Raw genomic sequence first — 127,381 nt, 5'->3', positions numbered from 1 at the left:
TGCTCCTGCCCCCCAGGGCCCAGCCCCCCCCCCGTTCCAGCCCGGGCCGTTGGGACCGTTGTGGCGAGCGCCGAGCGGCCGTTGCAGACCCAGAGGCGCTGTCAGGGCCGGGTGGGTGCGGGGCGCAGGGCGGGGACAGACGGGCCCGGGGTGGATATGGGGATTTTCACTGTGGCCTCCAAATCCCTGGGGTGAACGAGGGAGCTGTGGGAAGCCCCCCACGTCCCTGGGGTGCATGGGGGTGCCTGGGGAGCCCCCAAATTCCAGGGGGGTGGGGGAAGCTCTGGGGAGCCCCCACATTCCTGGGGTGCTTGGTGGCTGTGGGGGTTTCACTATAGCCTCCAAATTCATGGGTGAATGGGGGAGTTGTGGGAAGCCCCCCAAGTCTTTACGGTGCATAGGGGTGTCTGGGGAGCCCCCAAATTCCAGGGGCGTGGGGGAAGCTCTGGGGAGCCCCTACATTTCTGGGGTGCCTGGTGGCTGTGGGGGTTTCACTATAGCCTCCAAATTAGTGGGTGAATAGGGGAGCTGTTGAGGGTGAAGGGAGAGATATGGGGAGCCCCTGAAATTCCTGGGGTGAGTGGGGCAGCTGTGGGGTTTTCACTGTAGCCCCCTAGGAGATAACTAAAGTGGGGGTTGTGAGGGAGCCTTACTATAGCCCCTTAAATTCTTGGGGTGCAGTGGCATTTTCCTTAAGCCACTCCCCAGATTCCTGGTTATGAATAGGGGTGGGGGGGAGGCTGTGAAGATTCTGCTATGCCCCTCCCAAATCTCTGGGTGTGATTAAGGGTGAGATTGGGGATGTTTCATCCCCACCCATTACATGGGAGGAATTCGTGTGAGGGCCTCCTGTTGCCACCCCACAAATTACAGGGAGGTAAAGAAGGATGGGGTGGACTTTCTCTTACAGACTCCTCCACCCCAAATTCCAGGATGAAGACCAAGGGGTGGAATTGGGGTTCTCCCTTTAGCACCCCCTCCCCAAGTTCATGGGGAGTTCTGGTCATCTAGCTTATCTAGTTAGCTCAGCTCCTGGAAAGTGAAGCTATGGGCTACCCCCACAAATACTTATCCAAGGGTCCAGGAGGGTTTGTACATCCTGCACCAAAGCTGATCTGTGGATTTTGTTTTACTTAGCTCTTGGAAACAGACCTCATAGAGTATGAAGGTTAAAAATTGTAGCATCCCTACAGGGAAGGAATAACTGTAGATTGTATCCTAAACTCATCTCTGTGTCTGATTTCAGGTTCCACTCTCAAAATGCCATTACTTGAAAAACAGGGTAAGTTCCAATCCTTGAATCTATTTATGTGAGGTGTCTCACATGGCAGGGCACAAGGCCGAAATGATAGTTGTTAAAATCACTCTTCAAGAATGACAAAATAATCAGATCAACCTTTCCAATCAATAATTTATTTCCAACATAATATTAGCCAACAAGCAACTACGGATGAGAATTTAGGGTCCAATTCTGCAAGGTGCTGAGCATCCTCAACTCCCACGGAAGGCTGTCCCAGAAGAGATATTCAACATCTCAGGCCCTTAAGAAGCCTTAGACCTGATTCTCCATTCACTCGCGTTCTTGTAAATCAGGAACGATTGCATTTAAATCATTGGGGTTACATCAGTGTGAGTGAAATCCGAACTCAGGCCCTTGGCTACATAAGTCCCTAGGTCAGTCGAAAGACAAGTTTAAAACAAGCAGTTCATTGTACCTCTGGGACTTAACATTGTCTTACTGCAAACTGCGGCCCTGCTCCTGTAAATTGAGCCACATGGGCAGATCTCTGTTCCCACATGGCGCCTCATTGACGTGAATGTGAGGGTGCAGGCGTCCACCTGCATGGAACAACTTGCAGGTTTGAGCCCTATATAGTTTTTGCTTTAAAGCCCTGGGTCTGTGTGACACTTATTCTGCTACTATTGTTATTCCTGACTATGACATTTTTGGAAAAGGGCTATTATGTTCATTAAAGTGTAATAATATAACGTATGCATGTTTCATACAGAAAATGGTGAGCAGGTGCTGGTGAAAAATGAAACCTATTTGCAAATCTTGTAAGTACCTTTTCTGAGAAGCTGAGCTCTTTCATATGCTTTGCCTTTGTACTTCTAGTTCACTTTTTATTGTTTGATTTACACTTAATATACATCAAAATACATTTTATAACATGAATATAGTCTAAAATTCCTGTATTTTGTAGGAAAAATAAGGATCAGAGAAAGAGACTTGTCCATGAAATCTGTTCCTTTTTAGACAGCAGTCAGTCTGTAAGTAATACATAACAAAACAAAACAGCAAAAAAAGATTTCTGAAGACATTTACATATACGATATTAATGTTCAGCCTGTGAAAACTGAGGTTCGTGTATGCAGCTGAGACTCTGTGAGGTTTGGTCCACACATTGTTTTCAGATTGGTATAACTATATCTATTAGTGGTGGTGGTTTTTTACTAATATAGTTACATTGTACAATCACTAGTGTGAATGCTCTTATACTAGTATAAAGGTGCCTTATATTGCTATAGTTTATTCCCCTTCCCATATGGAAGGGGAAGAAGCTATACTGGTGAAACTGTTAAAATAATAATAGTAATTAATAATAAATAAAAATAATAAAGCAGTACAACTTTTGTGTGTAGGCAAGGCCGCCTTTTGCTAAAAATGACTCCTCTGTTCATCAGATAACACAACATAAACAAACTTAACCAGCAAGAAAGTAATTCTCCTACATGTGAAGGGACACAGTGCTCAAACCAAAAAAATCTTCTTCCCCATTCTCCTTCTGTAAACGTGGCATATTCCGCTTAAATGCACAGGGAGCGGATAGGAGAGGGGAATTCAGTAGTATCTCCAGAGTGAGACAGACTGTAAGAGTCTTAAAATCCCAGTTTATAGTTTGAACAACCAACTAAATCAGACCAGGGCACGTCAGTTGGGAGTCAGGGGGTGCTGAAGTTCCCTGTGAATCAGGTCAAGGGATAGGAGGGGGAGTGAGGGGAGGTATTGAGAGCCAGCTCTTGGCTGGCAAGTTGGGTTCCAGGGATTGCAAACTTCTCCCAAGCCTGTTCCAGCTCCTCTGGGTCCCATTCCCTACTCCCTAGCTTGACCCTGCGTCCTGCGGCGACAGCTCCAGGCCCTCTGGCTCCAGCTCTCCCTCCGCTGCCCTAAATGCATGAAAGTGTACACAGGGGTGGAGCTCCCACAATATCTCCATTGCAGGGGTGCTAGTCCCTGCTACGTCCCTTTGTTCCACCACTCCTGACCTCGGTATCTCCTGTTCTCTGCCTGTGGCACACAACTGTTTAGTCTAACTCAAGTTATTGGGCTCAATAGAGGGGTAGCGGGGTGAAATTGAATGACCCATGGTACACAGGAGGTCGGACAAGATGATCCAATGGTCCCTTTTGGTCATAATCTCTATGAAATCTGGCTGTGTTGGTAATATGGCATGACTGTGTGTGTGACACTGAGGAAGGAGTAAACCTCACAACAGTCATATTTCTTCGCTGGCTTCATTTTTGTGATCCATTTGGGTAGTAACATTCTGCTAATTACATTATACTTTTAAAACAATGGCTCTGTTCCTGGAATATACTCTCTGTGTAGAATCCTGCTCTTGTATGGAGCACCAATGAAGTCACGTCGCAGGATCAGAGCCTGTGTGATTACAATATTTATTAACCCAATGTGATTATATTTATTTAGCATCAGTAAACGAGTTAACTTTCTTAAAGTTGTTTACAGCATATACTTAACCTATAGAATTAAGCACAATATTACAGGTGTTTTAAAATTTGGCAAGTATATTGTAATAAGCCCCGAAAAAGCTGACATTAATTTCAAGAGCTACAAAGGTGACACAGATGTTAAAATTTTCCCAGCACAATTATTGATATATTTATTTTTCTTATTTAGGTCCAAGAAATTGATGCTTTGAGGACAGAAAATAGGAAGCTAAAAAATGCGGTATATATTTTACATAATGTGTTTCAATTTTTAAGTGGTTAAATGAATAACAGCTCTCTGCAGTTGCTCAGGGAATAATTACAGAAATCACTTTAGCTAATTCTGTTTTTTCAATATAGAGAGATTTCAATGTTAATGTTTCTATATTTGTGCCTAATACCATTTTCATTCTGTTTCATTTTCATTAGAACTCAAGGTTGCGTTATAAAACTAAAGGTATGTAATCTAAAAAGAACCTAGAAGTTTCCCAGCTGGATTAGAAACAGAACTGAAGATGAAATATCTGGATTTGAAAAGGTTTAGATGCAAAATTATGGTAGAAAAATGATGAAAATTAAGAAACTGGATATGTATTTTAAAATTAACCACTGATAAAATGAATTGGATTTTCAGGTATATATTCTGGCCAAAATGTTTAAATGTAGATGCCTTAAATTTAGCACCTAATATGTGTCCTGAGCTTCAGAGGTGCTGAGCATCCACATGTCACCTTTAAGTCAATAGAACTTTGCACAGAAATCCATGGATAAGGCATGTCTGTCTTAGATCCCAATCCTGCAACATGTAGCATGTAGACAGAGGACTGCACCTGCATGTCCACATAGAAAACAACATGTTGCACGCCACATTTTACAGGATCAGGCTTTAAATTGTTTGTGAGCAGACTTAGTGAAAGACAAAAACGTCCACACACAAAAAAATTATCTGTGGAAAAATTTGCATAGATCTTTTAATGTTGGAAAGTAATGGGGACTTGTACGGAGTTTGATAAACAGAACTTCACTGTTTTTTTTTGGTGGAAAAGTTAATTACTCCTTTTTTCTCTCTTCTCTTCCTAGATTGGGCATTAAAGAAAGAAGAATATGAAAAGTAAGGTTGATGCACTAGCATTTTCTTACACAGAGTTTTAAATTGTCCACAACTGTGCTAAAATGTATTTGTTTTCAATAGCACATCCAATTTTTGTGAAAGATGGATTCATTCCTGTCAGAGGTCATTTAGAAAAATCAGCTCACTTTTGTGCCTGTTTTGCATCTGAATTCCTCTTGAACCACAGTTTTTGCTTGTTTTCCTTTTTCCTACATGGGATGAAATTAAAACAAATATAAATTTAGGCTGAATAGCAGGAAAACTTCTCAACAATGTGTTCTGGTATACTATGGAACAACTAAGGCCACTGTTTAAGTCACTGAAAACTTGACATGAGAAACCACTGGAGAACATAAACCCATCTGACTTAAGTGGGACTTAAGCACATGCTTAAAATTAAGCATGTACTTAAGTGCTCTGATAAACTAGGGCCATGGGGATATCTCTGTATTGATTGAGGTGAGACAATAGATTAAATTTCCCCAGTACTGATGAGCCAGCTGAAGTTCTATAGCCCATTTAAGCCTGTAGTATGAAACTTAAATGGACTTGTAATTCTGCTGCCCAGGGGTGAATGAATTTCAGCTAGATAAATAAATTTTTCTAACTTCTAGCTGCTATAATTCCAGGATAAACTGATGTCTTCATCAATTTTGTAAGTTAAAATAGTTCTGGTGAGTGACACGTCTATTTGTATTTTGCTTTGTTTTCAAAGTGAGATTGAGAGGCTTTCTGGTGAGATATCTAATTACTTAAATGTCACCAATTTCTGGGTGAGTATATCTGTATTACTAACAGTTCTGGGGGAGGTGGTTGATGGGATTACCCCTCTTGAGTATGTTGTTGTGCTATCAACTAGTGTGATATAAAAATAGTCAGACTCAAGAAAAAAAGCCCAGGGACATTAATTATACCAGTGATTGGAGTTCATTCCATTTGTTTAGAGGGATTAGAAGACTATCAGAGAGAGAAAAATTATGAATCCCAAAATGAAGCAAAGAAAGACCAATTATAAATCTTTGTCTTATCTCCTCTGCCTGTATTAGGGAAACAGATGCAAGTGATGCATTTAGGAATGGAGTACTTATGCTTATGTTCCGAAGTGGATTTTTTCACAAAAATGCCTAACTTTTTTCTGATTGACTGAAATGAACTCTCTCTCCTTTAGTATGAAGAGTCAGAGCTTTTGAATGGCTCAGGTATGTTATTTTTAGAGATCGCGAAGAACATTTAAGATAGTTATAAAAGTACTTTCCTCTGTCTGGCTCTCATGTTTTTTTGTTTGTTACAAGGCTACAAGTGTGTACCTCAGCTGTCTTATACTCTGCCATAATTTTCACTGGTTTGTTCCGAAAACATTGATCTAATATGAGAGCATGAACAGCAGCATGCTAATTTAAAATACATCACAAAGCAAATAATGTAAATGCGGTGTTAAGGCTGAGAAATCAAGCCTTAATCAGGAAATTCTAATGTTAGAGAGACCATAATACATTTGTACATTTAACAGATAAGAGAGCACCGAGGGGATCGACCAAGCATGTGAGGTGAGCAATGGAGCAGGTGGCATTTACTAGCTACCATTTGAAAGGAAGTGATAATGTGAGATAATACCGTGATGTCATCACTCTGCATATTGTGGAGTTTGAGCTGAATAACTCTCAGGTGAACATTCTGAAAATAGATCATGTCTGATTTGCAGAGGTGCTGAGCACTCACAACTCCTGTGGACTTCAATTGAAGTGCTGGGTGGTGAGCATCACTGTAGGTCAGGTTTATACTGTCTCAGGACGAACACCCCAGATTGGTAGTCACAGTTGAACCTTTTGTCTTTGGCTTTAAAATGTTCAGATGTGGGCTGTAAAATACGTTTTGTGTCTTAAAGGGAACTCTTTCTAAGAAAGTTGCAATTCCACTTCAACATTATTTAACTATGTGTTTTAATTTTAAAGTACCTACATTTAGCAATAAATTTGTAGGAGCCGAGGGCAAATAGCAAGTTAAACATAAACAGTCTGGGGTTTTTAATATTATAAATACCCAAAAACTGCAGTTTAAAGGGCTAATCCTGAACGATGGCTTTTTGAAATGATTATACTTGCATTTGAACTTCTACAGCACTCAGACAGAGGGCGCCCTTGGATCGGAGAAAAGGTAACAACTGTTCTCTATTAATTCATTAGATTGCAATTCGTTAGATATAAACTCATGTAAATGTTGTGTTTTTGTGGTACTTACACTACTGGGATGGTTTCCATGTTGAATTAAGTGGCCACAGTCTTCCATCGACTAGAGGGATGCTGTAAAGAGCCAGCACTGCCTAAAATGTGGATGATGCTGGCTGGGCATCCCCTTAGCAGCTTTTGGGAGGATTGGTGAGGAGCTCCTAGTGGGATTTCAAACTAGTAAGTACCGCAGCAGTGTCACTACCATGCCTCTCCCTTGGGGTAAATCCCTTCTGAAAGAGAGGGTGTGTCATTTTCATCTTCCCTTACACCTGGTTTAGTGAAGATTCATAGGAGGGAATAATAAGAAAAGGTGAATGACAAGTTGGTAAATATAATGAGAAGATCTGCTAGACAGAATCTTTCGGAAATGTTTGGACAGGATTAGCCAGTCTCAGAGTCCTTTGTATATAGATAGCTGTGATACATGGGTCCCTAAATCTGTGTGTGCATTGAAATAGCAATAACTTGTGAAGGATTCTGCAGCCTACTATAATCTTTAGATCCCTTAGGGCGTGAACTTTCAGTGTGATGCGTTGAGAGTCCAACCTTCCGGCTGCCTTTACTGTTTGAAAGTTGCATAGCTAAATCTCTGTGTATTTTGCTAAAAATGTTTGTGCAACCAGTTCTCAGTCTGTGAGTGGTCTATAGAGTAGAACCTGGCACTGGGATTCAGGAGTTCTTATTTCTCTCCCAGATTCTGCCACCCACTCAGTGTGAGACACTGGTCAAGCCACTTAACTTTCTCATGCCTCATTTTTCCTGTCTACAAAATAGGAATAATACTAAGATACCTTTCTAAAGTGCTTTGAGATCCTCTGATGAAAATTGCTATATACATGTCTTTATTGTTTATTTGTCACTAAGACATATAGTGAATTATCCAGATTTATCAGCATCCAACTTCTTTGCTTCTGCATAGATGTGCAATAGAACATTTATATCCAGAATTAGATCTACATTGCAAATATCTTAATTGCATTGACCTGAGAGACCTTTATTAAATAAATGGGGATGGGTTAGTGGTCTGAACATCTGATTTCCAATTACCAAACTCCCTGTCAACACAGATTCAGGTTTTGGCAGGGTTCATACCTGCAAATACTTAAGACTTGGGAGACTCAAGTTCAATTCCCTGCTCTGCCACAGACTCCTTGGGTGACCTTGGGCAAGTCACTTAATGTCTCTGTGCTTCAGTTCCCCGTCTGTAAAATGGGGTTAATAGCACTTCCCTGCCTCTCAGGAGAATTGCAAGAATATTGCATTAAAGACTGTGATGCTCAGTTTGGGGTCATGTAAGTACCTATAACAGACAGACATAGCTCTTCATTTTGTAAGCAGGGATGGGTGCTTTTCTAAGTGTGTGATAAATAATGATCACAGTTGCTCAGGACCTCCATTGTTCTAACTATTGGTATCATTTCTGTTCTTCTTTGTGGATCTTATTTAAGAGTATGTTTGGAAGCATCCCTAGCGTTTGTTACTTGCTTTATCTAATTGCTACAGCTATGCTTGGTCTTAGTGGAGTTATTTGTAGCTACATTTGTCCTTAAAATGAATGTGAATCAGTGAAGGGAGTGGGAGTAAGCATTGAGCACACACTCCGGGTGTCAAGTGACAAAGGCATTGGCTGGCAACCTTCTCTAAGCATTTGGCGTTGACGGTTGCCACCTGCTACTTTCCTAATTAATTCTTCAAGAGTGTAAATGTGGGAGCAGCTATAGATGTGACCCAAGTCCAAATGCCATTCTAGTTAGGTATTTTCTGTGCTGAGAATACAGGTAATAAATAGGGCTCCACAGATGGAGAGGGCTTATCAATTTGCTCAGATGTCTTGTATAAGCAGTTACTGGGATGTCTTGCCTAATGAATATTTCAGCTTGTGAATAAAGGCTCTTCATGAGAGGCAGTGAGCAGAGATTTATCTTGAAACCAAAAGCGAACATTAAACCTAGTGTGAGGAGGATGGGCCTTGAGACATGTGGAACAAAGGAAAACTCGCCACCGCTGGAACTGATCAGGCAGCCAGCACATATGCAAGATTGGTTACCATGTAATAGGAGGAGTCTCTCAAGGAACAGAGTGGAAGAAATCCAAATGTATTTTAAGTAGAGTAGAGACATCCTGAAATCCCTTGTAGCTTCTCTCTTCAGTGTTGTTAAAAAGCAGATTTCTGGGAGCATTCTAGTGTTGTTTCAAAAAGCTATGATGTTTCCTTTTGGCCATCAGGCATATAAACTATTTGAGTAAATCCCTGTCAAACAGAAACTTGTACTTTAAAATCAGTGGGAGTTAGGTGGCTAAATACCTTTTGAGGATCTGGGCCAAAGTCCAGTTTTTATATGTGGCAAGGGAGTATTATACTGATTGGTCTACTTATTTCTTTCCTTTGTCGGTTTCTAGTATTCAAGGATGCCTTTTTTTTCCTGTGCTACCTATTGCATCTCATCTCTTCAGTGGTTCCCGGTCATAACACTAACCATAAGAAAGATGGCATTACAACTTTGTTTTTCTAAGCCACATGTTTTTTTATAATTCATATTTTTAAAAGCTTTCTCACTCTCTTCTTTTCTGTGCTTCCCTTCCTCATCTCCTCCAACTTCTCTGTTGCGTCTGCCTCTAATTTGAGAGTGGTGCATTCAAACAGCTGCGGAGATATTTTCCTTCCAACCCCGGGAAGTGGCTTTAGCTTCAAACTGTCACCAAAGCAGTTTGTATCAAATCTGAGTGATCAGATAGTTCTGTACAGGGAAGCAGCATGTTCAGCACTGTAACTTCTGCATTACAGGCTTTTATAACAGCCTAATAACCAAGTGTCTCTGTTTCTCAGAACTAAACATGGAAGTCAGTGCCTGGCAAATCAGACTGTTGTAGCCCTTGGTTTGGAGTACCAGAAAGGTTTCTGTTTTTACAGCAAAGGAGCTAATACTTCTTTTAAAGAATATCAGCTCTGATTCATCAATGTTGAAGAACAGAGAACAGCTCTTGGTCCTGTTAATCTTAGTAAGAATAGCATTTGGGATTAGAAGCTATTCCTAGCATGAGAGAGCTAAGAAAAGGGGTTAAGCATAGTCAATCCAGACTATAATGTCACTATTTATAGTATAATTTTGAATGGATTAATCCTGCCTTTCAGCTCAAATTAAGCAATTCTCCTTATCTTCATCTTGTAAATTATGTATTTGTTGCCTTTTTGATTACAAGTGTGACTGTGTTTTATTTCACTTTGCTAATTTATGAGATCCTGTAAGAACTATTGTACACCAAGAAGCTACACACACTTAGAGATCTTTATACTGTACTGTTCTGTATGTTTTTAAAAGATCTAAGCTTTTTCCATAAGAAGATATTTTCTAAGGACCAAATTTTGCCACTTGTCTTCCCTTACTTTAGGAGCCAGTGGGACTGCACATAGCATGCAGTACTACTCATCCTAGCAACAGGTTGTAAAATCAGGTCTTAAATTAGGGCTTAATTGCATTTTGTTGTTTTCTGGGCCTGTTTTGGTTTAAAATGCTTCAATAATGTCTGCAAAGCACTTATTTAATTATTTGTTCTGTTTCTGTGGAAATTCTTTTGTAATGATGTCAGTGATGTTACTTTTGACTAAATAAACATAGTATGTTGTCTCCTCTTGAGAAATTCATCTTTGTAATCATCCTTGAAAGAATAAGAAATGTCTTTTTGTTCATTCACTGGCTTGTATTGTGTTGGATTTGCCAAAGTGAATTTTAAAAGCTTAATGTAGTTTTAATTTTCTGATCTTAAAATTTATATCATACTAACGGAGGATGCAAAAGATGTAATTAATCGGCTTTTGTTTGTTTTTGCAACACAGGACTGTTGCAACTCAGACTGGTGAAGATAGCTCAAGGTACATTGCACTTCAGGTGTTAGAAAAACACTTTGTTTCTGAGTTCGTTGTACGTAGATTTTTACTTAATTTCACATTTAAGACATGCGAAATACACCCAAAAACTCAAGTTCAAGTGTTTGCTGTTAAAGTATCTTAATCTGGTGGGGCTGGACGACATGGATGGATCACTCAGTAATTGCCCTGTTCTGTCCATTCCCTCTAAAGCATCTGACACTGGCCACTGTCGGAAGGCAAGATCCTGGGCTCAGGGGACCCTTGGCTTGGCCCAGTATGGCTGTTCTTATGTAACCACTTCATTGGTATCAAAGGATTTGGCTGCCTCTTTGTATATTTGGATGCCCGACTTGAGACACCTAGGGCCAGTTTTTCAGAGGCACTAAGCATCCATAACTTCAGTTGAACTCAACAGGAGCAGCAGGTGTTCAGCACCTCTGAAAATCAAGCCTAAGGGTGAAACCTGGGCTCTGCTGAAATCTCTGGCAAAGCTCCCATTCACTTCCGTGAAGCCAGGATTTCACCCTATATGTTTAAAGTCAGGCACTCAAAAATGGAGACACCCCAAATGAGTTGTAAATTGTGGCCTGAGCCTTGAGCCTAGCTTATAAATCAACGGTGGCAGGATTGTGTCTTTTTACGTGTCCTGAAAGCTCTTTGGTCAGGGAATGCCTTTTTGTTTTCCGTGTTGTACAGCACTTAGTAAATGGGACGCTGGGGCTCCTCCATGCTATTGCAGTACAAATACAAATATTTTAAAGCATCTAGCACCCTCTTGGTGCAATATGCATAGTCATATTGATTATAGATTAGAGTCTTATCGAAAAATGTAAGATACGGTAGCAAAAACTATAGTGCTTTGAAAGGAGTGGCGTAATAGTTGTTCAATAAAAGAGTTTAGTAGTTGAATAAAAAGGTGGCATAGATCTCATGCTGGAGATATTGATATCTCATTTAATTTGTTTGTTTTTCTTCAAAATGCAGCTGCATAGTTGAAGAGTCATTGGCACAGGTAATCAAGATCTCTTGGCTTTTCCTCATTTGAATCCAGCAGACTGTAGGCAGGTGCTATGCAAACTTCCTCCTACAGAGTTTTGTCAATGCCCCTCACTCCTGACCCTGTGCTGTTCAGATAGCATCAGTCAGGCCAAATATCAGTAGTGACTGTGGACATACGGGAACAAGAGCGAGATCACAAAATGTATTCCTTTGTCACCTTAACTGGGATTTGAACTGAGCTCTCCAGAACTTCAAGGCTGCTTTGGTAGGGTCAGTGCTGCAACCCATACTTGCTCTCACAAGTAGGCTCATTAAAGCCAACTGTAGTCACTAAAGATTTGTTAGAAAAGGATTGCAAGATCAGGCCCAGGGTTTTCCTTAAATACTTTCCCACTGTGGCATTTTTCTAACTGCAGAAGACTGGTATCTTAATGCCATTATTGCTTTGAGGAAGAATCAACAAAAACATTATCTAGCTTTTGTGATAAACCGAAGTCATGCTTAGACTTCCGCAGCATAGAAACGAATCATGTTTTATTAACTGGAATTGGTTTATTCTGGTCTACTGATTTTCCAAATTAGCTAAGAAAGAATATGATAAAAACTTTCCGCCGCTACCAGAAATGAAGTGGTCCAAGTTAAAAATAGCTCCAATGGTTCTTTTATTAAACATGCAGAGTGAAAAATTTCATGTACCCTTATGGGAAGCTAATCTGTTATTTTTAGAAAAGACATTTCCAGCAACTGTTTTGTATTTCGAGGAAATGGTAACCATCTTGCCTTTTCTTCACAGGATGAGTCTGAATGGTAAATGAGCAATTTCACTTTAATAAGTCTGGCTGCTGGACAACATATTTGACATTATTTCACTTTAACTCTTACTGAACAAATTATTCAAATATATATTAAAAATAAAAATCTATTCTAATCCCACTGATGCTTTATTTTAGTTTGGTTACTTTTAAAACATTCTGATGTCAAGAGGATTTCTTAGAGCCAGATTGTATACCCTTATTTTGAATGGCTCCTTACTCCAATCCCAGTGAAGTCAATGAGATTACTGGTTCAGTAAAATGCTATTCAGTGTGAGTAAACTGATCAGAATCTGGCCCTTGTCATTTAAAAATAAATAGATTTCCCTTTTCTCATTTCAAAAGGAAGGATGACAGAGGCAGATTCTGCATGGATAAAGGGGTTTACTGTCATTTTCTTCAAAATAATTTTATTAAATTCTCACTTAAAATAATCACTTTCCACTAGTTGTACCTTAGCATATAATCCTGGTCCAATTTGTATAGCTAGTCCATCTCATTAGGTTACAGATTTCTATGCCAGCCATTCAGAGTAACAAGTTTCCAGATACTGACACAACAAAGCCTACGGGATTGGCTTGGGGATGGTTTGTCCTGATAAGAGTGAGACTCCGCAAAGTCATTCTTTACATGACATTTATTCTCTTTGAGTAACTTACTTGACCTGTATCAAGTAGCTTCCTGCAGCTATAAAATTTATGCCATAGATTTCTGTCATACCTTCACTTGTGACATTCATATATAACTGCTCCAGTTGGCTTGTTTAATCAGAAACCTATAAATGAATTCTCAAAGATAAAAGGTAGTACTGCAAACCATATCAGGGAGGACAAGAAACCATCCTGCACAAAACAAAAACAGAGTTACGGGATAACTTTCCATATTATGTTTACATGTTGCCACTTGAGATGTCATAAACACTGGGATTCACTGTTAGAAAAAAAATTTGGATGTGCCCACTTGAACCAGCTGGTCTCAGTTGTTCTGACATCAGTGTCTGTTTTACGCTAATATCACATCTGCATGATGAACTGGTTAGCAAATGTACAGCATTTGAGTTATAAAGCTTCCATGCCTGCGGGTGGGAAGTGCCAGAACTGCAGTGAGACACATGATCAGATATCAAGCCATAGATGATAATCCTTCTATACATTCTGTCATTGTTTCATGTGCAAAGCTGCTGTTGAAAGCAATGACAGCACTGCATGTGAAAGGATCGCAGGATCAGATCTATGTATAATCACGCCACACCCAGCGTGTTAACCCTCTTGTCAGACTGCTATATGTTAGGAGTGAAATAAGGACAGTTTCATCTCTGTGAGGGATAGAATAATTTTTAAAAGAAGCAGAGTCTTATGATGAGAAATGCATGTTGGAAATGTTTCCTTGGATCTCATTACTGCCTGTCTGTGTGTGTCATGGGAGACTAACCACATTCAAAATATGCAGGTCTCTGCATGTCATCAGAAAATATATTGCATCTCTTGTACTTCTTAGTTTGACATCCTGGGCCAAATTCATCTTTGGTGTAACAGGATATAGCTCTAGAATTCCACTCACACCAGGTCTGGATCTGGTCCCATAAATTAAAAGTGTCAATGCACAAATAAAACTATTTTCCTATCATATCACTAAAGGGGTAATAAGCTACAGAGGATCATTAGATCACCAGCAAAAGTAACAACTTGTTTAAAGAGCTGCTAATGGAATGGAGCTATAGCTCATGAAAAACTGATAAAGTAGGTTCTTATCAACAGTGATGCATCTACGTCCCCTTCTTTGTGATATTTCTCTTTCCTCTGGTTTTCTAGAATATTTACTGGGAAACATTCTAGTATATTTAATGGGTTCATTTTCCTTAGCTATCTGTCTAAGGTACTCCGATGGGCTAGCACACTGGACTGGGACTCAGGAGACATAGGTTCTAGTTCTGGCTCTGCTGCTGGATCCTGCAGTTTCTCCATCTGTAAAATGGGTATAATTATACTGACTTCCTTTGTAAATTGCTTCGAGATCCACCGATGAAAAGTGCTAGACATTATTATTACGTGGCCCCCAGGGGTGTAGTGTCTGTCACCTCTCAATCATTAATTTATTTATCCTCACAGCACTTGGGAGAGAACGATTACTATTACTCTCATTTTCCAGATGGGGAACTGAGACATAGTGGCTAAGTGATTTGTCCAAGGTCACAGAGGAAGTCTGTGGCAAAGCAAGGATTTGAACCCTGTTCTCAGTGCCATTACCATCGGACCATACTTATTTCTCTTCCTCATCACAAGGCTGATCCAACTCCCATTAGTGTCGGTAACAAGACTCCTGTTCACTACAATGGGACTTAGATCAAACCCATCTTTGGAGAGCCACTGGTCCATAAAGCCATAACTTGATTTGTCTTGATATGATATATGAGATGTCATCTGCCATTTAAACCTCTCATTTTCTCATCTAGTAAATCCATCCATCGTACCATGAGTATACATATAGTTTTTTCTACCCAGTTATATTTCATTAGTAAATATGAATAGCTGTATTCAACTGCCTTGGGGATAGTCTGCATTTATTGAACAGACCTATAGTAAAGTGCGTTTTATGGTTTCCTGCTGGTCATTTGGAAAATGTGCATACTTCATTATCTGGAATGGGCTACATCCCTTCATTATTTTTTTCATAATCTAATTCTTGCTTTCTCTCTTACAGAGAGAGAAAACAAACAAACGAAAGGTCTTTTTCTATGCAGAACCTTATCAAATGCCCTTTGGAAGCCACATAGATATGTCAGTTGTATCAAGTTAATTACCTACTCCATGAGCTGTTCGGAAAAAGTCAAGTAAGTTTTAAAGCAAGAAAAGCTTTCACTAACCCAAGTGCCTTCCAGTTATCTAAGGCCCTTATCATCAAGTCACTTCTCATTGTCTCCTTCACAAGTCAGTGCAGTATTAACTGCTCGATTTTAATTCAAGCTGAAAAGGCTTCATGCTCCAAACCCTGGTGCTTTGTTGTGATCTTTTTTCTCTCCACTGAAATATTTTCTATCCAAAGCGCAGACAATAGCAGTCCTAGCTTAACAAATGTCTTCCCTCACTTACATTAGTATGTTGACACACAGGCCATCTGTTCCTGTGTCTTTATCTCCTTTTATTCCAATCCCTTATCCTCTTCATTGTGCTCTTCTTACACTAATGTCCCCTAACATATCCATGTGATCGCCCACTAGCCATAGCATTGACCCAGGACCTGCATCTTAATCTCCCTTAATATTACTGATGTAAATTTCCATAAAGGTTCCTGTTTGCCTTGGTGTCAGCCTGTTTTGAAGGTTGTAAAGACAGAAACACCAAGCCCTGGAACAGATCACTGAGTCACCAGTACAGTACTTCTGCCAATGGGCAATCCCTGATGCTCCAAAGGAAGCGGAAAATCTCTATGCTGGGCCTGTTCCATGGAACCTGAGCTTTGAGTCTTTATTGCCTATGGAGCCATGGAATATTGTTATTGAGAAGAGCCTGTTTACATCGTGTCTTAGTAACTGGGAGAATCGAGCTGAAAAGCTTGACTGCAATAAAAAATAGCAAGGGTGGCAGGGGGAAGGCTGGGTTGAGATTTGGATTCAGGGACAGATCCACAAAGGTATGTAGACCCCTAACTGCAGTTGATTTTAATGGAAGTTAAGAGCCTAATATCTTTGAGGATCTGGGCCTCAGTTCTCAATAATATTAATAGGAATGGGGCATTCTAAATCTAGGTCACTTGAAATGCTGAACCCTACAGTATAAGCAAAAAGTATTTTACTGATACTGACCAATCTTTATTTGCCTTTCTTCTTCTGTATCTACACTACTGACTCAGCTGTTATTGGTTATCTCTTATAACTCACTCCTCATTCGAGTCCATTCTCAAACCCCATTTCTTCAAGGAGCCTTATGAACTGCATTTATCTCTCTTATAAATGAAACAGACGTAATTACCCGCAAGCAGCATTCATTAGTCTCTGAAGTGATCATCTTGGCGGGGCCTCCTGCACTTCCTTCTCCACCCCATATTATTCTCAATGGAGATTGCAAACTATTTGGAGCAGGGATTCCATTGTCATCTGCTTTATTTAGTACCATACATAGAGATCTACAGTGCTGCAGAACTACTAAAAAATAATAGAATTACCCCCTGGCCCAGTTACAATGTTTAGTGTAGATGGGAATTTAACCATATTGTGTAGCTGACCTAAAGTCCCAGAAAGTGGCTAAGGTCCCAGGTACTCTGCTGATTGGAACTGTGCTGTTACTTAATCTCCTGACTCAGCTGCAAAGCCGCAAAGACCCCCTCTTAGGGACACAGATATAGCCCTCTCGGAAGTTTAACTGAAACCTACAACTTGCTTCACATTGGATGGGAACAACGTTTAGTAAATACCAACCTGGGTTGTAGTTGAACTGGCAACATGTAGATGAAAAGGCTCCACATCCAATTACCCACCCCGTGAATTCATCCAGGCCAACTTTTAAAGCTGCTGTTATAAAATTTAAGTCCACTATGTAACATACCATATGTGAACACGGGGGATTCTCAGTTTTATTTCCTTAATCCCCTGAGACCTGCAGTGACCAAAGGGGAAAGTCCATATGCAGACAGACAGACAAGAGACTAGATTCTCAACTGGAGTAAACCAATGAATGTCCATAGAGCTATGCTGGTTTACATCAGCTGAGGATCTGACCAAGAAGTTATTAACTTCATGCCTGCACATCTTCTCTTTTTGTCTAGCTGTAGCTTATAGCAGATGAAGAAAATAGATCCAATATACCCAAATAAATGCAGACTTGGTGTTTTAGTTCAAAGAACATACTGTTCTTGTGAGTTCTTCATTTTTTTGCTTCCAAGGCATTAAAACCCAGACAGAGAGCACCAGCTGTAGCCCAGTTAAATGTAACAGTTCACAGGTGAGCAAGATTTATCCAAATAGATCCGCTCTAGTCTAACATTCGCTTCTCCTTTAGGAGGGGTTGCAAAGAAAAGGGCATATGCCAGGGTGCACCTGGCAAAACCACCCCCGAGCTTCCCCCAAGGTGGAGCAGCCACCTTGGGGAACTCTGTATCTGGCATTTGCCAGGGCAGCCACACTCACGCATTTTCCATCTCTCTCTCTTGATCGGTGAGGACAATCCAGTTAAAACTAACCAGATGAAGGGTCCAGTCTCACCCCAAAAGACTGAAAACAAGTGAAGATGGATCATTGCTTTCAGGACCAGCTGCTTGGCGCCTTCATTTAGTTCGACTCTCCAAAGGGGTTGAAACCTTTTCCAACAGCGGTCACTCTGTTCTTCAGGCAGCATTTCTGTACTTTGTTTCCTGATTGGGAAAAATGGGAGCAAATTCCCTGTGGTTGGCCACAAAACCATCTCATTGTCCCTCAAATTCTCCTTTGCTCTGATGCCTGAAAAAAAATTGATACCAATTGGGCAGCTGGTGGGCTGAGACCGCTGCCTATCATGCTAACCAATATCATCTCATTCTTTCGCTGTAATCCCCCATCTGTCAGTATCCACCTGTTGTTTCTCATCTTTTACTTAGATTGTAAACTCTTTGGGGGTAAGGATAGTCTTTTTGTTCTGTGTTTTGTACAGCACCTAGCACTGTGGGTCCTGGTCTGTGCCTGGGATTCCTGTGTTACCATAATACAAATAATAATAATGTTTTTCAGCACACCAGCATGTTTAGCCTCTATGCTCCAGCATATCCAGTTCTTTACCTCTTGAGTGAGACTTGATGTCATATGCAGAGCTCCTCTTACAGAGATTACTTTACAGTTTGTTTTCATGAGTGATGCTCAGACTTTGCAAACCCAAGGGACACAACCAGCCTCTGGTTATGTGGAATTTGGAGAATCAGCGTTGTACTCTTCCAATTTTTAGAGCTTAGAACAGGGCAGTGGGAATCAGGATGCCTGGGTTCTCTTCCCAGCCATGCCACTGACTCACTGTGTAAACTTGGGTAAGTCACTTAACCTCTGTGCTGCAGGTTCCTCCCCCTGCATCTGTAAAATTGATACAATAAAACGTACTTAGGCAGCACTGAGAGGGTTAATCCATTAACATTTGTAGAGAGCGTGAGCTCTTCGGATGAAAGGCCCCTTAGAAGTGCAAAGTATAATGATCTGTTTGGCCTTTGAAGATCAACTCACGCGGTGGCTACTGAGACATTTCCAGCCAGGAAGCTCCAAAAAAGCTTTCATCTGAATACAAAAATCCGTAAAGAATCTCGGCAAGAAAGGAGCAGCTGGTTCAGAGGTGGTGTTAGTGAGCGAAACTGTTGAAGACGACGGAGTTGCACCGACTTACATTGGGTCAGAATTTGGCCCGGCACAACTGACGGCATCATGTTGTGCGGTAAGAAGTGACTGATGCAAGCTCTTAGAGAACTCCAGTGCCTGTCATCAGAGATGGCATTGTGCTTCCTGATATCAATAATCTTTCAAGGCAGCTCCCTGCCTAGGTGGAGTGTAGGGAGACAGGCATGGAGCCTCGTTTGTGCTGTCCATTTCCCACAACCTTGGTTTCGAGTCCACAGAGGGGTGGGCTGACCTGGAGGGCCTCGTCTTAGCTACTTTGTTTTGACACTGGGGGCCGGGATTGGTGTGTGGGTGGGATGAAGGTGGTTTTAAGACACATTTGCACTCCATGTATTCTGGGAGGCCCCTGGGGTAAGATAGCCCTGAAGCAGCTCTAACTTATGCTTTGTGCCCCATGGCCCCCAGGAAGCAGAGAATAGTCATAGCACGGTGCTCTTTGGCCATGTCCTTGACCCAGCCTTTTGCTGGGGACTGGGAGCAAGGCCTTTACATTAACTCCACACCTGCACAGGGACATCCTCAAAAAACTCTTTTCACTTCAAGGCCCCTTTATTCTGCTGGAGCAGGAAGTGATTGAGCATCAGGCCTGGAGAGTTTAGTGCTTCATGAGTGTCACCCGTTGTGCTGCACCAAAACTCCCTTTTTTTTGGTTACGATTTCCCATCTCTGGTGGCAGCAACAGCAGGCACTCCCACAACTCTCCCAGGGTTGTGAGCATGACCATGGCTAGTCCTGTTCACCAGCCCGCCCACTGTTGGTGCCTCCACTCTGCTGGCTAATGAGAGGGTCCTGCTGCTGCACTAAGAAGGGGTCTCGCTACTTGAGGTTGTAATGTGACACTTATGCGAGCAGCAGCAGGGAGCAGCGAGCCAGGCTCATCAAGAGAAATGTGAGGCCTGGTATGTCATATTTGCTAGCACCCCAACAACCCTTCCCATTTCACTTTATTTACAGAGATGTGTGGGCGGGGAAGGCCCGGTACAGTTGTCCCCCCTTTACGCCTCTCTCAACAGCCTTGCAGAGCACTATGATGAGTGGGAGGGTGTGGTTTATAGTGGGATGATGTATACAGTGATCAGTGACTGGCTTCCACTGATGCGTTGATTTACTTCGCTGAATTCTCATTGCAGGAGATGCTGGCAGCACACGTTACAGGCAGGTCTGGTAAATACAGCATTGTTATGCATCGTTACTAATAGTTCTGTAGCACTGCCACCTAGATACCCCAAGAAAGTCCCTCCCCTCCCATGCTGGGTGCTGCACAGACAGTCCCTGCCCCAACAAAACTTCCACTGTCAGTGGACAAAGGGTGGGAGAGGGGAAGTGACTTTCCCAAAGTCATGCAGCAGGTTAGTAGCAGAACCAGGACTAGACCCCAGAACTGCAACACGCCAGGTTACTGTGCTGCCCTGCCCTCACTGGGTCCCACTGCACCCTCTCACTGCTTCTTTGGTGAAACCGTGGAAATCAGTCACCAGGTTTGTCAGCTGTTTCCAGCCCCAGAATTGAAAGGGAAACCACCTGAAAATACCTTCTTGGAGGCTCTGTGCATTGACTGCCCCGAGTGAGAATATTGCCTCCAGCACACTGGACTGTAGTGCCTGCGCTTTTGTTCCTCTGCCATCTCAGCTTGCTCAGGCAGCACCTTGCGTCTCCTATTAGGTTTGGATTCCAAAAACTTGTTTCCGGGCTCTTCAAATTTACGAACAGGCCCCTTTTCTGCTGAGCCACCAAAGGTGCCAAGATGTATTTTAGGAACCATTCTGCTTCCAGGTTTGGTCTCAGTACTGCCAGAGCAGCCGCTGACGGGAATGATTAGGGTTGCTAGATGTCTACCCGTATCCCAGGACAAGGCTACTTCACAGAAGGGCTTGAATTGCAGTGACAGGACCACAAAGTTGCAGAGCTGCAGATGAAATTGAGGGCGACACCAGAATTGTAAATTCACTTGACTGGAGCAGCAGCACTGAGATGCACATAGGTAGGTGAAATATGTGTACAGCTGCCGGGGGGGGTACAGCTTGTGGCTTTGCTTCCTGAGCTTAGTCTTCGACCTCTCTGTAGCCTGATTATTAGAGCTAGACATGAGGTGAGCTGCAAAGTTGGCTCTGGGGTGCACATGTCATTATTACTCTGTGTTATGGGAGGCAGTGTGGACTAGTGGATAGAGACTCTAGTTCTGGCTCTGTTGCTGGATGACTTTGAGCAAGTCACTTTCCCCTCTCTGTGCCTCAATTTCCCCATCTGTAAAATGGGGACAATAATACTGACCTCCTGTGCAAAGTGCTTTTAAATCGATAGACGAAAAGGACCACGTGTTATTTGCATTGGGGTAGCGTTTAGGAGCCCCAGCCAGGGACCAGGACCCCAGTGTACTAGGTGAGCAAAGATGGACTGTGTCCCAAACAGCTTACAGTGACAAGGAGAAGACAAGAGACAACAGGTGGCTAGAAACAGACAGGGGAGCACAAGGAAGCGATGAGACAGTATTGGCCAGCATGGTGGGCTGTAGTTCCAGCAGTCTTACTCTTATCAAGATTTTTGTAGGCATCACGGAAAAGGAGAGTTTTAAGGAGGACAAAGAGGTGACTTTGAGGGTGTCTACAGAGAGCTCCTTTTGAGCTTGAGGGGCAGCCTGGGAGAAACCACAAAGGGGCTCATTTGCAAGGTCACCCCAAATTCAGGTGGATTGGCGTTAGCAGTTTGGGCCAGCCCCTCTGAAAGAGCTACATTTCTTGGGGACGGTGTTGCCCTCAGCTGTTCAAATCCTGAAGCTCTTTACATCATTTGCAACTAGCCAGACTCACATTTGAGTCACCGGAGGGCCTGATTCTCTGCTGTCTTGCGTTTTGCACAATCATTTACACCAAGGGAAAATAGATCTAAATGCTACTAGGTCTGAATGGGCAGCGTCTTTCATTCACTTTACACCAGTGCAAATGACTGTGCAAGGTGCAGGCCAGAGAAACCGAGTATGAATTTGCCCTTGTTTTTCAACAGCTATGATTAAAGCTTGATTAGTGACACAGAGACTGGGCAGGAGGCGGGGGCAGGCAGTGCTACAAAACCAGAGTCCTACAAACCATGAGCTAATGGGGATAGTGACAAGGTGAAAATTGTGCTGGCCGAGTGAAAGTTCAGCATAAAGCTGGTTCATGCAGGGTTCCCATGCTTGGGCTGACAGCCCTGCTGCATATATATTGGAGAGATCTGCATTAGCAGCAGCTTGGCTTCAGTTGCCACATATGGCAGGAATATTGACCTGCAGCCCCATCATGCTAGATAGTGCCAGAGTGGGACACATGCTGTTAGGAAGCAAATGGAGGAATCTTAGCTGCAGAGTGTGCATCTCTGTGTGTGTCTCCTCCTGAAATCAATTCAAGGTCTCTCATATTCACTGTGTCACTTGGCCTGGTGCTGTCTCACCTCTTGTGATTCCACCTGACTCAACACGCTGAGCTAGGGTGGGCTTGTTCCCCATGTGTAAAATGGCCTTGCCATCAGTGAGAATCAGGGTTTTTTGATGATGATGATGATGTATATGCTGTCACAACAGCTGCTGCGTTTCAGCCCAGAAGTGGCTGCATTTCAGCGGCAGAGTGGAGATGTCCCTCTGCGTGGCCCCTTTAAGTTTGTCAATCTCTTTGGAATGAAAGGGGCTGTGGAAATGTAAGCCGATGTTAGCTGAACTGGGAGGAAGCCCTGTTTCTCTGCTCCCGCTATGGTGTTGGCGGAGGTGAGTTCATTGACAAAATAATTTCTCCTAGGCTATGTAATCAAAGGGCCTTAAATAAGAACTGGCAGAAAAGGGACAAGCAGACTTTTTATTTTTCCTTATACTCTGAGCCTCTTGTGTTGATCTGTGTGCTCCAGGCTGGTGGAAAGAAGCAAAACCTGCAAGTGCTGAGAAAGGAAAATTGCACACAACGCACTAGTGATGGGGAGCTGGGACCATCTGAAATCCTGTTTCTGTTGATTTCTGTAAAATCACAGTCACTTGGAAAGATCTGCCCTTTGCTTAAGCACCGCAGTGAAAATCAAACCCGGCCTCAGAGGGGCCGGCCTTGAGGGCACAGCCTTTCCTTTCTTTGCTGGACTTTTCTATGCCTCCGACATGATAAACAATCCTTTTGTGTCTGACATAAACAACACCAGGTTCCTGGACAAGAACAAAAGCCGCGATTCATTCCCTGGGTCAGCTGAGCTGTCCACATGACGAGCCCCATCCTGCCTTGACTGACGTGGGTGGTTGCCACTGAAACAGGCCTGAGAGCAACAGCTCCTCTGATTAGAAGAGCAGCTTTGGATTGGAGGAGAGGGCCCTTCTCTGCATACAGTGGAGCTTCTTATAAACTCATGAAGGATAACATGTTGGTGGGCTTGAAACCGAAGGGGACTGAGAGGATAGTGTGGATGGAAAATAGAAATATGTGGCACAAAGCTAACAAGCAAAGCTTCTCCCCCGGTCCTGCAAAGGTGTCATCATGGACAAAGCCTATGGGCCTTGTGGTCCTTTGCAGCAAGACCCTGGATTGGGGGAAGGGGTGGCTGATGTGCTGTGCTAGTTCTATGAGAAGAAGCAGAGCTGAAGCCCTAAGCAACGGGCCCAAACCAGGTTCTGGGCCTAGTGTCACTTCTTCCTGGGTGGAGGGCTCAGCTCCAGAAGCCTCATGGGCACTGAATGGGCATATGGTGCGTAATGCAATGGGGCTCCAGTCCATGAGTGGGCACCTAAGGGTACCTCGACACTGCATGGCAAAGTTGGGTGCGGGAGAACCTGCTCGTGAGGACTTGGTGTTTTCAAGCACGAGTGTCTACACTGCATCTTAAATCTGGGTTTACAATTGCTGGACCAGGTCTCCCAGCCATAGGGTGACCAGATGTCCCAATTTAATAGGGACAGTCTTGATTTTTGGGTCTTTTTCTTATATAGGCTCCTATTATCCCCCACCCCCATCCCGATTTTTCACACTTGCTGTCTGGTCATCCTACCCAGCCATGCTAACACGTTCACACAGACCCTCCGATTGGGCGCTGTGGCTTGAGCTGTGTTCCTGCTGCAAAATGGCAGGCTTTGGATCGGAGTCTCAGTGAGACTTAGGCTTGGACTCCCCTCTCCAGGTGGGTCCTAAGACCTGGGTCCTGAGTGCTTGCTGACCGGAGTCAGACAGATTTGTGTGGGAATAGGGGGCAGGCTGGGCTCAAACCTGAGTCTGGGCCTGGGTTTACCTTGCAGTGTAGACATACCCTCATATAATAGAAAATGGAACTGTGCTGGATAGACCTTTCTGTCTGAAAAATGTCTTTTCCTCTTTATTAATGTTATGAAAGGTCCATTCTGTCCTCAGGCGGCTAGCAAGGGAGCTGATCAGTGCTTTGTGGGCTGGCTCTTTGGCCCATAGAAACTGAAACCCATCAAAGCATCCCTGAGGGGTTAGATGCTTCCAGCCCCTCGTCACTACTGACTTCAGCTGGATTGGACTAGGTGACCTCCATATCCTGGCTTTCCAGCCCCCTGAACAATACAAGCCCATTCATCAGGGTTTGGCGGCTTAGTTTTGGCTTTCTAGAGCAATGTGACTGAGCTGGAATGTTGACATTGGCATAACAGTGAGGCCTAGTGGCTATGGGGCTCGTCCAGGAGTCAAGACAGCTAGGTTTGATTCTCCACTCTGCTGCTCACCTGCTGCGGGACTGTAGGGAGGTCACTTTGTGCCGTAGTTTCCCCATCTCTAAAAGAGTGATGATGATACTGACTTTCTTTGGTAACATGCTTTGAAACCTATGGATAAAAATGATGATATAAGAGCTTGGCATTATTATAGACAGAAGCCAAGGTGCTATTCCCCACTATGGTGCTAATAAAGAGAGGAAGAAAGGGAGGTGTGTGTGGTACTGTGGGATTCAGGCTCAAAGTACAAAGCTTGGCTTATCTTGCACAGAAGATAGCAACCTCTTACTATAGCTGCCCCTCTAGCTCAAGGGGGAGGGATCTGTGCTTTGGGGCTGAAGGGCTGCAGTTGAAATCCTCCTGATGTTCCCTATAGGGAGTTGTAAAAATAAACTACATCTATGCTGCTCAGTCCCAGACGTTGGGATCACACACCTGGACATCTGCTGAAATGCAGCCACTTCTGGGGTGGAACTCTTCATCATGACACAACATTGCCCCTTAATGCAAATAATATGTTGATTACTATTGGCTGATGGAGGGGCTAGAAATAAGAACTAACTCCAAACCCACTCACCAAAGCCAATAAAACTGACACCTGGAGAATCAGTCCTGGCAAAAATCACTTGTATTACAGTAATGCCTGGACTCTAGAGGCCCCAGCTGTGATCACTCTGCTGTGCACTGCACATCTCCATAGTAAATGCTAGGCCCTGCCTCAGGTCTCTTTCCCCTCCCACCCTCTGTGGATGGTAACAGACACATGGAGAGGGAAAGGGACTTGCCTCTAGTCACAACAGGTTGGAACCAGGAACACAAACCAAATCTCCCTCCTGAGTCCCAACCCAGCACCACATCCACCAGATGCCTGCAGGGGGCAGTGTGAAGCCTTGCTGTGCTATCCCTTGGGCCTGATCAAACCAATCAGAAACCCAGCCAGCGCTAGAGTCATGCTCTGTCAGAGCCCCAAGTACCAGGGGTGACCCAGGCTCCGTTGCTGTGCTGGGATTGTTACGAGCACCCTAGCACATGGGTTTGGTTATAAACAATGCTGGTGATAGAAATGTTTTGGAGATTTTAAGAAGTGATTCTACCCAACGAAAATTAAGGCATCCAGCAATGTGGGGCACCTCAATTTTTAGGGACCCAAAATGAGACCACCACCCCCTGCCCAGAAAAGGGCCTGGTTAACAGGAAGTGAGTGCTCCAGGGAAGCGGAGGCTAGAAAAAAGAGCATCAGATAAATGTAGGTTCTGGAAGGCCAGTCACATGGCTACAACCACTCTTCCTTGCCATGTTTGCTGTTAGCAGTGACCCCAGTGCAGAGAGACACGTCTTTAGCTGGACTCTGGCTTGACAACTGATTCCGCTGGTTGACAATTTCCAATCAAAAATGGTTTTCAACCCACAAAAAAAATTTCACGCTAGGCCTGACTCTAAGTCCCTTGCTCCTTGGGGAGGTATTTCTGGCAATGCAAAGTGCATGCAGAAAGCTACCCAAGGGGAACGGTAACATTTTGCATGGATATAAAGGACCTTCCAAAGTGCAGGGCAATGGAGAATCAGCTTCCCTGCATCCTGCTCTAACCACTAGACCCGGGTGTCTGTTAACGCCTGCCCACTGGCATGCAGAATAACCGCAGCTAGCACATGATGTATTGATTACACCCTGCTGACATGCTGTGATGGGTTCCGGGCAACTGGCGCCCTCAGTGCTTTGGTTTGATTTTAAACTTTGATGTGTAGCTGCAGGCCAGTCGCTGAGCGCTGCCTTATCCTTCGCTCACCAGAGTTTGGGGAAAACATGGGCCTATTACACATGCATTGCAGTGAGGTCTCCTTCCTACGTGAAGGTCTGGGACAGGGTATAACAAGGAATAACTCCCCATTGCTGCAGGACAGATCCTGACCTCAATCCAGGGGCCACTAGAGTGACTCTGGGCCTGTGGCAGAATCCCATGCAGCATGGCTATGGGGACCTCTGCTTGGCTTTGTGACGATGCATCCTCCCTGCCTTTAAAAATAAAATGAATGGCAGCTGATGCAGTGCATTTTCAGCATGCCTCGCCTGTGAGTGCTGGCAGCCTACGGCCGGGGGAATGCAAAGCACTTGGTGCCCCTTAGCCCATACGGTACAAGCTGTCCCTTTCCTTTCAGGGTCTGAGCGCCAGGGCAGCCCACAGAGCATTGTTCCCTCTGCTCCCTCATCTTCTACGCCCCAGACTTCCTGGGGCACCCAGGCCAAAGCTATTGCAGAGAAGGAGGAAGAAGGAGCTTTTATGATTTCATGGCAAAGGCTTAGGTATTCCCCCTCCCCTCTTTTCCCCCCTGTGGTTAAAAGGATTCCAGGCTGGAGAGAGGACAGAGTGGAGGGGGCAAGGGATACTGGGTATGAGTCAATGACCTTTTGGAAGGTCCTGCTTAAGGGTCTGATCCTGTCAGGTGCTGAGTTCCTTCAAATCTTATTGACTTCAGTGAGACTGCTTGCCAGAGGAAGGATCTCAGGATGAGGCCATTAGTCCATATAATACAATATCATACTTAGGAGCAACCACATTCCCCAGGCCTCGGACATTTCCACTAGCTTTGCAATGAGTTGGCCCTGAGGCCCTGCTCCTGCCCCCAATGAAATCCATAGCAAAAATCCCAGTGATTTCAAGAGGAGCAGGATTCGACCCAATATCACTTTCCCTGCTCGAACCAGACCCTTCCCTGAATTTTCACTGCTGCTGGTGCAAGAGCCTTCTCCTCCGCAGCTCGTGCCATATGGAATATTCTCCCTGCACTGCTGTACATCAGCATCTCAGTGACCATTATGCAGCCCTTACTCAGGGCTCATCCACATGGTGAGTTAGTGCACAGATAGCCAGGACGTGAAGCTACAGCGTGCCACTTTGCTGTGCACTAACTCATCATGTAGACACTGCTACTGTGCAGTGAAAGTCCTGGAATGATGGTAAATGACCACACAGTGCATTAGTGCATGGCCCTGTACATTCACACACTGGCTTGCTGCACATCAACTCACCACGTAGCTGCTATGGGGAGAGTTGCACTGAGGATCTTCTTCATAATGGGTGGGGGCTTCAGGATAGCGCTGTGTTGTTTGTGCACCAGACAGAGGCACCATTAAGTAACAATCTCCAAAAGTAGCAATTGCTTACTCTTGCCTAGAGGCTGCAACCAACATCAGGGCCCTGTTGTGGTAGGTGCTGCAAAGTCACATAACAAGAGACATCCCTGCTGTAAAGAGCTTGAACTCTAAATGGGCAAATGAAGCCTTATTCCCGTTTTACTGATGGGGAACTGAGAAATGAAGTGACTCCCCCGAAGTCACACAGAGAGATGCCCTTGGCAGAGCCAGAAACAGAACCCAAATTTTCGGAGTTCCAGCCCAGCGTTGTAACCCCACATGACCATCCAGCTTCTCAATTACATTCTCAGATTCTTCCTTCGGGCTGAAATTTTCCATGCTTGATCTCAACCTAGAGGCTATACACTGGAGCAAAATCCACAGAGCAATTAATAAGTTAGTGAAACAGTGGAATTTTGGGGGAGGGGAGGAGAGGGGGTTAATTTTTAAACAAATGTATTTGCTCAGTTAAAATTGATACAGACTAACACGCTACCACTCTGAAATATTCAGGTAACCCTCTGCCTAGAACCTAGAGTCATGGGGCAAGTGATCAGGTCTTTGCTGAACATGTGCTAGGATGTAAAATTCACTACCATTTTGCATCTGTCTGTGTCTTCCTCACAACTCCTAGACATCATTATTCCCTTATCACGCTCAAAGAAAAACCCCTCACTTTGATTTGTTCATTTCTACTGTTTCAGCTAATGTTTTTTTTCTAGAAATGCAGTCTCTGCACCAACCCCAACCATACAAAAATCATGAATCAGCCTCCCCCCCACTATGAAATTGGCTTAAAAATAAGCATTACTTTTTAAATGACCTTTTAAATTAATACTTTTAGTTCTTTCCCTTTGCTTTGTGGTTTCTGAACTTTTAGGCTACTGTTGGGATCATATTTTCCAGCATTTCTCTAGTATCATAAAGGCTAGAAACTTACTGGGTTGTTTAATGAAAGCTGAGATACTCACCTAGTCGCATGCTTCCAGAAGCTCAGGCTTTGAGAACACTAAGTATGAGACTTGTAAGAAAATCTCAAATTAGCAACCTTGGAAACAAATACTTTTTGGCCTTGACAGCTTGAGCAAGGGAGCTGATCTAAGGAGCAAATTGTAAAGGACAGGGGAAGTATTTCTGTGGGCAGGGTGGGAGAACAGGGGAAGGATACTCCTGACAATTGCTGCGCTTGGATGTTCTGGGGGTGTGCATTATGCAGCGAAGCTTTTTGCACACCCAGACTTTACTCAAGATCCTCTTTCCTGGGCATGGTCGGCCACAGAACCGTACCCACCCACTCCGGCAATAGACCCCTAGCTTCCAGCCGAGTTACTGTGCTGCACAGGACAGCGTGGCCATGGGGGCTGCAGGGGGCTGTGTAGGTAGGGGATGCTGGGGGCGGGAGGCAGCGGCTGGAGGGTTGCAATGAAGTCAGGTGCGTGCTGGCACGTGCAAGGGGGAAAGGCCGCACGAGGCGGTGCACGGGGCCGGAGCAGTTTCTGTCGCGCCCCAGGGGAGGGGCCTCTGGCGCCGCGCGCGCTACCCCTCCCCATCAAGCCCACACCCGCCTCCAAGGGGCGCGCAAGCGCAGTGTGGCGGGTGGTGGCGCAGCGCTGTGATTGGCTCCGGCCGGAGGTGGGCGGTGCCCGAGTGTCCCGTGTCCCCGGGAAAGACGTCCGGGCGGAAACCCGGCGGGCGGAGGGTTCGGAGTGGCGCACCAGCCCCCCCCGACGGGAGAGAGCGAGCGGCGAGCAGGAGGCGGCGGCGCAGCGAGAGGGTCCCGGAGCCGAGAGCGGCCTCGGCCAGACACCCGCCCCGGGCGGGGACCCCGAGCGCGGGGATGGAGCTGGCCACGGGTAACTTACCGCGTCCGCTGCCGGGCCCCCGCTCCGGGTCTCCCCGCCACGCCCCCCTGCGGGTCCCCTGCCGAGCCCCTCCATGGCTTTTCCCGGTCCCCCCCGCCGAGCCCCTCTCCGGTCCTCCGCTCCGGGTCCCCTGCCGAGCCCCTCCATGGCTTTTCCCGGTCCCCCCCCCGCCGAGCCCCTCTCTGATCCCCCGCTCCGGGTCCCCTGCCGAGCCCCTCCATGGCTTTTCCTGGTCCCCCCCGACGAGCCCCTCTCCGGTCCCCCGCTCCGGGTCCCCTGCCGAGCCCCTCTCCGGTCCCCCGCTCCGGGTCCCCCCCGCCGCGCCCCCCTCCGGGTCCCCTGCCGAGCCCCTCCATGGCTTTTCCCGGTCCCCCCCGCCGAGCCCCTCTCCGATCCTCCGCTCCGGGTCGCCCCCGCCGAGCCCCTCTCCGGTCTCCCCCTCGGGTCCGCTGCCGCGCCCCTCTCCGGCCCCCCGCTCCGGGTCCCCCCCGCCGCGCCCCCCTCCGAGTCCCCTGCCAAGCCCCTCCGTGGCTCTTCCCGGTCCCCCCCCCGCCGAGCCCCTCTCCGATCCTCCGCTCCGGGTCGCCCCCGCCGAGCCCCTCTCCGGTCTCCCCCTCGGGTCCGCTGCCGCGCCCCCCCTTCGGCCCCCTCCCTCCAGGTCCCCCGCCGCGCCCTCCTCAATGGTTCTTCCCGGTCCCCCGCTCCGGGTCCCCTGCCCAGCTCCCCTCAATGGCTCTCCAGTCCCCTTGCCGAGCCCTGTGTGTAAGCTCTCCCTGTCAGCCCCTCCCGGGTCTCTGACTCAGCCCCTCCTCCGATCTCCCCCTTGGCTCCATCCCCGCGACCCCCTGCCTCGTCTCCCCGCTCCCGCCCCCCATCGGCCTTTGCACGAACCCCCGTCCTCAGCCGCTTCCAGGAGTCCCTACTCCCCTGTCTTCTCCCTCATCCTTCCCGAGAGCGCTCCCCCTGCTCCCCTCTTCTCCCTTCTCTGCCCCTGTGGCCTTATTCCCCAATATCCCACCTTAGGGTGACCAAACAGCAAGCGTGGAAAATCGGGACAAGGGGCTGGGGGTAATAGGCGCCTATAGAAGAAAATACCCCAAATAGTGCGACTGTCCCTATAAAATAGGGACATCTGGTCACCTTGTCCCACCTCTGCCCCATCACTCTCAGCTGTTCCCCACGGTGCCCACAAGCTGTCCAGCTGGTTACGCAGCCCTAAGAAAGGTCACTGCTCGCCCTCACTCACTCTGCTCCAACTCTCCTTTTCCGCCTCTCACTACTGCTTCCTCCATCTTTCCCCTTTACTCCATTGCTTCAGCGCCAGGCAGGGGCCAACTCTCCCTCTCCTCTGCCCCCTTTCTGGCTGATGATTTTTCCCTTCTCGAGTTTTATTTTTCTGTGTTATCTCCTTGACTCTTAATATTTTTCAATACACTTAAGAGTGACTTTGTTAGACAAACAGCTGCAGGTAGTGTTTTCTTGGTGGACTCTCTCTCTCCTGTGATAAGCAGTTAGGGACCCATGTGTCTGATGCCTCAATGCAAGGTTTAATTTGTTTAATTGGTCTCACTAAACTTTCTCTCTTAGGCTAGTCAGCTCTGATAAATGAGGTTGAAGTTGGGTAACATCTTCCTTAGGCTACACTGGTCACAACGTCATTAGTTTTGAAACAGCTTTATCTTAAGTGCTGTTATTGTGTCCTCAGAGGGTTGTTTTGGTTTTTTAATACAGTGTCCTTTCAGTCTTGGTATGAAAGGGTGATGAGCTGCCCTCTTGTTTTTTGAATGCTATACAAGTGCTAAGTTAGTATTTGGTGAAGGGGTGTGTGTGTGTGTGTAATACAAACCTGTTAACTTGAAGTTGCAGTGCGAACAGAAACTTTAGGAGATGCTGATGACTAAGTAAAGGCTGTTAGATTTCCTGTGTCATAGGTTAATGGTGTGGATAGGGGTGAACATAATGGGGATTCCTAGCCCTATCTGTTTACTACTCTTGTGTATTTTTAGACTGGCTACCCTCAGTGGCTCACAGCAGTTAAAGATGGAAAAGCTATATTATACCATCAAGTCCAACCCTGTCTACTGCACCTGATATGCATCCACAGGGTTATAGGTGAATGATCATACATTCCTCTATATCTGCATCATTGGTTCTTCTCTTGAATTCAAAAGGAAAAATGGGTGTTTACTCCCAGTGTTTACTCACAATGTAAAGTCTTTTACTTTCAGTCCTATTTATCTCTTGATCTTTTGACTAATTCCAATGCAGTAAAGAGTTTGTCACATGCCCTCAACTGGGGACTTTGCACTGCCCTGGCAGGGAGATGGACTTCATCAAAGTTTCTAATGCTTATGATACATCAGTAAGTATTGGCACCCTCAGTATACTAGGCCTTTCATGAACAAAGATGCAGGTGAGGTTCCTGCCCTGAGAACATTAATGACGACACCAGGGATGTGTTACTTATGTTAACGCCTGAGGTAGAAAAGGAAATACACCTCTACCCTGATATAACGCTGCCCTGATATAACACAAATTTGGATATAATGCGGTAAAGCTGCACTCTGGAGGGGTGGGGCTGTGCACTCTGGCGGATCAAAGCAAGTTCGATATAACGCGGTTTCACGTATAACAGTAAGATTTTTTGGCTCCTGAGGACAGTGTTATATCGAGGTGTATGCACTTGAACATCTTTATTTTTCATAAAGTGGGAGCAAACCTCTAGCAACCTTAATTAAGGGGTTTCCTCCCAAATACTACCCAAGCGAACTTTAAAAAATAAAATAAAATAAAATCGAAGCTTCATGTTTGCACTCTGCAAAATATTTCCTAATTGGGGCATGCTCTGAAATAGCCCAAGATTCTACTATAATAGCTTGTCCTGCCAGAAGCACTAGGGCATATGTTAATTCTAATGGCAGTCAATAGCTGCATAAATGTTTGTGTCAGAAGTCAGTGTTTTCTGACTTGGTCTTGACTAGGACCCTGGTCTTGCAAAGAGCTCCACTTAGCCAGACTCATAGTGAAGTCAGCGGAGCTCTGTGCAGGCAGAGGGGTCTGTCTACCAGGATCAGGGCCAAAGTAGTTTAATAAAGAACACTAGGGCCCTGACCTTGAGTGGTGCTGAGCAATCTCAGTTCCCATGGTGGTCAGTGGAAGTTCTTCAGCACCTTGCAGGTTTAGATTCTTGAACAGAATAATCAACTTTTATTTTCTGCAGGTGGCTGCCAAGTCAAACAAGATGTCATTTTATTTTATGGTCCTATAGAAATGAAATAATATATACTTTTTTGCACAATTATATTAATATTAAAGAAAAGATTGAGAGGGGATAAAGCCACTATTAGAAGTCCAAGAGCGTTGTTCATTTCTCATTTGGTATTTGTCATGAATAATAAATACTACTTTTGAATTACAGTGGCACCCACAGGGCACAATGGTTCTTCATTGTGCTAAGCACCCATTGCTCTTCTAGATCCTGCCCCAAGGAGCTTGTATCTAAGATAAAATCCAGGTGGGTGAGTGAGGATGAGGGCAACTGTGACAGGAAGTAGTGCAGTTTGAGGGTTGCTTTTTAACGATAAACAAGCGGGACAGTGATGTCACTGGTTCCTTCTGGCCACCTGCCTCATCGTTAGGTTATTAAAATATTTTCACTTGCAAGAGAGTAATAACTAATCATTTTAATTTGGTTAGGCTACTCTGATGTGAACCAAATAGGATTAATGTTAACAAACTAGAAATCTACATGGCTTGCAAATGCCATCTTTGTGTGTAAATACTACTTTCTGATATAAATCAGAATGGACTATGCTGTCATCCTGCCGGGTCACACTAAGGTTTTAGTTTTATTAGAAGCCTGTTGTCTGTCATGTGCCTGCTATTTTTGATGGTGCCAAATACAAGATAGAGATGCAGCCTGCTGATAAATGTTGGAAAGCAAGGCTTTATTTTGCTGTGCAGCATGTATTTTGTGTGCATGAGTATACAGGCCAGAAGAAATTCATTGCCTTGAAGTGAGCGTAGTGAGGCAATGACAGGTTTAAAAACAAGACTTGAGTTTACAAATCCTAATCTGATGAGGAAAGGGAGTCTCTTGGCTTGATAATTAAAGGTTACCTCACTGTGGAACAGTAGATGCTGTGTGCTTTCACTGTGGGTGAAAAGGCTCATGACTCACCGACTTCAACTGTTGAGCAGCTTGGACAAACCCATGCTTAAGGGAAACAGTCCTTGCATTGATGTTCGATAGTGGGAGTCGCTATGTAAGGAATGTAATAACGGGACAGGTATTCTGTATGGTTTCAGGAGGCAGTGTTGCCTAGTGATTACACTATGGACACAGGACTCTGATGTCTGCCACTGAGTTGCTGTGACAATTTATGATCAGTTTACCTGTCTGTAAAATGGGAATAATACTTAAGCATTCCTGAGTGTTCAGGTGTAAGAGTGAAACCTTTCCTTTTGCTTGGTGATGAGCTCCTGTGTCCTAATAACCAAATGCTACCACAGGTTAGCAAAAATGGCAGCCTTTGCTCGGGAGATATCTGATGGTGAAAAAGGAGTGTGTTGCTAATGAAAAATAAGATGTACTGGCAAAGTAGTTGTGTGGCAGCTGGAACAGCTGTTACGTTTGCATCTCCCTTTGCGGAATACCAGATTTGAAGAATTTTTTTTAAAATGTCTATCCATTTTTATGTACTAAAAAAGTCAATTTATACTGGGAGTGGGTGAATTCATCTGGTATTGTATTTAAATTGATATATTTTAAAGGTAAATCCAAGGATGAAATCTGTTATGCATGCACATCTTTAAGGGCTTGTTCCCTTCCGTCCTGTCTTCTGGTTGATCCTGCCATGAAGTCATAGACTCTATTTACAGTTTCCCCATCATTGCCATAGCACCAGACTGTGCTGCTGCAAAAAACAGTGTTATAACTTCATTGCAGGACGGAGCAACAAGAAACACTATACTGTGTGGTGGGGAGAGTTATACAAGCACAAGGAGTCAATTATAGAAATGAGGGTTGAGGACCTTTTAGCCCCCTTCTAGCTCATCCCCTAATCAACACGGGATTGAGCCCTGTAATATGTTTTCTGATGCATTGTCCAGTCCTCTTGCTTTGGGAGACTGCTCCATAGTTTAATGAACTTCCAGATACTCAGAATTAACTTTCGTTTGTTTAGCTTCATCCTGTTTATCTGTAATTATATCCATCCTCCTAAACTGCTTTCCCACCAGTGGATGAAATTGTAACTTTGTTGAAATAAATTGAATCAGGATTTCACCATTTGTGTTTTATGCATGTGAAATTCCTCCAAACTTAATATAAGTGTTTGCAGGTATGAGTGGGTTATATTTAGGTCTGTAAACTTTCCTTGGGACTTGGTCTCTCCAGCACCTTAATTTTTGTTACTCTTCTCCAGAGTTTGCTATCTTTCTGATGAGACCACTTGAAGCTCTGGGCATCCCAGAGCAATATCTAATCTTTGCTCCCCGACATGATGCTTTTGCAGTCTAAAATGGCATTGCTGTCTTTTTTGGTCAGTATTGCAAAAAGAGATGCTGAATATCAGGCAAGTAAATATCTTTGCCTAAATGGTTTTTTCCTCAAGTATCACAGCTGTAAAAGTTTTTTAAACAGGTTTACCATAAGTTACTCTTTAATATGTCTGGTAAGCTGTATGAAAACCGAAGAAATATCTATACTGTCCAGAAATTTACTAAATCAAAGATAGTGTATGTAAGAATCAGTGCCTAGTAGTATAGTTAAATTCCTTATGGCCTTATTTTCAGAGGTGCTGAGTGCACTCAGCTCCTATGGGAGGTCAGTGAGAACTGAGGGCTTGTCTACATCAGAAAGTTGCAGCGCTGGTGAGGGAGTTACAGCGCTGCAACTTTGAAGGTGTACACATCTGCAGGGCACCACCAGCGCTGCAACTCCCTGTTTGCAGCGCTGGCCGTACTCCCGTTTTGTCTCGGGTGTAGAGGATCCAGCGCTGGTGATCCAGCGCTGGTAATCAAGTATAGACACTTACCAGCGCTTTTCTTGACCTCCGTGGAAGGAGGAAGCCTCTGGTAATCAAGCTGGTCTCCTTTCCCGGTTTGCTCTCTCGTTCCCGGAACCCCGAGCAAGCAGGTCTCCTTCCCTGCGGTTTGCAGGGTGGTTCGGGGAACGCGAGAGCAAACCGCGGCGAAGCTGGTCTCCTTTCCCGGTTTGCTCTCTCGTTCCCGGAACCCCGAGTAAGCAGGTCTCCTTCCCTGCGGTTTGCTGGGTGGCTCCGGGAACGCGAGAGCAAACCGCGGCGAAGCTGGTCTCCTTTCCCGGTTTGCTCTCTCGTTCCCGGAACCCCGAGCAAGCAGGTCTCCTTCCCTGCGGTTTGCAGGGGGGTTTGGGGAACGCGAGAGCAAACCGCGGCGAAGCTGGTCTCCTCTCCCGGTTTGCTCTCTCGTTCCCGGAACCCCCCTTGAAGCCGCCCAACAGCACTGCAGTGTGGCCACATCTAACACCACTTGCAGCGCTGGGTGCTGTAAGTGTGGCCACTCTGCAGCGCTGGCCCTATACAGCTGTACTAATACAGCTGTAACAACCAGCGCTGCAAAATTTTAGATGTAGACATGGCCTGAGACAGCTCAGTAGTTTTGAGAATTGGGCCACTAAGTATTTCCAGCCTAAACCCTGACTTTTATGCAGGTGCAGTTTTCTCAAACTTTCTATCCGTGCAGATAGCCAATAAGAAAACTACTTGTGTTTGTTTATATTAGATAAGTGCCTACTACTTGGCTGAAGTGGGGGAAAGATTCTAACTTGATTCAGTAGGTATTATAATTACTGTAATGATCTGTAATGTAACTGCGTGGCTAAGAAACAGTGTTACAGTTGCATAGGGATCATTCACACATTGTTTGGCGCCTTTGAAGCTAACTGGCTCTGGCACTGTAAGAACATGTGAGAGTCTGTATTTACTCATGCTTGGAAATGTAATGAGAGCATACATTGCTTCAACTGTTCTTGGAAGTGTAATGTTGTTAGGTTTTTTTTCATGCTTTTACAGTGTTTTCTTTTTGTCAAATTCTAGCATAAAAAAGGCTTAATTGTGTAAAACTTCCATTTCACACACTCATTTCTGCATTGTCTTCCCATTGCCAGCACAGCCCTTCACTCTCCTGAGGAGGTGAAATGTAGCCCTGTGAATGTTACAGTATAGGGGTCTTTGGGACAAAACCTTACAGTCCAGAATTCTGTCTGCTTTGCATGGATATTAAAGATCCGATGGCAGTCTTCATAAGAGTCCTGGTTTACTCTGGGTACCTCAGGCCAACCATTCCTCCTCCCTTAAGTTGTGCAGCCTCCTGTAGACTGTTGTTATGACTGATTGCCATCATTTCCCCTGCAGGTGACTGCATTAGACATGTACTGTACGTATATACACCTCTACCCCGATATAACACTGTCCTCATTTTGACAATGAGAGGAGAATAGGTATCCTTCCTCAAGGCTGCCCAATAACCAGGAATTATGTGTATATTGTCTTTTTATACAATGCTAAACACATAGTCAGCACTTAGCAAATATAATAAAGGTGTTGGATCACATCAAGCTCATTGTGTTTGTAGTCTCTGCATTGTTACTAGTCTTGCTTTGGTGTGTGTTGGCTATTTTAGAGTGCATTAGACACCTGTCCTCGGGAGCCACAGGATGAATGGTGCTAAATAATAATGTTGAAACTTAGATGGACACAAGTATTGTTTGAAAATTAGTCACTGAACACGTAGTTCACTGCTCTTAGTATGAAACACCGTACTTTAATAATAATACATATTAACATAATGTATACTTAAGTTTCAGTCTTTGGTCAGTTACTCTGTCTTGGCGGTGCTCTGAAACTGAAAGCTAGAGGTTTTTAATTTAACCTGAGAGAGACACACTTTAGAACTAATACATGAAATTAAGGGTGAAGTCAGTCATGCATTTACTAGATAATGGTGATGTGGGTAGGACCTCAGTGTTGTTCAGACAGCCTCCTTTCTGTCTAGAGACCTTTTCGCATTTCATACTTCTTTGACTCTAGACTCTTTCAAACCCAATTGGGTTTGAAACATTTTATGCTATCAGCCTTAATGTTGAAATTGGTTAGGTCATATTTTAATTCTAGCACAAAAATACAATTAATTAGGAAGATGCAACTTACAAAAAGTGTAATTGCTGTTTTTTTACAAAAGTTAAAACTTCCTTAATTTAGAAAGGCAGGACATCTGTGTTTCAAAATGTTTTGAAACTACTTACTTTTAGCATTATTACTATTTTTGCTTAGCAGCTGCTTTTTGTAATGTGCTTGTAGCTTTTGGACCCAGGATATTCAGTTAAAAATGTCTTGCCTCCTGTGTCTGAAAACCGCACTTGGGGGAAGAATACAATTTGCTATCCTGCAGTGGGTCACCTCATGACAAACAGTCGTCATTCAAGTTGAAACTTAATACATTTTGGCTTTTTGGATGTCTCAAACTGGGACAGATCTTCACTTGGGCGATCTGAATTGATGAGTTTTTGACAATGAGAGGAGAATAGGTATCCTTCCTCAAGGCTGCCCAATAACCAGGAATTATGTTTATATTGTCTTTTTATACAATGCTAAACACATAGTCAGCACTTAGCAAATATAATAAAGGTGTTGGATCACATCAGGCTCATTGTGTTTGTAGTCTCTGCATTGTTACTAGTCTTGCTTTGGTGTGTGTTGGCTATTTTAGAGTGCATTAGACACCTAACCAACATTGCATATGTCTGATCAGCAATGTGCTTGGGAAGGAAGAGAGGTGTCTAAAACCCAAATGTGACACAAGTTAGAAACCACCCTGAAAGGCTTCATGTTTTGGCTCTCGTGTCTGGAACAAGGCCAATTATGTAGTTTGCTTTGCGAATATCTATTTTGATAAGGAGCAGAATTTGGTCAGTACAGGTATTGGACTGCTTAACACTCGGCAGTCTTTCCTGCCTAGCCTCAGGATTTTGTCATGAATATTCCATTCAGGAAGGTTTTCAGTACAAGTGTAGAGAGGCCATATTTATAGGAGAAACAAAAAGAATATACCACTTCACTCTGCCCTAAAGGTGGAGTCCTGATTTAATGCAGGTTTTTAGCGGGTTTCTGGGTTTGAGGTTTTGACAGTAAAGTTAAGATTTAGGTGTGCCAGGTCATTGCAGCACACGTGGGGCTTCACAATACAAGACCCCGCTTTGGGGTGATTACTTCCGTGTAACTGTACATTGTGATAAGGGAGGAAGAAAACATTGTACAGTGCTTGCATCCAGATGCATCCTTGCTCGTTAACTGATGAAATTGGTTCCTGATGGCATGTTGTGTTGTCTCGTGTTCAGGGACTTCCTTATAGGGTTGTGGTATGGGTGACACAAGTCCTATTTCAGAATTGTAAAATGTTTGAATATTTAAAAAAAAAACGATGAGCACTTTCAACTTGGTCAGCCTCCAAAGCTGTCTCAAATTGTAGGTCTTGTTCTCGTAGGCGTGTTTGTTATAGCTTACATATATTTATTTATTTATTTATTTATTTTAAAAGTTGCATCTTCTGTCACATGTCATCTGAGGATCTCCAAGCACTTTGCAAACATTTAAGCGTCACAATACTCCTGTTTAAAACGCTCTCATCCAAGTTTTACAGTGGGGGGGGGGGGATATTGAGCCACAGAGGACAAACAAACAAAGCTGGGGAAGAGGTGTATGTGTTAAGTTTCATGTTCCTAATGTATTTCTTTGGAGATATTTTTCTGGATTTAGCTGAGATGTACAACACAGGGTTGCATTTAAGATCAATATTAATACTTAACTTGTGCAGTGGCCCTTATGAAATCATAAACTCCTACTTTCTAGTAAAATGTAACGTTCTAACAAAGCAGCTGTTCATCCCACTTCCTTTTCTTTATGTTTTAAGTGTATATTTGATCATGTGAAAACTCTTCAAGTTCTCAATCCTAGAACTAGTGTATTGGGTGCCGGCACGAACAGTTCGTTTGATACGGTGGCTTTTACTTGTGTTCTGGTAAGATGCTTGGTAAAATTTTGATACTTAGTTCATTATGCTCTGGAAGACACAAGTGACTTTAAAAATGTATATAATGTGCTTAACTTACAGTAAGTGAATAAACATGCTTCATCAATTGCAGTTTTATTCTTTTCCCTTTCTCTTTCCTTTGTCTTTGGGGCAGGGACCATGACTCTAGTCTCTGTAAACTGCCGTGCAGAATTATGGTTCCATATGTTTGTTTTTTTGATTGTAGCATGCTAATTAGTATCAGAATTTTTTAATCTTGCTTTGCTACATAAACAATTGCAAGGTACTACTTGTATCCACTATTATGGTAACAGTGGATACTATACCATAAAAAGAACTGGAGTACTTGTGGCACCTTAGAGACTAACAAATATATTTGAGCAGAAGCTTTTGTGTGCTACAGCCCGCTTCATCAGATGCATAGGATGGAACATATAGTAAGAAGATGTATACACAGAACATTAAAAGGTGGAAGTAGCCATACCAACTCTAAGAGGCTAATTAATTAAGATGAGCTATTATCAGCAGGAGGAAAAAAAAAACTTTTTTGTGGTGATGGCCCATTTCAGACATTTGACAAGAGGGTGAGGATACTTCACATGGGGAAATAGATTCAATCTGGGTGCCACAAGTACTCCTGTTCTTTTTGCTGATGCAGACTAACACAGCTGCTACTCTGAAACCAGTGAATAGGATGTGTGCGTAACACTGTAATTCTGTTGCGTAGCTTGATGGTTTGGAAAATAACTCCTTTTTTCAGAAAGTTTGGCTAGTGCGTGTCTCATAAATGATCAGAAAAGCAGATGTAACTCAGAAGGACACCGACAGATCAGCCTCGGTTTGTATTTGGGGCTGTATTTGTATGAATGCTATTCAGTCCTTTCTGAAAACCTGGCTCTAAACATTAGCAAATGGAATTTGAGCTTCATATACAACACACTGATTAAAGAGTTTGGTTTGAAGGTAGGATTGTCCTAAGGACAGCAAGTTACTCATACAAACTGTTAACAGCTTTTTCCTCTCATGGACCCCAAAGGATGGATGCTCAGGATTTCTTTTTTTAGTTTGTTTTGCGTTTTTAAACTTGTCTATAGCCCGATCTTCATTAAAAACTTTTGCTAGTATAATTTTGATTAGAGGTGTACTGTACTGGCAAAAGTCATACTGTAGATGCAGTATGCTGTCAGAACCCCGTTTTTTATATTGGCATAACTCGTGTCGACGTTCTACATTAGAAGGATTTGCCAGTACAGCTTTACTAATTTGTCTAGTGCAGACATTACCTGATTACAATATACTATGCTACAGTTTTGTAGTAGTTCAGTCCTGTATGTAAGACTCCACTTGTTTTTGTGTTTTAAGCATCCAAGCGCACTACAACATTTATAACTGTTCTTGCAACATGGTTAACTTTTGCTGGGGGCTGCAAAAGTGGATTGTTAACTTCTGTAATTGTCTTGTGTGCTTAAGCTTTGCGTGAACAGTGAAGATTTTTGTACACTTAAATATTTGACCTTATCAATATAGCCTTGTTCAACCCAGTTTGGCAGTCCTGTGGGCTTGTCTCTTGCACTATCTACTGTGTGAGTCCAGGGAGGAACCCTATGGCCAATACATAGTGAATGCAGTCTGCTTTCTGAATCTGATTCATAAAAATTATTTTTCACCACCTGTTCAGAGATTAGCAGCTACTGGGCCTGTCTGAGTTTTCCTGATAGGTTCGTCCAGCTCCTCAAAATGGCTCCATCAGGATAAGGTTACAGCTAAAGGTGAGGCCTCCTTTTCTGTGTATTTACATGTCTGTTGTTCCAGTGCTTAGAAGAATAAGGCAATTAAACTTCGTAGTGACGAATATGGATGTTCCTAATGTGACTTAGTACTTTTGGCATTCTTTTTCTGTATTTCTGTGGGTGTGGTGGCCAAGCAAGGAGTATTATTCATGTAAGGTTTATTATACATCAGAACTATGTGCAATCTTAATATTGTTTTCCCAATACTTCTGTGTAATAACATTTTGAGCCACAGTTGAAGTTATGGCTGCTAACCCTATGTTTAAGTAGTGATCATTTGTTAAATATTGTGCACGCACAATTTGGGGTGAAGGGAAGGAAGGGGTAAAAGGCAAGAGAAACTTAAAGGTTACTCAGCTTTGAAGTTGCTAGCATTAGAGTTGTATCATAACGTAAATATCATGGTATAGGTTTTGTGCCTAGCTGTTCCCCATATTAAAAAAAAATCCTATATTGTGAGGTTAGAGAATGCACTTGTCATTAAAAAAATTGGAATCATAGGCTCCAGAGATGGATTAGGACCCACTTAGTCTGCTTCCTGCCTCACTATCCCCTGGTGTACATTTACTAATGTTAAGTACATCTGCATTAAATTCCTCCGTTCTACCTCACAGCCTAGACCATCTTATGACATAGTCTTTCTGACATTTGACACACCCAAGTCCTATTAAAAGCAGGCTTCTGTAACTGGGCTAGGAACTGCACATACCCATCCCAATTTCAATGTACGTATTTTTATTTTAAACAGCACAGGAAACGTTTGAATGTACATGAAGTTAGGATAGACATCTTCTTTTGTTGCTGTTCTTCAAGTAAAAACACCTTTAAAAATAAAAGGCGAAGTCAGATAAACAACTTTAAATTCTTTGGCAAATGAAATATATTTTTTGGACTGAAATTGCAAAGATTCCCAATGAGGTGCTGGCTGTTGTATACATAAGTCACCTGTGTGATCAGAGATGAGTGAACGGGAAATTGACAGCAAGTATTATAAACAAACAGGTGTGCACATACTATGAGTTTCATAGTTATTTTAAGACAAAAATGCTTTCTTGGGCATTTTAAAGAGCCTGATCCTGCAACACTTACCTGCATAAACAGTCTCTTTGACTTCCACGGGCTACTGGATTTGACCCAAAAATTGGATTGTCAGTGTACAGGCTCAGAATCCTTTAGCATTCTTTTAAGAATGTTCTTTCTTGAAACTTAAACCTTGAGAAACCTTAAACAAAACAATGTGTGCACTGAGTCTTTTCATGAATAATTACATAAAATTGGGCAAAAATAAATACCAAACCTTTATTCCCACCACCCCCTGTTCAGTCTACTAGTGTTGTGCCAGAATCAAGATTGCCCAGTTTTCTGAAGGTCGACTTATTATAGAAGCCAAATTATTAAAATTCTAAACAATTGTAATACAAGAGGCTCTAATCAGTCGTGTTGAAAGTGCAGTTGCCAGTTTGAGAATCTGTAATGTTTTGCTTTCATATTTGTGTACAACCGATATAGCATCTGGCACCCTGATCTGATTCAGTGCCAAATGCAAACCTGGAAACGGTCTTTAAAAACAAAGTTTGATGTATAGCTTTTTTTTAATTTGACAAGTGGTATTGACGAGGCAAATGACTCCGATATTGCAAGCTGTGGACATAAGGACTCTGTCATTGTTGGCAGAAAAGTTCTATAGTGTAACTCAATATAGTATTTTGCATAAACCTATATTGGGGCTTGATCTCTCAAGAGGCCCATAAGAGACCACAGAACTATTCTGAATTTAGCATTGTGTTCATACCAGATATACTTCATTTCTGACCCATAAAAATGGCTTGGGTGTGTGTGTGTGTGTGTGTGTGTGTGTGTGTATGTAGAGCTTTATAAATTACACATAGGGGTGACTTTACCCACTACTCAAATGCAGCTATTCTGTGGTGGTGTTTTAACAGCACACAACTTTGCAAGGTGGTTCTCTCCAGTGGCATAGGAGTGTTCTGACCTAAACACTGCACCTGTGCCTAGGCAGCATTTCTCACACCCAAGCAGTGCAAGGTCAATGGAAGAATTCTTCTGTCGACTTAGCTACACAAAGGCGATCCATAAGTCGACAGAAGAATTCTTCCATTGACCCTGCAGCATCTACATCAGGGGTTAGGTCAGTATAGCTCTGTCTCAGAGGTGTGGATTTTTCACACCCCTGAGAGATGTAGCTACACTGATGTAAGTTCCCAATGTACAACAGCCCTTACTCAGTTCGCTGATCTCTGCTTTGTGAAAGATCTGTCTTGAGCACAACACATGGTGGTCAGCTGCAAGCCGGTATCAGAGGGAAGTGCTGAACTTCTAATGACTGACTAAAATATAATGCTCGCATCAAAAAAAAAAAAATCAACCATTTAAAATGTCACAAACTGATCTGCTAAAGGAAATCTTGGTTTGACCATATGCCTCCAGAGATTAATCAGAGACCAGGCCTAATTCATTCACTTAGCATCGCTGCCATCCTGTCCCTCCCTTTTATTTACTGCACTGCTATTTATTTAAAAAATGATGTATGACTCTGGAGTAACTGGTTTCCTCAACTGATATTGGTGCCTGAATATCACTCTTGCAGTGTGACAGTATGTGCAGAGTAGGACAAATGCAATTAAAAATCCAATAACCAAAAATCCAATCATCTTCTATTCAAATACAAAGGAACGATCCATGAATCAGACTGAAACCCTCAACATGTAGTTCTGTGATGTATAATGATATGCCATGGCTGAAATACCTATGCGCACCACCGGCTAAGTGCAGGATGTACTAATAGCCTTTATTCTACTCTTTTCCTCATTCTTGTTGACCCTGTGGTTATTGTATCTTTTTAGAAGGATTTTATTTTTTTCCTTTCAATCCCAATAATTTTTTTAACTTTATTTTGAGGCAGAATTCTTTAAACCTAATACATGAATCATCATAGAATATCAGGGCTGGAAGGGACCTCATGAGGTCATCTAGTCCAACCTCCTGAAAAAAATTTAGTATAGTGGGCAAGTCCCTTATACCTATCTCACAGAGCTGGAAAGGACCCTGAAAGGTCATTGAATCCAGCCCCTGCCTTCACTAGCAGGACCAAGTACTGATTTTTGCACTGGGTCCATAAGTGGCCCCCCTCAAGGATTGAACTCACAACCCTGGGTTTAACAGGCCAATGCTCAAACCACTGAGCTATCCCTGGACACAAGTAAATTCTTGAAAGTCTACTGGGTTTTTAAAAGTTTTTAGTTAGAGGAGCAGAGAAAAGTAACTGAAACTGAACTGACACTTTGCACCTGGTCTTTGGAGGTGCCGAACACTTACCAGGACTGGATTGCCCCACTGATTAGCCAGATTTAAATCTACAGTTGTTTAAGTTAGTCAAATATTCAGGTCTCAGCCTGATACAATCAAGTAATAAACTGCTTAAACAGGATGTGATAAAAGTTGAGAAGATCCTCTGTAAAGGTGATTTGCTACTATAATTCAGTGTCAGCTGTAATAAGTTCAAGCTTGCATGTGTGTGCCTTTAAAAATATTCTGTGTTTCTTATTTTGCAGTAGAAGTTGAATATTGAATAAAACCAATTCCTGTGTGTACTAAGATAACAGGACTTCTGTTTTCCCAACTGTTTTCTTTAGCTTAAGCTACTTTTGAAAAATGAATCATGGAATGTTGTCCAGAGGTTTGACCAAGGTACTGAAATTGAGGTTTGTTCTTGGCTGTACTTCACGCTGTCACTGTGTGACCGTTCCCTTGTGTTCTCAGTTTCTCATCTGTAAAATAAGACAGCAAATACTTACCAACGTGTCTTAATGGTGAAGTTAATTAGCCTTTTTATAGCTTAGCTAATGTCTGTAAAATGCTAAGTAGCCATCATGACATCACTATGAGGTGGGTATTTTGGTTCTATTAGGATAACTAACGGATGTCTGCAAAGCACATGGAGATCTGTGCAGGCAAGGCTACATCTATAATCTATTTTTTTAATATATATTTTTTATTTTATGGGGGTTACCCATGCTGCATCATAGTTAAGGTTGTGTCATGCTCCCACATTAAGGACAGATGTTCGTTTGCTATAAACGCCATGTGCATTCTCTGATTGTTTTGAGAATTGGTATACCTCGCTGGGGCCTGGAATAGGGTTAGTGGAGCGAGGTTTGGGGACATTTGGTCCAGAAGTTTCTTAAGATACAGCTACACCTAAAAAGCATCTGGCTTTTAGAATTTTCAATTCTTTTAACATTTCTTAGGGCAGAGCTAGGAAGAACAGTTAATCTTTGACCATCATAAAACTCATATTGCTGGACTGCCCCTGGGCTCAGCTATTCAGTGGAATGAAGGACCCATTCAGAAATGTGTCAAGGTATTGCTGTACAAGAGCCTGAGCACCTAAGTAGTGTCAGCTGTAAGTGCAATTTTGATGAGGGTCAGCAGCCTGTAAGAGTACCCACGATGCCATCTGACTGTCTGAGCCTCCCCTTGGGAGAATTTGGTGGGTGGTACTGTCTGGGATATGAAGCCTGGTACTGTGACATGGGGCTAGGCTGCCATACTGAAAATGAGATGAGAGATGTACCCAAGAGTCCTGGACAGGATGAAACTGTGCCAGGAGGGGTTTGCTGAACTCTGCAGCCCTAGGTAGCACAGTCTGAGTCTGTGCAGGGAGGTAAGAACAGGGCTGTTTGGTGCCTGACACAGGCATGCCATGCTGAGATTGGGCTGGAGAGCTGAGAACAGGCATGCTCAGTTCATGCCACAGGAGCTGAGACTGGGCTTGTCTACCTGCACTGCAGTTCAGACCAGGGGTTCTCGACCTTTCTGAGGCCCCTGCAACATGCTATAAAAGCTCCCCGGCCTTTGTGTGCCACAACTGTTTTGTTTTGTTTGTTTGTTTTTAGCATATAAAAGCCGGGACCAGCATTAGGGGGTAGCAAACAGGGCCATTACCCTGGGCCCCACAAAGCTAAGTTGCTCAGGCTTCAGCCCCGTGTGGTAGGGCTTTGGCTTTCTACCCTGGGTCCCAGCAAGTCTAATGCAAGCTCTGCTTGGCAGAGACCTTGACACCTGCTCGTGGCCACCCAGGGGCCCCAGGCTCCTGGTTGAGAACCACTGGTTTAGACTACAGGGGTGCAGATTGTAGTGTGCCAAAATGTTGTGCTCTCCCTGCAAAATGTGGACTGTGTTAACGCAAACTAGGTATCTTTAGTTTGCAGCAGCCTCCACAAAGGGCTGTTGGAGTGCAACATTTTGGTGTACTCTGTATTCACACCCCTGAAGTCCGCAGCAGGGTAGCGTGTAGATACAGTGGCTAAGTGGATGGTACAGGCACATACCTCTGAATTCAGAAGGGGATGGAGAACTCCCATTGATATGACTGTTACAATTTATATGGCTTAGAGCTGTTGTTTCAGGCTATATACATCTCCATGTTGCGCTTCCATTCTGCTGAGTTCATCCCATTGAGTTGATTGAGCCCCTTCACACCTCTGAATTTATTTAGGGGTGTGGGGGAACATGTTAAATGTATGTTTTGGGGTTTTCAGAGGTTTACAGTAAAGTTTAGTTATCTTTCGCCATCTAGAGGGGCGCAAGGCAGCGCTGAGCCACCTTATGCCTCATGTCTGATTATGAACAAGCAAAGTTATGAGACGGCATAAAAAGCCATCCCTCCTGTGATGTAACCAGACTTCAGTAAACTTAACAGCAGCTTTGAGTAATAGAGACCAAACTGGGGTTGAACTGACTAACTGCCTGTTTGTAGTGAATAGGAAGAGTGATAAAATTAAGTCATAATTTAGTTCTAGCTTTTAAAAAAAATTGTTAGTGAAATCATACAAATTTCATAGACATATCCTGAGATACTTCATCCTCTCAATAGGCTTCCCTGAAGAACTTACTTACTGCACTGGGCTGTCATGTTAATGTGCTTGTAATAGGTGTCCATGTGGTAGACAGTCAAGATAAAGAGGCTGATGGTAAAAATACAGTAGCTTACAAATTTTCATTGTAATGTGCTATTGAAGCTTGAGGTACTGACGGGAGCTGAATACTTTGTTTTGTATACACTTTTCTCATCTGCAGAGATGTAAAGGTGCGCCTATATATTCATCCTAACATGCCTTTCAGAAACAAATCAGCAATGGTGCTAATAAATAGTACTTCAGACTGCTTAAAACAAAATGAGATTTTGTCAGCAGTATTCTTGTAATCTTGTCAAGATAAGCAGTGCTCCTCTAAATTTTATTTATGTATATATTACTAGAAAAAGGTAATTTAAAAAAAATCAAAATTATGTGAACTAGCAGCATTTGACATTCTCTTACAAGTTCCGTCAATATTTAGCAAAGTTCTGTAGCTGATTTGATGACTTAATAGTGCCTTGATTTGTTCGGTGTGTCTGAAAATTAGGTTTAAATTTAAATTAAAGTGGATCCTTCTGTTTCCTGCTATTTGGTGTTTATCTTCTATGGACTTGGAAGTTTTTGCCAGTGTTTGTCTCAAAGAGAGGTTTTCTTAATCAAGAAGCACAAGACATTTTATCAGCCTGACTCTACACGGATCACTCCTCATGTTTTGCATGCATATTTCAGAGTCTGCATCATAGCAGAAGAGGCGTTGAACTTTGTGAATTCCTAACAGTCTTGGACATTGTGGTTTTAAAATGACTAGTCCTGCTCCATTTGAGGAAAATATTGACATCATTCTCAATAGTCTAAAATAAGGCTGGGGTGTTGTTTACATCTCTAAGTCTCCAGTTGTTGAGATGCTAGTGGCATTGCTACTGCCACAACTGTGGGAGGTTTGTTTTTGCTTGTTTTTTTTTTGTTTGTTTGTTTTTTTAACTAAACAGCTTTTCTTTTGTCTTTGAGGATTGCCTTTTTAATCAAACTTCATTGAGTTAAATCTTTTATTCATGGTTTTCCTCTTTTTGATTTTGAAGGCTTGAATTTAATACCCTTCTACCCCGATATAACGGTGTCCTCGGGAACCAGAAAATCTTACCGAGTTATAGGTAAAACCGCGTTACATCGAACTTGCTTTGATCCGCTGGAGTGCGCAGCCCCGTCCCCCCGGAGCACTGCTTTACTGCGTTATATCCGAATTTGTGTTATATCGAGGTAGAGGTGTACATACAAACTGGTATGTTAGACTTGGAAGGACCTATTGTATTTTGAAATTAGGCAACGTTTTAGGAAAATATGTATGAAAGCTGTATTGAGGAAATGCTTAATGACTTAGAGTATTTTACAATGGTAAAATGTTCTGTGCCCTGAAGATCTGGTAATCTAAGTTGATAAAGCAGAAGAGCACAGGACCGCTGTTGAAAAAAGATATTGTGATGAGCTTATTGATTATGGGGGATTGCTAGGGGTGATTTGAAGGAGGGGGAAGATACTGTATTTGGGGACAAGGAGAGACTGCTCCAGAGGCTGCCTGAAACAGAATAGACGAAGACAAAAACAGTAAAACGAGAGGATTAGAGTGAGCATATATGGAACTTTTGTATGAATTTCATAATTGCAAGATGTACTTGCCAGTGCCAGGTTCCAAAACTGAATTTTAGTGAGATTTGTTTTGCCAAATTCTGGTGTTGTATACAGTAGGATTTGAGTCTGTACTATCATAAATTCAAGCAAGACTTAAATGTTGGAGAAGGGGAAATGTCCAGACAAATAAACTATTGCTGTTTTGAAGTGTTTGACCAAGAGGAAGTAAGGTTTAAAGTTGCTTCGATGAATGTATTATTCTAGTGGGAGGGCACTTCCTGCTAAGTGGTTATGGTGGGCTCTATGGTTCTCTGCTATGGCCTTTTGTCAAACCAGTCAATTTACCATGCAATGTCTGGTCTAGTGGGGTAGTTATTGTTGGCATAAACCATGGATAATAGCGAACATGTCAAGAAAATAAAGTTGCTTAAAAGTTGCAAGCTGTGAAGATGTGATGTTCTCAATAGTAACCAACCAGTGAGCATTACTATACTCTCTGTATTCCACTAGAGCAGGGGTAGGCAACCTATGGCACACATGCCGAAGGTGGCACGCAAGCTGATTTCTGGTTCAGGGGCTCTGCATTTTACTGTAATTTTACATGAAGTTTCTTAAACATTTTAAAAGCCTTATTTACTTTACATACAACAATAGTTTAGTTATATATTATAGATTTATAGAAAGAGACCTTCTAAAGACGTTAAAATGTATTACTGGCACACGAAACCTTAAATTAGAGTGAATAAATGAAGACTCGGCACAGCACTTCTAAAAGGTTGCTGACCTCTGCGTTACAGTCATAATTTACTGCATTTTCAGTGCACTGGTGACGAACTATTTTTCCTGTTTTCATTACATAAGTTTATACCTCAGTTGTTTTTAATGTGCCGAACACAGAAATGTGCGAGACCGAGTTCACGGAACATAGATCTCAGTGTTATGCCATTGACAAGCAATAGGTCAACTGGAGTGCACGTGGGAACAGTGACAAAAGTAGGATGGCAGCATGGCCACTAGCCCTTGTACTTTAATACAGTTGTGACTGGATCCTGTGTGGAGAACAAGGACTGGATTACAGTAGAGTTAGGTTTGCTTAAAGTACATTGCTCAAGACTGTAAAAAGAAAAAAATTTCACTCCCTGTTCAATGTACTTTATGCCAACCTGAGCGCCAGTGTAGACATAGCTAGATTGATGGAAGAATTCTCCTGTCAACCTAGCTACAGCCTCTTGCAGGATTTACTGTAGTGACAGAAGAAGCCACTCCATCGCTGCTGTCAGTGTCCATGCTCCAGCAGTGCAGCTGCAGCATTTCTAGAGCAGATGTACCTCAAGACTGGAAGGGGAGCAGAGCAAATTTGCGGGGAATTGCATTAGAAGGAAAGAACCAGGCTAGTAACAGCTGAAAATGAGGATAGAGACTAGAGGACCAAAGCAGAGGAGACTATAATAGTCCATAACGTTTATGACCTGAAGGCCCAATGATCCATTTAATTTAATTGCTAGAATGATCTCTCCAATTGCTTTTCTGAATGCAAAGTGCTTCCTTAAATTAGTTACAAACAAAAGGCTGATTTAGGTGGAGCTGGCTAGGAAGGAGTGGAAATAACAATAGAAATGTTAACTTGTTTAGATTGTAATGTCACGTATGCTAAGATCTCCCAAAACCAATTTACCATGTCTTTTCATTGAGAAATAGGGTTTACAGCTCTTACAAATCTGAAGGTCTGGTTGTGGTATTTGTGACAGTTGCACCCTAAGTGCCAGAAACTGTACGGACTTGCTGGAAGACTATTCCTGCCACAAAAAATATATTATCTAAAATAATGTCGGAAAACCGTATCTGAGGATAAGCAGTCTGGAAAGCTTATATTTACTGTGCCATTCAAACCATAAGATGTATTTTCATACTGACTTCCTGATGCAGCTCTTCTCAGGTGATCTGACTGCTGAAGTCCTTATTCCGTGCACACTTCCAGATGGAAGGTAAACACTTCTGTGAGGTCCAGTTTAGAATTAAATTATTCAACCTCTGTGTATAGAGCTCCCTCTGCAAGGGAAAATCAATAATACACCATTCTTATATATGCATCCAACGAAGTGGGTATTCACCCACGAAAGCTCATGCTCCAATTCGTCTGTTAGTCTATAAGGTGCCACAGGACTCTGTTGCTTTTTACAGATCCAGACTAACATGGCTACCTCTCTGATACATTCTTACACAGTACCTTCCAAATGAGGATCTCAAAGCACTGTAAATATTAATGAATTAAGTATCCCAACTACTCCATGAAGTAGTTGTCACTCCTGTTTTTAGATGGACTGGCCAACTTGAAACATGAAAATATCTGGCACTACTACCAAGTCTGAGCCAAGAAACCCACAGCTATCTAACCTCTGGGTGAAATAGATCTGATTTGTAATGTTTGATGGCTCTGGTCCCAGAAATCTATTTACAAAGCAGGTGCTCCCAGGGGCATTGTTTTGATTATTTTATCTGAGTGTTCATCCTGGATTCTTTGGGCAAAGGGTTTAATATCAGTATCAAAAAGGAGTGCAAAGAATTGTTGGGAGGGAACCGCTTGGTCTTTTCACAGCAAGGAGGGTTGTTGTTATAAGGAATTCTCACTTGGTGCATATACTTGATGCTCATTTTGAAATTCCGTGAAATACTTCTTTACATTATATTAAATTATATATATTAATCAGTTGTGAAGCTTCACTGATTCTAGTGTCTTTGTAAACCAAACCTAGGTCTCCTCTATATTTAAAAGTTAGGTTGATATAGCTACAGGACTCAGTGTTGTGAAAAATTCACACCCTGGAGCTCTGTTAACCTGATTGCAGGTGTAGATGCAGCTAGGTCAGTAAAATAATTCTGCTGCTGCTGCTGCTTGGAGTGGTGAATTACCTACAGTAATGGGGAAAAACCACTTCCGTCGCTGGAGAAAGCATCTACATTATGGCGCTACAGCAGGTGCAGCGTCATTGCTGTCCGTAATACAGACATGGGCTTAAAGCTTCCAAGGCAAAACCTTTATGTTAGCGGGAATCATTTCAAAGTGTTTCAAAATAACAAACATCCTGATTTGGGGAAAAAATGTGTTAAAAATGTGCCTTTTATGGCTGTCTGAAAATGTAATTTGGAAAGCCAGCATGCTTCCCTTAATGTTTAAATTGCTTACTCCTGGAAAGCTCAACAGTGAAATTAAATGAGTAGAGAGAAACATATTCAGGGGAAGCATCAATGGGATATTTTCAGATCTCCCAAAAGAATATAGAACTTGGCAAATATTCACAAGAAGAAAAAATTCTGTAGAAAAAGCCTGCCCAAATCATTGGGATGCTTGTTTCTGCCAAAGTGTATTTTGTCAGTTAGGAAGCTTACCACAGGCCTTTAGGACAGAGAATTTGAGAACTGCATTTTCAGATTATTTTCATTTTACACAGAAACGGAAACCCTTTTTTTCCACACACACACACACAGCACTATAGTTTACATAATTTATAAATATATAACATCCTCAAAAGACTTAAAATGTAAGTAGCCAAATAGAAAAATATATTTTCTCGACTATTAAATATGTTGAGTATTTGTAGAATTCAAAAGGATAACATATAACAATTGATAGGTTTCAGAGTAGCAGCCTTGTTAGTCTGTATCCACAAAAAGAACAGGAGTACTTGTGGCACCTTGAAGACGAACATTTTTTTTCAGCATAAGCTTTCGTGGGCTACAGCTCAATTCTTCAGATGCATCAATTGAATGGTTTTTTATACAGTAAGTTTGCAAATCAGAAATTGTAAATGTGATGGAATTATAACCTGTTGTAATATCGAAGAAACTAAAAAAAAAAAAAAAAAGCAAGTCAGAAACCCAGTATGCTGTAATCCCTGTGTGCGTAAAACAGACTAAATAAAGCAAACTAAAACATTGTAAGAATAAATAAAAAATGCCTTTGTAACTTATGATTGCATATCCCATTGACTTCCAGTGGGACTCTGTTTCTAAGTGAGTTAAGTGCTTTTTAAATTTCACCCTCATTTTTTTACACAGCTTGTTTTCTTACATTTCTTAAATTTTTCTGTAGTTACATGCTTGGGTCATAGCATCCAGGGAAACAAATTATGCCTTGGGTACTAAATACTATTGATTTGATTCTCAGTTATGCTAAGGCCCCATTACACACTTCTGGCATTGTTAAAGTGGTGTCAATCTACACAGAGTTACACTGGTATAACCTAGAGTGTGAATTTAAAACTAGTATAACTAAACTGATGTAAATGCCTATGTGGACACTTTTTTATAAGATAGAGCAGGTATTGGCAACCTTTGGCATGCAGCCTGTCAGGGAAATCTGCTGGTGGGCCGGGATGGTTTGTTTACCTGCAGCGTCCGCAGGTTTGGCTGATCGCAGCTCCCACTGGCCGCCGTTTGCCGTTCCAGGCCAATGGAGGTGGCAACAAGCAACGACCAGCACATCCCTCAACCCACGCCGCTTGCCACAGACCCCATTGTCCTGGAACGACAAACCATGGCCTGTGGGAGCTGTGGTTGGCCGAACCTGCAGACGCTGCTGGTAAACAAACCGGCCCGGCCTGCCCGTGGCTTTCCCTGACGGGCCACGTGCCAAAGGTTGCCGATCCCTGAGGGTATGTCTACATCTAAAATTTTGCAGCGCTGGTTGTTACAGCTGTATTAGTACAGCTGTATAGGGCCAGCGCTGCAGAGTGGCCACACTTACAGCAACCAGCGCTGCAAGTGGTGTTAGATGTGGTCATACTGCAGCGCTGTTGGGCGGCTTCAAGGGGGGTTCGGGGAACGCGAGAGCAAACCGGGGAAGGAGACCAGCTTCGCCGCGGTTTGCTCTCGCGTTCCCCGAACCCCCCTGCAAACCACAGGGAAGGAGACCTGCTTGCACGGAGGTTCGGGGAACGCGAGAGCAAACCAGGGAAGGAGACCAGCTTCGCCGCGGTTTGCTCTCGCGTTCCCCGAACCCCCCTGCAAACCGCAGGGAAGGAGACCTGCTTGCACGGAGGTTCGGGGAACGCGAGAGCAAACCGGGGAAGGAGACCAGCTTGATTACCAGAGGCTTCCTCAGGTATGCTGGGATACCTGCTTATTCCACGGAGGTCAAGAAAAGCGCTGGTAAGTGTCTACACTTGATTACCAGCGCTGGATCACCAGCGCTGGATCCTCTACACCCGAGACAAAACGGGAGTACGGCCAGCGCTGCAAACAGGGAGTTGCAGCACTGGTGATGCCCTGCAGATGTGTACACCTCCTAAGTTGCAGCGCTGTAACCCCCTCACCAGCGCTGCAACTTTGTGATGTAGACAAGCCCTGAGATAAAGTAAGACCATGTCTACACTGCCACTTATGTTGGCAAAACTTAATGTAGCTCAGGGAGTGTGAAAAAACACCTCCCGAGTGGCATAAATTTTGCGGGCATAAGTGGTAATATGCACAATGCTATGTTGGTGGGAGAGCTTCTCCCGTCAACGTAGCTGCTGCTGCTCGTGGAGTGCTTTTATTAGACTACGGGAGAGCCGTCTCCCATTGGCGCAGAGCAGCTGCACGAGCGATTTTACAGCGGTGCCGCTGTGAACCCAGTGTAGACATGCCCTAAGACTGGTTTTCTTCAACTTTGCTCAAGCTGGTTCGGAATACATTTAAGTTAAACCAAACAAACTACTCTTTTACCCAGTTTTTGTACTGATACAAATATTTTGCATAGAGATGTGAATTTTTTTTTACCAAAATAGTTATACCGGCTCATCTAGGAAGCAGTTAGACTGGTTTAGCTTTATTCCTTTTCCTGTACAGGGAAAGCTATACTAATAGAAGGCACTGCATCCATCTGGGGAGTGAAGGGGAGGTTATACTGCTTTAACCGTACAAGTGTAGTTAACAATATCATTTCTGCATACAGACGAGCTTTTATACTGAAATGATTGTCCACACAGGAGTTTGCATTGGTTTACTTAAACCAATTTAATCAAACTAATGCAGATTTGTGTACTGATAAGTGTTGTGATGAATTCTCCATCACTGGAATCTTTTAAATCAAAGTTAGATTTTTTTAAAGAAAGAGATGGTATCATTCGAACAGGAATTATTTCAGGAATGTTTGACCTCCTGTATAACACAGGCTGTAGGACTAGAATAAATGACTCCAGTGGTTTCTTCTGGCCTTAAAATCTGTCTCTATATGTATAATTATTCTAAGGCTTGGTCTAAACTGAAAAATATATCCGCATAGGTATGTTGGTGAGGGGTATGGAAAAAAAATACCGATGCCGCTCTGCAACATAAGCCTCAGCAGACACAGCTATGTTGACGAAAGAGGGCTTCCGTTGACATAGCTAACTTCATTTGGAAAGGCGGTGTTCCTATGCTGCCAGAAACTCTGTTGGTGTAGGCTGCATCTGTGCTATGGGGTTGTGCCAACACATGGCCTGATAGCCTCCATAGTATAGACATACCCTCACTTTAAGGTCCATTTACCCTGCCAGAGTGATGTAAAGAAGCCACGGAGTAAATACTTTTGGCTTTAGGCGCAAGCTGCTAGAGAACTTGACATGTCAACTGGAGAAGGAAAATAGGTTCAGTAAAGAACTTTGAGGGAGGATGTTTATGTTCAGGTGCTGCATTTAGTGGTGTTTTTGAAGACATACTCCTATTACTGGAGGCAGAAACAAGAGGAAGCATTCCCCAGTCCCTTAATATTTACTGAATTCCCTTCACTTCTATGGCAGCACCTTTTGGTCATCTTTCTGAAGTACTGAATATGTTTGTCTGGAGATCAAGGAAGCTGTATTCATCACTTAACCAGTTCTATTCGTTTGTGTCCATAAGAGGTTTTTGTTTTTTTTTTTGCCTATCCTGCATTTGACAGAAAGAAAAAACAAAGCCTCGCTTATTTTTATTATTCCTATTGCAATGCAAGCTTGTCCTTATGGCCATTCAGAAGCTAACAAAAGCTTGGGTTTTTGTTTTGTTTTGTTTTTAAATGGTCTTGGCTGATGTAGCTCAGCATGCTAAAGAGGTCTGATGCTGTGTTTCCTGTGCTTTATTCTCAACTCTGTTACTGCATCTGAAATTTTCACTGCATTGGAAATCTTGACAAGGATGAATTCTGGAGTTGATTAACCTTGAAAGATCTTTAAGTGCTGTGTGTGTGGCACTTCCATTGGTACTGTTGATACAAGAAATAAATGCATCTGAGCATTGCCGCATTGATACAGTCTGGCACAGCTGTTTCATTGTGAAAGGCACTTTGGTCCCATCCACAATACAAAAAGCTACTGTGTTGGGGGACCTAGTTACAGTGCAGCTTGGAGCTGTGGTTTAGGCCCTTGTCTGAATGCAACTTGCACACTGGCTTAATTAAAGGCGTGATTTTTTTTTTAAATCCATTCAGTTAAATTGGTTCAAAAGGCTCTGTGGACCCTCCTAATAGGATTTAAACCTGGTTTATGTGGGTTTAGCTCTTATTAGTAAATGTATAGGTGCAAGCTAAACAGATCTAACCAGTTTTAGATCAGTATGTGTCCACATAAAGGTTTGCCCTAGTGTCACTGAGTCAATTTTCAATCTAATTTTAAACTGTTGCGGTTTGTCTGTATGCCAGTCCCTAAGTGAGGTTGACCTGTATAGTAAGTAGGTGTGCGGTGTAGTAGTAACTAGGTACCCCAAGAGATCTGCTTTCTCTTGCATAAGTAGAATAAATGAAGTATCCATTGTAAAAGGCAAGGAAAGACAAGAAAATGGTGGTGTCCCATAATAGCTTATTAAGCGTAACAACTTTTTTAGGTGTAAAAGATGAGGAGTATTTGTAGCACCTTAGAGACCAGCAAATTTATCTGGGCATATTTTTAATGTATAATTGAAGATATACCCATCTCCTAGAACTGGAGGGGAAGGGACCTTTGAAAGGTCATTGAGTCCAGCCCCCTGCCTTCACTAGCAGGACCAAGTACTGATTTTTGCCCCAGATCTTGAAGTGGCCCCCTCAAGGACTGAACTCACAACTCTGGGTTTAGCAGGACAATGCTCAAACCACTGAGCTATCCCCCCCCCCCCCCCAGTTTTCCACTGCATGCATCCGATGAAATGGGTTTTTTAGCCCATGAAAGCTTATGCCCAAATACATTTGTTGGTCTCTAACTTACCACAAGCACTCCTCCTTCCTTTTGCTGAAACAGACTAACATGGCCACCACTCTGAAACCTTTTTTTAGGTGTGAATGTGTTGGCTGTAGGAAAGCCTTCAACAGTTCCGTTTATTCTGAGTGTGTGGGTAAATGTTGTGACTTGTCAGTAATTCCTCCTCTTATATTTTGTGTGTTAGAGGTGGTAGCACTCTCTCTCAATGAGTGAATGAGCCTGAGGGTATGGCTACACTTAGAGCTGCACAGCGCTGCCGCGGGAGCGCTCCCACAGCAGCTCTTTGAAGTGCGAGTGTGGTCGCGGCGCCAGCGCTGGGGGAGAGCTCTCCCAGTGCTGCACGTACTCCCCCTCCCTGTGGGGATTAGCCTACAGTGCTGGGAGCCATGCTTCCAGCGCTGGGGCACTGTTTACACTGGCGCTTTGCAACGCTGTAACTTGCTGCGCTCAGGGGGGTGTTTTTTCACACCCCTGAGCGAGAAAGTTGCAGTGCTGTAAAGCGCCAGTGTAGCCAAGCCCTGATACTGATCTCTGCATGCAGTGTTGTAACCATGTTGGTCCCAGGATATTTCAGAGAGAATGTGGGTAAGGAAATATCTTTTATTGTACCAAATTCTGTTGGTGTGAGAGAGAGACTTTAGAGTTTACACAGTGCTGGAAACAATCACTTAGGAATTAGTGAGGAACTTGAGGTGGTAAAGGCTAACCTCTGTTGTGACTGTCTGGTTTAACTTCAGTGTAGGCTCACTTTAAACATAAGTGATGGTATCCCATCTCACTCAAGGCAAATTTGGGTTCCGAAAGTGAATTATGATAATATTTGGGGTATAGTCAAATCTGAAGCCAATAATAATTAAACAAGTCTCAGATACTGATTTATCTGAAGCTTTTCTGATCCTGTTTACAGTGTTAGACGTATGAGTCTAACAGAGAAACACTAATGGGGGTGGAGGGGAGAGATTGGGTCATTTATTTTCAAAAGGTGGGCCTTGTAAAGCATTTTGGTTTTTAAAAAACACATGATGGAAAATAACTTGAATTTAAAAAAAGACAATAGTGAGATGTTTGTTTGTGTTTAACCCACTTCACCGTTTTGGTTGTGGTCAGTACTTCAGCATTGTGCTAATGTGCCTTAAAAGTGAAACTGACTGAACTAACTTCTATTAGGCAGGATGAATGCAGTTGCAAAGTAAAACTGAATACATAGTGAAAAGTACATTTAAAATAAAAAAGGACACTTAGACTTCCTGTTTAAAACCTGTTTTTTTAAAAAAAATCTTAACATTATGCTGACCCATTCCCATGTGGTTTTCCAGTGAAAAGTGTGTTAGATAAACTGGATTTTGAAGGGAAGAGATTAAAACAAAATGTTTCCTGTGAAGCATCTTTGATTCTGTGAATGAGCTTCCAGGGAGCACAGAAAGGACTTAGCGTCCACTAGTGCATCCTGCAAGCATTGTAAATGTTGTGTGTTAAAACCAGTCCTAACACTTTTTTTTTGCATTAATGTTTGTTGCTTTTACAGCAAGCAGGAAACCCTACTCATGGGTTACATTTCTCAATTGGCTAATCTTATTTATAATCTGCTTTAGACAATTTGTAGATGAGGAGGTGATAATTCTTCTGTTTTAAGACACTGGCTGGGAATCGGGAGATCCTAGATCTGCCGCAAGCTTCCCTTGTCACCTTGAATCAACCACCAAATCTCTGTGCTTTGGTTGTCTGTTAAATTGGGGGCTGGGAAAGAAGGACGTGGGGTAGTTCTCTGCTTCACAGGAGGTGTCGAGGATGAATATATTTACACTTGTGAAGCAATCAGATGATTTTGCAGTTAAAGAAATAAGATCAATGATTGGAAGTTGAAGCTAGTCAAATTCAAATCAGAGTTTGCATTTCTAATTGTAAGGATAGTTAACTGTTGAAACAATTAACTAAGTGATATGGTAGATTCTCCATCACTTGACATCTTTAAGAGAGACATCCAGGCTTGATTTAGTGATGTGCTGTAGTTCAGCTACCAGTCATTGGACTGGATGTAGGAATTACTGGGTGAAATTCAATGGCCTGTGCTAAACAGGATGTCAGACTAGTTGACTACAGCAGTCCCTTCTGACCTTTAAATCTCTGTATGAGCTATCGCTTTTATGGCCAGCATGTGTGCTTGTGCTTCAGTTCTTGGAGGTATTTGTTGTAAAAATACTGGGCATTGGTGTGGTGAGTAGAAAGCATACTCTTCTCCTAAACAGAGTTTCGAAGGCCTTGGTCTAGTTTTGTCTGGATTATGAGATAGTGACCTCTAGTCTGCATGGTGCAGCTCCAGCTTTCCCTCCCTGTAGCCAAAGTGATGGTGAAACCGCAAGTAGATGTGTTACATAAAAACACACAACCCAAAAACTAATGAGGGTGCGGATGTTTCTTCATTTAAACCCTGGCAATTCGTCTGCTTAAAGTTCATTACTGTGTCTTCGGAACTGAAGTTTTCCATCTGCTTCACTTCTGAGATATTGACGTTCGTTTGCATGAGGGAGTTTTCTAAGCAACTATAAATGCTCTGGGTGAATGGGTGTAGGCTGTTTTTTGCTACATTTTTTCTACATTTCAAAGGTCAGTGCTTTGCTATGTAACTTTTTTAAAGAAATTGCTGAAACCATCAAAAGGAAATATGAGATTATCTTTGGTTCCAGCAATACACAAGCTCTCATCTAAAAGCTGTGTAAACACGGAATATAGCATCTGTCCGAGGTTAGGTGGCATGTAAAGAATATGAGTGTGTGACTGAGAGCTAGAATGTAGCGACGTTTCTATCCCTGATTACCATAACCAGAGCAAGGGTCCCCACATATTGCCAGCAAAAAAATTGCTTTATGCTTGCATATGCTAATATTTTTATAGCCTATAAATGAGGACAGTCCAGGAATTGAAGAAATGGTGATAAATATTGTGGTTTTTCCATGTGTGAAGTTAATTCATGTGTAATTAGCAAACACACAATTACATTAAGATAACAAAAAAGACAGAAAATTCAAAGTTAATGCTTGCTTGTTTGCTTACTTTAGTTAGTTTGAGATCTTCATGCCATTTTGCAGTTTTCTCATCTTTCATAGGCCTAGAAACTTTTGACATGTGGTAGGGTAAATGGGTTAGTCTGTCTTGGTAGAGAAATATCTTATCTTAATCAATCTTAAACGCACTTTTCCCCCCGCTCTGATTTGTGTGCCAAGTTTCAGTTTAGAATGAAAATTTCAGATTGTTTATATTCCCCGAAAATAGAGGTTTGAAACTAGCCCCTTAGCTGCAGTGCTGCTTAATCTCTCCAGGATATTTGCTGTGGATGCATACTCTGATTTTTTTACCTAGAGGAACGTAGCAAATCTGGATTTGTATGTATAAGTAGGAGCGCACACCTTACATATGATTTTTCAAATCTTTGGAACTGCTTACATTTAAATTACATGAATCTTGCGTCTGGACTTAAATTTTTAGGACTGGCTTGTTTGTTTGATTCATAGGAAGAGATATAGCCATTGGAAGGATCTTTTTTTGGTATACTTCTTTCCAGAGGCCTTTCACTGAGGAGGGTAGTGACTATAGGCAGAAAGAGGTCTTGCATGGAAAATTGCAAAGGCTGCTAAGCTGATTCATATTTCCATCAAGCCTGAAGTACATCATTGCTGTCTTTACAAGGTGGACTTGGAGGATTTTGTAACTGAAAAATGTGAATGGAAAGTTTTTGCAAATAAAGCTGTTCACTGGCTATTTCAAAGCTTTATTAATGGTTTGTTTTTTAAAGCAAGTGCATGCTGAAATGGTTTCTGCCTAGTACAAAGTTTGATTGGTAAACTATTCTAGTTCAAAGGTAGGATAATTTTTTAGCCTGAAAATTAGTTTGTTTTCTACAGACTGCATCTAGTAATGAAAATCGGGTTCTTCTAATTTTTTTCTTGTGAATTACAAACATGCTTTGAAGAGGAATGTCTCTAGATGAGAGGTCAAGGATGAACTGCTCTCAGTAAAGATATCGAGATAAGAAAACCTTTCCGCAAATTCTCTAGATAAACTAATTTATTTTGCTAACTGCTTGTCTACTGTTTTGAAATAAAAGTCCTACTGACTAAAGGAATGGCTTTTCTTAAGTGAGTCGGCTTTTATATTCCTTTTGTTAGTAAAGCCACCTATCTGTACACTGACTATTCTTTGCCACTCCGTTTCTGGTTTCGGATAACATCTCATTTAGGTTTAGTTAAAAAGTTCTGGTCTCACAAGCCATTACGGTTCCTGTCACATAATTTAGGTATATTGAAACAACTAGAGTTATGTTCCAGGAAACAGGAATAGCAACATAATTCATATTCGCTATCAATTAGTGAACAGTCAGGCAAGCAGCCACCTCTAATCCTGAAACAAAATTAGTTTTTAAAAGATGAGAATGAACCATCTGCTATTGGATACTTCCCAGTTTGCTCATAGCCTGCATTGCCAGGCTAATTATTTTATACTTTGTAACATGAGCTGTGTACATTTCATTCTTAGATTGAAGACTAAGCTTTGATCTATGTCCCAGCTGTTTCCAACCGCCTACAAGGAGTTCATGATCACATGACCCTGGATATGGATGTCGTCTTGTCGGATTTTGTTCGCTCAACGGGGGCGGAGCCAGGACTGGCCAGAGACCTACTTGAAGGTAAAGAGTGAGTGATGGGGTAGGAATAGTTAATTCTTCAGTAGGTTTTGTATTGGTACAAAGGATAGAAAAAAGGAGTCAAGAGGGGCAGGTAGGCTGTCAGTGGGGGTAGTACTACACATATTAAGATTACCTTTGTAGCACAGTTAGTGAAGTCTTGGCTTGATCTCATGTTCCGTGCTGCTACAGTAATGAACCTCAAATGATTGCTAGAGGTAGAATTCATAAAACAAGAGTATAGTGTTGGAATATGCCTTTTGTTCTTGCATGGTGCACGCCATAAGCAACCATCTAAAGGGCTAAAAAAATCGTTTTGATCAGAGGTGTTTTCTAAAGCTTGAACAAATTGTACTGGGAAAAGAGCCTTTAGTATAGTTTCAGTGTACTCTACCATATGGCTATTTCATACTTTTTTGTGAGTGATCCTGTTGTGAAGGTGTGAATTTCACTTGTCTTTTTTGCCTCTGAGCTACTCACTTGCAAACTTTTCTGCTATTACTCTATTACTTTGCCCTAACCTTGATCTTGGATTAAGACTTTATACAAATGCAGTAAACTTATCTCATCTCTCAGATTAGTAATCGTCCATGCATTTAGTACTTGGACAGCTTTTTAGCCTAAAAATTGCAGCTTCCAAAAATGTATACAACTGTGGGGATGTGTTGTGCTTTTAGACATACAGATCCCAAAGCAAATACAATCTGAATTGTAAAATCTAGTTCGGAACAGCTATTTCTCATTAAATTAATTCTACATTTCTTATCAGTGTATGAATATTAGCTCTTGCCTGTGTTGCAGTTTTGATAACATGTAATTTTTGTTTTTTTTCATAGAAGCATAGTGTAGGTCAGTGGTTCTTAATCAGGGGTACACAAACCCCTGTAGGTACGCAGAGGTCTTCCAGGGGTTCGTATACTCATCTAGAGATTTGCCTAGTTTTACAGCAGACTACATAAAAAGCACCAGCAAAGTTAGTACAAACTAAAATTTCATACAGGCAATGCCTTGTTTATCACAGTATTTATATTCCAGTAGATTTATTTTATAATTATATGGTACAAATGAGAAAGTAAGCAATTTTTTAGTAATGGTGCGCTGGGACACATTTTTTTGATATGTTTGTCTGATTTTTGTAAGCAAGTAGTTTTTAAGTGAGGTGAAACTAGGGGTACAAAAGACAAATCAGACTCCCGAAAGGGATATAGTAACCTAGAAAGACTGAGAGCCGCTGGTGTAGGTTATTCGTCTCTTTGTTATGAAAATAACTGTGTTTATCATTTTAGCTGTTTAAAATGACATCACACTTCAGTCCAGTCTCCCATCTAATATTTATCAACACTTTCAACCTAGTAGCAGAGTATTGAGGGGAAAAATGAGCAAGTCTTCTCCCAACCACTGTCAACTTTAACTATAGATATTGTAAAAATTCCAGTTTTGAGAAGGTACTACTTCAGCGTGTTTTTTTTTTAAAGTTATAATCAAGTTACGATGCTAGGATGCATCTTTTTTTGTTCTTTAATGGGACATGTCAGTTTACTATTAGTGCTAACAATGATGGGACCAGCTGCCAGTATTTTTACTGCTGCCATGTATCCCACTTAGACAACATCTACACCCAACTTGCACTAGTGTCTCTGTGGTTACTACCACTTTGGAGCTACAGCAGTAATGATATACAGGTCTTAAAAGTTGTCAGTGTAGATGCAAATTGCTTCACCTCTTAGCTCCCATTTTTCCCCTTGATAATGCCCCTCGAGGGCTGAGGATTGGCTCATATTCATATATAGAGAGCTTTTGCTCTTCAAATTACTTTAGGTGATGGGCAAAGTTCCCATTTACTTTACTGGAGCCAGGATTTCACTTTGTGTTTACAGATGGTAATATTGTCTGGAAGGAAGTCTGTCGAGTGTGGGTTTTGTGGTGTGTTTGTGTCTTCTGGTTTCTAATTTAAGTTACTGTTTCATTTAAGGATTTCGAATGTTGTCTTTCAGGGGAAATATTTGAGCTTGGGATGGAGAGGTATTTTAGGATTTTTCTCTCCCACTCCAATACTTGTGTGATTATTTATTTTGACAGCTGTAATCTTAATTAATTTTCATAATACACTAGCAGAACAACTGCAGCCTTCTGTTTTTTTATTTGCATTATCATAGTGCCTAGGAGCCTCAGACATAGCCCAGGATCAGTGGTGCTAGGCACTGTATGAACACAGAACAAAAATAGTCCCTGAGTTTACAATCTAAGTATAAGATGAGATAACAGAGGAGTACAGAGAGACCAGCAGGGAAGTACAAGGAAGCAATAAGACCATGTGGGTCAGCATTGTAGACTGTGGTTTCAGCACACAATCCATCTAAATATTGTCCAGTCTTTCTGTCAGCATGGCAGCAAAGGAGAGTTTTGAGATGAGTTTTTGAAGGAAAATGAGTTTGTTCTGTGGATGTTTGAGGCACTCCTCCCAAGTGTGAAGAGTAGCATGGAAGAAAGCATGAGGTTGCCTGTTTGAATATTTAACAAGCGAGTGATGGAGGTTGATGACCAGATAGAAGTTGACTTTTTGATACTGAATGAGAGAGATGTAGGGTTGGGAATAGGCCATGAAGGGCCTTCCAAGTGAAGACAGGTAGATTATGTTTGATATGATGGAGAAGAGGGAGCCAGTGACGGGATGCAAAGAGAAAAATGACATAGTTAAAGCGGTGAGTAGGAAAATTATCCTTGCAGCAGCATTCTGAATGGATATGATGGGAACAAGATTGCATTTGTCAAGACCATGGGAAAGGATGTTGCGTAATCGAGATGCGAGGTGATGAGAGTTGTAGCTGTGTGGATGAATAGGAAAGGTGATACCTTAGTGAGATGTTATGCAGTGTGCAGTCTGTTTAATACAAAACCTTATTTAATTGCATTTGCCAATCAATGTTTGAGAGGTCGGGCAAGGCAACTAGGCTGATTTTGTTGGGGATTCCTATGGTTCTGCTGTGTTCTTTTGAAATAGAAATATTTTATAAAGTTAAATTATCCTAAACCGTGACAATTTAAGAAGGCTGAAAGTATGCCGTATGGCCTCTTTTGTGCATAAAGAGCCATGTGCTTGTGTCCACTATACGGAGCTGAACATATTAATTTCAAGCTGTCTGACTCTGATTACACATTATCCTGTATCTTAATTATTACCTTTCCTACACCCAGACACACAGCTACAGTTTTTTATACCTGCTTTGTAGTTTGATTAGAATCTAACTTTACTAATGCTGTTAAGCGTAAATGACTTTGCTTGGCAAGACCTAGTGTTTAAGTTTTAGGTGTAAGGATTTCAATACAAAAATAAAGAATCTGGAAAATATGGCAAGATTTGGCAAGATCATCCATGCTTAATGTTTTAAGTTCTTTTGTCTTCCAGTTAGTGTGCACTGTTAGATTTTCTTTTTGTGGCCTCCAGAAACAAAATATTCTGCAGAAATAGTTGACAGATCTCAGACGTCCATAGTGAATTTCCTTTTTGTCTCCACTGAAGTTCTAACCTCTGGAACACTCCTTTATTTTCAGTCTGTCTATTCAGATGTCAATGCAGTCTGTGTGTGAAATTGGATTAATTCATGTTGCCATTTGCTTTCAGAAACCATATGGGTGTGAGCTACTTAAACCACACTCACTTTTCAATGAAAAATTTCTATAGCCTCTACTTAAATAGCGCACTATCATTCACAGACATGTATATTAAGTTGTAATAGAATATTTAAACAGTAGTGCCCAGTGGAGCACCCTTTTCTCCAAAATAACTGCATGCAAAATTTAGTTTCTACAATATTTATTTACATGTCTACCAAAATTACTTTATGCAGTGTTGTTGTAGCTGTCTCGGGCCCAGGATATTAGAGGCAAGGTGTGTGAGGTAATATCTTTTACTAAATGGGTCTAATAAAAGATATTACATCACTCATCTTCTCTCTGAATTACTTTACTAATGTGTTATAGTAAGAGTTCATTTATATAAATATCTGATATTAGTGGTGGTTTAAAAATGGCAGTGTTGTGGTGGGGTTAAATCTATGACTTCATTGCTAACCTAGGGACAGCTACAGTCTGAAAGACTAGTGGCATGACTGTCTCTCTTCCAAATAGTCTGGGAGTGTGTAGGACACCCTGTAGATAATATAAAATATCAGAGTTTTTCTTGGCTTCCTTATCTGGCTCCTTCCCATCCTTGTCTAGTTCAATATTTTATGCATAAGATAAAATGTACTTTTTCAATAATAAAACTTGAGTCTGGAGTAGAGTTGTGTAAATGTACTTATGTTAAGCAATTCATTGTATTGTATAATGCGGATGACCTGAAGGAGCTGTAATGTTTTTTGTATAGGATCTATTAAGTTAGCATATCTGCTCTCAGTTTGTATGGTAGTGATGTATTACGTATGTGAAGTTCTTACAATTGTGAGCATATGGAATACAGGGTTGGTGTAAATTTTTGTCTCAGATTTTTTCAGTATATTTGGCCACCTTTTTAGTTCTTGAACTATTAATTTAAAGTAAAACATGAGCAGTTGATCTAGGGGTGGCTAACAGGCACTTGTGTAGCAGAACTAAGTTTTATCAGTTCTCATGCAGGCTTTTATTTAGAAAGGAGAAATGCAGTTTGTAGCAGCAGAATATAAAATTGTTCATGCAGTATACCTCTACCCTGATATAATGCTGTCCTTGGGAGCCAAAAAAATCTTACCACGTTATATCGAACTTGCTTTGATCCGCCAGAGTGTGCAGACCCGCCCCCCTGGAGCACTGCTTTACTGTGTTATATCTGAATTTGTGTTATATCGGGTCACGTTATATCAGGGTAGAGGTGTAGTAGGTAACAGAATTATTGTAGTAACAGAAATGAGCACACTTATCTCCTCCAGGTTAAATTCTAAATGTTACTTTTTAAAACTTAGTAATTATTTCCTAAAACTTGGAGTGGCTCAATATTGAAGAATGCTGTTAACCCAATTTAATTGCTGCTAACTGCAGATGAGGCTTTGAGCAGAAATACCATGACTCTTTCTTTTCATAATAGTTTCTGTGGGTATTAATCTGATTCAGACAGAAAATTTGAACCATTATTTCAGGCAGTCTCAGTGATTTAAGGATAACTGGCTATTTTTTGTAAGAGGATACTCTACAATAAACAATCTAGTGGTTGCTGGTCTTAGTTTTTAAGTTGTTTAGTGTTGATCTGTAAAATCCTTTATAGTCTGTTTATATGTATATCAGACTTCCTCTCCTTGTATTTTAATCTAGCAGCTATCATTGGCTGGAAGACTTGAATTGACAGTACCTACATATTTATTTGTAATGTTGTTGTAGCTGTGTTGGTCCAAGGATATCAGAGAGACAAAGTAGGTGAGGTAATTTTTTAGACCAACTTCTGCTGGCGGAAAGGACAAGCTTTGAACTTTACAGAGCTCTTTTTCAAGTGTAGGGTTGGTAACCAGAGTATCAAAGCTAAATATGAAATGGAACAGATTTTTTTAAAGTGATCTCCTTCATGTGTGAATTCCCTTATGCTTAATCTATCCCAACTTGAATTTAGCTTGGACACTCTGGTTACCTTCCCCAGATATGAAGAGCTCTGATGCTTGAAAGCTTGTCCTTTCCACCAGCAGAAGTTGGTCCAGTAGCAGATATTACCCTCACCTACCTTGTCTGTCTCAGTCCCCACAGACGTATGTCTGTGAACAGGGTCCTTTACTCTGCCTTTCTCCTTAAGGGCTCGTCTACGCTACCGTGCGGGGTCGATCTAAGACATGCAACTTCAGCTACGTGAATAGCGTAGCTGAAGTTGATGTACTTAGATCTACTTACCGCTGTGTCTTCGCTGCGGTAAATCGACAGCAGAGTGCTCTCCCATTGACTCTGCTTCCGCTTCTCGTTCCGGTGGAGTACCGAAGTCGACGGGAGAGTGCTCTGCCGTTGATTTATCCTAGACACGATAAATCAAATCGACCCCCACTGGATCGATCGCTGCCCGTCAATCCAGCGGATAGCGTAGACAAGGCCTAAGTCTGAGAGAGCTACAGTTTCATCTTCAGGGCATGCGTGTAAGGCCTTGTTTAAAGGTGCTGAGTTCCTGCGGCTTCTACTTGAAGCCAAAAACAAGCCCCTAGGATCTCTCATATTTTGGGTTTTTATGCAGGGGCATTACTTTGTGAGCTAATACTAGTTTAGCTGACTTCACAGTTTATTCACTTGTTTTAAATATAAAGGAAGTTTGACCAACAGCCGCATCTTATAACACACATTTGGTGAAAACTTAGTTTGGGCAGCAGTTTCACTGAACGGCTGTATCTGTCTCTGTCTTGCATTTAGAATAATGAAGTCATTCGATGCTGAGTCGACTTAAAAAATAAAATACACTAGTTCTAGCTATTGATTTTGCTTTTAGGAAGCAGAACGTACTGTAAATCTGTGAATACTTAAGAATCCTCACAACTGGCACCCCATGAGATCCTTCTATAGAAACTTAATGTCTTATTTGTGAAAATGGGGGGGGGGACATTTGGTGAATTGTTTGGCTAATATAGAAATTCAGAAGTTGTAATAATAGTTGAGTATTCACAGATGTGTATTGCTTCAGGAGCTCAGAAGTTTGAGCAATGTAACAGTAGAAATTGTTGGGTTTATATGTTTGCCAGTGAGGCAGATTTTGATTTGTGATTGCAATTTAAATTTTGATTTTAATGGGTCAGTAAATTCCTGATGCTAGTTCTTTTTTAAATAAAAAACTTGACTCAAAAAAGTGATCATTTACCAAGCAGATTGCTGTGCAGAGTCAGTCACTAAACATTATCAATTAAATCTCTCAGAAGAAGTTAAACACTTCAGAAACATATTTGCCTTAGGAAATTAGATATTGTGAAACTTATTTTGATTTGGCTTATAATAGATCATGGACAATCAACAGTTGAACTATTTTCCTTTTAGTGAACGTACTGCATGTGTTGGCTTTGTTTTTAAAGCAGTAAATGAATAATGTATTAAGATTCTAAATAGGTTAATAAATCCTCAGTATTGCAGATTCAACATACATACATACATAATAACCCACTTGGTGGCATCTGTTTTTTCTATCTCTAAAATGACAATAGTTTCTCAACGGTCAATTTATTGCGTACTGAAAGGTTTACATGGTAAATTTTATATCGATAAATCTTATCTGTGATCCTTTCAGATTGGTGGATAGTATTAAAATAAAGAGGACTTTAACGATACAGTCAATCCCTCTGAATTTGCTGTTGAGCTACATTTTCTCACTCAGTTAGTAGTATCAGAGGGGTAGCCGTGTTAGTCTGGATCTGTAAAAGCAGCAAAGAATCCTGTGGCACCTTATAGACTAACAGACGTTTTGGAGCATGAGCTTTCGTGGGTGAGTACCCACTTCCTCAGATGCATGTGAGATGCATGCATCTGAGGAAGTGGGTACTCACCCACGAAAGCTCATGCTCCAAAACGTCTGTATAAGGTGCCACAGGATTCTCAGTTAGTAGTACATCTGATTTTCCTATGTTCCTGCTAACTAGTGTGGCTGGCAACTCTTCAAGCTTTCTTACTTTGGTTTTGTCTCCTATTGGATGATGAATGGAAAGCTGTGTGCTGTTAGCTTTATTGGAGAGCAATTGGTGCTTACATTGTAATAAATTTCTTAAATACGGTAGAAGAGGCTTACAAAACATTGAGTCTGACCTCAATCAGCTGACCAACTGGTCTGCATAGGAAGTGCTTGGTGAATGTGAAGGAAGTTTGAAGGTCAGTGTAGTTTTACAGACACAATAGGCATCTTTCAAAGTGTGAAATTGACGTAAATAGAAAAAACTGTTAGAGGTTTCCCCTGTTCCATCTTCTACTCCTAAGCATATACAATGAGTACTATTGAACTTCAGGCTTGCTGGCTGTTTCCGTCACATGGTCTTCATGGTTTGTTTCCAGATTAGAATTTGTGTTTTGATAAGGTTGATAAATTGCATTTAAGGCATTCCTCTGGGACGTATGTTTCAAAAGTGGTTTAACTCTTTCTTTCTTCCCTAATACTGAGAGTTTTCATTATACTTTCCAAACTAGGTAAAAACTGGGATGTGAATGCAGCACTGAGTGACTTTGAACAGCTGAGGCAAGTGCATGCTGGGAACCTGCCGCATTCCTTCAATGAAGGGCACAACTTTAAATCCTTGGAAAAAGAAGCTGCTCGACCAGTGCGGCCACCTCTCCAGCGGCAAGATGACATGATTCAAGGTAAAGCAATATTTCTAGATGGATTTTCGACTGGATCGTATTCGCGCTCAGTCATGTGTCAAAGGAGAATGAAAACCTTTTTAAAATATAGTGGGACAGATTCTATCCCCTGCTTTGGCAATATAGGGGATGGAATCTAGATAGGGGAAAACTTCTCTGGTGCAGACACACATGTAGGGCCGCTGGAAGTGATCCTAAGCTACTCCTTACAAGCCTCAGCATAGGGTGCGCTGCTGGATTCAGGGCTGCATTGCTGTCCATAGACAGTCGAGGATGAGATACTGAAAGTCAGAATTTGAGCAACTAGGGGCCATTCCCACTTGCGTCAGAGGCTGTTTCAGCACCTGTAGCAGCCCAGAACTCACAGATTGCAAAAGGTGGCACAAAGCCATGTTGCCATCCACTTCCATTGGCTTTCGCTTTTTGGAAGTGAAGCGCGGAAACTGGGCCTAGTCAGTCTTCAAGTGGTGGTTTGATAACAAGCTGTATGAGTGCCCAATCCAGAGCAGAGAGATGTTGCTTCTTTTTAATCTTCAAGCTGGAACCCCTTCTGGGTTTTTTAAAATAGTGCTGTTCCTTACCGGCTACTAGTCTAGGTTGCTGTTAACTGATAGTGAAGCTCTGTACAGTCCGGGCAGTTTGTGAGCAGTCTGAGAATCACTTCACTGAAGTTGCTTTGCACTTCTGTAACACTTTCCATCTCAAAGCACTTTCATGAATTAAGCCTTAATTCCTGGTTGATAAGCGCTTTAACTTCAGTGTTGGATGTGGAAATTGAGGCACAGAGAAATGAAATGACTTGTCCAGAGTCACATGCTGATGTAGGGGCAGAGATGGGAGTGGAGCTTAGGACAAAGTCAAGAGAGTGTGGTTTAAAGAGTAGGTTATGGTCCTTATCCACAACCCAGTTTTATTTTCCTTTCTTCCCTTTTGGAATTAGAAGTGCTTGGCAATTCTATATGCTGAAGCACTTCAGATTCTTGCCACAAAACTAAAATGCTAGTTGAAGACTATGTAAAATGCTTTTACTTCGAGGGAAAATGGTCCAGGAAATACAGATAGGCCTTATCTTCACATCTTAATGTTTCTTCTCTTCTTGCTTCAGAGAAACGTCTCTCTCGGGGCATTTCCCATGCTAGCTCCACCATTGTTTCTTTGGCCCGCTCCCACGTCTCCAGCAATGGTAGCAGTGAACATCTGCTGGAGATGCCCATTTGCACTTTCCAGTTACCCGATCTCACCGTGTACACAGAGGAATTTCGCAGCTTCATTGAGCGAGATCTCATCGAGCAGTCTATGCTGGTAGCGTTGGAACAGGCTGGTAAGTGTTACCTTGATATTTTTGTTCTTAACACTAATTTGGTGCAGGGGTAGCACTTCGTGCCGGTGCCAACTGGAATGCTCTGGTTTGCAAGCTTTTGGCTGTAAAGAATGGAACATGTTATAGGGATGATGCACTCTGTGTCTGTGAAGGATAAAGTTTTGTTCCTCTCTCTAGCATGAAAACCATAGAGTTGAGAGAAGGCCATAAAGAGGCCTAAAGCTACTTTGTGTGTAGGCACTGTATGTATGTGATCTGTTCATGATATTTCTAAATATTACTGTGACGGGGCTCCTACTGGTCGTCTTGGGGTCAGCTCTGTAGGTTGGTACGCCCATTCCTGGTGGTGTCTCACCCGCCATCACTTCTGCTCCCGGACCCACATCACTCCAAAGTCTGCAGCATTTAATTCATGGCACAGCTCTCTGGTCATGCCACAATCTGCTCTCTGCCCTTCCTGGGGGGCCAGTACTGCAGTCCAGTTGTCCAGTCACCCTGTCATGGCGGCCGGGGGGTGGGGAGGGAAGAAACCTGGACCCACTCACTACTCCAGGTCCTGGCCCAGGGACCCTCTAGATGGTAGCCACTTTGTGTCCCCTCCAACCTCGCAGTACATTTCCCTGGGCCATTTTCCTGCGGCCCCAGCACCTTACCCTTACCTCAGGGCCTCAGCGTGCCAGTCTTAGCGACCAGCCAGAAGCTCTCTTTAGCTTCCTCGGTCCCTGCTCTGCTCTGTCCAGGGTGCTGGCGCTCCTTCCTCTTGCTAGGAGCCTGATAGTCCCTCCTTGAGCTCCAGGCAGTTACTGACTCTGCTCTGCCCTGCAGCGTTTCTTATATGGGCCTGCCAGGCCCTGATTGGCTGCTCTGCACAGACCCCCCCTCCTATTGGCTGCTTTTTGCACAGCCTCCCTAGGGCTCATTAACCCCTTACAAACCAGCGTGGGGTGAATGCCCCTTCACAATTACCCAGCAGTACTCTCTACTTCTTCTTCACCTAAGATTTCATTTCTCCTGTGTACTATTTCTTCAGTGATTGATGTGAGAAAGGAGGGAGAGGTTTTTACCCAATATATACAATAGCAGGTCACAACTGATGCCTGTCAATACATTTTAAAATGCACGATTTGGAAAAAGATGCATGGAAACTACCTTAGTGCAGCAACCTGAAAATACACATGAAACTGATGCATAAGTAGTGCAAGCAGAGCTGCATGCTAAGCTTCGGTTTCCCTGAGGAGGAAACCTCATAGGGTTATCTATACCACCGTGCGGGATTAATCTAAGATACACAACTTCAGCTACATGAATAGCGTAGCCCAAGTCGATGTACTTAGATTTACTTACCGCGGTGCCTTGACTGCAGTAGGTCGACAGCTGATGCTCTCCTGTCAACTCCGCTTGCACTTCTCGTTCTGGTGGAGTACTGGAGTCGACAGGAGAGCGCTCAGCAGCCAATTTAGACTAGACACGATAAATCGACACCCCCACCCCCACCTGCCCCCCGCTGGCTCGATCGCTGTTCTGGTGGGTAATATAGACAAGGCCATAGTGAGTGCAGATGTGTTTATGGTTTGAACACACTATCTCCCTATCACACTACTGATGAATGGTTACAATGTAGTCTGCAAGTAAGATTTGGTTTGTGTATGAGGGGATGCACGTACATTACCAGGGCTTTCTAGAGGGTGGAAGCATGAAATGTATTAATCAACATGTATTGTATTTTATTATTATTTATTTGTATTATTGAAGCACCTAGAAGCCCTAGTTGTGGACCAGGACCCCATTGTGCTAGGCTCTGTACATATATAGAACAAAGAGAGCCCATGCCCTCAAGAGCTCACAATCTAAGATAATGAGAGACAACAGATGGATACAAATTGACTAGAGAGTATAAGGAAACAGTGAGACGGTATTGGTCAGCATGATAGACATTGATCTCCATACTCCAGCCAGAAAATTTGTGTCAAATATAATCACCACCAGCACCGTAGACATGTTTTATGTGTGCGCACAGGATAGCTCTTACGTCTCAGGAGTGGATACTTAATTCAGATACTATACTGCTTTAATAAAAGCATTGGAGTTGGGGTGTGGGGAAACCCTGAATGAAGTAGGAGAGGGGACTAGTGAATTTTGGTGTCTTAGAAGCTTATTACAATCTGGGTGAATCAAGCTACTAAACTTGAGATTTCTTCAAAGTCATCCTCTTTTTAAAAGGAGTCCTGGTCTGAGCAGAAGATTTGGAAATAGTCTTCTAAATTCTAATCTGATTCTAACACCCACTTGCTCTGTGAATTTTTTATTTTTTTTTTTAAATCTCTCTGCACTCTACCTCATCCTTTTTTTTTTTTTCTTTTTTTTTTTTTTGGTTGTTTTTTTTTTGCCTGCACCACCGATACACGTTTCTAAATAAGACTTTTTCCTCAATAGGTAACATAAAGTTTAAGGTAGGTCAAATTTTAAACCAAATCTGCTTGAGTGTCTCTGTAATAAATATTCTGAGGTTTTGGAAATTGACACTTGATACGGGTAATATTGTTACTTGTGGCTTTGCGATTCAGCAGTAGTGAAGCCGTTCTTTCTAATGAGAATAAATTTCATGTATCCTCACCTGGGGTCGTATCTAGATGGATATTAGATTCCAGATTAAAAAAATGTGTATGTGTGACACACAAATGATTGAGAAGAATTTTGTTTCAAAATGTAACTAGGTGACTCAGATATATTTTATTCAAATGATTTTGCAGAACTTATATGCTCTAGAGCCCATGACATATCTGGTGGTTAGACCAATGACCTGGGAGTGAGAACTCCTGGATTCTTTCTTGAATTACTATGGTTATAGGCAGTGGAAAGATTTCCATTGACTTCAATAGAGCTGGAGCAGACCCTTGACCATAAGAGGGTAATTCCTACCAGACTGGAGGGGTGATAGAGGTGATAGACTGAATTAATAGATGTCTAGAAAGTGCTTTGAAGATGAAATGCAACGACATTCTGTATTTATTTAACTTAAATACCGTAGGCATTTGGTTTTAATATAGAAATATCCTGTGTATGAAACAGAATTTTTAATGTTCCAAACTTAATTCAGAACATTTGAGTTTCATTCTCAGATTTTAAATTAATTCCGTCATCATTATGAGTTTAGTGTGCAGTATCGTTAGTGGATGACATAAGCGTAAGGTGTAATTCTCAGTTACATAAAGGACCCTTTGCGCTGCTGGTTGTGTAGAAGGGCAGTGTAACTGACAACCACTTTAAAGCCTCTTGACACTGCCAGAATGGTGAAAACAGGCATTCTTGTAACTGAGGGCTTGTCTAGACTTAAAACAATGCTGGGCTGTAGTGCTGCAGCGAAGACGCTACCAATGCTAATGGCAGGGGTTCTCCCGGTGGGGTAAGTCAGTGGTCCCAAACTTTTGAGGGACATGGCCCCACTGACCCTTCCTCGCCTTCCCACTCCGCTAGGGCCGGGAGCAGCATCATTGCTGCGAGAGGGGAGGGGACGGGGTGTGGACATAAGGGGATCGTAGCTGGGGGAAGATCTGGGGCCAGGAATGGAGCCATTGCCAGGCTGTGGTGGGACCTGGCAGTTTGGCCCCCGGTTAGGGGCAGAACTGCTCCAAGGCTAGGGACAGGGACAGGCGCTGGGACGGGAATTGAGGCTGGGGGAGCGATTGGGTGGTGCTCCGTCCCTGACCGCATGGGGACTGGCCTGGGCTCACTGTGTCCCCCTGTATTTTCCTCCATGCCCCCCTACAGGGCTGCACCCCACAATTTGGCAACCTCTGGTGCAGGTAATCTATCTCCCTCAGAGGCAGCAGGAGAACTCACTCATCCACTTAGCACTGTTTACACTAGGGGAGTTAGGTTGGTTTAACTGTGTTGTTCAGAGCATGTGGATTTTCACACCCCTGAGTGATGTGGTTATACCGACCTAATTTCCTAGTGTAGACCAGGCCTGAGAATCAGACCTTTTAATATTCCTCTTTCTAAGCATCCTAAAGCACTTCATAAATGCTAATGGACTGAGTCTTACTACACACCTTGTAAGTATTTTCCTTCCTTTACAGCTAGAGGTGAAGTTACTTGCTCGAGATTGCATAGAAAACTGTGGAAAAGCTGGGAATAGGCTCCAGATCTTCTCTTCCAGACTTGTGCCTTAATCACATGACCATCAGTCCTCCCTAGAGATCAGTTGAGCAATGCTGAGTAGCTTTTTGAAAAAGCCCCACCGCATATTGGCAAGAAAACTTCTGCTTTCTTCTATTTATAAGTTATGGTAATACATCTGTGAATTGCCGTCTGTAGGCAGACTCTTAGAAATTGCTGTGTGATGAGGTTAGGACTAAGCATGTCCTGTCATTGAATGCAGTTTACCCTACTGATGAAGAGTAGCGAGTGAATGGCAAACAGATGCCTTATGCTCAGAATAGTAACCTCCCATTTGTTAATGGGTGATAAAAGAAATCAGTACAGGACTTCCACTGGCCTTAATAAAGGTCTCTTTCTATCAGGGTGTTACCTTTTGCCTAGGTTTAGTATACAAACAAATGCATACACGCTTCTCCAAGCCATCCTCCAAAGCATTACATATTGTGCATTTTCAGCTTTCAGAGGTGCTGCAAATATTCTGGCTAGTATGTTGTTGGCTAGACTAGAGGTAGGTTCATAGTTAAGTCCGATTTCATTGCTAGTTCAGTACTGTTTCAAAAGGGTCTCTAATGGCTCTCTGGGAATTGGATCATGCAAGGAATTTGTAATAAAATATATAGCCTCTCCAGTTCTTGCTGGTCGGGTGCCCACGCTGCAAACCCCACCCCTCTATCCCCGACCGCCTTTTGTGCTAATTGGACCCTGTGTTGGCATTCTCAGTGGAGAGGCCAATGATTGAATGGGCCCTGGCATGGAATTAACCCCTCAGAGGTTCCTCAAGGGTTAAGCCACATTGGTCACGTTACGGGTGAAGTTTGTACTACACCATTGCCTCTACTCTACTTTCTGTAGATACAGGACTTTGTGTCTCTGGAGCTGTCGCTTAGCACCTTATATGAACCCTAAATTCACATAACTTTCTGGAAGGTTGAAAAAGCCTTGTGTTCAAGGAGAGTGCTAGCTGTAAATGCATCAGTACATTGGAATAGGCTCTCATCATAGCTGTCAAATTTCAAAGGTAAAAATGTTCAGACTGTCAAATCCGTTTTGTGTGGGCTTTCCTAGTTGTGATGAGGAGAATAGTGGGTGAGTTAACTACTATTTAATATATAATCAAGAACTATGAAAAAGCAGAAGCTATGATTAATATTTAAAAGAACTTGCCTCAATACAGACACCAGTTCTCTTAATTGCACTTTCCAAGCTGTTGTTTATTCATTTTTTTGCTCTCTTAACCTACTTTAAATTTTGATTCCACCCAACACACCCAATGCTCAGTGATTCAGTAGGGGGAAAAAATGTGCTCAACAGTAAATGAGCAATATGGTGGTGGGCGTTGATGTTAAATCGGTCGCGTCAGTCTGAGACGCAAGAGGACAAGTAGCTCGTGGTAGTTGCTGTGCTCTCTTGTTACCAAGGAAGGATGGTATTGTGGCTAAGGAAGTGGGACTCGAGTGCTGCATTCAGTCCCTGGCTCCGCTACAGATTCTCTGGACCATGAGCACCTCCCTTGATCTCTCTTTTGCTCAGATCCTCGTCTGTAAATTGGGAATGGCAATGTCTGTCTTTTCGCCCCGCCCTTTATTTATCTCGGGCAAACTTTTTGGCCCGAAGGTCACATCTGGATATGGATATTGTAAGATGGACAATGAATGCTCTTGAAATTGGGGGTTGGGATGAGGGCTCCGCCTGCGGGCTCTCAGGGGGCTGGGACCAAGGGGTTTGGAAGGTGGGAGGGGGATCAGGGCTGGGGCACAGGGTTGGGGTTCGAGGTGGTGGTGAGGGTGCTGGGAATGAGGGGTTGGGGGTGCAGGAGTGTGCTGTGGGCTAAGATGGAGGGGTTTGGAGGGCAGGAGAGGGATCAGGGCTGGGGCACAGGGTTGGGGTTCGAGGGTGCTGGGAATGAGGGGTTGGGGGTGCAGGAGTGTGCTGTGGGCTAAGATGGAGGGGTTTGGAGGGCGGGAGAGGGATCAGGGCTGGGGCACAGGGTTGGGGTTCGAGGGTGCTGGGAATGAGGGGTTGGGGGTGCAGGAGTGTGCTCTGGGCTAAGATGGAGGGGTTTAGAGGGCAGGAGAGGGATCAGGGCTGGGGCACAGGGTTGGGGTTCGAGGGTGCTGGGAATGAGGGGTTGGGGGTGCAGGAGTGTGCTCTGGGCTAAGATGGAGGGGTTTGGAGGGCGGGAGAGGGATCAGGGCTGGGGCACAGGGTTGGGGTTCAAGGGTGCTGGGAATGAGGGGTTGGGGGTGCAGGAGTGTGCTCTGGGCTAAGATGGAGGGGTTTGGAGGGTGGGAGGGGGATCAGGGCTGGGGCACAGGGTTGGGGTTCGAGGGTGCTGGGAATGAGGGGTTGGGGGTGCAGGAGTGTGCTGTGGGCTAAGATGGAGGGGTTTGGAGGGCAGGAGAGGGATCAGGGCTGGGGCAGGGGGTTAGGGTGCAGGAGGGGACAGGGTGCAGGCTCCAGGCGGCCCTTACCTCAAGGAGCTCCCAGGAGCAGCAGCATGTCCCCCCTCTAGCTCCTATGCGGAGGCATGGCCAGGCAGCTCTGTACACTGCCTCGTCCACAGGCGCCACCCCTGCAGCTCCCATTGGCAGCGCTTGGGGCGAGGGCAGCATGTGGCGCCCCCTGGAGCCGGAGAAGGGCATGCTTCTGCTTCCAGGAGCCGCACAGCACAGGGCAAGCTCCCAAGTCGGCTCCCTGGCTGGAACGCCCGGCCCCCACTAGGAGCTCGAGGGCTGGATTAAAATGTCTGGAGGGCTGGATGTGGCCCCTGAGCCGTAGTTTGCCCACTCCTGCTTTACCTGGTCTATTTAGATTTGGGATGAGGAGACCCTTACAATGTGTATGTACCACACTTAGTACAAGAGGACCCTGATCTCAGTTGGAGCCTGCAAGTGCTACCTTAATACAAATACTAAGAAAGTAAGAAATGGCCATAATGGGTCAAACTAATGGTCCATCTAGCCCACAATCCTGTCTTCTGACAGTCACCAGTGCCAGATGCTTCAGAGGGAATGAACAGAAGAGGACAATCATTGATGGTCCCCTGTTGTCCCATCCTAGCTTGTGGCTGTCAGAAGTTTAGGGATACCCAGAGCATGAGGTTGTGTCCCTGACCATCTTGGCTAATAGCCATTGATGGCCCTGTCCTCAATGAACTTTTCATTCTTTTCTGAACCAAGTTATACTTTTGGCCTTCACAACATCTCCTGACAATCAGTTACACAGTTTGACTGTGCTTTGTGTGAAGAAATACTTCCTTTTGTGGAAACCAGAACGTCATGCAGTATTCAGGGTGTGGGCATACAATGGAATTTAGTGGCATTATTTTCTGTCTTATCTATCCCTTGCTAACATTCTGTTAGCGTTCTTGATCGTTGCTGCACATTGAGCGGACCTTTCGGAGAACTCTCCACAATCACTCAAAGATCTTTCTTGGGGTCAAAATTAGCTGTTAAAACTCATCGTTTTGTATATGTAGAGTTGCATTTATCAGCACTGAATTTCATCTGCCGTTTTATTGCCTAGTCACCCAGTTTTGTAAGATCCTTTTGTAACTCCTCGCAGTCAGCTTTGGATTTAACTCTTTTTTGAGTTATTTTGCATCATCTGCAGACTTTACCACTTCACATTATATCCCCTTTTTCAGATCATTTATGAATATATTGAATAGCACTGGCCCAGTACAAAGCCTTGGAGGAGCCTGCTGTTTACCCCTCTCCACTGTGAAAACTGATCATTTATTCCTACCCTTTGTTTCCAGTCTTTTAACCAGTTACTGATCCATGAGAGGACCTTCCCTTTTATCCCATGACTGCTTACTTTGCCTAAGAGCCTTTGGTGAGGGAGCTTGTTGAAGGCTTTCTGAAAGTCCAAGTACACTATATCCACTGTCACTCTAATCAACATGCTTGTTGACACTCTTAAAGAATTCTAATAGATTGTTGAGGCATGATTTCCCTTCAGAAAAGCCATGTTGACTCTACCCCAACAAATAGTATTCATCTGTGTCTGATAATTCTGTTCTTTACTGTAGTTTCAACCAGACTGCACAACCTAATCAGACTAACCAGAGTTAGAGTTAAAAGCCAGGAAAGTTAACTTCCTTGTACATGTTAAAAGTTTAGCAGCTGAAATGAGAACAAATTCCCAGGAAAACATGTGAAGTGCACAAAAAGCTTAAGAGTGACTACAGAGGTTTTTTAATATAACATTTTTAAAAAATGGATAGACAGTTAGGTATTTAAAATCAGATTAAGACTTTGGGTGTTGGCATTTGACACAAACTTCGAACTCTTTGAAATGTGCATCTCCTGCTAGTCTCTAAAGCCACTAGCTACTGCAATTTGGGTGACAGGTGGTTTGAGTGATGGCACCTTTTAGGTTCCTGTGGTTATTCTCTCCCTACACTTAAGTCTGCCACAGCGTTCAACTACCTATTACCTGAAATCCATCTCTAAGCCATGGTAAGGCAGCGTAATAGCTCTGAGGCTGGAAAAGAAGAGCAAACTGGGATTTTCACTGGCAGTATAAAATAAACTGTTGTTAGCTGTGCTTCTCAGTGCTCATATTCACTTGACTTGCTAACCAAAGCCACTTGTAGTGTAACTGTATATCTGAGGCTAAGGTTGCAGAGAGAACTGGCCTGCTTTGGGGCTAGCGCTGGGCACACAGCTTCTTAAGATAGACTTCTCTAACTGTGGCCATGTCTACATCTAAAATTTTGCAGCGCTGGTTGTTACAGCTGTATTAGTACAGCTGTATAGGGCCAGCGCTGCAGAGTGGCCACACTTACAGCAACCAGCGCTGCAAGTGGTGTTAGATGTGGCCACACTGCAGCGCTGTTGGGCGGCTTCAAGGGGGGTTCCGGGACGAGAGAGCAAACCGGGAAAGGAAACCAGCTTTGCCGCGGTTTGCTCTCTCGGTCCCGGAGCCAGCCAGCAAACCGCAGGGAAGGAGACCTGCTTGCTCGGGGTTCCGGGACCGAGAGAGCAAACCGGGAACGCCGCGGTTTGCTCTCTCGGTCCCGGAGCCAGCCAGCAAACCGCAGGGAAGGAGACCTGCTTGCTCGGGGTTCCGGGACCGAGAGAGCAAACCGGGAACGCCGCGGTTTGCTCTCTCGGTCCCGGAGCCAGCCAGCAAACCGCAGGGAAGGAGACCTGCTTGCTCGGGGTTCCGGGACCGAGAGAGCAAACCGGGAACGCCGCGGTTTGCTCTCTCGGTCCCGGAGCCAGCCAGCAAACCGCAGGGAAGGAGACCTGCTTGCTCGGGGTTCCGGGACCGAGAGAGCAAACCGGGAACGCCGCGGTTTGCTCTCTCGGTCCCGGAGCCAGCCAGCAAACGGCAGGGAAGGAGACCTGCTTGCTCGGGGTTCCGGGACCGAGAGAGCAAACCGCGGCGAAGCTGGTTTCCTTTCCCGGTTTGCTCTCTCGGTCCCGGAACCCCGAGCAAGCAGGTCTCCTTCCCTGCGGTTTGCTGGGTGGTTCCGGGACCGAGAGAGCAAACCGCGGCGTTCCCGGTTTGCTCTCTCGGTCCCGGAACCCCGAGCAAGCAGGTCTCCTTCCCTGCGGTTTGCTGGCTGGCTCCGGGAACGCGAGAGCAAACCGCGGCGAAGCTGGTCTCCTTTCCCGGTTTGCTCTCTCGGTCCCGGAACCCCGAGCAAGCAGGTCTCCTTCCCTGCGGTTTGCTGGCTGGCTCCGGGAACGCGAGAGCAAACCGCGGCGAAGCTGGTCTCCTTTCCCGGTTTGCTCTCTCGGTCCCGGAACCCCGAGCAAGCAGGTCTCCTTCCCTGCGGTTTGCTGGGTGGCTCCGGGACCGAGAGAGCAAACCGGGAAAGGAAACCAGCTTGATTACCAGAGGCTTCCTCCTTCCACGGAGGTCAAGAAAAGCGCTGGTAACTGTCTACATTGGATTACCAGCGCTGGATCACCAGCGCTGGATCCTCTACACCCGAGACAAAACGGGAGTACGGCCAGCGCTGCAAACAGGGAGTTGCAGCGCTGGTGGTGCCCTGCAGATGTGTACACCTTCAAAGTTGCAGCGCTGTAACTCCCTCACCAGCGCTGCAACTTTCTGATGTAGACAAGCCCTGTGTCTGGGCATCTTGTTTTCAAGACTTTTTTAGCAAGTATCTTGGTCTTTCCATCACCTTGGAAAAAGCAAAACATTCAGAAATGGGGTTTGGAAATGTTTTAAGGGAATGGAGTTGAGGTGCCCTCTTTTGCATAACTACTCGTATGTCCCTTTGAGTGTATGTAGGACATCCTGATTACAGGCTGCAAATAGAAAATGCCTCTCTAAAGTGTGTCCTCTGATTTTAAACTGGTATTGCATTGCTATGGTGCTGAAGCTGTGCCACTGTAATGCTGTAGTGTAGACACTTCCTAAAGCAACAGAAGGAGTTTTACTGTCACTGCAGGTTATCCACCTCCACGAGCGGCAGTAGCTAGGTTGAGGGAAGCACTCTTCCATCAACTTCCCTATGTCTACGGTGGAGGTTAGGTCTGCATAGGTTAGGCTCTCAGGAATGTGAGAATTTTCACACCTCTGAGCAGCATAGCTATATTGATCTAAATTTTATATATAGCCCAGGCCTGAGACGGCACAATCTCTTCAGACACTAACCAGCATTACAGTTGAAAGCCAGGAAAGTTATCTTCCTTGTACACATTAAAGTTTAGTAGTTGAAAGGAGAACAGATTCCCAGGAAAACATGTGAAGTGGACAAAAGGCTTGAGAGTAACTACAGCAGTGTTAAATTTTGTTTAGCTTTTGTCAGAAGCTGTTTCGTTTCTCAATTTACTCTTCTGGCACCATTCCACTTGGCGAAGGGTTGTGACTTTGCGGTGCCAGAAGCTATATTGACTGAAAATAGCCTGCTTTTCTGAGCGGAGCTATTGTCTTGAGAGGTTGTGTACTAAACAGTTTTCATCTAGAGTGGATTCCTTTTCTAGTCCCAGGAAAAGGAATTATTGGCATCAGATTGCAGTTAGTGCTCCATTTTGTGCTTTCTCTGTTTATCCCTTTGTGTTGTTAAAACTTCCTTAATTTAGTTCTTCTGCATCTGTTGATGGTCAGACTGGAAAGAAAAATCACAAGAAATGTGTGTTCCTAAGTTTTAAGTGCTGTCTGTAACTAATAATTAGCAGAGACTCTTCACTGACTCTGTGGACTAGAAAGCTAAATTGTAATGCTGAGAAGAGACCTAGTTTTTCTAAAAACGGGCTCACATGCTGATTCAGCATATTTGGAGTATGAATAGAGGCACACCAGCCTATTGCCTGCTGACTGACATTCAGTTGGTCTATTGTGGAGAAGTTAACAGTGGTCATTGGGAGCCGGGGAACACGTTGGTTAGAGGACATGGTTTAAAATACAGGGCGAGCCGAATCCTGCTTAAAGATGGCTTGGAACACTTCTGTAGATTTCTCTGCTGGATACTACTGTAAACTAACTTTGTTTTCTTTGTATAAACATGTTCAGCTTCTTCCAATTCTTAATATTTAATTTTTCAAAGTCACTTTGCTTTTCAGATGATCCGAGAGGCCATATCTTGATTTGCAGTGATCTCAAATGCTTTATACTACCTGAGATTTTGGATTCCCAGTCTTTAAACTGTCTAAAGCACTAATCTGACAGTTCACATATTGACAGCAAAAACTATGTGGGGAAAGACTTTCAAAGCTGCTTAGTTGGTGAGATCAATGAATTTTCCCAAGTAGTGTTCCTGAACTGGCAAGTAGAGAAAAAGAACATTGTACAGTATACTCCTGCATGCTTAAGATATGAATGATGAACCCACCAGGAGAAACTAAAAATAGCATTTTGCAGTTGAACATCAGCAGAAAAATTGTTCAAGGCTAAAAAGCTCAGGATTGGGAACCAGGCCTCCTGGAGTCTGTTTCCAGTTCTGCCCCTTAGTTCATGTTACCTCGAGTAAGTCACTTCAACCTCTCTTCCTGTGTCCTCAGATGTAAAATGGGGTCAGTGTGGTAATCTAGCTCACCTGGGTGTTGTGTGGTTTCATGTACTGTATTAAAACTTGTAAAGAATCTGACGTCTGATGAAAGGCACTAAATGTTTGAGTGTCATGCAGAATGGATTTGTTTGGTGTGCGTGTTAGTTTAGACTGTAGTTGGTTGTCCATTCACCTTCTGGAAAAGATGTTAAAACCCACCATCGCCGTACTTCCCCTATTGTCCCCCGTCAATGTCACCTAATGTACTTGTCGCTTACAGCAACTCTTATCCCTCCCTTTTACATCTTTTATATGCTTACACATGGTAGGGCTTGGCTTTCCAGAGTGCCCAGGGAAGTTTGTCTCTCATACTGGAGACACCAATTACTATTTTTGTTTAAAGTGTTATAGGGATTTTTAACATCCACAAGGGCCCTCATCAGACCCAGCCATAGAGAATACTAATGTCTCATTCAAAAGCCGACACAGCCAGCAGTATAGGCCACCTTGATCTATTTAGGCATAACTTGAGTCCCACATCCTTCTGGCTCAGAGGCATGATTTGGGATCAGCTGAGCCATAATGGCTCTTTGCCTTATTTGTTCAGCTATTTCTGTAAGAGGGTTTCTCTGCTGTTTACTTGTTACTTTGAGCTCCTTCCTTATTTTTTTCTTCTGATAGATTTTTTCTCTGCTGAAAAACAGATGGGGGACGGGGAAGGGTCATCTAGGTCAGAAAATGCAATGAAATGTGTTTGTTCTGCTCTCTCTTCCCCACTGGAAAGTGGATACATAACTGCTTATTCCTGTTTGTCGGGTGCTCTGCGACAGGCCAAGCTACAATCCGTTCCACCTTTCGCCTTTGAACAGGCAATGACAACGATTGTTCTTCCTGTGTTGAGTATGAGCTTACAGTGGGGGGGTCTCTGAAATATTTCCACAGGTCGCCTGAACTGGTGGGCTAACGTTGATCCCAGCTGTCAAAGGCTACTTCCTTTGGCGACGACCGGCGACGGGAACTGCCTGCTTCATGCTGCCTCCCTGGGTAAGACCTCAAAACAATTCATGGTGAAGTGAATAACAGTCGTGACTGATCAGTTTTTGATACTTGGGTCAGATGCAGAGAAGTTTTGCAGGCACAACTTCCAACCGCTCACTTGATTTTTATCTCCTCCCTTAATAGCATAGCATGTTATAAAGGAAATAAAGGGGGGGGTCATGAAAGGAGAGAAATACAGCTTGCCACATTTCAGAGAGGGAGATGATCTGAGAACAGGAGTAGGAGTCAGGAATTTGACTTCCAATCCTAGATTTGTAGTTTTGGGCACATCCCTTCAGCTCTCTGTGCCTCCATTTTCCCACCTGCTTCATGGGAGGGTGACACGACTAAGGTTTGAAAGGCCCTGTGTAGGTGTGTGTTGTTCCCTTCCTGAAAACCTACATAGTCCAGAATAATCTAGGATGGGGCAGTGAATTCTGGTTTCTGCACCTGTCTGCCTTTTCTTAAACCCACCCCTAGAAGAGATTTATTCTTTCCTCAACAGCATTAGTCCTTGCAGGATGATGCAGTCTAAGCCTTCCATTTTTAATCGGCTTGGGGGTTTTTTTAGGTTGAAGGATTTTATATTGTCAGAGTAATGAGGTAGATATGCAGCTGTGGGGAAGCCATGGATGATTCTCTGAACTGGTCTTTCCAAGAAAGACTGAACTAAGAGCAGAAGGGAATAAAAAGTTCCTATAGTGCCAACATCCCTACATGAGAAGGATTAGTTCTGGTTTTGTTGTTTTTGTTTTTAAAGTGAAGCCTGGAGCATTTCCCCACTTTGTCCTAGTCCCATTATATTAAAACTCCTGGTTCTCCCCACCCCACCACAGTGTCTCTGTTTTTAGACATGGATTTTGGAACAAAATGTATGAAGGGTAAATATGTTCTCCCACTATGAAAGTGGTTTTTTGGTAGTAAATGAATATCCTTAGCACTGTTTAGAACAGAGGTGGGCAGACCATGGCCCGGGTACTGCATTTGGCCCTCCAGACATTTTTAATCTGGCCCTCAAGCTCCAGATGGGGAACGGAGTCGAGGGCTTGCCCCGCTCCGCACAGCTCCCAGAAGCAGCAGCATGTCCTCCTTCTGGCTCCTACGTGTAGGAGCAGCCAAGGGACTCCACATGCTGTCCCTGCCCCAAGTGCTTCCCCAGCAGCTCCCATTGGCCAGGAACCCCGGCAAAAGGGAGCTGCAGAGACAACAACTTTGCACAGGGCAGCGCAGAGAGCTTCCTGACCATGCCTCTGCATAGGAGCCGGAGGGGGGGACATGCCGCTGCTTCTAGGAGCTGCTTGAGGTAAGCACCGCCCGGAGCCTGCACCCCTGATCCCCTCCTGCACCCCAACCCCTTGCCCCAGCCCTGGTCCCCCTCTGAACCCCTAGGTCCCAGTCTGGAGCACCCTCCTGCACTCCAAGCTCCAAATCCCCAGCACCACCCCAGAGCCCACACCCCCAACCAGAGCCCTCACCTCCCTCCCCCACACCCGAATCCCCTCCCACACTCTGAACTCCTCATTTCTGGCCCCACCCCAGAGCTCTCACCCCCTGCACCCCAATTTCATAAGCATTCATGGCCCACCATACAATTTCCATACCTAGATCTGGCCCTTGGGCCAAAAAGTTTGCCCACCCCTGTTTAGAAACCAGTAATGTTACGTTGAAATAATGTAGCTTGAGGTTTATAGTCAATCTTGCATAAAAATCAAAGTGTTAAATATTTTATCACCTTTGCGGTGAGACTTCAGATCTCAGGATAAGATTGTATGGACTTGATATGTGTGGCATGAACCGTGTCTGCCACTAAGATTTGCAAAAGTGAGCTGCTGAAGGCCTCTGTGGACTAGGGTTAATCACTATGACTTCCGTAACTCACTGAGAATAGGTGATATCTCCATAGGGTCAAATTAGCTGCAATTTAATAGTGGTGGACAGCTTTTGAAATTATGGGCTTTCAGATTGGGGTGGAACAAGCTAATAATAATAATGGAGAAAGCATGGATAATAAAGAACAGTAAAAGTCTTGCATCCCAAGGCATTGGTTGCAGTGGACCAAAGGAACTTCAGTGCTGGGGAGTTGTATAAACAGGATCCTCTTCTGCTTTAGGGTAGCTTATCCTCTGGTTTTAATCCATTTTATGCAGAGAGAAAAGGATAGTCTAGTGGTATAGGGACCTAGCCTGGGCCTTTGGAGATCCAGGTTCAATTCCTTCTCTGCCCCAGACTTCCTGTGTGGCCCTGGGCAGCTCACGTAGTCTCGCAATGCCTCGGTTCTCCATCTGCAAGATGAAGCTAATAGCAAGAATGCTGTGAGGATAAAGACGTTGAAGATTGTGAGGTGCTCGGATTCTGCTGTGATGAGGGGCCAGATAAGCACCTAAGATACCAGAAGCTTGAGAATACTGGTCTCTACCCTTCCCTCTGGCAAAGCTTAATGTATCTGCAAAGGGAATTTAAATTAGCAGAACTACCCATTCCTTTCACACACACTTGTAGCGTAGGGGTGCTGCGTCCTGGGCTGGGACCATTTTAGAAGCCCAAGTTTTAATCCCCAGTGATCTAATCTTCTGAGTGTTGCTCTAATATTCTGAGGTTTCTGCAGTTAAGTTAACAGAAGTGGAGTATTTCCTACATGGGACTGTGCCGTTCATAATTAGTGAAGCCAGCCTGCCTCATGTAAATAGATGTTATCCTGGCCCCTTGATTGATTTCAAGTAATTTATGAACACAATACTTTACTGTCATTGAGTTTTTTGGTATTTTAAATTAAAAGTGGCAACTTTAACTCGAACTCCCATATTTCTGTGCTACAGAAAAATGCCGAACAGCTGTTGTCTTGTGGATAATCTAGGGGCTTGGGGTCAGGATTCCTGGGTTCGATTCCTAACTTTGTCACTGACTCTTGAGATGTCCTTAGGCAAGTCACTTTATCTATCTGCCTTGGTTTCCCCATCTGTAAAATGGGGATACAGTAGAACCTCAGAGTTACAAACTGAGTGGTCAACCACACACCTCCATTGGAACCAGAAATACGCAATCAGGCAGCAGCAGAGACCCAAAAAAAAGCAAATACAGTACAGTACTGTGTTAAACATAAACCACTAAAACAGAAAATTAATTTTTTTTGACAAGGTAAGGAAATTTTCTGTGCTTGTTTCATTTAAATTAAGATAATTAAAAGCAGCATTTTTCTTCTGCATAGTAAAGTTTCAAAGCTGTATGAAGTCAATGTTCAGCTGTGCACTTTTGAAAGAACAACCGTCACGTTTTGTTCAGAGTTACGAACAGCCTCCAGTCCCCCAAGGTGTTCGTAACTCTGAGGTTCCACTGCACTTCCCTACTTCACAGGGCTGTTGCAATGCTTTAGTGTGACAAATCTTCAGAAGGCAGAGGCTGGAGAAAGGCCAGTGGCTATTAATACTTTTTTTTTTCCCCCTCTCCCTCCTCCCCATGTAGGTATGTGGGGTTTCCACGATAGAGATCTCATGCTTCGCAAATCACTTTATACCTTAATGGATAAAGGTGTGGAAAGGGAAGCTCTCAAGCGACGGTGGCGATGGCAACAAACACAGCAGAACAAAGAGGTAAGAGAAGGAATTAAGGCTGAGTTCTTAGTTATGACTCGAGGAGGCGTGTCCAGGTAGAATTTTGTATGGTTCTGGGGGCTGCTTCCTCTTCGGGTGAAAGCTTTGCTTTTTAAACATTTAATGTGAATTTTTGGCAAATCAGTAACGTACAGTGAATTGGCTCACTCCAAAGGAAAGTAGCCATCCATTTTCAGTACAGTTGTGAAACTTTTTTAAAGAAATTCTTTTCGTATGGTAACAATGTTCTGTGGACTTATAGCTGTGTTAGCAGTATTGGTGTACGTTGTTATTCCTGATGTTAGATTCCCAAGTGAGATCCAGTGTAAATAGGATAATACAACGTTACTGAAAGCTCATACTTTCCCATATTGTTACATTACAATTTGCTGCAGCCATTCCTACTGTGCCTACATTAGGGATCACATCCTGTCACTACCAGCAAAACAGTTCTTTCAGAGAAAAGAAATGCATCATACTCTGTGTAGGCTTCTCTTGTGATAAGATCAGAAGACACTTCTGTCTGAGCGCTCTGTGGACTTTACCACCAAAAAAGGAAATTCACGCACTCACCACATTAAAAGACCATTACAGTTGTGACACTAGCCCAAGAAAGCAAGGACGTACGTTTGTCAGGGTGGAAAGTTACCAGATGTCCTTGAGTAGCTAGACAGAATACCGTTGCGTTTAGGTGCTAAAGAACACATTAAGTTTTCCTTAGAGCTGTTTGATTTTTTTTTAAAGGTAATTAATAAATAAGACTTTAAGATTAATATTTTCTGCTTTAGAAAGAGAGCCATCCTTGTTAAAACTGAATATCTGAAAAACCAAATTGACCTTTCATCATTTAATGTTAAAAGCATAGGTTTCAGCACCTCATCAGTCTGTGGCATCTGAGTGCTGTAGACTGCCAATAAAGCACAATTATCCTGTGTGCTTTAATCATAGAATATCAGGGTTAGAAGGGAGCTCGGGAGGTCATCTAGTCCAACCCCCCTGCTCAAAACAGGAACCAATCCCCAGACAGATTTTGCCCCAGATCCCTAAATGGGCCCCCTCAAGGATTGAGCTCACAACCCTGGGTTTAGCAGGCCAATGCTCAAACCACTGAGCTATCCGTCTTCCTGCCCCCCTGGACCTCTAGTATTGTGCAAGACAGGCTCATGCTAGTCCCTTTGTTTGGAAGATCTGTCTGATTTGTTCACCTGGTGACTGACTGACATTCCAGAGGTCAGGTGATGACTGCCACCAGTTCTTATGTTCATGAGTAAAAGCTCTAGTAGAATTGGGGGAGCATGTTATCCAACAAGCACAAACGTTCTTTGGGTGTAGAGTAAGATACTAAAATAGCGTTGGTATCTCTGAGTGGAGTGACTTCACTTCAGTGGAAGTGTAACGTCCAGTTTGAAATATTAAAGGTGCAATTGAACTGTTGACTTGGAAATTGGGGTTTGGATTAAAAAAGTTTAGTGGTGCAAGCTCCCCCCTCCTCCCCAAAATAAGCTTACTGTAATGAGATGTACATTGTAGATGCACAGTGAACTGTGCCAATCTGCACAATGTAATCCTCTTCCCCCTCTTTACGTGCTTAGATCAGCTGTGAAATACTCAACAATGTTGATGATTAAATTATATCATCATTATACTTCTGAGTGATCCCCTCCCTGAGACCGGCAGGGGCAGACATCGCTGCGTTGGTTACTCTTGGTTCACATTTTAAATTATTTCATAAGACTAGTGGTTTAATTTTCTAAAACCAAAGCTCAGATTCTGGAGCACAGGATTGCAGAGAGGTGTGAATACATTATGCTCCCATGCAGTCCCCCATTCCAGTCCTGGGAAATGGGATTTCTGAAATCTGATTTAGTAAGTTTGGCATAATGTCTTGTGTAGTCTAACTTCAAAATCAGTCTGACTTCTTTTTTTGTTTTTTGTTTGGCGATGTGATGGTTTCTGTTACTTTTTACCTTAAATTGTCCCTCTTTGTGGGCATGTTGGATGTTAACATAGCAACATACCAGCTTCAGCCAAGAGGGCAGGTTGAAGATTCCTTATTCCCAAAATATAACTCTTACTGAATGATATATAATTCTGAAAACTACAGCTAATGAAAACGTAGTAAAGGTGGCACCTCTGTAATGCCATTCGCCAATAATACTTTTAGATTGTCAGCTTTTTCAGGGCAAGGATTGTGCTTTCATGTGTTTTTTGCAGTGCTCAGCCCAATAGGGCACCAATCTCTTTTGGAAGACTATATTTCAGAATCATGCTGTACATCATGTGAGACCAGTCTGTGCTCATAACTGAAATGAAATGAATAAATGTAAGCACTAAACTAATGCGTGCAGACTAAAATGAAAGTGGGACTGAAAATGTAAACTCAATTTGACTGTAACACCTCGAAGAATCAATAATATCTGAAAATCTGCCTTTACATGTGGAACCTTTCTGGACACTTTGCTGGCTTTTTTGTTCTGTAGGAAGGGAAGGTAAATTGCTTTCTAAAGCAAAACCTGCATGTCTGCTAATCCAGTTATAATTTCCTGATACCTTCTCTCATCAATAGGTTATGTAATCCTTAATGCTTAGAATCAAGATGCCTTCGGTGTAATATTGGGATATTTGTTTTATTCCAATTCTCTGGCTTTAAATATTTCTTCATATTTCCAGTGCATCAGAAATGTATTATCTTTCACATGAACTGTAGATTCTACCATATTATGTGTTCTGGTTACTTGGTATACCTCCAGATTATATCACTGTACACTCTCTTTGCATGAAATATATTGGCAACCTTTGCAAAATTCTGTAGAGAAATGGATGCTGGGGCAAATTAAAGCAACTTGCTTCGGCAAGTTGGTAAACTCTTATTCTGTGTGGGTTTTTTGTTTTTTGTTTAGTCTGGCCTTGTTTACACGGAAGAGGAATGGCAAAAGGAATGGAATGAGCTAATCAAGCTTGCATCCAGCGAGCCCCGCATGCATTATGGTACAAACGGAGGCAACTGTGGAGGGTAGGTAGAAGACAGCTGTGTAAAGATGGCAGATGCCACAGGGGTTTGGCAGCCCAGTCATAATTCAGTAGGCTTTTGTTTTTCTTTTCTCTTGAGATGCCCTGGGTTCGAAATCAAAATAGTTTAGTGGTCTCGTAAAACTCACTGGACACCGTTGGTGTGTGACTTGCAGTAATTACTTGTGCGGGGCTCAGGACTGGGACCAGAAGGTGCTGCAGGCGCATCCCTACTTAAACGGTGAACGTTGGGGCAAGGGGCCATCTTTTTATGGTGTGTATGAACAGGGTGTGCACAGTGGTCCATGGTGGGGAGCCTCTTCAGTGCTACTGCCAGCAGTACCTCTCTGTGTACCCTGGTTCTAACCAGCGCTTTGTCTCACTAAAACTTACCCACGTCTGACGAAGTGGGTGTTCACCCATGAAAGCTTGTGCTCCAGTACGTCTGTTAGTCTATAAGGTGCCACAGGACTCTTTGTCCCTTTTTACAGATCCAGACTAACACAGCTACCCCTCTGATACTTCACAAATACTAGCGAAGGGCTTGTCTGGAACAAACATTTAGTCTGCAGCAAGCTGGGGTATGAATCTATGGTCTGAATGCACATCAGCAAGGTCTGCACAGACAGGCTGCGGCAGGCTAGTGCAGGTAGAGTCACACCCCAGCTTGTCATGAATGAATTGTGTATGTAGGTGAGCCCTAAATCTAAAATATTTATCCTTGCTCATGAGTAAGGCCCAGATGAATTAGTTGATGCCCTCTAGTGTTTGTACAATTCTCATTTATTGTCTGACCTCTCAGCCAGATGGCAGAGACGAAAATAAAAATAGCCACACATCAAGTTTAACAAAGAAGAGGAAAGAAATTTAATCTTCTACGTATTTGTGTTCCCAAAGATTAATGGCTCTGCAAAGGCTACCATGAAATCCTTGTTACGTTCTGATGGTGGAGCACGCTTTCTCTTCACAGTACACACACAGCATTGGACAACATTTAAGGAGGCGTTTTTCTCTAGTTCAGAGGGATCTTGTTGGCTTACAACTCGTGTTTGTGTAACCTTATTCCAGCTTTCTTCTGCCTGGGAACACTGGGACTTCAGAACGAGCACTGCAGCACCAGATGTGTTGATGCTGGAGGTGGCAGGGAAGTTCAGCAGCACTACAGCCCTCTAACTGGTTTAGGGATTGGCTGTCTGCCTCCATTTCCCATCTGAAAAACAGGAATAATAGCCACCTTCTGAGATCCTTAGGATGAAAGGCCCTTTAGAAGTGCCACGTCTTAGTATAACTGGAGATGAGTCATTGTCTCGTTGTTTGGATTTGGATCCATACTGGCCCAAAGTTCAAATCGGTCTAGTCCCTGCTTGCACCCATCTCTGATCTGATATTAATATGAGCTATGCGGATGCTTTATGTATGCTTTGTTCAGAGTCTGTTTGTAAAGCAAGCGATTTAAAGGTGAAAGAGGTGAAGGGCTGATCACATTTCTCCATTATTTCCAAAGTGTTGACAGCTCTGAGGAGCCAGTGTACGAGAGCCTAGAGGAATTCCATGTCTTTGTTCTTGCCCATGTGCTGAAGAGGCCTATTGTAGTAGTGGCAGACACTATGCTGCGAGACTCTGGTGGAGAAGGTAAGTCCCACAGATCTGCAGTTCCCTTCGCCCCACTGCCAAGCTGCTTTTATTACTTCAAATGTATGTGGTGCAATTTAGTGGAATGCTTCCTTCCTCCCTTCATTAAGTTCCACGGGGGCTTTTTGTGCCTTGAAATTGACAGGGAGAAAAGATGCATTGCGCTGACTCTGGGTTATGCAGAGCTGCCGCAGTGAACCAGTTTGGTTCTGATGGCAGCTCTAAGGCATACCACAAACACCTTATAATATGGAGTCTCAAAGAAGGTATTGAGACAGCATGTACGTGTTGTTTTTTTCCAAATTCTTTGCCCCCGTGTACTCCTGTGCAGAAGGGAAATTCCACTCCCCATGAACATAATTTTCCACTAGCAGACTTTTTCATTTCCTGTCAGAAAAGATGAATCAATTACTGATCTCGTGTGTATAAGTTTTGGGTGTTTGTGGAGGAGAAAAGAAGGGTGCGTAGATAAATTTAATTCTGCAATGGTGCACCTCTGTTTTTATCCTTTCTAATGTGGTGTTGTCTGTTACCTTCTCCCTGGTAAAATAATTTAGATAGATGGATCTAATGTGAAGGTGAAAGTTGAGGTGCAATAAGTTAGTTCAGTCTGTCAGATTTTAGTACAAATGGTTCTTAATAACCTATTCTGAAAAATAATGCACTATAAATTATTTTCAGCATTTGCTCCTATACCGTTTGGAGGCATCTATCTGCCCCTGGAAGTTCCAGCCAACAAATGTCATCGCTCTCCTTTGGTATTGGCGTATGATCAAGCCCATTTTTCTGCACTAGTATCCATGGAGCAAAAGGAACCCACAAAAGATCAAGGTACCTCATAAGGCTTCTGATTTTTAGTTTTCACCAATTAACACCCCAATACAAAAAAGTCTGCGTTTTTTGTTTGTTTGTTTTTTTTAATCCAGTAGACACAGGAAAAACACTGGAAATGGTTACTTGTGTCAAAAGGCTTGTCTTCATGGAACAGTCATGTGGACCAAGGGGTGGGGATGATTTCTAAAGAGCACTAATGTATTGCATATTAATTGGTCCATGTAGACCTCGCTGGTGCGCATTAAAGGTTCCCTAGTCCGTTTTTAATGGGGTACTGTTTGAAACAGTGCTATGTTAAAGCACACTAGGGAATGTTGCAAACAGATCACTCAGTACAGTATATACAAAGAGAGCCCTGGGAAAAAAACTAATTTTTAGACATCTACGTAGAACTCATAAATTGCCTAAAACACACCTCCACCATCCCCAAATTAAATTAATAAACCCTGAAAAACAGAATCTCTGTTTATAGAACAAGACTGGTGACTTTAAGTCATGTGCAATAAGGCTGCCTGGTGGCCAATATAAGAGACGCTACAGGTCCCAGACCGTGGGCATGTTTTGGCATTACACAAGCCACCCTCAGAATTGACACCCTCCTCAGTAGCGTCATTCAAAGGCTGAGCCAGAGAGACTATGAATCACTCTGACTGTAAAAGGTGACCCTCCCAGGAGAGGGTTTGGACACTGAAGGGCTGGGTGATATGAAGGAAGCTTATTTTGTCCATGCTGTACCTACTGTGTAGATAAACATTTGGCTTCACCCTCCAGAGCTTTTCACTAACGCTCTGTTCGCTTTCCAAAGGAAACGATGCCCTGTAGAAACAGTAAATGGTGACTTGCCATTTCTGCTCTCCATGACCTCTGTCCAATTCCCCCTTGTTGATCAGGCCTTTGTCCCTTCTGGCCCTAAATAAGCTGTGTCATTCCTCTTTCCATCGCAGCGGTGGTCCCTCTGACTGACTCTGAACACAAACTGCTTCCTGTGCACTTCGCTGTGGATCCTGGGAAAGAATGGGAGTGGGACAGAGATGACACTGATAATGTCAAACTAGCAAGGTGAGATCTCAGCTGGAAATTAAACCGCCGGACTGCAGCTGCTCTGTCACTTAGCATCCCCCAGCTAATAACTGGAACTTTCATTACTAGCATCTTGTTTCAAACTTGTGCTTGGTGTGTGAAAATCATTAGAGATGTAGCAGCCCTTTTTTCAAACGCTATCAATTATTGTAAGGCCGTAGGACTCTGTGGGAAGAAGTATTTAAGATCAAAGTACTTAAGGTAGGAGCAGGTTTCAGTAGGTACGATATTATATGGAATACGTAACCTCTCTGAAGTTATAGATCTAGAGATGGTAGAAAACTTTCTAGCAATGTATTTTCAAGGGCCAATTGCTTTTTGACCAAATAGATATTTTTGTGAAAAACGGCTTTTGATTGAAAACAATCCTATTTTTGTGGAGGGAAACGCTTATTTCCCAGCCATCTCTATTTAGATTTTTTTCTGTGATACCTGCTTCAGGAATAAGTGCACATCATGTACAAATGACTGGCCTTTTAACATTAATACAAAAATAATCCTGCATGCCAAATGCATACAGAGAAATGGTTTTGAATTTGGCCACATTTCACATGCAGTAATTTTTAATTTTACATAATTACAGTACAAAACAGTGTCTGATACTAAGGGTATGTCTTCACTGCCGGCCGGATCGGCGGGCAGCAATCGATCCAGTGGAGATTGATTTATCGCGTCTAGATTAGACACGATAAATCGATCCCCAAGCGCTCTCCCATCAGCTCCTGTACTCCAGCTCCATGAGAGGCGCAGGCAGAGTTGAAAGGGGAGCGGCAGTTGTCGACTCACTGCGGTGAAGACACCACGGTAAGTCCAACTAAGGATGTCGACTTCAGCTACATTAAGAATCTCATTGAGGACCTTGGAAGCTTACAGAAAACTTAATGGCACTAGTTAACTTTCTACAGCTCAGTCTTGTGTCTGTTCTTGCACAGGATTAAAGCCTTATTTTATTCCGTTCCAGAACTTCAAATGGGTTTATTATTAAAGGCCCCTCTACTGGACAAAATTAACTAACCTTTTGCTCTTTAAGATCCTTTAGGCGTGGTCAAGTGTCTTAACATTTTACAGTCTCGTGAACTTCAGCCAGTTAAGATAGAGCTCTCCTGAATAATTGAAGGCATGATGTATTTGTTCTCTGACTTTGCACGTGCATGTTTGCTGTAACCTAATCCCTGCTTCCTCAGGATCTCTTAAGTGATTTGTTACTTTCATAGGCATTTATCCCCTGGTATGCCAAAGAACAACATAACTCCCCTGTCTGTGTAGGCAGGAACAGAGCCATGATATGTCTGTGTGCTACTAAGGTTGAGTTAGAATGCTGGATGATGCTCAAATTTCTCCTGTATTGCTGCTAACTTTTAAAGGGACACCGACAAAATAGAAATCAGTACGCAGCAAATGTATGTGACCACTTCATTTTTTCAGCTTAAGTTAACTGAGATCATTCTGGCCAATATTAAACTGTTTCTTTTTTTATGGAAAGAATATGTAGCATTTGTTTGCTTCACGTTATGTAAAACCAGAAAAATGTAATTGAATTCCAAAGATACATTTATCTTTAAAGAGACGAGAAAATTGCTGCCTTTTTTTGTTGATAAAACTGCTGATAAAACTAAAATTTTTAGCGTGTGGTCAGTTTTTTTTTTTTTTTTTCTTGTTCTCATGCACTAGTTTTGGCCAAGTTTCCGGAACTGCAGAAGAATCTGAATTTAAAAACTTCAGTGAAATAACTTTTACAAATCTAGTGTGAACAGAAGTGTTTTTCAGAAATTCCTTTTACACAGACCCTGAGTATGGGACTTAAATTAAGCTGATTTGTCCAGTTAACATTTTACATAAATGCTAGTCCTATAAGGAGGAAATTCATATTAAAAAAAGTACATATATCACTCCAAAATATTAGTTCTCAAACTTTTATGCTGGTGACCCCTTTCACATGGCATACCTCTGAGTGCGACCCCCCCCCCACTTATAAATTAAAAACACTTTTTATATATTAAACACCATTATAAATGCTCGAGGCAAAGCGGGGTTGGGGATAGAGGATAACCGCTCGCGACCCCCCAGGTAATAACATCATGACCCCCTGAGGGTTTCCGACCGCCAGTTTGAGAACCCCTGCTCCAAAATATATTTTGATCCAGTTATTACATTATAAAAATTAGCAAGCAAGTTTTAATAGAAGAAAAAGGCAATTAAAATGTAATTAAATCTCCACATATGGAAAATTGAATCGCAGTTACTAAAATGATCCTGGATTGTAACTTTGTTTCGTATCTTTTTTTTTTTTTTCTTCCAGTGTGACATTATCGTTGGAAGCAAAACTACATTTGCTGCACAGTTACATGAATGTTAAATGGATCACCTTGCCCTGTGAAATGCAGGTAAAGAAACAGGAAATATTTTACTCCTTTGAACACAGTTATGCTTCCTTCCCACAGAGGACTAGACGGGGGAAGAACCTTTGCTTTCATTCTTGTACATTTCTTTAACCTGCCATTAGAAGGTCTGGTTGTCCTTGTTTTGGTCAGAAAGAGCAGAGAAATGCCGTGCAGATGGATCTCTTAGATTCTGTGCACGCTTTAGTAATAGTTTACATTAAATGTTAAAGCTCAAAATATACAGAGCCGATAATTCAACCTACTGCACTACATCACCTGGGGGGAGGGATAACTCGGTGGTTTGAGCACTGGCCTGCTAAACCCAGGGTTGTGAGTTCAATCCTTGAGGGGGCCATTTAGGGATTTGGGGCAAAAATCTGTCTGGGGATTGATCCTGCATTGAGCAGGGGGTTGGACTAGATGATCTCCTGAGATCCCTCCCAACCCTTATATTCTATGTTCTGTACACTGCTGGATCAGGACACTTGCTTTCCATCTGCCAGAAAGTGAATCAAGATATTAAGGTGATTCAGCTATAACTTCAGGGCCTTAAACCTTAAGGGATCATATGTAGTGTTCTGAATACTTCAGCATACTTCAGAAATCCCCATGCTGTCATCTCACTAAGTCACAACAGCTGCATTAACAGTGAAAACGTGGCTTAAATTCTTCCAGATTCATAGATATTTTTTTAAAAGGAAGTTGTGGGGTTAGTAATTCAGGACCTGGAATGACTCCTCCAAATTCCATGTGAATTGTTAAATTTCAGTTTGGATTTCAAAGAACAAGATGCTGCCAAGGTGTGGGTCTGTATGGAAAAAGCTGAAATGATTGCATTTAAAAGTAATGGTTTTCCTTCTGTCCCACCCCTTCTCCCTCTCCCTCATAGATTGCCCACAATACTTGAGTCTAAATCCTCACCTGCCATGATGGCCCTGGGTCATTGCAAGTAGATGACATTAGTGAACTAGGAGAGTATAGTGCCCCCTAGTGAAATGGGCCGCAGGTGTGAGCTTCAGCAATGTGTACCATTTTATTTCGGTGTCGTCTTGATAGTGTCAAGTATCAGAGGGATTACCGTGTTAATCTGGATCTGTAAAAAGCGACAGAGTCTCCTGTGGCACCTTATAGACTAACAGAAGTATTAGAGCATGAGCTTTCGTGGGTGAATACCCACTTTGTCAGACACACGTGGTGATTCTTGATTGTGGTTACTATTTCCAGAATCCCAGCATTCAAACGGCTGCTCCTGTATCCCATACAGACACACTCACTATACTCCTGGGTTGTTTTATTAGGTGGGCTACATACATTCCTGCACTGGTCCTTTGTGGTGACCTTCCTTGCATCCCCTTTGTAGCGTGTCAGAAGGAGATTGGTCACCCCGGTAGAGCGCACTGACATCTCTAGTTAAAGTCTTGCTTTCCTCCATTTAAATCTTGCACTGAGTTGATGCATCTGCGGAGCCTAATTTGTAGATATGTCAGGGCTGTATTTTAACTGAGCAGGGGCGTGCTATGGAGCAGACAGTGACGTACATGCAGCCTTGAGGCTCAGCATGCTCCTCTGCAGCTCCTGTCTGTGGCTTTTGGGAGAGCCAGCTTTGGTGTGGAGAGGGCTCCCCCTGGTGTGTGTTTAGGCCTTTCTCGTGAGCACCTGTGTGCTGCATCCGCTCAGAATTTGGCCTGAAGACCATAACTGCTGAACTAGTTGTCTTTCTCTAATGCTTGCTTTCTTTGTCCTTAGGCCCCGCTAGCCCAGCCAGAATCCCCTACTGCTTCTGCCGGAGATGATGCCCGCTCAGCAGCGGAATCTGGGGAGTCGGACAAGGAATCTGTCTGCAGTAGTACCACCAGCAACGGTGGCAGTAAGAGCAGCAAGGACAGGGAGAAAGAGAAGCCAAAGAAAGACCGAGAAAAGGACAAAGACAAGGAGAAAGAGAAGAAACGGGCTGACTCGGTTGCTAATAAGCTGGGCAGCTTTGGCAAGACTTTGGGAAGTAAGCTAAAAAAGAACATGGGTGGCTTGATGCACAGTAAAACCGTCAAAGGAGGCGTGAGCAACGGGCAGGGGGAAACCTTGGAGAAGAAGAAGAAAGGATCCTTAAAGTCAAGGAAAGGCAGCAAAGAAGAAACTTCCCAAGGGGATTTGTTGGTCTCTGCTGAGAAAACCTGCCCAGGTCAAGTGACCACAGAGAAGCAGTCTGATCCCTATAAATACAGCAATGATGTAAAGCTTAGCCTGAGCATCCTGCGAGCCGCCATGCAGGGCGAGCGGAAGTTTATCTTCGCTGGCCACCTCAAGACCAGCAGCCGGCACCAGTACCAGGAAGAGATGATTGAGAGGTACCTTTCCGATGCCGAGGAGCGCTTCTTGGCCGAGCAGAAGCAAAAGGAGGTGGAGAAGAAGGCCTTTGCGAATGGCTCCGCTGCCAAGAAGCTGGAGCCGGAGGCTAATCTTCACAAAAGCGAGGATGTGCTACTGAATCCATCCTACCCCCAGTTGCCTCCTAGTTACAGCATCCAGACCTCAGAGCATGCCATAGGCACTAAAATGACAGCTTTTCCTTCCAGCTACTCAGGGGTCTTCACCATTCCCCGGCCCGCTGTGGTCAACTGTGTAGAAGGCGCACATCCCCCCAGCTATCAAGATACCCGGAGGCAGGTAGCCGGTGGGTCCTGCAGCAGCCTTCCTCCCTATGCTACCTTACCCAGATATTGCACTCAGGGGCCGCCTCACACAAACCAAACCAGCCCTTCCCACCTGGGAAGGTTCTCCCCAACAGAGATGGATGTACCCCCAAATTACCCCGTCGAGTGCGATGGCCCTACCTGTGCACCCCCCCACAGCAATGGCTCCAGGGAACCCTTAGAGCAGGACAGCTTGCAGAAGGGAGCAAACGGTGACAAAAGCAAAAGCCGAATACTTTATAACATTCAGCAGACCAAATGCAAGCAGCCGAACTGCAGTTTTTACGGGCATCCGGAAACTGGGAATTTTTGCTCCTGCTGTTACAAAGAGGAACTGAAACGCAAAGAAAGGGAACGAGAAGCACTAATACACAGGTTCTGAAGAGTCTGGCTCTCACTGACATTTGGACCCATGAAGTATGGGGAATGCAATAATCTTTTTTTCCATGCTCCTCTCTCCCTCTTCATAGGAGGGTGGGGATGGCTGGGTGGCAAATGTGATTCCACTACAGTGTTATAGTGGTGATCCATTTAAAACGAGGGGGGTGGAGGGAACAAACTTTTCCTTCCAGGAAACTCTGAAAGAGAGAGGGCGATGCTATCAAACAGGTTTCTTCTGGCAAAGGGTGACTAAGATTAGCAAACCCCTGTAGGAGGCATGGTTGGGTCAGAGCACATGGTGAAGCAGGGAGTAAGACACCAGGTTGTTATCAAATGATCAAATCGACAAGACCAAAGCTTTAAGTGAAGGCAGGTGGAGAATACCATGACTGTGTCCTTTTAGTTGGATTCCAACTTAAACTAATTTAAAATAGCTTTTCAGAGGAGTTAGCAAAACAGCCCAGCAATTTTAGTTGAAATATCATGGACCTTTTTAATAAGAGATTTTAACATTGTTTTTATTCTTTGCTGGTACTGAAAAGAATTGAAAGTTGGAAATGGACTGTTTCAGGGTAGTGGCTCTCAGGGGGGCCATCTCCTCAAGACCCATCTCCATCAGATGTCTTCTGAGCGTGCCTCTTAGCAGCAGGTTCAGGACTCTAACCTTTAGATGGGCTTGTCTATATTTTTTAAATTTTATTTTTCAACTTTTTGTGGGGGTGGGAGGGCAGCAATACCGAGTGTTTGCGTTTTCTTACAGAAGTACTGTGCAAAACTGTTCTGTTACTGATACAGTCAAACCTACTTAGTAAGAATCAATGTGAAAATGAAGTCAGTGTCTCCACCCAGCAATAACCATCAGTGTGGAGAAGTCGAAGCAGAGAGGACGTGTCAACGCCTTGCAGCACTGGAAGCTAAATCTATACCAGTTTGTTGCTATTTTAACACACACGCGCACTCACACTCTTTCTTTCTCTCTAACTTGGTGTTTCTATTTGCGCAAGCTGTTTCTATACTACCTCTGTTCTGCTGAATAGCATTAATTTGGCTCTATTTTATTGAGCCATAGCTCACTTTTGACAATGGGGAATAAAGATATTTTTTGATACCAGGGCGAAAGGAGCTGTGACAAGTAAAGCAGAGCTATGACAGAATTTTAAACACGCTTTTATTACATAGTCCACTACTTTCCCTCCCCACCTTCCCTGAGTCCCCTGCAGCATTAGGTGGTCAGAACTTTAGCATTGCAGTCTTTGCACAGACATTTGTAACTGTAGAAACCAAACTGGAGCTGTCCTCATTCCAGTCTTGTACAGAGCAGGGTCGAACATTTGAAATAAAATATGAATCATAGTGATAAATTTCAAAAGCTTTACAACATCTCCTTTTTGGGTTAAGAAGGCGGAACTATGCAATTATTTTCCATTTGACGTCGGTCCATCGTCCTTAACTTGGGGGGGAGGGAAGGATCAGCAAAGAAGGTGAAAGTATACTTCCACTGGAAAATGACCTTCGAGCCTTAGTCTCATCTACACGCAGGCTGTGTCTGAACACACAAATTGTGTTTTAAAAGCACTGATTGATGCCTTGTCTATAGGGAGAAGTTGGACCAGTTTAACTCAAGGTGTGCTTTTAAAATAGATGGACTCTCTTCCAATGAGGAATCCGCTTAAGCTAAACCAAAAGAAGCTGCTCTTAAATCAAAAGTGTCCACCCAGGAGTTTGCACTAGCGTAACTAAATTGGTTTGTTAAACCAGTGTAACTTTCTTGTGTAGATAAGGTTTTATTTAAAATGGTGCCAACCCACTGTGGATATTTTGGCTGGAATGCCTTATTTCTGTTTAGCTTAAACTTCTTTCTAACTGATTGAAGCCAGAAGCCAGGTGACTATTGATAGGAGTGTCCACTTGGCCTCTTCCACTGGTTTCACTAAATTGATTTTAAATCGCACCTTTTAATTAAACTGATGCTGCTTTGTGTTTAGACAATCAGAAGCCCCTGTACACAGCTGTAGGGTAACTGTAATGGATGGATACCACTTGACACTACTAGAGTGGTGTATCTGAGCCTGAGTGTAATAGAATAATGCCCCGGGTGTTTAGTTTGAGTGTTATATGTTCGTGTTCCCTGGTTGCTTTTTTCTTTCCCAGGAACCAAAACATCAGCTCCACATTTCTTACGCTGATAAAACATCAGCCTTCCGTCTTGTGTCCTTTTCTAAGCGGGGATTCGTCTCCCGTTCTGGGCTGATTCCAGTATGCTATCAGCGTTGTTCCAGCCAGACCAAACTGATGAACAGTGGCTGTTCTCCCTGCTGTCAGGGAAACGAGTCTGCAGCATGCTTCAGGAGAAGGATGTAAGCCAAGGGTTTTCAAAAGTGCCTGGTGATTTTTAGGCACCCAGCTAAGGCCTTGTTCTCAGAAGCACTTTCTCAAAGTCAGAGCCCTCTAAGGTGTCTGAAGTTGGGCCCCCAAGACTTGAGACCCAAAAGCACTAGGTGTGTCAGAAAATCTTATCCATACAGAATAAATTGAAATTAACCAACCGGTTTTAGGGCAGCTTCACTTATCTTGTAGGCTGACTTCCACACATGCAATACTAGTTAAAAATAACAGACTAGCTAGGAAGAGGCAAGCTACAAACACTGAATCAATTCACTCGTCTAAAAGAAATTCATTGGAAATCTCTTGAGCTTTTGCTACAAAGATTCACTGCTCTTTATTCTTTTTATAAACAGCTTAGCTGGGTGCTTTAATTCTCCAGTGGCAACGTTCACTGACAGTATATTCTTATTAATGAAGTTTGACTGTATTGTCATCCCTCTCTGAAGATTGTTTGAACCCAGCTTGCTGTACTGTGGTGTGAATGTAAACCTGTACATAGTGGATAGGAGACTGAAAGCGTGAAAGAGAAACAGAGTCAGACTCTCATATGCCAGGATCCGATTGCTCAGTAGTTTGGCAAAGAGATGGTGGATGTTTAGCAGGTGAAGGGCAAATTTCCTCAAATATTTGTTCTCCCATTTAACCCAGCTCTGCAATTTTTGCACAAGAAGAACTCCCCTTAACTACTCTGGGAGCTGAGACTGCAGGATGGGGCCCTGACCGCAGGCTGCTGTGTCGTCCGTTATTAGACAGGTTTCTGTAGGATCTTACCCTCGCAGTCAGTTTCTGGCATTTGCTTGTCTGACATTTTTTTATTGCGGTTTAGGTCTAGTTCATAGCTTTTTTTTTTAAAGCAAAAAAGAAAAATTTGAACTTCAAACAAAGTTAAGTTTTTTCCAATAAAAAAAAAATTTGAAGAGGTATTTTTTCTATAAACTGCAGAGTTTCAACTATTACCCTGAGCATAACTGATTCCAAAGCTTTCCCGCCTTAGCTGTGTCATAATGAATTGACTAGAGAGGTATCGATTTAATTTCTTTAGAGCTGCTAGGATTTTTTCAGGTCATTTATGTTTCCTTATAGTGAAAATATTTTTTTTTGAAAAAGGGATGATTGAATATACGTTTTATATTTATTGAAAGACAGTATTAACCATCAGTTTTCCTTTGCATAAACGTAAACTTCCTGTGGTGGGGCTGAGTATTTGATGGTACTTTATTTTTTTAAAGGGGTTGGGAGGGCGGGAGGAAGAGCAGTGTGGACTCCAAAGCACCTTTGTTTTACAATGAGCACCAAACGCTCCACTCTTCCGAGAACCAAATGGGAGGGGGCTTTTCCCTTTCTGTGCTGGCCCGGCAGGATTCCCACTGTTACTAGTGGGAATGGTGCACATGCTCCAGAGGCAGAACAGGCTCCTGGAGAACTTGCATAAGAAATGGAAAAAGGGGAGGATGCCATTTGATTTGGTCTCAAAATAAGTGCACTTAGCGGTGCAGTTGGAAGAAACGTTGCTGTTGAGACCTGGATATTCCTGTGCAGCCTCTTATTCTGCACTGTCCTGGCTCCTGAGAGAGACACTAGAGGCTTTTTTTTTAATAGGTTAAAATATTTAATGAACCATTAAAGAGCATTTTAACTGTCTTACACCTTTGTTTTACACTCCAGCTCAGTAGCAGGGAAAGCACCGTAGGATACATCATTATAGTTTTTCACCTACTAGACTTTAATTCTACAAGCCCTGCTGCATCATTTGATTTTAAAGAGCAACTTTTAGAGCCATGGATCTGATTAGCAGGCCTGGAGAATCTCCGTAGAAAGGTTTAGCACATGGTCTGATTTTCACCAGTCATGAGACGTGACCTGAATTAATTCTTCAATTGCTTATTGACAGACGTTTTTTATTTAAATATTGGGTTGGCAAGTTTTTACTCTAGTTTAAATGCACTGCTGTAATGAACACTAGATGGCGCTTTGTAATCGGTCTTATTACACGGTATACTTTCATTTATGCTACCATAGATTTCACTGACCAATAAAAAGAAAAGTTCAACTAACAACCGCGGAGGAGCAGCTGTGGCTGTTTTGTCTGCTTCTTTCTTGGATTGCTAAAACCAGATCTCAGCGATGCAACTTTGCAACTACACAAACCAAACAGCCTGGGTATGTGCTTATTTATTGGTTTTGCAGGAGAGCCCGAGTTATGCTTCAAAGAGTCCTGTGGCACCTTGTAGACTAACAGACGTATTGGAGCATGAGCTTTCGTGGGTGAATACCCACTTCGTCAGATGCTTTTTACAGATCCAGACTAACACGGCTACCCCTCTGATACTAGTCATGCCTGGCGCTCTACGAACAGAACAAAAAGATGGTCCTCCTGACCCAACGAACTGACAGTGTGGAGGGCTGTCAGCCTCTTGCATAAGGAAGGCCATGGTCTGTCTAGCTCACTATATTGTCTTCTGACAGTGGCCAGTGTCGGAGGGAGTGAACAGAAAAGGGCAATTTATCAAGTGATCCATTCTGTCGTCCACGCCCAGCTTCTGGCAGTCAGAGGTTTAGGGACACCCAGGGAATGAAGTTGAATCTCTGACCTTCTTGGCTAATAGCCATTGATGGACCTATCCTCAACAAATTTATCTCATTCTTTTTGGAACCAAGTTACACTTTTGGGCTTCACAACATCCCCTGCAACGAATTCTACAGGTTGACTGTGTGTTGTGTGAAGAAGTACTTTCTTCTGTTTGTTTTTAAACCTGCTGCCTATTGATCTCATTGGGTGATCCATAGTTCTTGTGTTACGGGAAGGGGTAAATAACATTTCCCTAGTCACTTTCCCCACACCATTCATGATTTTATAAACTTCTGTCATGTCCCACCTTAGTCATCTCTTTTCTAAGCCGAACAGTCGGTCTTTTTAATCTCTCATGTGGAAGCTGTTCCTTACACATAATCATTTTTGTTGCTCTTCTCTGTACCTGTTCCCATCTCAAAAGAGAGAATTGGGTGACCAGAACTGCACACAGTCTTCAAGGTGTGTACACCACAGAATTATGTAGTGGCATTATATTTCCTGTCTGGTTATCTATCCCTTTCCTAATCGTTCCCAACGTTCCCTTTCTTGACTGTTGCAGCACATTGAGCAGATGGGTTCAGAGAACTATCCACAATGACCCCAACCAAGATCTTTTATCCTGGAATTGTAGTGAATTCTCTCTTAAGTAGATACTAGAATGATAGAAATGAAGGCCAGGAAGGGACCTTGCAAGGTCATCAAGTCCAACCCCCTGCAGTGAGGGAGGAGCAAGTAAACTTAGACCCTCAAGGACTCCTTGCTATTATGTTTCTGACTAAACTCCTAGACGCCCACAAAAATTTTTTGTGTTTTTTCAATTTGTTTTTTTCCAATTAGTTACAAATCTCCAAAGATGGGGGTTTTCTCTTTCTCCCTTGGAAGCCTATTCCAGAGCTTAACTGCCCTTAGAGTTAGAAAGTTTTTTCCTAATATCTAACCTGAATCTCCCTTGCTGCAGATTAAGCCTGTTGCTGCTTGTCCTGCCTTCCTTGGACATGGAGAACAATTGATCACTGTCCTCTTCATAACAGTCCTTAATGTATTTGAAGACTGTTTTCAAGTCTCCCATCAGCTGTCTGTTTTGAAGACTAAACATGCCCAGTTTTTAAACTTCTCTTCAGAGGACAAGTTTTCTAACCCTTTAGTCATTTTTGTTGCTCAGCTTTGGACTCTGTCCGCATCTTTCCTAAAGTGTGGTGCAAGAGTACAGATTGTGTGGCAATTTCTCCTGAATGGCCATTCGTGGCACTAACTTCTGTGAACAGAGGACATGGATTTAGATGTATATCTGGTCCTTGCACTCCCCCTTGGCACCTTTTCAAAATTCCCCCTTAACTAGGCTGTGCTACGCTGCTTTTGTATCCATTATTCTTCACTTTAGTTGTTGGCTCTTTTTCAGTGTGTAATGTAGCATCCCATTTCGTACTAGCTGACAGTGCTACTGTATGGGATTGTGCTAAACGTCCAGTTTCCCTTTATTTGGGTAACAAATTTTGGTTATTCTACTAAAAACAAGGCGAGGAAAAGCTTCCAATTGCCAATACATAAATGGTTCTGTGCAGTTGTTTGAATGAAAAGGGTTTTTTTTAATGTAAACTGTCCCCGGATATGTTAGAAGCTTAATCACAGCAGCTCTGGTGCCAACACATAAGAACAAGAAGGTGAAACTGAGAGGAATGCACAAAAGTAAACCATATAAATCTGGGATAGGGGTCAATTTAAAAAAAAATACAGTGTCGAAGGTCTGGGGATGGCTTTGGTGATGAGATAAAGATTTAAGGCTCCGAGTCTTGTTTTTTTTTTAAGGCACTTAAGTGCATCTTAACTTTAAACAATGCTTAAGTGCTTTGACTTGGGTGCAAAATTAATTCCTTTGGCTCTCTCCTGTGTTCCAAAGCCTGCTGAAATCGATTGATTTCTGCTCAATTTAATGGACTTTGAGTCAGGCCTGTAATAAGTAACCGGGGTAAATGGCCTCAGGTTTACCATGAGTTTCTTTTGCAAATGCTTTCAGAGGACTGTTTGGAAAATCCGCACTTTATCCTACTTTAATTTTTTATTATTCTTTTTAGAGGATTGTCGACAATTGGGCTGGAATCGGCTACCAAGTTGGAATTGTGCCCACTGTTAGCTGTGTTTAAATTAGAAATACAGAGCATGAATAATGGAAGGTCTTTTGTGGAATGCCAAGATTTCCTGCCCAAATCCTCCCACTTTTTCGGATGCTGATGTTACCTGCATGAAGCGTGCTTAGATGCATTTGCTTAGCAGCGCATCTCTCGCTGTTTGCCTGTGTTTCCTAACTTCCTGTTGGTTTTACATTGTATGAATCAGCACTTTAGTAAATGAATAAAGTATATTGGCTTTCCAGTAGGTGTATCAAATGAGCCACCACTTTCCATCATTCTCTTAACCACTCATCCTGGATTAGCACTTTGGGATTATCCTGTGACGTTTATCCCTAGATTTATTTATTTTTATTCTCACTGGTCCCTTTCTCACCCATCTTAAGACCAGAGAGGGATTGGCCTCAGCCTGTTGCAGACACAAGAGCAAAGGTCCTAAGCATCCCAGCGTACATCTGCGCTGCAAAAAAACAAATCAAACCCTTCGGCAGCAAGTTTCAGAGCCTGAGTCAGTTGCCTTGGGCTTTCATTGCTAAAAATAGCAGTGTAGATGTCACACTCCTGCTGGAACCGGGGCTCTGAGAACCAGCAAGGTTGGGGAGGGGAGAGGGTCTCAGACCGTGGGTTCCAGCCCAAGCAGGAATGTCTACACTGCTTTTCAGTTGACCCGGGCTCTGAGACACTCTGCCATGGTTTCGCTCCCCTACCCGTTCACTCATTTGTCATAACCGAGACCTGCCATGTATCAAAGCTGCATCCTCTTGCTGTGTGGTGTCAGAGCTTCATGTTAACTGCTCTGTCCTTCTGGTTGGCTGCTTCTTTCTCAGCCCTCATGCGCTCATGTGGTGGTCACACAGTTGGCCAGAGTGTGTCCTGGTTACCTGACCCAACCAGAGCACAATGTGATGGCCAAGGACTCCTTGCTGTTATGTTTCTAACTAAACTCCTAGATGCCCACAAAGTTTTTTTTTTTTCCCACCCAGCCCAACATCTCCTTGACTGTTCCATGCATGCGTCTCCAGCCACCCTCCCCTGCGCTGCTTATAGTGAATATTAATGACAGCATAATAGAGATGTTCCAGTGAAATCTGACCATAACCAAACATCCTCAGCTCTGTGGCCTCTTCTTTCTCTGGATTCTACTTAGCCTCCAAAAGCGGGAAGTCCCCCAAATAGAGGATCTGGACTATTGCTAGTCATCCTTGCTTCCCATTGTTACCCTCCATCTAGCTTGACTTGATGGGCAAAAGTCCCAGTCTGTGCCATGTGTCAAACTGAAACAGTTGTCAAGCACTAACATGCACCCTCCTCAAACCATGCTACCGACTCTCTCTGGGCTGTGAGATAAAGGGTAGCGTGGCTGCTATAGCGACTCTGCGTGACCATAGATTTCCAAGCCTGAAAGTGGAGAGGTTGAAACATACTTATGCGTCTTGTGTATGTGAATTCTCCCCCCAATAGGAACATACTGAAAGCCAACATTTCAACAGCTTCTAATGGCCGTTTGCAGACATCTGAGCACAGCTGAGAGGATTGCAAACTGTCACCCCATTTTTTTTCCAGCACAAACCATTTTTTTACATCTCTTCAGTTCCTATCCCCCACCCTCTGGTGCAAAAATAATCTTCTGAATTGATCCCTTTTTCTGAGGACTGGATGATATTAATTTTATGGACGCAGCACGATTTCTTTCCATAGCTGTGAACCAAGTAAGCCTAAAAAAACACCTCCACCCAATAATACCATTATAGCTGTAGAAATTCAGACCCTGTAAAAGAGATTCAGCATCTGCTGTATGCTCATGTATAAATACTGTCTTGTTTTTCCATTACACCTTGCACTGTGCTGATTTGCATTTAGCATTTATTGTGAAATCCTTTTGAACATCAGCATCTGAATTTAAGATACAATAGTCCAAACTGTAATATTCCGGTTTTCTACTCAATGCGCAATTGATTGGAACTGTGGAACTCCTTGCCACAAGATATCAGCGAAGCCAAGAGCTTCGCTGGATTTAAACAGGACTGGACATTTATATGGCTAACAAAAATATCCAGATTGACAAGGTTAAATATACTACTAGAGGTATATTTGGAAGGAATAATAAACCCTTATGTGTCAGAGCATATGTCAATGGCTAACTTTTGGGGACTAGGAGGAAGCTTTCCTTGGGGGTAGGTTATCCTATAATTGCCTTCTGTAGGTGTTTTACAGGTTCCTTTGAAGCAGCTGATGTTGGCCACTCAGACACTGGACTAGATGAGGCAGTGTGGTCTAGTGGTTAGGGCACTGGATTTGAGAAGCAGGACACGGGTTCTATTCCTGGCTCTGCTCCTCTCCGGCTTAGTGACCTTGGATGAGTCATCCTCCTTCTCTGCCTTTGTCTACTTCCATTCTTTATCTATAACCCACCCTTTAGCTAGCTTGTCTAGTTAAGTTCTTTGGGGGCAGAATCTGTGGGTCTAGGCAGCGCCTGGCACAATGGGGTCCTGATCTCAGTTGGAGTCTCTAGGTGCTACCATAATAAACTGCTGCAGTGTGTCAGTGGCTCTCAGCCTTTCCAGACTCCTGTCCCCCTTTCAGGAGTCTGATCTGTCTTGCATACCCCAAGTTTCACCTCACTTAAAAATGACTTGCTTACAAAATCCGACCTAAAAAGATACAAGCATCACAGCCCACTAGTACTGCAAAAGTGCTGATGTTCTCATTTTTACCATAGCATGATGAAATAAATCGACTGGCGTATAAATACCGTACTTGCATTTCAGGGTATGGCCTATAGAGCAGCATAAACAAGTCTGTGTGAAATTTTAGTTTGTATTGACTTTGCTGGTCCTTTTTGTGTAGCCTGTGGTAAAACCAGGCAATTATCTAGAGGAGTTGCGTGCCCCCGGCAGACCTCTGCGTACCCCCAGGGTTGTCTCTCCTCCCCACCGCTCGGTTGAGAACCACAGCAATATGGCAATTCCATGCTCCTGTTGAAGCCAATGGGAGTCTTACCACTGACTTTAATGGGAGCAGAAATGGGCCTTTATGGTACATGTCCTTGGGCACCCTGTACCTCTGTGCGCTCTCTGACTTAGCCAGAGGGTTATAGAATTTAAGGCCGAAACTGGCCACTGGCTCATCTAACCTCCTGCCACTAACCCGTGCTCTGTTACCCTGCCACTGAGCCCAGAAACTTGGCAGAGACTAAAATATTACAGCCCAATTCGTGGTGGCATTGGAACGTCCACCAGACTCCAGCCTGAAGTGCAGAATAAGCCCCACGGTCTCAATGTTGCACTCGTGGCACTGAACCATTGCGGGAGCGAGGGCTGGGGTTCTCCAGCTCGTGTACAATTGAAAAGAATGTGTTTGTTTTCTAACCCTGGAGGAAATTCCTCTTTCACGAGGTGCCAGATTCTTAGCTAAGTTCAGACAGCAGCCAAGTTCTCCCTGAACAGAAAACGGAATGGCTGGAATTGACTGGAGAGTTCACAGTTGGCGTAAGTCACTGGACTGTCAATTTTCTTTTCTTTTTCTTTCTTTTAATGGGTCTTTGCTTCAGTCCCCTGCCCTGGCTTTAATGATCTCCTGCTGCTTGAATGCTTGAAAGAGAGTCAAAGCACACACCAAGCATTTGGGAGCACAAGCCTAATCAAAGAAAGATGTGCAATCAGCGCTAGTGGAAAATCCTAGCAAGCTAGGATAAGGGAGCAACTATCTTAAACCTTCCACCCACCAGGAGCTTCTTCATTGTCCTCGCTTGCATTCGGTCTTAATGCCGTCTTGCCACGGCTCCTCTACCAAAACCAGGGACAACCAGATAAAATTTCCCTTCTCTGTCTGACTTGGCTGCCGTTGGGCGACTCCCATTTAGATTGACGCCTGCGCTTCAAATGCTATGAACCGGCTTCCCCACGCTGTGATACACGCGGTGAGGGTTGTAAGTTCTGGTGGATCACCGTGGCTGTGGGCCTGGCTTGACCAGCTGAAAAGTTGCAGTAACTTAGCATCAGACGTGTCAGTGCACTTACAAAATGGCCCTCTGCAAATCTCAAAGGGGAGGTGGTATGGGCTAGTGGCTAGAGCAACATCTGGGACTCAAGGGAGCTGGCTCTCAGACCGCTAGTCTGTGCACTAAACCATCCCACCTCCCACCTAAACCTACAGCTGCCTTGCTGGGGGGCGGGAGAGGGCTTCAGTAAGAATTGTACCTTGTCTTGTACAATGGGGCTTGGCATTTATTGACTGTCTAAAAGCGAAGTGCGGCTTGCTGTTGCAAACACGAGGTTTTCTGCTCCAGCTGTTCGGCTCATAGAGAACAAGATCACTAGCTATGTCCCTGTTCGCAATATACCAGCAGTAAGGTCTTGTCTAAACGCACACAGCTTCGCAGGGAACTATAGCACAGTTAAAGCAGTGCGGCCACCTTCATTTGAATGCTGTTAGATTAGGATAAAGGGGTTCATACCAGTGTAGTTTATTTCCATATGGGAAAGGAAATAACTTATCTGGCTATAAGGCAATTATACTGCATCTGCGCTTAAAGTTGTACTGTTAGAACTGTGTTGGTAAAATTAATCACCTAACCCACATAGTTACCCTAGGACAAAAACTGTGTCTGCTTCTATCGGCCTCAGTCCTGTGCTGCAGACATGCTAGTGATGGGTGAATAAAGACATTTGTGTTACCAACCTGTGGCCCAACTCTGCCAATTTCTGCAAAGCCGTTGTGCCTGTTTCAGCTCTAAACTCGGTTACCCATCTTTGATTACAGGAAAAAACATTTTGTTGAGTTAATGATCCTAAATGCGCCTCCCTGTGGGAAAGAACAAACATCTGCAGCGATTCCCCCTGCTTCCCCCCCCCCAACACTTCTGATTTTTACAGGGGAAAATCTCTTAACTCTGCATCCCTTATGGTATCTGTTAGCCTAGACAGCCGGTCCATCAAACTTGAGTTCCAATTCAGGGCTGAGTTCACACTTGCTTGACTCTTACCTGTGGAATTTTTACCAATCACGAAGTTTGAATGATAAAGTTTAGCAGGGTCTTCGGTTGGGTGACCAGATAGAAAGTGTGAAAAATCGGGACGGGGGGTGGGGGGTAATAGGCGCCTATATAAGAAAAAGCCCCAAATATTGAGACTATCCCTATAAAATCAGGACATCTGGTCACCCTAGCCTTTGGGTGAACTTTCACAGCACGTTCACTGGCCAATCCCAGAGGGGGTGGTCTTCAACTTTTTGCCTTTGTTCAGATTCTTGTTGAAAACACGTAGTGGTGAAAAGCTGCACGGACTGGCCAGAGCCGGCAGAGGCTGATGTCCAAATACATTAGAGTATTACGTGGCAGTTCAGAAGTACAGCTTGCATTTTGAACAGGGAATCCCATAGGCAGGACCCAAACCAAGTTAATAAGGCAGATTTCACAGTCAGGACTAATAGCTGTGTGGGGGAGAGGGTCAAGTGAAAGAATCTTAACTTTTTAAAAACCTGCACATGATTGATTGACTTAAAAGGGGAAGGGAAAAGAATAAACGAAGGTAATTTAAAACATTAGTTCTAATGTTATTCTGGCAGCACCTGGCCCTCCCCATGGTGTTGGCTGTTGTCCAGACGGACAAGGAACATCTGCACGGCTGAGCTAGCCTGTGTGTAAGCAGCCTCGCTGCACTGTCCTGGCTGAGTTACCCCGTCCTCACTAGCACTGCATTTTCCCTGTGTGTGTCGCTAGGGCTTCTGGGACCCAACCCTTGGCTCTTAGCTGAGTCTCTCCCAGTGAATTGTGGGAGAATTTCTGCTTTCCTGGGCCCATTGGAAGGGAAGGGCCTGGGAAGATATTGGGGGACTCACCTGTGCCAGTTGGCCAGGGTTGAAAGCACCATCAAAGTTGGGTGAGAGGGTTTGGTGTGTGGACAGGAGTGGGGTTAGGAGTAACCCCAGATCTGCAGGGAAGACAACCCCCCAGTGCAAGGCAGTCCCTGCACGGATGAGTTCCTAATTTAATCAGACAAGACGGAGGGGGCAGAGAAAGCAGGGGTTATACCCATATTATAGATGGACAACTGAAGCATTGAGGCTTGATGTGATGTGACCAAGGTCGTGGGAGGAACATGTGGCAGAGCCCACACTGAACCCAGATTATTTGAGAGCTAGTCCAGTGTCTTGTCATCCTTCCTCTCTGTCAGTACTTCAATTTCGTTTAGGACCCGATGCCCCTTGTGTTCTGCCAGCATCCTGCAGCAGAATGTGTGTCGATGATGCCACCTGCAAGGTTAAAACAATTCAGTGGCATTAATCCTATCAAGTCAATGGGATTTCCCAAAGGCTTTGTGCGGGGAAAATACATCTGTTAAAGGTGTTTTGCAAAGGAAAGAGCCCCTGATGTTCCTGGAGTGGAAAAGAGGAGATTTCCTCCATCATGGACATAGAACCAAACATCCTTCCTGCCGCTGCAGGTTGACAGATACCAGCAGCCTATGGTCCCTTTTGCAGAACTGGGAGAGAGAAGGACCAGGAGCTCCCAACTTAGCAATCAGAGACCCCGGGGAAAAAGTCCTCGACTAAACCAGAGTTTAGCCCTTGCTCCATGTGCCTGCAGACAGCTGGTGGAGGAGAGTATGGCCAGAGCAACCTATTTGCCTTCATCCTCCTGAGCGAGCTGCAGCCCAAGAGGTCAGCCCCTCTGCTAGCCGTTGTAGTTTCACCTTGACTCTCCAGGCCTGCTGCATTTCAGCGCCGGGCCGTCACGGTTGTGATCTGCGATTGCAATTCGACGATGGTCTAAAAGGCTCGTTTGGTGGTGACCGGTGCCTGATCTGCTATCAGATGCTGGTACAGTGCAGTCCAGACTGTCCCTCCAGCAAGCAGGAGGTGCAAAGAAACACCTGCTGCATTCCTCCCATTCCCTCAGTGCTCAAGTGCCTTGTGTCTGAGGGCTGCAATTTGCATGTGCCTGAAGCCCCCCCCCCCACCCTTTTTTTGGCAAACGGAATGCTTTCCTGGGAGTGCGGGCTAGTGGTTAGACCAGCAGACAGGCCATCAGGACTCCTGGGTTCTCTTTCTGTCTGGAGGAGGAGAATGCTGTGTAGTGGTTAGAGCAAGTCATCATGCAGCTGGGGTTCTGTTGAATCGGGGAGGGGAGTGTGTGGGCTAATGGTTAGAGCGGGGTGGCTCCTGCGTTCGATTCCTGACTCAGGGACGGAAATGGGACTTGGGACTCTGGGGTTATGTTCCCAGGCTGTGGGATGAGGATGTTGCTCAGTATTTTAGTCTTCACGTGGTTAATCCCTTTCGAGTTCTTTTCATCGCACAGTGGGTTGCGTCGAAAACAGCAGTCCAAATCTTTCTCCTTTTGAAAGCCCCAGCTCCTTTTATCCGCTGTCCATAATAGGCCCTGCTTTTAACATTCAGCTCCACGGGGCGCGCCACAGAACCTTTCTAACCCTCTCCGTTTCCAGCTGAACAGTTTCCTCCTTTTACTCCATCTTCATTAGGAGCGAGAGGCGGCTGTGATTCCCCAACGCCTTCTGGCAGTTGGAGGGGACAGAATCCTCCCCCACCAACACACACACCCCCAGGAGCCGTTCCCCATCAGCTGAGACGACTTCGCCTGCAGTCAGCTTTTTTCCACCCTGGCTATTGGCAGCTGGCTTTGCTGTGAGCGCTGGATGGGAGTCATGCCGGAGAACTGGCTGTACCGCAGCTTCCTGCAAGTTCCAACAGATGGTGTCTTGCATAATGACCCCTTTCATTGAAGCCAGGCTTGGGATTTCCCTGGGCTCATCTCTCCCCGAGGCGGCTTCCTGGGCTGACACGCACCTTTTTGGTTCAGAAAAGGAAGCCGTTTCTGAAGCGGAGGCGGAGCGGGATCAGGGCCAGTGTTCCACTCCCCTCTCGCTTGAAGTAATCTCCTTATGGCTATGCATGCAGTGGCGTAGGCCTTGTCTACACTAGGGTGTGACTATGTCCCTATACCCCCCCCACCATAGTGTAGACACATCCTACGCCAACGGATGGGTTTTTTGTTCCTTTAGATACTCCCCATCCCCAGGTGCCAGTAGCTGGGTTGCCGGAAGCATTCTCCCATCAGCCTAGCTGGATTTACACTGGGCGTTATGTGGGCCAAGCCGTGGCCCAGAGGGGTGTGAATTTTTATGACATTGAGCTAAGTTTTTAAGTGTAAACCAGGCTTTAGCTTTCATTGCTGCTATAACTGCCTGCAGAACGCCTGAGCTGGCTTCGCTTAACGGGAAAGGAAGCTTCTGCTGGATTCCAAAAACGAAATGGCTGATCAGCTCCAGCTGCTTTGAGATGATGGCAGCTTGTAGTTTAAGAGACCTAGTTCAGGAGATGGCAGTTCTAGTCCCCGCTCTGGTGACCGTGGGCAAGTTACTTCCTAGCTCTGTGCCTCAGTTTCCCCTTTCCCTTGTCTGTTTAAACTGTAAGTTCTTCATTGCAGGAACTGTCGATCATGTCTGTACAGCTCCTAGCACGAGTCTCAATTGGAGCCTCTAGGCACTGTGGTATTAAATTCCCCTAGGTCTTTAACTTCCAGAGTGCAGGTAGCATCTCTCTTAGCCCCCGCCCCCCCTCCAGCTCCCATTTCTTTCCCCTGAGCAGAACCACCACAAAATAAAATTCCAGGGTCCTGTGTACTCTGAACCCTCTTGTTTGCCCATCTCCTCTGGACCTCCTTCCACATCCCCAGTGCTTGTTTCTGGGCGCTTGAGATGTCCGATCAGCTAATACCATGAAGCCAGGCTAAGGAAACTTGCTGGGCATGACTCCTGCGGGTGAATCTCCCTGGGTTGTTGGCAAAAGGCTCCAGTGTCGCTCTGGGGAGGTCGAGGAAGCCAATACGTGTCACACGACTCAAGTTGCCAGCACCCATCCTACGTACGACGTGGAGCCGCAGTTTAAATGGTACAAACTGGTCCCCTGCTGGCACAGAATGTGCCTTGCCATCGATTAGAGCCGTGCTGTAGGCGGAGGCGTTGGGATAGTGGGGCTGCTAATGATCCTTGTGCTTTGGGTGATAATGTTTATAATGCGTGTTCCAACTGGGGCGCTTCTCCCCAAGAATGTGTGGGACCTGACTCTGGAGATCAGTGAGATGCTCCAACCCAGGCTTAATAGCCAGAAGTGGCTCTTAATTCGACTCTTAAATGCACGTGATATTAAACCGTGGTGTGGTTTAATTATTAACCAGTCTGGATGCTTTGACTGTGTTAACCAGTTGAAGTTGATACACTAAAGATGGTCAGTCATTTTGCGGTGAGAATTTTATATATATAATATACACTCTCTCTCTCTCTCTCTCATATCACAGTTTCAATATGAATGGACAGTACTGTAGTAAATGAAGCAATGAATTCACGCTCCTGTTGCTCCCTTGGGTACCATTGGTCACTAATTTGGCTCCTGAACCACTGAGGCCTGAGTATCACAGCTATGTATCATCAATAACATCACACTAATCGGGTCACCTTTTATCAGACTCATAGACTTTAAGGGGCCCATTGTAATAATTTAATCTGACCTGCACGTTGCGGGCCACAGACCCTGTTACAGAACCCTGGCCTCTGCCTGAGCCACTAAAGTCCTCAAATCATTGTTTAAAGACTTTAAGTTATAGAGAATCCACCATTTATGCTACTTAAAACTTCCAAGTGACCCGTGCCCCCTGCTGCAGTGGGAGGCAAACCCCCACCCCCAAAAAACACATGGTCTCTGCCAATCTGACTTGCAGGAAAATTCCTTCCTGACTCCAAATCTGGCAATCAGTTAGACCCTGAGCATATGGGCAAGACCTACCAGCCAGACACCTGGGAAAGAATTCTCTGTAGTAACTCAGAGCCCTCCCCATCTAGTGTCCCATCGCCAGCCATTGAAGATAGCTGCTGCCAGCAGTCGCAGATCGGCTACGTACCATTGTAGGCAGTCGCATCGTAGCATCCCCGCCATAAACTTACCAAGCTCAGTCTTGAAACTAGTTATGGTTTTTTTTCCCCACTGCTGTCCTTGGGAAGCTGTTCCAGACCCTCACTCCTCTGATGGTTAGAAACCTTCATCTAAGTTCAAGCCTAAACTTGTTGATGGCCGGTTTTATATCCATTTGTTCCTGTGTCCACACTGGCGCTTAACTTAAATAACTCCTCTCCCTCCCTGGTATGTATCCCTCTGAGGTATTTATAGAGAGAAATCACATCTCCCCTCAGCCTTGTTGTGGTCTGGCTAAACAAGTCAAGCTCTTTGAGTCTCCTCTCATAACGTAGGTTTTCCATCGCTTGGGTCATCCTCGTGGTCCCTCTCTGCACCTGTTCCAGTAGGGTTAGAATGTACCAGGAACTAAACGGCTCTTGAATCTAGCAGAGAAAAGCAGAACAAACACCACTGGGTGGAAGTTAAAGCCAGACAATTCAAATGAGAACCCAGCCACTCATTTTGACCAGTGAGGGCAATTAACCAGTGGAACAAACTGTCAAGGGAAGATGGGGGATTCTCCAGCTCTTAATGGCTTCAGATGCAGACTGACTCCTTCACTGGAAGATGCTTGAGCCTAATACAAGATATTGGGTTCAAAACAGAGATAACAGAGGGATTCTCTGGCTCGTGCTATGGAGGAGGCCAGACTAGACGATCTAATGGTCCCTTGTGGACCTAAAAATCTGTCTCTACCTGGCCTTCATCGTTGTTGTATCTCTGGACAGGTCTACACTACAGGCACTCTACCCGCAATAGCTACGGCACTGCGCCATAACCCCACAGTGTAGATGTGGATTACAGCGGCGGAAGGGGTTTCCCCATTGTTATGGGAATGCCACCTCCTTGTGTGACAGTAGTGAAGTTGATGGACGCATTCTGCCACCCACCCATCTGCATCTCTGTGTAGAGTTTAGGTCAGCATAGCGACAGCACTCGGGCGTGGATTTTTCACACCCCCATGCAGCGTAGCCGGGTCGACCTCACGTCGAAGTGCAGACCGGCCCTCAGTAGCTTGGTGTCGCTATGAATTTTGTCCTTGTCACCTCCCTGGGTGGAGCAGTACTATTAAACCAATTTCATAGATGGGTCTTGGCGGCCCAGAGCGCGAGGTGCCTTGCCACAGACCCAGTGGTCGAGCTTGTGGTCCCCCAGTTGCAGTCGCAGTCCCTCATCTCATGTCGAATCTCAAACAGCAGAACTGATCACTTATTAATCAGACTCTTGCAAACATGCTCCAGGTCCCCTCAGCAGAATCCTGCTCAGCTGTTTATGCTGCAGTGGCACCAACAGCAGGGACTACCGAGAGATGGTTGGGCCCAGTCCCCAGAAACTTACAACCTATACGGACAACAGGGAGAAGGGGAAAAAGACTTGCCCAAGGTCACCCACAGCTCAGTAGCAGGACTGGAAACCGAGTCTCCCAAATGCCAAGCTGGTGCTGTAAGGATGAGGCCTTCGTCTGCAGCCAGATAAAAAGAGCAGCCGAGCAGCAGCCGTTAGCAAGATTCACATCATCACATTCCATCTAAATTGCATTCAAACACAGTAACATCAGGCTGTTAAGGAGGAGACCCCGTCCTAATGGCCCCCACTGTCACCAGGTAAAGAACCAGCTCTTAAGATGGTTAAAGAAAACGCAGTTTGACAGCATCTGTCTGGCAAGAAATCACTTCTCAAGAGTTGTGGCTGTGAAATCCTCACGGCGTCTTTGCTTTGTCATTCTGGTCCCCACTTCCCTGTTGTTTATCTGTATGGTCTCTGGCTCTTTAATTGTTTCTGTCTGTTACATAATTAATTTTGTTAGGTGTAAATTAATTAAGGTGGGGGCGGTAGGATTGGTTAACGAATTGTGTTGCACTATGTTAGGATTGGTTAAGGTACAGCTAGAAAAGACTCAAATGTCACCATATAAACGGGGCCAAAAGGAAGTACTTTGGGTACCAGCTCCAGGACACAGCCCCAAAGATCAGAGTGGCCAGACCTCAACACTCTGCCAATGATGCCGGGCAGAGACTGGAGTCCCCCAGATGGACCTGATCCTGCCTGGCCATCCTGATTGGCCACCTGTCTTATTGGGAGCGGTGAGCACCATCTGCGTAGTGTGTGCTGTCTGGTTTTGGTGGTGGTTAATAAATTGAGGTGATGAAGACTATTACTGTGTGAGGCTCTTTCACTGGTGAAAGGTCCTGTGCACCTGCAGAAGTCATATATACCTGGAGCCCTACGTGTTGAGAAAGGGGGTAGGTACTTACATTGACTAGGTGAGTTGCACCCTGAGCCCTCTGGATTGTGTAAGGGTAGGTGCTTTTTGCCAGGGAAAAGGTGGGGTGTCCTAATGTGTGCAGCTAACAGTGCCCTGTCCATGCCGCCTTCCAGGAGTGAGTGACTCTAGCAAAAGGCTCCAAGCTTCTGTGTGTGTTCAGAGATGTCCACACGGCTCACCAGGGGATGTTTCTAGCTTCTGGGGATGCAGTGTAGCCTGAGCTGACGGCTGTGGAGGATGTGCAAGGCCTACTGGAGTCCAGCCCCCTCTCCAATGTGCATTGCCACATCGAAATGGGGGTGCAGGGGGTTGTGTGTGTCTGTTTGGCTCTAGCACTAGCCGTGTCTTGGAAACACACAGCCAGATCCTGGTGCGGGAGCAGAGGGAACTATTTCCACTTAGAATCAAAACAGTCTAACCTGGCTTTAAGGGCTGGGCCTAACTTACTGTTCAAGGATGGGGATAGCTGCCCTGCCATTGCTGGATCTGTAGCATTGGTTCACCCTGGCCACCCCTCCCCAGCAAGTCAAAGGTACTTCTCTGATTGTGGCTCGGTGGGAAGGCATTTACCTTTCCTTTGCCTTGCATTAAAGTTGCATGTCAGATTGAGACCCTTGAATTCTAGGAATCTGAGCTGGAAGTCAGGACTCCTGGGTTCTGTTCCCTGCTGTGTGTGGGGGGGGGGGGGTGGTGGTGGTGGTGATCCACTGGGTAGAGTAGTGATCTGGAAGTCAGCTGGGCCCCTGTCTCCTTGTGTGACCTCAGGAGAGTCATGGTGTCTTGCTGTGCCCTGTGCCTCAGTTTCCCCATCCCTCTTCTCAGTATAATACCACTTCATTCCTTTGCCAAGCACCTGGAGATCCCAGCTGTGCCACATTACAGACAAGCAAAATATAATTAGAACTGGTGTCTCCCTGTGATTTTTATAGCACAGCAGTGCCTGCCTTGGGTACTTTGTTCACTGGGGAAACTCACCTGCTGACCACGCCCTCTGCTATGTATAGCTCTGTGTTTACTCTGTTGCTCTAATCTGCTGCAACCTGTCTCGAACGCTGTGCCGTCACTGGGCTGGCCTGTGGCGCAAGTGACATTGCAACTGCGTTGCAGCAACGGAGCAAAAATAAAGTTCTTAGCCCAGGCCTAGAAATTCTTTCTTCTCGCTCACAGCTGGCAGCACTGTATATGGCACAGCTGTGCTTCCGGTGTAGGTTAGGAACTCTGCCCTGAAGGGATGGCCTCTTAGTCGGCGAACGTGCGTTAGGACGGGCTTATTGGGGGCTGCTCCGTTGACCCTCCATGAACAGAGCTCCCGTGGCCTGGAATACATGCAGCCAGGGGGCTGAATGAACCCCTTTCTTTGTGTCCTAAGCCTTTGTCTTGTGTCCTAAATCATGTGTGACTCCCACTCTCTCCATTAACGGGCTTGCCCCCCCTCCATGCACACTGCGTGGCCTCTGAAGCATCCTCTCCTCTTAGATCTCAGCCGTAATAATCTGCTTCAGACCATAATTGACCAGTGTCTAAAACAGTCTCTGCTGGGGCCAGCAGAGCAACAACAGAGGAATGTAAAAGAACAGGAGCGCCTCATGGGGTTTTTGTTTGGAGCTAAGTTTGTCTTTCAAGGGAACGCAGGCCGAGGGCTGGGGGAGTTTCTCTCTCCAAGGGAACAAACCCCTCTGTGCCGTTAGAATTTATGGTCGAACGCTGATTTGCAGCAGATGTTGCATAATGCAAGTGACTGCCCGGCTTCTTCACAGCAGCTTGCCTGTCTAGAATTGGAGCAGATAATATTTGTGTAAGCTGGGAAAACAATGTGAGTATTTTCCTTTCCAAAAGGCAGAGCTAAATAAACTTGAGTCTGAAACTTATTTTACCCTTTACTCTGCCCCGCCCTGACCTCACCCTGAGGGACATTTTTGTGGCTGGAAATTTTCTTTCATTTCCGTTTAAGCTTAGTATTTATTTTTTAAATATGCAAGATGGAGCAAAGCTGGAGAGTGCATCTAGTAGGGAACTAATAAACTGATGGACTGGGCTAGGCAGTAACTTTGAAAGCCCTGAGAGCTCAGTTTGAGAGCCTGGCAGAGTTGGCTAAACCCCTCTTCGTGCTAACTTCAGTAGCTGCTGTTTGACATCCTTCTGCAATACTAGGGGAATGGGAAGAGTGTTAGCAACATCATGCGATGTGACTACGTCTTCCCCCCCCCCCAAAACAGAACAGAAATATTTACCTTTCCTGCTTTATTACTGATAATCCTATCACTTCCATCGAGTAATGGACCAATACCATTGTCAGAATTCCTTGTCCCTACTATACTTTAGAAACTATTGCTTATTGCCCTTAACTCTGCTAGCCATAGATTTCTCCTTGTATCTCTTTGTTTCCCTTATCCATCTTCTATACTTCCTAGCTTCTGATTTATATTCAGTCCTATCAACTTCGCCTTTCTTCCATTTGTTATGTTATTTTTATAGCTGCCTTCACTTCCCCCTAAATCAGTTTTTTAACCAATATGGGAGTTGTCCTCAATTGGGGCTGTTTGGATCTACTAAAGTCTTCTTAAACAATTCCCAATGATCAGTAACAGTTTTCTGATTAAACTTCCTCCCAGCAGATCTGACTCATAATTATTTTCAGCATTGTGAAATTGGCCCTTTTAAAGCACCGAGGATATATATTAGTACTCTGGACTTTATTCTGTTTGCACGTTATAAGTGTGATCAAGTTATGACAACTTGTACTTAAGCTACCAGTAATTTTCAGCTTGGTGAACAGCTCCTTTTCATTCATCAGGACAAGGGCTGATATAGCCTGCAGGAACCTCTTTAGGAAGAAAAGTGAAATCCATATAGGCATAGATGGCCGGAACTCTAACAGCAACATCTTGCTATATTCAACAGGGGTCTCATCAGATAGAGGGCAGGATCTGGGGCATGAGCTGCAGGGGGAGGTGCTTGGAGCCATGGGTTCTAGTCTTAACTGTGCCACTGCCTTGCTGTGTGGACATGGGCAAGTCACTTGAACGCTCTAACTGGGTACAAACGCTTGCCTCATAGAGCTTCAACACAGTTAAGGCTGGCAGGGACGACCCAATCACCCAGGCCAGAGAACTTCACTCAGTTAGCTCTGTATTGAGCTCAATAACCTGTGCTGGCTTCTGTCAGTTCCTTGCTAGCCAGGCCCTACTCGATGCATGAGTCTAATGCAAAACAAGATCAAAATCTGTACCATTGTGCGCTCTCTCCCCCTTGGCTAATGAAGTAAGTTCCAGAACTTCTCTGTTTACAGACACTGTGGACCATGCCCTGGGGGGTGGGTGTGAATTGGCATAGTCCACGGCTGTCCATGGGTCCGTACTGACTTACAATAGCCTTGCACGTCTCTCTCTCTGTGGTAACCAGCTAATGCTCCTGGTGGAAGTGGATGCTACTGCATGTGTAGTGTGATAGAAAGGGCGTGAGCCCTACTGGGCTAAAGGCCGCCAGAAATGGGATAACGGACTAGCCGGGGGAGCCCAGGGCAGTGCGTCTATGCTGGGGCTCTGAACCACAGCTGCTCTATGTCACCAGAACCCAAACACCCCCGTGGAGCTACATGCTTATGTACACTCTGGAGCCTGTGCAAATAAGCCAGGCTTATCTGTTCCCAGGGCTCTGCAGCATCACAATGCCGGTGCTGTTGCGGTGCTTGGGGTCTCCGTCAGTAAATCTGGTGCGTGGCCTTCTTGTTTTCAGGGCAATAGCTCCTGAAGCGAGGCAAGGAGATGGTGGAAATGACCTCTGCAAGCATTGGATTAGAGAACGAAATAGCGAACGTGAGCATTGGAACCACCGCCAGGCTTCAAAGCCAACATTGCACTGAGATGAAAGGGGATTGTTCACACCTGAGCTATTGCTCCAAGATCTCGCCCCTATTGTTCTGTGCCTGTTACTCTATCCACGGAGTTGCGGTGGAGCTGTAGCCAGCAGGAGTGGAGCTGGGGGCAGAGCAAGGGTGAAAGGCAGGCCCTGAGTACCTAGTGAATTGCCCCAGAGCAGTCGTGACACGGTTTTATTGCACTTTTCCAGAGGCGCATCTGCCAGAGTTACCAGCTGAACAAGCTCCAATGCAAGCTCCCGTCTCACCCAGCCCTGGAAGGCAGTTGCCATGGGCTCAGGCCCAGAGCTCACGGAGACTGGGCTATCCATTATTAATGTTCGTTATGGTAGTGCCAAGGAAGCAGTCAAAAACACGGTCCTCTTGTGCTAGGTGCTGCACAGTCACCGTGTAGGAGACAGCTCCTGCCCCAGAGCCCAGACTAGCAGGATAGGGGAGAGGGATGGAACATATGAGTTTAGCTGATTTGACATTTGGCTGGGACACTGGGGTTTGCATCCTCACTCCCGCTATTTGTACCAGGGGATGTTAATTATTATGGGATGCCAGGCCCCATGGCTTTATATCTCAGCTTGGAGGGGGTGTCTCCTGCTGCCCAGTGGCTCTGTGGTACCATGATAGGCCTTTGGGTTCGGGACTGAGACGGGGAGATGCCCTGGAGGCGGGGAGCCTGCCTTTTGGTTTCCAATCTAATTTCACGGCATGCTCTATTTCCCCTGGAATGGCCCACTGGAGCTGGCTGATCTATATTGCATGAGCATGAATGAAAACCACGAGGGCTTTATCTGATACAGCGACTCTGCTCGCTGCCAGGCTGCATTTCATCTTGCATGCCTCTTCTGCTCTCTCGCTTCCTGCTTGGCTGATCTTATGCAAGCCCCGCCTGGAGGGAGCGGACAGACAATTTGTTGAGAGAGCTAAGTATCCACTGCTCCTGTAGGGTCAACCAGTGGTTCTGCTGGTTGTGTGGGCAGGCCCAGCTCCCCACAGGACCCAGGGGGAAGTGCTTAGGAGTGAGAGCTGTACCTTGGAGCTGAATTTAGAGTTGGGGTGGCCCCGGGGCCCAGGGGGTGGGGAGTCCTGGGTTCTATCCCTGCTCTGCCACTGACCTGCAGGAAAACTCATGATGAAAATGGCCCCAATCCTGCAAACATGGTTTAAAATACCCATGGCCTGGCGCTTTGGGCTTAAGCCCAATGTCTCCCTCCCATCCCAGGAACACATGGGCAGGACCAGCTCCAGCTTTTTTGCGGCCCCAAGCAGTGAAGCAGAAAAAAGTAAAATAAAGCAATTTGGCGGTGGGTCCTTCGCTCCCTCTCTTCTCTTGGGCGGCACTTCGGCAGCAGCTCAAAGAGGAAGAGACGGCCTGAGGGAACCGCCACTGAAGACCCAGCCGTGCCACTTCTTTCCATTAGGCGCCCCAAGCACCTGCTTTCTTCAGTGGTTCCTGGAGACAGCCGTCAGGGGCGGCTCTAGGCCCCAGCACACCAAGCGCGTCCTTGGGGCGGCATGCTGCGGGGGGCACTCTACCGGTAGCCGAGAGGGAGGAAGGCAGCTCTGGTGGGCCTCCCACAGGCTTGCCTACAGAGGGTCCGCTGGTCCCATGGCTCAGGTGGGACCAGCAGACCCTCCGCAGGCACGCCTGCGGGAGGCCCACCGGAGCTGCCTGCCGCCCTCCCAGCGACCGGCAGATCGCCCCCTGCGGCATGCCGCCCTGCTTGGGGCGGTGAAATGTCGAGAGCCGCCCCTGCCGGCTGTGGTTTTCTTTCGTAAGGATTTAAGCCCCTGCTGTGCCTCTCTGCTCCTCTGCGGCGCTGAGCAGCTGCCTGTGCAGCCTGGGGTTCTCAGGGCTGTTTGCCCAGCTACGTCGTAGCGATTCAGAAACGAGGGAGCGATGCTCTTTGCTGGGCAGGGGGCTAAAGGCTAGTCCCCCTGCCGGCCACGAACCACAGCACCAGCAACAAACAGCCAGGCAATAGTCTGGGGATGAGACAGGGGCTGAGTTTCGATTAGAGTGTAAATCCCTCAGGGCAGGGCCTGGCTTTCTGTTCCATGCTGGTGCAGCGCCTAATGCCCCTGGGTCCTGACCCATGCCCGGAGCACCTAGGTGATGCTGCAGCATGGATAATAATAATACCAGTGCCGTTACGCCTGAGGTCGTGTATTACAGTAGCACCTACCCACCCCAGCTGAGATCAGGACTCTGTTGGGCCAGGCACTGGGCGGTCACAAATGACAGACAGAACGTCCGGTCTAAATAGACCAGACAGACAACGGAGCAAGAGGAGAGGCAAAGGCACAGAGACAGGACCTGCCTTGTCCAAGGTCTCCCCGCAGGGGCCACAGCAGAGAGCGCCCATTCGTCACCAGCCTCCCATTGCATCCGGGCATAGGTGCAGTTCACACCGCCACTCCTCGCCCGCTTTGCGCCAGCCTGGCTATGTCAGCCTGGGCTGCGAACCTGGGTTCGAGCCGGACTCAGCCTCCCAATCAGCACCCCCCTTTCCCAGCTGTAGGTAAGTCCGTCCACTCTCTAACCCTTGACCTCCAAGCACAGTGAAAAACTCCACCTGGCCAGGTGCAACTTCAGCATAGTGAGACTGCAGGAGGTTTGAAAAGCCCTGCAGGGGCTGGGTTGTCGCTTTAGACTGTCAGGTGTTTGGGGAAGGGACTGTCTCATGCTCTGTGGCTGGGCAGCGCCCAGCGGGTGAGGTCACCATCTCAGCCAGCGCCGCATGATGCTACAGTTCTAATAGCAAACTGCTGCTTCCTGGGCTGGGACTACCCACGTGTAGTCCTGCTTCCCTGTAAAGCCACGCTGGCTTTAAAAAGGAGCTGGGGGTGGGGATTTAATAACACTAATCCCTAGGTCTCACCTAGCACTTGTCAGACCTAGAGCTCAAAGCACTTTGTAACGGGCAAAGTGCCATTATCCCTGTTTAGCAGATGGGGAAACTGAGGCACAGACAGTGCCTGTGACTTACGCAAGGTCACCCAGTGGGCTATGGCCAGAGCCAGGAGTAGAACCCAGGTCTGTCCTCTACCCGCTCGGCAACTTGACCTAACCTGGTGCTGTGAAAGATACCATCTTGACAGCCTATTTGCAGTGCACCTGCAGCGCAAATTACATGTACATGCTCCCCCCCCCACCACATGTGCCTTTACCTGGACTGTGCCCCAGGCTAGTTCTGTCAAGCTTCAGGCATAAACCACCCTGCGGCTAGGGGAGGTCAGGAGGGAATTTCCCCTGAGGGCAGGTCTTCCCATGGCAGCAGTGTTCCTTCCTGTGGTGCTGGCCGCTGTGGGAGACAGCCAGCTCCAGGGCAACTGGACCTGGGCCTGGGCCCCCTCTGGCCTTGCTCTGGCTTTGTGGCTCAGCTCAGCACCACACTGATATGAACGCCCGTCCACAACACAGAGTGGGACCCATGGCACAGCTCTCCCCTGGCCCCAACTTCCAGCGGCTCCTGGCCTTGAATGGGTGGCCCTGCTGCCCCCATCACTGTGCCTGGTCACAGAGAGATGGGAGGGGAGCTGAGTCCTTCCAGCCCATTTTCCCCTTGGCTTCTCTGCTGAGCCAGTGTGAGCTGTTTGAGATGGGGGGTGGAGCTCTGGATTATAAAGCCATTTGGATCATCTAGTCTGGCAACCCCCTGCCCTCCTCTGCTGCATAACCCAGGAGGTGGTTTCACCTGGCAGTTCTGCCACTGAGCCCCATGACGTGCAGCGAAGATGCTTCAACACCTCGTTCTGTTCCACTCTCCAGTCCGGCACCTTCCCTTCCATCTCCGTCTGCTGCCCTCCCCCCATATGTCGGCATGGCCAGCCCAACCCAGATTAAGGGCACTCCCCACGCTGCGGCTATTTGCACAACAG

The 127,381-nt window shown here is 44.2% G+C and overlaps 1 protein-coding gene across 1 annotated transcript; it reads left to right on the top strand.

Moving 5' to 3' along the window:
• The first annotated feature begins 29,651 nt into the window (after window positions 1–29,651).
• OTUD7B (OTU deubiquitinase 7B) lies at window positions 29,652–102,907 on the top strand. The gene is made up of 12 exons (XM_030542065.1): window positions 29,652–29,750; window positions 61,824–61,974; window positions 70,072–70,242; window positions 71,348–71,563; window positions 84,621–84,722; window positions 88,176–88,303; window positions 91,204–91,316; window positions 92,817–92,944; window positions 93,626–93,775; window positions 94,723–94,837; window positions 97,158–97,242; window positions 98,986–102,907. Exons 2-12 carry the CDS (start codon window positions 61,890–61,892, stop codon window positions 100,309–100,311), a joined length of 2,619 nt encoding a protein of 872 aa, XP_030397925.1. The 5' UTR covers window positions 29,652–29,750; window positions 61,824–61,889; the 3' UTR covers window positions 100,312–102,907.
• Window positions 102,908–127,381: the final 24,474 nt, after the last annotated feature.

This window comes from Gopherus evgoodei, chromosome 24 (genome assembly GCF_007399415.2).
Source record: "Gopherus evgoodei ecotype Sinaloan lineage chromosome 24, rGopEvg1_v1.p, whole genome shotgun sequence".
NCBI lineage: Eukaryota > Metazoa > Chordata > Testudines > Testudinidae > Gopherus > Gopherus evgoodei.
Note: the sequence above shows the minus strand (reverse complement) of the source record. Positions and strands in the feature narration are given on the sequence as shown.

Bases quoted from the DNA above. Each gene is read 5' to 3' on its own strand.
- OTUD7B (XM_030542065.1), top strand. From the start codon at position 61,890: ATGACCCTGGATATGGATGTCGTCTTGTCGGATTTTGTTCGCTCAACG. The intron at 61,975-70,071 runs GTAAAGAGTGAG...TTTCCAAACTAG, and splicing joins GGCCAGAGACCTACTTGAAG to GTAAAAACTGGGATGTGAAT. The intron at 71,564-84,620 runs GTAAGTGTTACC...ATATTTCCACAG, and splicing joins GGTAGCGTTGGAACAGGCTG to GTCGCCTGAACTGGTGGGCT.